At 38.5% G+C, this 144,179-nt stretch overlaps 2 protein-coding genes across 4 annotated transcripts in view; both read right to left on the reverse strand.

The window, feature by feature from the left end:
• Positions 1 to 21,589: 21,589 nt before the first annotated feature.
• Positions 21,590 to 82,065, reverse strand: tox (thymocyte selection-associated high mobility group box). Its single transcript, XM_042498475.1, has 10 exons — positions 81,453 to 82,065; positions 58,739 to 58,804; positions 51,445 to 51,555; positions 45,118 to 45,402; positions 36,905 to 37,150; positions 31,648 to 31,884; positions 29,380 to 29,460; positions 27,801 to 28,292; positions 24,909 to 25,069; positions 21,590 to 22,878 (listed from the first exon to the last, which is right to left on the reverse strand). Exons 1-10 carry the CDS (start codon positions 81,555 to 81,557, stop codon positions 22,842 to 22,844), a joined length of 1,821 nt encoding a protein of 606 aa, XP_042354409.1. The 5' UTR covers positions 81,558 to 82,065; the 3' UTR covers positions 21,590 to 22,841.
• A 34,011-nt stretch (positions 82,066 to 116,076) lies between these two features.
• Positions 116,077 to 144,179, reverse strand: part of ca8 (carbonic anhydrase VIII) — a 29,133-nt gene continuing 1,030 nt past the window's right edge. The window contains exons 2-9 of one of the 3 annotated variants that reach the window (XR_006106403.1): positions 135,834 to 136,019; positions 135,461 to 135,585; positions 132,344 to 132,439; positions 129,764 to 129,826; positions 129,069 to 129,117; positions 127,865 to 127,977; positions 122,193 to 122,387; positions 116,077 to 116,105 (exon numbers count right to left, since the gene is read on the reverse strand). Coding sequence is in view for 1 of the 3 variants with exons in the window: in XM_042498207.1 (XP_042354141.1) it covers positions 122,253 to 122,387; positions 127,865 to 127,977; positions 129,069 to 129,117; positions 129,764 to 129,826; positions 132,344 to 132,439; positions 135,461 to 135,585; positions 135,834 to 136,025 (773 nt within the window). In the remaining 2 variants the exon portion in view is untranslated. Of the gene's footprint in view, positions 116,106 to 122,087; positions 122,388 to 127,864; positions 127,978 to 129,068; positions 129,118 to 129,763; positions 129,827 to 132,343; positions 132,440 to 135,460; positions 135,586 to 135,833; positions 136,026 to 144,179 lie in introns of those variants that run through there. The other 2 variants (XR_006106402.1, XM_042498207.1) reach the window with 2 other exon arrangements.

The following is a 144,179-nucleotide window of genomic DNA, read 5'->3' on the forward strand; positions in this document are numbered from 1 at the left end:
ATTTATTTTGTTAATTCTCGAATAACTTTCTTGCCCTCCCCCTTTTTTAACTTTCTCTTTTCTTTTTGTTGCTAATTTTCAGGTAATTCTGTTGTACTTATTTTGTTTACAAACTAAATTTGCACTTTTTTTAGGGGTCATTTCTTTTTAAGTTGCTCACTTCGTCTTTCCATGTCTTTGAAAGAAATCAAGCCAGTTTGTTAAGGTTTCAAAGGGTAAAGCTTTAAATGATTACTGAAACCCTGAATTAAATTGTTGCACTTAAAGGGATAGTTCAGGATTATTTTGAAGTTGGTTTGTATTGGATTCTTATCCATAGTCCATAGTTATCCAAGTGTCTGATACAGAAGCTTTAGCTACCTAAAAAGGTCCCACCTAAAAGAAATCAACATTAAGTGCACGCTATAGTATTTTCACTGCTTTACCCTAATGTCAGACAGGGAAGCAGCTTCAGTTCCCCATCTATGCTCTTGTCAAAGCCACCAGACTCCACTGACAAAAACAGTCATGTTAGCTCTCTGAGGACAGGAGCTGCTGGTCTACAGCTGCTTCACTCATTTAGTTAGTTTGTGTTTTTGTGTAATTGGTGAATCTGAACCAACTCTTCAAAGATAAAAAAGTAACAGGATAATAAAAACTAAATAATCGAGGCAGCAGTAGACCAGCAGCTCGTGTGTTCATCGGTGCTGAATCACTCTTTTTCTCAATGCAGTCTAACTTTGAAGAGAGCGATACAACTTCATTTTCCCAATCAGAAATCACTGTCGGGTGACAAAGTAAAGCAATAAAAATAAAAAGGCAAAAAATGGCTTGCACACTGCAGGGCTCCAGTAATCACCTATTTAATGCACTTAAGTGACGTTATGAGCAAGGCCTCTCTTTTTTAGACTAGAGTCACACTGCCAGACGCCATCTTAAATACATATGTGAACATCATGTGACTAATCATGTAAACAAGGTACTTGGTAATAAATACACTCCAATACAATACATGCCATAAAAATACATGGTTCTCAGTTCATTTTAAGAACGAAGAACTAGGTAAAATACAGATACTTATACACATATTTAAATATTTACACATATTTTTTGTGCGTTATTAAGTTTATTTATTGGTGTGTAGTTATCGAAATGTATCTTGTTTACGCGATTAGTCACATGACTGTTGATATGTATGCAAGATGGCGTCTCACAGTGTAAATCTAGTCTGATGAGGAGCAATCTTGCTCGAAATGTCACTTTGGTGCATTCAATAAGTGATAACTGGAGCCTTTTTTTTGACTTTTTACTTCTCACTCATGTCTGGTTCAGCACCTGCTCCAAGTTTGGATGTGAGTGAACACTTTTGCTTCTGTAAGGCTATAACAATATCCCTAAATATAGCATAACTTTAGAATTCTATTCATGTTTTGAGGTGGGACTTTTTTAGGTGGCTAAAAATCTTTTGTTTGCTTCTTTGTCAGACTCTAGCCTGCTTTTCCAAACTGCGGGTGTACTGACTAACCTCTACTGTATGTAGTATAGCCCGCTATGTATAAGTACCACATACAACTTCCCTTCAAAAAAATCTGAATTATCCCATTAATTTTGCATGTATTACACTTACAGACCAAAAGTCCCAATGTGATCTATGCTAAAACTCCCAGTGGTAATATTATTATTACTATACTGGCAGTGGAAGTTGAACATATATATTCTTGCTCTGACTGAACAACTTTTCTCTATCTTTGGATTTAAACACAGTTGAGAAGGTGGAAACTATGCACATGCACATTAAATGAACTGTGAAATAAATTGAGAATACAATTATTTTTTCCAAGTATCTTTTTGTTATAATACTTAACAGCATCATTTACATTTGTGGTAAAGGCAGTAAGGTGAAAGAGTAAAGCCAAACGCTCATTTCTGACACCAAACTGAGTCAGACATGACACCTGCGCTTCTCAGGTGACAGAGGGCTCTACTGAGCATGCTCCAGACAGGGCCAGGTAACCTAAGCTCAGAACACACAGTTACACAGTATCTGCTGTGGCACTGTAGCAACCAGCACATGATGGAGCTCCGAGCTGAAGTCCCCCGGCAGTAAACCATCCCACAGTGCTAAAGATAACTCTTATGGATTAATATGTCAGTGGAGCGTACCATGTCATTAGCAGGGGTGGACCTCTGGGCTCTGGTCAACAGGTAAGCAGTCTGTAATGAGTTTCTAAATTATCTTGCATTCTAATTATTGTTTCTTTGGTTTTGGTGTGTGGATGTTCACAAACTTAAGTCAGGCAGAACGCAAATAAAAAAAGTCCAAAGAGGTGGGTTTGTTTTTGGTGTGGTGTGATTTTTATCAGCTGTTGGTAAAATTGCTCCTCTTGAAATATTTTAACTGCCTAGTCACATGCTTGCAGGATGGAAGGAGAAGATATTTAGGTGATGCTGGGGATTAGTCACATCTAGGTTACAATGCGCCTGATTCACAGGTTGAGGTTGGCCAAAGACTACAAATATAGTGGAAAAACATTTAAATCATGTGCCTAACAAAGTACCGTGACATGTCTAAACACAGTGTAGAGCACACAGTAATGGGACACTAAAGTGCTTCAGTGAAAGCCACGTTAATTAAAGGGTTTGAGGAGAGAAAGTGGTTCATTCAGTGACTTGCCTGCCTCCAGACCTTTGAATCTGCCCACTCCACTGAGTTCAAGTTTACTGGTTCTGATGGAAGATGGAAACAGAGTGTAGGGAGTTCTTAAAAACCCTTGAAAATCTGAGCAAATCTGCTTGAATTCTTTCAACAAATAAAGAGTGGAAAGCAATGAGCAACTTGACAAGAAATGACCCAAAAATTGAAAGAAAAAAAAGGCAAAAACTTTTAAGAAATTTTTTAAAAAATAGCAAAAAAAAATTAAAGTTATAAATCAAACAAATAGGTGCTAAAAAGTATATGCATATTGTATTAAGTGTATATTTTGAATATATAATTATAATAGTCATGAATAGAGCTTCTGGACATTTCCCCCTATTTTTTAAATTAATTCTCTCTCTCCTCTTTTGTAATATTAATTTCCAGGATGTTTTTTGGCATCTTTACTCATTGCCTTCCCTGTCTTTGAAGAGAATTGATACTTACTAAAGGTGTCTAAATGCAACAAGAAAAACTGATGTCCATCCAGATTTCAAAGGCCTAACCCAAGGCTGGATTTTTGACAAGGCAAAGCAAGTTGGCTTTGTGGAAATTACTTTCAGCGTCCAAAATTAACATGTTAACTCACCGGCCAAGGTGACTGGTAGATGAAAAACCTACCAAACAAGCATATTTTTTACCGGCCAAATTAATAATTTGCCTTTTTTTCTTCACATATGCATTGTTTCAGTACATCTAATTGAGATAATAATGTATTGTGATGAATGCAACCTTAGAGATGAGGCCAGAGCAAAATGTAAGCAAAATGTAAGGCAAAATGATTTACATATATTGAAGAGCTCATTTGCAGAGCCTCAGCACATGAATAAGTTATCTGTCTAGGGCTTTTATTTTGAAAGGTAAGAACACAAGAAGTAGAGCTAGTGCGCTGGTGTTTACGATGAGAGAGTAAAAAAAAGTTAGTCGTTTAACCGATCAGCTGATGTCCCATACAATAAACAGCACTGTAAAATGACAAACAGTTGAGACAATCAGGTTTTGCCAAACTGGTGCAGATGTGTGTGTGTGTGTGTGTGTGACTGTTTTATTACAAACATTCATCTACCAGTGCGGAAAATAACCCTTTACTTGCCAAACGTGTTCATTTTGGACCCTGTATGTGCATGCCTCATGGGCCCGGTAATGCGGGAGATCTCGGTAATTATATAACCCAGAAAAGAGGGTTTTTTTGCTTCATGCCATACTGAGCAGCTCTCATAGGAATGAATGGGGCCCTGCCTCCATGCTGTAACTGGATCTTCCTAATATATCAATGGACGCGCTCCATTTGTAGATATAAATGGTTCCTTTTAAGAAAAAGAAAAGACTACAATTTTAATTTCCAGGTGATTATACAGTAATGAAAAGATAGTTATGAACATTACATACAGTTTCTGCCAACAGATGCCCCTTAATCCAGAGTACAAAGTTTTTATCTCCATACAGTGTTGTTTCTACAGTAGCCCAGAATGGACAAACCAAATATTGACTCTAGATAAGTCCATCAGCTTTTTTGGGTCGGCCACCGTTGTTCTCCTACATGCCTTGCACACAGCAGAAGTTTCAGTTGGTTGCAATATACAACCAAACCACTATATGCTGCTAAATTCTTCACATGGGGCAGTTAAATACTGAATAGCTTAATGCTTACGTTTAAGTGCTCGCAGCATGTGACTACATGTTTTGTTTTGTTTTGTTTTCCGGCCAAGGTTCCTGTGCCAAGTTTATTATTAAAGTTTCTTATTATTGCCCAAATGAGTCATGTGATTTGAGGTGAAACTGCTCTAAGTCTGTCAGAATCTAACACATTCTCCGTTTCGTCCTTGGTCATGTTCACATTCTGTCGATCCAGTCTGGTTTATGGATTTTGTGGAAACGTTGCAAAGTGACTCATATTCGTTCACGGAAGGACAGCTCACTAGAGGAAAGTCCATTAGGAAAGAGCTTCTGTGGAAACATGATAGGCCTCATTCTGCTACAATGTCTGGCTGTCATCCATCAGTCAGCATTCTCTGGGGACAACCTCCAACCCTCCTCCAGTGATACCGCACGCACGCACGCACGCACGCACGCACGCACGCACGCACGCACACACACACACACACGTACAGCGCCGACACATTTATCACTGTTTGTTTGCCTAGCAACTCAGAACAAACAGTGAACAAACATCTACCAGTGAGCCATCACAAGTTTGCAAACTATGGTCTGTGGACACGGGTAGGTCACTGATTAGGCAATCTGAATAAGAGTTCAAATCAGTTCCTTTTAATCTTTATAAACTAAATTCACATGTCCAAAAGACAGACATCACACTGTGTTCCTTAGTGTTACTGCAATCATGCCAATCCTAAACCAAGACTATTTACTGTGATGGCCTGTGACTTTGTTTGATATGCAGTATGTCACAAAATTAGAGGGCTTGAATAAAAAGGAGAAAATATTCCTCTATGTTTTCCCAGGTTTGGCTTTGTAATGCTTTATGCAAAAGAGGCTTTTAAAGATCAATCCAAACTAAACGCCTTTGTGGTCACAAGGACAAAACACTCTGAACTGACACTGTTGTTGATGATGATGATGATGATGATGGTGATTGTTGCATTCAGTCTATGAACACAGGACAAGAACATCTAGGATCTGGGGAGCTGGATGCTACACTCACCTGTACAGACCTGTACAGAAGTGACAGGTGCCTATAGTGCATTTCCAAAGAACTAATGATATGTTTTAATTGGCCAAACAGATGAAGATAGTGACAGGGATGCAGCCGTATCAGGTTACTGCCCTACGGAAGAAATGCTGCCATATCACCATGTTACCTCTACTGTGACACAACATGACCAGTAAGTACTACACACAATGGATTCCCATGATCATCTTCACTGCAAACAGATGGGACTGTAAGGCATGAAATGTGAAATAATGTGGGGCATGTTTAAAGGGGCAATGTGTAAGACATTGGTAGAATTTTAGTTGAAGGGTGTGAAGAAGTAACAGTTTTGATGTTATATTCATGATATCTGTGTATTATATCGCAGAGATACAGAGAGCAAGTTCTGTCATGTAATACCACTTGTACCTCAAGAGACCATTAGAGCAGGCCTGCAGAATGTGACCAAAATGACTGCATATGTGACTGTTTTTTAACAGTGTGCAAGTCAAGTAATCATACATGCATACTAGGGGTATTATTTGTAAACAACTGAATGTTAAAAGTTAAGAAAACACTACATGTTTCAAAAAATCTGTAAGCCTTTAAATGTTTTTAATTTTTTTTTCATGTCTTAACATGCAACTCTTTGAACAAAGCACACTGGGAAACAGCAAACTTACAATACGTTTACGAGCTGACAGCAGCAGTGATGTAGCCCGAATGGTTGGGAAAAGAAGAAGAAAGGCCAGTGACGGATTGTCTGTCAGAAACTGATTGCCGTTGTTGAAAGTACCATTGTATTTGTTGCATTGGTCTTTTAAAAGGTATTTACACAGGTAATAAGGGACTAAGTGAGCTATAATCTGTCAAATATATCCACTCTGAATGAAATGTAGTCATTTTGAGGCAGAAACAACTATTCTGTGGCGAGATAACAGCTGTAATTACTTTTTGGCAAGTTGAAAATTACCTTTTTTTGTTGCATTGGTCTTTTAAATGTATTTAAACGGGTAAAAGATGACTGGGTGAGCTACAGTCTGTGAAATCTATTCACTATGAATGAAATCAAGTGATTATGCGGCAGAAACAACTTTTCAGTGACAAGATAGCAGCTGCAATCACTTTTTGGCAATTAAGAAATTGCATTTTATGCATTGCATGGCCCTTTAAAGGTAAATGTCATGCATGATCAAACTATAAATCGCAAACACGTGACAACTGGGTTTCAAGAAACAGTAAAGTTTCTCAAAGACATACCATGCTCTTACCATGGACATAAAGTTATGTGTATTTACGTGCTATGACTGTTTGATCCATGTGAGAACAGCTGAAGACATAAATACTGGGCGATACAGCTTTAACAGGCTGCACACGCTCCCGCGGACAGCAATCAGTTTCTGACAGACAATCACTTTTTGGCACGACACCGGCTGCCCTCGGTGGTTAGGGATAGGGAGTGTTCATTACTCATGAGGGGAAATCACATTGCGATTAATGTGTTAAAGCTGACGGCCCTGATATCACATATATACATACACGGCCAGACGCCAGAGGCAGCCAAACAAATCCAAACTGGCCAAGCAGACTCACCAGTCCTGTTGGGTCAATGTCCGTGCTTACGATCAAAGAAAGTCCTAGAATGTGTCCCAGTTCAACAATCTGAGGTCTGAAATCCACAATTCAAGTGTAGCACCCCAACACTCTTGATTATACCTAAGAGGCTGTAGCTAGTTTGAGACTGGACTGGTGTGGTGCTTGGGTTTCGGTTTCTTAAGGTAGCTGCCACCAAGATTTACCTGTTTTAGATAAAACTTAATATTTACAATTTCAGTTACAACAAAAAGAAAGAAAGAAAAAACAACTCAAAATAGAGCCTTTAAAATAACAGATATGCACAATTGAAATGAAAATAAAAACACCCTTTTCAAAATGTAATGCATCAATATATCACCTCAAAACATATGTAATTCTACACTGACCTTTACCAAAATATTACAAGACAATCACTAAGGATGCACCATCATATCAACACTTCCTTGGTATCGGCAGATATTGGCTTAAAAATGAAAGATTAGAATCCGCCAACTTTCTTATTTCTGCCTGTATCACAAACTGTTCTCTTTCTTATGGACTAAGTGAACATGTACAAAACACCAACCCTAAACTTAAGTATTTTCCTTATTTTGCACAATAAATGAACATGACATATTAAATTAAAAATGTATGCATAATATGGCTTTAATTTATCCTCAAGAAGAGACTTGATGATAACTAAAATTAGGTAAGGAAAAAAATAGATATCAACATTGGTATCGAATATCGACCAAATGGGTTGTCTTTAGTTTGACACATGGGATACTGGCACAAAATCCAATATCGTTCATCCCTAAAAATCACAGATTTTTATGGCAAAATTTCTATCCCAGACTCAAAAAATACTTAACTGAACACCACTGTAAAACGACACGCGCGCAAAATAAAAAAGCAGCAGGACTGAGAGTTGCTCACGCGCAGTTTGGCTGATAAAATCCAGCATCTCAGAAAACCAAGAAAACAAAGAAAGTTGAATAAACAAGTAAAAAACGCAATTACAAAGAAAACACAGAAAGTTCAACTCACACTTCGGCGTCAGTCCGGGAGAAACAGTCCGTGGTCCCAAAGATGAAACCAGAGGGCTGCAGCGGGCTAATCCTCCTCCGGAAGCCCACAAACATGCAGTCCTCTCCGGTCAGCAATGGCGTCCTCTCGTCCACCGACTCACCGACATCAGCTTTAATTCAGAACCGGCACACGCGCACACAATTTTTGACTTAATTAACTGAAATTAAGAAACAAACTGGGTCAGTGTCTTCTCTCTTCCCCACATCGGTTTCTTCCACCTGCTGTCTAGCGTATTTCGTGCGCACTGCTATGTCCCGCCTCTTTTCCTCATTTACAGCCAATTACCGCCGGCGCCTTGACTGATACCTGCGTCAACCAATCAAATAAAGAAGCTAAAAAAAGGCACAAATTTATTTTTTTTGTTTACATCAAAGTTTGCTTACCATAACCTTTTATTCAGAACTGTTCGATTTAACCCGTTGAAACCTAAAAAAATTGTCTTGATTTCTTTCAAAAACAAGGGAAGTGGGGAAAGAACAACTTAAGATGAAATAACCGTGAAATTTGTAAAAAAAAAAAAAAAAAAAAAAAAAAGTATGAGAAAATTACCTGAAAATTAGTTTTTTAAATGATGAAAAACTCAGACCATAGTGTAGTTTGCTTATAGCCTAATGTTAGCTTTTTACTTCTGGCGATTGCATTTAGGCTTTACAATTCCTAAAAGTAATGCTCATTTGTGAAGATTATCTTGCTGAACAAAACATAAGATAAACATCAACCCTGGCCTGAGGAATCACACATGGCACTTTTAACAGTGCCCTGTGTTTCTTGCTAGTTGAGATATATAAGTTAGATTTAGAGAGAGCAGTAGCTTTTAGTGAGGACAAGAGTTGTTAATCTTGCTAGCCTGATGTGTAAATTGAGAAAAATGGCATAAATCCCACTGAAGTTTATATTTGACTTCTGTGGCATTCTTCACAGATGTCCAGCAAAGGAGGAGTGAACTACAAACCAAGGAACATTATTATCATTATTATTATTATTATTATTATTATTATAACCTTAAGTAAAAATGTCTAAAAACTAGTTTGATGCATCAAGTAAGCGTTTCTTTTGCCAATTTTCAACAAGTCATTTGTCACACACTTTTGGCAGAAAATGTGAATTTGTCCGCAGGTATTTTGCTGATGTTGCTGCTGTCAGTCATCAGAGCCCAGCGTGTGACCCCTGTCCAATCATGCCCTGCCTCCTGTGTGGTTTGTTCTGAGGATGCCCTCATCTGTCACAGACTGGCTCATATTATTGGTAACACATCAACTTACAGTAAAAAGCAGTGTCTTTAATGCAAAGATGGTAAGACCTCCTGTGCTGACAAGACTGCACTGCTGTGTGTGTGAATTGTGTGTGTGACTAGATGCTCCAGACTCGACCCAGGCTCTGCTGCTAACAGAGGGTTCCATCTCCACAGTCCAGCCTGCTTCACTGTCTGACCTCAGCAACATTACAGTCATAGGTCAGTCACTACATATCTGTCTATGTGTGTCAATGTGTTTGCGTGCACACATGTGGATTTAACAATAACGCTCTTTAGTGAGAGAAGAATGAGCAGATGGCAAGCTACTTGCCAGATACACCCACTATGAGCCACATTATAACTTCAAAATGTTGCAAGTGTGAACTATAAGTCCATCTGTCCGTCTTTCAGGTCTGAGTCATAACCACATCTCAGTGCTGGACGAACAGTCCTTCAGAAACCTGCCATTCCTCCACACCTTAATGCTGGACCACAACCTCCTGACCAGCCAGGCCCTACAGAGGGGAGCTCTGACCAACCTACCCCGCTTAGAGGTCCTCGCCCTGGGCCACAACCTCATCAGCATGGTGGGTACCTCATCAGGGGAAAATCATCTGTGAAGGTATTTGTATAAGCGATCCAGTGGGTGAGAGATTAGCCAGAATAAATAAAAACCACCAAAACAGGAGATGTTAAGTTTTGCTTCTTGTACTGAGAAAGAACCAACTCAATCACGAGAATAAATGTTGGCATTGTACCTTTCTGCAAACCACAAATATGTTACATTTATATGTATCATATCTAGCGGATATGTTGAAACTTTTGACTACACGTCATTATATTTCAACGTTCAGTCTTAGCTTGTGCTGTAGTTAACGTGTGGGTAAGTTTAGGCACAAAAACCACTTGGTTATGTTCAGGAAAACATCCTATTCTGGCTGAAAAAAAATCCAATTACATGCCAATATAGCTCAGTGAACAAGAATAGTAATGTTATTATTACCTATGCCTGGCTAGCTGGTTTCATGCCAGGAATAGACCCGCTCCTCCTTGATTTCTGCGCAGAATTTGTGCATTTGTAAATTTAAATTTGCACATATTTATTTAATCTTTAATACTACAATAGAAAGAGCAGGGAGGAGAAGGAGGACCAGAGGGCAACACTGATGGTCACGCAGGGGCTTCACAGGTGAGAAATTATTATTGGCAAAGAAAATAAATCTTTAGCATAAAAAGGGACTTTGAGATTAATTTCCACAGCTGTTTCACAACTACTGTTCTTGTGTGCCATACCGTGGCTGTTTGTGGTTATTTGGTTTTTTAGCCGCTATGGAGAGGCACAGTTGAATGTAAGAGGATGATAAATCATTGAATAAAAGTTGGTTTCCTGAACAGTCTGTCCCCCTCACTTCTGAAATGATGGCTACTCCCTGGCTACAAACATATCTGTAAATGTCTTTCATTACTCCTGCTTTTGTCACTACAAACAATGCTGTGCTCTTCCCAAACTTAAAAAACATCTGATTTGTCGCTACAAACATAGTTGGAAATGTCCTGACTTAAAAAATTTGTTAAAAAATACCAGTCTCTGTAGGTCTTAATCAGGGGTCTGCTGCTGTATCCTGCTTGGCAACTGTCTCAATTTAGTGTGACACAATCCATCATTCCCTCCTTTTTCTCATGAGAAACTCATCTCAAGAACTACATGCATTTGTATTTACAAAGGTTTTGGGTACTCTTCATGACTGAATAAATCCTTTACTTTTTCCGCTGATTCTCCGATGACTTTCTATGTGCAGATCCAGGGTGTTTGGTTTAGAGGTAGCAAGGCCCTGCGGAGCCTGAAACTGGAGGGAAACCTGCTCACCAGTTTGGACTCTAGTTCCTTCCCTGTGAACGACCTCAGAAATCTGGAGAGCCTTGATCTGTCAGATAACCTCATAGATCATCTGCATAGAAACAGGTTAGTACATTTACAATGCGGGCTACAAATTTTCCTTTTTAAACCTTGCTTTTTGCATGCCTAATTGCTTAAGTGCACAGTTTACATTTCCAATAACTTGCAGGATTTTTGCATTTTCTCAGTATTCCATATGCAGTACAGTATACATCCTGTCTCATGATCTTAGCTTCAGCGGGTTGGCGAGCCTGCAGACTCTGGATCTGTCGAGAAATCGACTGAGTTCTGCTCCAGCCGAGGCTTTTTCCTACCTCAGCTGGCTGACAAACCTCAACCTGGACCTCAACTCGTGGAACTGCTCCTGTCAGCTGCTGGAACTGGCGGCCTTCCTATCAAGCTTCATGCAACAACCCGACAAGGTGCAGGAGTTCTTCTTTAGCCTGTGCACATTTCCAAGGAATTGCCATATTACAATAAAGAATCGAAGCAATAATAAGAGAGCAGAGACACATTTAATTTGGTGACTGCAAATTAAACAAGTGCTGTATTCCTAGAAGAGGACATAAAATGATATTATGGGAAAAAGTCATTACATTCTTTTCGATGGTATAATAAATAAGCAATTTGAGGAGATTATACTCAGTGGTGAGGAGGATTTGGAATCAAATCCAAATCATGTTTTCATATTTGCTCACTGATTCACTTTACTTTAAGGTTCTGTCATTTTTTCTTCAAAAAAAAACTCAAACTTGGTAGAACTGCATTAGAAAAAAAATTAAACTAAACCTACAAGCTGGTTAAAAAGGGTCCATTCGACAGACTTTACTGATCTTACAGTGCATATTTTTCAGTTATTTTAAGGAGAAAATTATCAGTCCAAGACCAGTTGACTTAAACCTGATATCTTTCATCCACTGCTGCTCAGACCCTGTATAATGGCCGTCGGATGGTTTGTGTGAGCGCTGACAACCCAGCAGTGACCACAGTGCTGGAGCTGACTGAGGCCAACTGTGTCCCGTCCAATCAGAACATCACAGTGCAGATAGAGGCAAGAGGCAGCGTGACACCTCAACAGTACGCACGAGATCTGGCCATCACTGCAGTCATCTGCTTCGTTGGTAAGAATGATGCAAAACACAATGGATGAAAATGGGAGTTTAGCAAGTTTACCTGTGCCATAAAGTCACAAAGTAATAAATCTGACAAAGTCAAAAAGAAAACTAGGTTCAAAGTGCAGAAAAATACATGAATAAAACAAAGAAACAAAGAAACAAAGAAAACATATGCATTGCCTTATTAGAGGGGGTCAGAAGTAAGTTGTGGATGTAACCTACTATGGATGTATAAAGAGAACTGGATGCATCTGTTCATTCCTATTAAAGTTGCTCAATGGAGCATGAAGCCAAAAAAGTTTAGTGACCCATGGAGCAGGCGCATCAGAGACTTCTGCTGGCTAGCTGTTATGTGTGACCACAACATTGGCTAAATTGCAACAGTGACTGCAAAAAATGGTTTCAAGTAACATGGAAATAAATGTATTGTTGCATATTTAGTGTACTGTTTAACTGGTCAGTGAGGTGGTTGGTGAGTGGGCAAAGGTGCTGATGGGTAACATACAAGTTAGCTTATTGAACAAAGCTGCTTGCTGAGACAGCTAACTTGCTAACCACCAATAAGCAAACTAGCTAGCTCAGACACTAAGTAGACAGAGGAAACTTACAATTCAGTCTCAGCTGACTGCAAATTATATCATATTCCTATGTGGAGCTATGTACTTGAAGTGTTGTAGGCCAGGGCTGGGTGTGATGTGATACATAATTCATATAATCAATGCAGCAATACCTTTGCAGATTTACTTTGCCGTTGTAAATAAATCCATTGACTGCAACAATTTCAAAGGTTTAAAATCCTACCTGTCCTGCTGTGCTTCAGGTGGCGTTGGTGTGACTATGCTGGTGGTCCTGATCTACTATCAACTGTCTCGGAGAAGGAAACTGAAAGAAAATAAAAGACAGAGAGAGGAAGAAGAGGGAGGCAGCACAGTGATGAATCACCATGTTAATCACATAGATGTTAGAGAAAAGAGGAAGGACCTCCTCTTGCAAGCGCATAGAGGCCAACCTTGGGACGGAGAAGCAATGATGTTAGACGCAAGGACAGATGGCCATGGGGGCCAGTTTGTGTTCAGAGCTGATGAAACCAGCCATTTTAGGTGCCAAGACTGTAGCATTAAAGGACAGAGAGAGTTGATCCCTATGAGATGGAACAACAAAATCAACGGAGGGATGGAGATGGAGGAAAGAGAAAGGAGGAGAATGAGGGTGATGACTGAGGAAGAAAGGAGGAGGCTTGAGACTCAGCAGGGAATATCTAAGAGGGACATTCCCAATAAGCTTCTCTCTTGTGGCAACTCTTCCTCTCATCCACGGAAAGACACCTTTAGTCAGAGACCAGAGAGCACGGTTGCATATAGGACAAACAGAGAAGTGGGAGAGGGCTACAGGACTGATGTGGAAGGTAAGAGCAGAGGACATGAGACTTTACACTGTGAGAGCTGCCACAGGATATACAGACCACCAGTGCAGATCACGAGACAAGGCAGGGTTCACACCAATATGAAAGACTCAGCTCTCTTTGATGGCTTCCCTTCTCAGTACAGGCAGATTGACAGGGGTAGGGATGGTCACCACAACCAGTATGACCTGACAAACACAGGATTCAGAAGGGAAACTAGAAATGTAACGTTTGACTTGGAGAGATCCACAACCCCAAAGCAAAGAAGAAATCAAGGCGAGGACAAGAGGGAGAAGGAAGCAAGGAGCTCCACAGACAAGGAGAGAGAAAGAGTTAGAAAAAGCAAAGCTAAAGTCCAGTCAAGTCGGCTACTGAAGGTTAAACTTAACTTGAACCCGCTACGAAAAAGCAAAGTCCACCCCAAGAGGACAACCGAGCAGGGCGGCTCAAAGAAGGGTAAAGATAAAAGGCAGGATGGCAAAGAAAGAGTAGAAAGGGAAGGAAAGGGTAAGTCAAGTAAGAAAACAAAGGGTAGCAGTGAAAAGATGAAAAAATCCACCAAGACTAAAGGATCGATTGAAGATGGTGAGGAAGAGAAGCAAGAAGAAGACAGAGGAGAGGGAGGAGAGAAAAGCAAAGCATCCTCTAAGCAGAAAAAAGGCGAGCAAGAAAGTGCAGAAGGTGACCAGGGCGAGAGTACTCTCCTAGAAAACTCCCAACCTGCTGATACCACCAATACTTCCAACCAATCAGCCTCTGCACCTGCCAATGGACAGGGACAAAACTTGCAGGGTGGAAATATTCAGTATCAGGGATCTGGACTGGTTTTGGGGAGTGCTCAGCTTTCCTTGGAGCATCCCTTAACCCTTTCTGCTTCTGACAGGAGTCGCACTACCAACTTCTCTTTTCTTGGTTCAGCAGGCTCACAACTGACTGGTAGCAGCCTTTCTCTCCAAGGAGGGAATTTGTTGCTCAATGCCATGGCCCCAGGATCTAATGCACTGTTCCCCAGTGGTCCAGCTGCTCCGAGCATAGCAATCAGCGGGCCCAATATGGCTCCCAGGGGTGCCCCAGAAAGCTTCAGCAGGCAACCTGGGACAGGCCTCACTTCTCCTGCTACCTCTCTTCTAACCAACACTGTACATGCTAACCCTCTGCAAGCAAGCGGTCCTCTTCACACCACCCAGCCTGCAGGACTACCTTCGAGTTTGACTGCAAACCCAGCTGTTAATCCAGCACCTGTGCAGTCTGTCTCACTGAAGTCTGATCCAGCCCAGGGACCAGGCCTTCAAACTGGAGAAGTTGTTCACCAGAGCCTCACTCTTCCAACTCAGGCACCTCCAAGTGCGGATGGTTTGTCTGGGGTGACCCTTCAGGCTCCTGGACAAGTCACCACTGTGGAGAATCTGTCAAACAGCAACAGTCAGACAGAGACTGGGCGTGTGCACGGTGGATCCACAGTCAATATGTCAGCTGGGGGTGAAGCACCAACTGAAGGAGATGCAGCAGGGATTTCAAGAGGCAGCATGCAGGCAGCAGATTTGTCTGTAACAGGTGTCTCCGCACCCAGTATGTCCACACAGAGTGGATCCTCTGCAGGGAATTCAGTTGCAGCTGCTGCACTGCTGCAGCATGAGTACCTGTCAGAGGAAGGAGGATCCTCCCCCAGGAGGAAGCTGCGGCTGGTGCTTCCTGAGAAGTCTTCCAACCGACCACCCACTGCACTAGAGAGGAAAATACGCTAACTGCTCAGATCATATTTGATAAATGGAATTTTAAGGATTGTCGGATGCAGTAATTACTGTCGCTGAGACTGACACCTTCATACATTCTTGATGCGATGTTATAAACTTATAGAAAATGTAATTTTTGGGTGTTTTACAGATGTTCTCTATAACTTTATTTTTTAAGTTATGAACAAGTATTAAAACATCTTGGTGTGATTTTGAGTTTCTAAGTTAATGGTTGACTTGAGTGAAAGCAGTAGGTAAAAATCTCACTTTTAGCTCATTTTAGTAGCTTTGCTGGAGCTTTCAACCAAACTGCATGATCTTTGTGGATGTTCACATTTCAGAGCACTTAAAGGACACATTGTCCATGTTGGCTCATATATGGAGTTTCACTTGTGTAAAAATCCTTGCTGTTATTTGTAGGTTTTAAAGATAATTCTTAATCTTAAATGGCCATTGACAAAACAATCCTCAAAAACATTCTTCAAGGTCCATTTAGTTGCTGTGTGGAGCTTTACATGATTTTCATCAGCAGTTGGACTTTTCTCAGTAAAATTCTCATTTTTATACTATCTTAATTTGCTGATGAAGATCATGTGATAAGGTCGAGACACCAACAACAGCTATTAAATTGACCTTGAGATTGTTTCAGTTGCTATTATATGTTATAGTGTGAAAATTCAGACAGTGAAAAGGGCAGGACATGAACCTGATCAGGAAGAACAAACTGAAACAGCAGTGACTTTGACCTCTGTGCTGATTGTAGCAGGTTGCTGAGGCTTCTATGTCTCACGGATGGATTGGGTTGCGGTTTTGGCACCACGGCACCTGTTTGCAGTGTGTTGGGTTTCACTGGTCACACTGCCAACCTCTAAATGTTGCCTACAGTCAGTTCAGTTTACACGAACCAAACATTTGCTGTCTGAGCAGCCAGCCCTAGGCTACTGTGATCCTTCAAGGTTCTGTGTGCAGTATTTCTACCATCAGCGCATACTTGTCTAAACAGTTTTGTCACCTTGCTAAAATTATTGAGATCATTGAGATGTTATCCAATAGAAATGCTGGTAATGCTCAGAGTCGAGACCACATTTCACGGAAGCCTAGTTCTTACATGTTGCAAAAGGGTGCTAATAAAGGACCATTATGAGAGCAATGAGACAAAATCAAAACAGTTAAGTTATGCACAGTAAAACCAAAACTATGAGCAAAAAGATGCTAACCCCCCCCCCCCGTCTTTTTCTCCCCCATGGCTCATGCACACGGAAGCCAATAACGACCATGCTTTCAATTATTCTATCACAATTATCATGAGGTGACCATTTCATTATCTCCAGATAACCAATAATGGGTTAATCATAACTAGAAAATATATGGTTTTTTTTTAGATCATGGGATAATTATGGTGAACTGGAGAAAAGTGTGTTGTATGTTTGATCACACCTGATTTCAGTTTTCAGCATCACTGCCATGACTGTTATATTATGACTACTCCTCAAACATCTTCAGCTGACATCAGCTGCTGCAGTTATCACATGACTGCTGACATCATACACTGATCTCTGATAGACAGAAAAAGTTGCTATAATCAGTTTTAGAAATGTTGATAGTTAAACAAGGGCTCATCATTGTACAAAAAACATTATTATTATTTTTTTAAATGTTTTTTTCAGAAAACTTTTATTATAATTTTCATAATTACATATTACTTATTGTACCTTATTATTTCTTATGCTTTTTCCCGGTCATTTCCATGTTTGTGTGATTTTTTTTCTATTTTTCAATTTTATTTTTTTGCTTTTTAAAAATAATTTCTTGCTAACTCTTTTGGAGTTTTCTGAAGTTGCTTATTGCTCACTTCCAGTGGTTTTTTTTAAAGAAATCAAACCAATTTGCTCAGGTTTTAAAGGGTTAACACCAAGTCAGTGAAAGAAGAGGGAGAGTGGTCAGTATAAGTCAAATAGAAAAAAAAGTTAATGTAAGCATCTTATACCCCCCAGCTCATTATTATCTCAAAACTCAAAAGTGAACCATTGATTTTTAAATTACCGGCAGTGAGTTGGATTTGTTGAGAGAATAGCAGAGCATGATTTAGCTGCAGCTCTCTCTTGTTGCCTGTAGGGGGCAGCGTGTACCTGCTGACACACACAGAGGCAGCCTTTAACTGCAAGCTTTAACTCATAACAAGAATAGAGCTGAAATGGCACACAAAATGCAATCAACAAAGAAAAGCACCTAATCTTTTTTAACACAGTATAATACAAGAAGTGTGATTATTCAAGAGAGGCTGACAGAACAGAATAAAACAGTTTTTGACATTTATCTCGAATATCAAAATGTTACTACAGCTGTCACATAGGAAAAATAGATATGCATTATATTTTGTCGTGCTTAAGTGTTTTTTCTCAGTAGTTCAGTTTTAGATAAGAGTGTGGCAATGTAATAATTGTTGCTTAATAGCAGCCTGCAATGACACCAGGACACCAACACCTTGTATTGTTAGCAGTAATGTAACCATGTCCCCAGGCATGTGTGTGTGTGTGTGTGTGTGTGTGTGTGTGTGTGTGTGTGTGAAAATGCAAATGTTGAATGCAAGAGAAGAGATGTCTGGTAGGCTCTGACTCACCCCCACACCCTCTGCCAGCTCCTGAAAAACAAAAAAAATAAAGGACTTGTGATTTATACACACGTCAGAACTATAAGTGTCGCCTCACCTCTGGCACAGTCACCGCTCTTCATCACGCACATGTGGCTAAACTGATTATTTATCATAATGGCTGCTGGTGTCAATCAGACCCATCAAATGAGGAATACTGCCAGAAAGTTAGCTCCTGTTTAAACCACAAACACATCAACTCATCACCGTGGCCCTTAATCTTATTACCAACAAGAGAGGGAACCACTGATGCTCATGTTAGCTGACATTCAAAGGTGCTGTTTAACCCTTTGACACCAGAGCAAATCAGCTTGATTTCTTTTAGAAACATGGGAAGAAGGGAATGAGCAAAAGGGGAGAAATTACAAAAACAAAATCATTACCTAAAAAATAGAAACAAGACCAATTAAAAACAAGAAAAAAATGAAAAAAAAAAAGCCTAGAAGTATAATACATTTGTAACAAAACTTCAAATATGTAAGTTTGATCAATACAAATCTAGTTTTCTCCCAGCTCTAAAACACCAGTTGCAGACCCAATTTGTGCTAATCATGTATCACTAAAAATATGTTGGTTTCCATAGGAAATCAGCATTAATTTATTTTTCAATTTCCACACATTTATTAAAATATTGACTAGTGCAGCTTTCAATGTCTCTTTCTTTTATTTTGTGTTTCCAGACACAATTAGGGCTTTTATATTTATTTTTTTTGCATTATTCGGTGTGTCAGTTACAGCTACCTTAGGTTGTGCTGCACTGACACTCAACTACTTTTATGCACTTAAAAAGGCACCATTTCTATACTGAAAGTGCAAAAATAATTCCCAGTTTGAAAACAGCATCAATGTTCTAAAATCCTTGAAACATCCTTAAATTCTAGAAAAAGAAATGCCATGAAATTCCTGTAAATGTCTTAAAATTCCCAAGACATTCTAACATTCAAGAAATTTACTAAAGTAAAAAACATAATAATTTAAATCCTAGAAACATCGTAGTGTGAGAAATGTGCTTAAGTCCTAAAAATGTCTTAAATCACAGAAACATGTATGGGGCTGTGGTGACTGGCCCCTGGCCTCCTGTCATTTTGCTAAAGTGGCCCCCAAGCAAAGCGAGTGAAGTATCCCTTTTTTACTGTATTAGGAAATAAAGACGCAACTTGGAAAACTGATTGATAATGCATAAACTTTGCAACTGGAATGGAATGTTAATGCATGAGACACAAATTAGGGCTAAAATAAACTTTTATGGCGTCACAAGACTTGAGGCAGTAGGGGAGAACGGGGTTAGTTGTCACCTTTTAGTCAATCTTGCTCCCTGGAGGGTGCTGTTAAAATGTACTTAAACTTTCAGTATTGGGGTCAGAGGTCACTTAAATTTCAGGATTAAGACATTTGGAATCAAACAGGGGACGTTAAGTGTTGTTTTTTTTTCTGTCAAAATGTAAGCATCCAGTTTGTGAAATAAAATTCCATGACTTTTTATAAAACATTCAGGGTATATATAGTTTTCCAAAACGTTTCCAGGCCTGGAAATAGCTATTTGCAAATTCCATTACTTTTTTAGGTTTTTCATGACCGCACAAACCCTACATCAACTTGCAATCGAGGGTCGCTAGGATTTGTTTCCATCCCTTTCATCTCTAGCAGTCACATGGTCTGCGTGGCTGACGAAGAACCACTGTGATGAAATTTCTGTTAAAACTATTTTGACAAGGTCCAATCGAAGCTAACACGGGGTTAAAAATACATCTCTTCTGAGACTTCAAAGACGTTTGTTTTGCAATTACAGCTCAACTATTTTGCATAATGCAAAGGCCGGGCTCCAAACACAGTGTGCCGTGTCACAGGAGAGGTAAAGGTTTACGTTATTATGTGCCGTTAATTAGCGCAACTGTCACGAAGTGTTCAGAAATAAACAAAAGGACAAAAGAGGCAGGTAATGACTGCACATCAATGCAGCACTGACTTTATTCTCAAACACATTATTAGAATCTAAAAATAAGAAAATCTTCATGGTTGTTGTTGCCCAGAGTCCTTTCATCTGCCAAAAACACATTAATACAAAGAGATACAGAGCGAGAGAGCCGTGTCTCTCATCATCATCATTATCATCATCATCAACACTAAAACAAAACTTGATTTGATTAAAAAAAACAACATTAAACACAGCCAACCCAGCAACAGTTATAGATTCTTAAATAGCCTCTGTTCACAGAGAAAGGGAGATGACAAAAGAGACCATGCAGCCCAATCAACCACTCTGCCTTCTCATTAACACTTCATACACACACGCACGCACGCACGCACGCACGCACGCACGCACGCACGCACGCACGCACGCACGCACACACACACACACACACACACACACACACACACACACACAGAGTTTGGATCCAAATCAATATTATCAACAGACATATGCCAGGAGGAGGAGCTGTCATCATACAAAGGAGTATTTTTGTTTCTTTTTTTTTTTCTAATTTCCCAACAAAGAATTGTTTGACATTTTATCATTTCAAGGACTGAAATACATTGAATTTCTAGCCTGCAGATCTGAGCCTCGCTGTGAGAGAACAATGAAAGTTCTGTAATCGTACACACAATTATTCACAGCCAGCGCCTGGTTAAAAAGGCAGCAAACAGCTCCAGGTGCTGTTCCACCTCTTTCTCTTCTTTGTCTTAAAGGGAGAGTTCAGATTTTTTTTTAAATTAGGTTGTATGAGTCACTTATCCATAGTCAATGGATTACATACAGTAGACTGCTGTTGTCACTCCTTCAGTTTAAAGAAGCAGGCTGAAGTTTGATATGGTAGCTAAGCAATCTGTGGAGGGTTAAAAACATAATGTATTTTAGCCATCTTAAAAAAAAAATCCAGCCTAAAAGAAAATCGACAGCAGTTTAAGTGTATGCTATATTGGAAGTATTTTTACTGCTTCACACATTGATTGAAAGGAAGATGAAGCCGTGATATCACTTTCTTCAAAGCCAGAAAAACATTTAACATCATCATTTAACATCGCTGAACACAGGAGCTGCTGGTCTACTGCTGTGACTTTGGAGTTTAAATGGTTAGTTTGGATTCACCAAAGTCACAATAACACAAACTGACTGACAGAGGCAGCAGTAGACCTGCAGCTCCTCTGCCAAAATGACTCTTTTTCTCAGTGGAGTCTGGTGGCTTTGATGAGAGCATAGAGGGGGAAGTGAAGGTGTTAATGGATTAATGGAAAGGTAAAGTGGTGAAAATACTCCTAATATAGCGTACACGTTTAGGTGTGTTTACATAGCAATGGTTCTTGCATGAAACTTTAAACTTTTGTTGCAGTTTGGCCTTTCGTTCACACGACAACGGTGTTTTGGGGTCCTGAAAACGTTTGAAACCAGGATCCAGAGTCTAATCTTCTGTAAAAGCGACTCCTTCTGTCGCCGTGTAAACTGGCAATGCTCCGATCCTGTGAGAATGGTTTTGTCACCGCTGTAATTTGCGCATGCAGATGGTCTTCTTCTATGGTGTGTCATTACAAAGTTACACCGCCAACTACTGGCATGCACACTACAATAATTTTCAGTTGTTTTTGTGAATGCGTGTACAACAGGATCGTTCTCACAATGTTTTCTGTAAATGCAGATTATTTTAAAAAGCGCAAAGACGTTCCTGACGTTCCTAGGGGGGGTTTAAAGATCATTTATTGGCTTTCTGCCTTTATTATACAGGACAGCTTAAGCATGAAAGGCAGTGAGAGGGGATGACAAGCAGCCTGATATTGATATATTTAGGTGGCACTTTTTTTTTTAGGTAAAATACGTTTTGTTGTTGACCTCATCCACAGCAGTACATTGCTAAGCTTCCTCATACTCCTGCCTGCTCTTTAACACTGGGGGCATGGTGACTGGCACCTTCTGTATGCAATACACTGACTATGTATAAGTACCTCATACAACCCCACTTCAAAAAACCCAAACTATCCCTTTAAGCTGAATGAAGCAGCGTGAGCTCAGTCGGTACTTTACTGCGTACGTGTTCTGTCTCTACAGACAGCGTGTGCGACTTCAGTCAATACTGCATCAAATCAAAGACTCCCATCATTAAGGGACCAGCGAGGGGACATATTTTGTGGTATTTGGTTATCAACCTATCGTTTTGTGTGCTGCGTTCTCTTGACTTTGGGCGTCGAAGGATACAGCAACTATGAGGTCAAAGAACATAAAAAACAAAAAACAATGGGCTTTAAATTGACAGCTCAAACTATTATGTTACAGCAATTTACACTCGCTCTTCAGAGCTTTTTGGAACTGACGGTTAACACCATCTTTACAAAATGAGGAACGAGATTAGAACTTGTTTTGGGCAGACGGGAAATTAAGACAGAATATCCCTTTGTGAGGGAGGTTGGAGTATATACACCTATTATCATTGTTCACAGCACAGGACCTGCCCACCTCTCCTCGCTGGTTAACACGACTTCACTTCAAAGCAGAATGCATCTTACGTTGGAAATGATCAGCAGATAAACTGCAGCCAGTAACAGATGTGAGACCAGCTGTGGCACATGCAGAAACTGGGAGAAAGTAATTTCATCCTGTTCTTAACACTGGCCTGATGTCCCTTAGAAGAGATATATAGTAGTAGTAATATGCAGATTGTTCTCCTGCTTGGGCCTTTGTTTGAAGTGCTGAACCCAAGTGTAGGTGGTGTGTAGGTGGAGTCCTCGGTGGTTGGACGAGGCTGGTCTGGGTCCTGGTTCAGATGAGGTTCGAGGTTCCATGGTGTGGCAGTAGAAGGGCTTGGTTGAAGTTTGGTGTCACTTTGTCCTGAGATTAGCTCAGATAGAGAGGTTTGTCTCTCTGCAGACCACTGCAGGATGTTAGAAAGTCAAATTATTGTGTTAGTCAGACTAAAACTGGACTTTTAACATACAGCCTGACTGAAATCATACTCAGTCAAATCTCTTGAAGTCAGAGTAAAACACCCAGATAATGCAGTTGGGGTTGGATTTGCTCTTTCATGTACAGTATACGCCTCAATCGGACCTGAACTGGCCTAAGCGTTCTGTGCATGCTTCATAGTCCCTGCACCGGGCTTTGACCCGGTAGTTGAACAGCTTTAATTCATAGAAGAAAGGCCGCAAAAACAAACGAAGAAGAAAAAGAAGGGAAGAAAAGAAAACAAGATGTACAAGTAAACAAGTTAAAGAGTAAAGTGTAGAGTGTGTGTGAAATGTACAGCACCGAAAGGTTATCCATGTTGTCACTGTTTGACATGCAACCCGTTTGCCGCTTGTTTGGTATGTAATTTTTTATTTTTTTTAGAAAAGCTGCCATAAAATCAGGCGTTTCAGGTCGCAGCAATAACAAAAACAGCCAGGGAATGCTAAGTGGTCATAGTATCTCTAAAGGTGTGTTCAGAAATGTGCTCTGTTGCACCTGTTAACACCCAACAGTGACGTCACTCAGTACACCTGAGCAAGGCTGTAGCCACGGAGACAACACAGGAGGATCAAATCTGCCAGAGGATCTCTGTTGGTCCCAATATGATAATAGTAATATGAAAAAGTTAACACAGAGCTGGTGGAATCTGTATGGTTCTCTAGCTAAAACGTATGCTTGCTAGCTGGCTGGTGTATTGACAGGAATGTAGCCTAACACTGAAAGAAGATGAGCATTAAAGCATACAATTAGATATGCATAAAATTTACATTTTCATAACAATGAAAAAATCTCAGTCCAAAGTGATACAGTCTCTGCTAGTTGCTAGTCTCATATTCCAAGTCACCTAGTTATAGTTCATTCTAGTCTTCCACTCTGTAAAACATCTGAAAAGACTAAAACAGAGACAGAGTGATTGAAGGTGGGCATCAGCTTCTACTGATGTACTGCAACACCACAGACAAATACTAACACTGGTAATAAAGATAATGGCAATTTGTTGAGTTTATTCAGGATTATGGTGACATTTGCTATTTTTTTCGGATGGTGGGGGTGGTTGGCTGTTGTAGCATAGCAGGTTTGTTATAATCTATATTTTTGTTTTACAAATTAAGGGAGGGGGCATTTAACCCATTTTTAACCCTTAGGACCTGCTTTAATATTGCACACACTGTTATCACTCTGCACACACAATGTGCTTTTCTGAATCAGCTTTAAAAATACTATACATTAACATTATTTTCTACATATTTTGTTATCAACATCAGTCCTAATCATAAATATCTAATATTCATTAATTTTCAGAATTTTAACCCTTCAAATGCCAGGTTTTTGGTCTTGATGCCACTATGTTTTTAGATTAAAAAAACAACAACACAAAAAATGAATTATTTTCAATATACTACAAGTAGATTTTTTTTTGTCATTTGTCAGTGATTTGCAGCAACACTGACTGTGACAGTGCACCTAATGGAAATAGCATATATTTTCTCCATATGCCAAAAACAGAAAAAAAATGACAAGTGAAAATAGTAAAAATGGTTAATTTCAAGACAAAGGCCCAGAATGACACCCAGAAATAAAAGAGTGCATGTTTTTATGCTTTGACGGCTATAGGATCAAAAATCTCAATTTGAATGGGTTTCAATGGTTCATTTTTTGCACTTAACAGTCTGAATGTAACACTTTAGTTTCCACAGTGTATTTTAGACTTATTGTAGGAACTGAGCTGGAAATTCCAAGATTAAAGAAAAATACACAATCTTGCAAAAATGTATGCTATATGCATGAACACAGCCAAAATTATCAAAAAAAGGAAAGAAAAGCACGTAAAATGCACCAAACGGTCCCTAAGGGTTAAATATTAGATGGGGATAAATAATTTATGCCTTGCACCTGTACATATTTTTGATTCAGCTGCTCTTTGAAAACGTCTAATAGTAAAACACCCAAACATACCCGTTGCCATGGTAATCGGTGCTCCAGTCCAGAGATGGGTGGTGGTTCGGCGTGTGTCGACCCAGTTGATGGTAGTCCATGGATGATGACATCACTGGTCCACCACTTATCATTCCTCCTCCCATTGGCTGGTAGTCAGACTGAAGGGAGGGGTGGTAGCCCTGAGGTAAACAACAACAACAAAAAAACTTGTTGATTAACAAGTGAAATCATATCATTTATTGTGTGCACAGTGTGTTAACAGCTGAGCACACTGAGAAGAGGCGAAGAAAGCGTGTGGCTGGTCAGCTCCATGCAGATGCATCCCCTGCCAACATGAAGCCACGTGATTACCAGAGCAGCCCACCTAAAAACAGAAAAGTCTTTCCTTTCTGTTTAAAAAAAAATCAGCATTCATATGATAACATTGTAAAAACAATCCTTGTGTACATGGATCCACACAAACCACCAAAAAAGCTGTAGTACGCATGCCAAGTGGTGTTTTTTTTTTTTTTTTCCAAAAGAACAGATTTTGTACGCATACACGCGTGCGCGCACACACACACACACACACACACACACACACACACACATACCTACCTCCAACCACATTTTGTCAATGTCATGCCATTTCCATGCCTGGAAAATAGTTTTTCTAATTTTATAAATTTTCCAGGATTTTCATGGCCGCTGGGACACTGCCTTCATCTGAATAGCCTTTTTTAATTATATTTTTGACAGGTCATGTTTCCTTGAAACAGGGGGTACAAAGTTCATCACAGAGCCGTGGCTCAGCTTTGAATATGAGATGCTGTCACAGTTATGTTGGCTTGTTTACATCCTCCTTCATTCTGAGTGAGTCCACAGACTGCTGCTGGTTCTCTCAGTCATCCTGTAGCTGCGCTTTGGTAACATGCTCTGAGATGAACGGGGCTATGAGTGAAAGCTAGTGAAGTGAAACGGAGACAGACTTCAGTCACAGGTTCATCAGCGCTAATTATAGACTTCTGAGTGTCTTATCATCTGGAGGGGGGAAGAGGAGGAGAGCTGTGGACGAGTGAAGGGGAGATGAAAAAAGGTAGGAGGAGAGGAGGAAGCAGTGGAGGAAGAGGGGGAGGAAAAGGAGGTGAGCATGTCTTACTATGAGATGGTTGAGGGAGGAGAGAGAGATGGGCAGAGAGAAAACTGAGTGAGTGCAGTGGCAGAGTGCAGCAGTGTGTGTGAGCGACAGACACACACACACATACACACACACACACAGAGAGAGAGAGGCTGAAAGGGAAGTTAATCTGAGTGTTGTGAGTGAAAGAGGAGAAAGAGGAGGACAGCAGGTGGTTGGGTTCTCCCCCCTCTCCTCCCCCTCTCCTCCTCTACCTCACCTATTCATCCATTGTTGAGCAAATTCTTCTCCTTCACTCCTCCACAAAGACCCCATCTGCCTCTTTTGTCTCTCGCTCCCTCTCTCTCTCTCCCTTCCCCCCTCATTTCTCACTCTTCACTCCGAGAGAAAAAAAGTTTAAAGCTCTGTCACTGTGTCCTCTCCTTTTTTCCTTCACTTTTTCTTTTGTTTTGCTCTTTCTCATCTTTTTTTGGGCTGAAAATATGCAAAATGGAGGAGAGAGAATTGGGGATTATGGGAGAGTGGGATTTAAAAGCGCTCCATAAAAAGAGGGATAAAATGGGAAGTGAAAGTGAGTGGCGATCCAGCTCCCAAAATTTTTCGCTATTTGGAGACGCTCTCACTCCCATAATGTCTCACATCAGACTCAACACACTCTCACATCACAGCTACAGGTCTTCCTCCTCCTGTCTGGACAGAGTGACTATCAACAGACCTGTCACAATAAGAGCAGGGGGCGGGGTCTCAAATGACAAGTTAAGATGTGTTTAAATAAAAATAAAAAAAAAAAGATTATATTGTCGTGATATATGAAAGACAGTAAATAAATTGTTGTACTTAGGCCCATTTAATGGTCTAACCTTAGACCCTTTTACTACCCCCCCCTTGGCCTTGAGGTGGGGTAAGCTGTAACCTTTGGCCACCTCTTACAATGGGCCTTCTAACATTACAGTCTTCATTTTTAAGTTTTGATCATTGGTTTTAGCCTATTTATATTTTTTTCTTATTTTTGTTTCTTCTTTTAATTCTATAGCTTTTAAATGAAAATTTTGTTTGTTTTTTTTTATTTATTTTCTAGTATTGTAAACCTTTATGTGTAGTCGTTTGTGTTATCCCTTAACCATTTGAGACATGGACGATGTCTTGATTTCTTTCAAAAATAAGGGAAGAAGGCAATGACTGACTCAAGAAAAATGACCAAAAAATGTAATTAGTACAAATTAATTTAGTAAAAATAAAGAGTAAAAAGTGGAAGAAAATTGCCTGGTAAGAAGCAAACAAATACAAATCAATAAAACTTGAAAAAGTTATGATAATTATACAGAGTCATTTTTAATATATAAAAACAGTTTTCTGGAAATTCATCCCCAGCTTTTTCTCTAATGTTTTTTTTTTGATCTGCTTATATCTAAATATGCTAGATCTGCTAATTTGTGGGACATTTCTGGCAAAGTTGCTCATTGTCTTTTTCCTCATAATTTCAAAAGAAATCAAACCAATGTGTTCAGGGTTCAAAGGTTTAAATACCTGTGAAAGACATCTGACTGCAGCATAAGAAAAGTGGCGTTGATCCAGGTTTCAAAGGGTTAAACTGTGTCAGTCTTATTTCAGTTTTGCTATGTGAAGCACTTTGGGCTGCATGTTTGTATCAAAGATATATAATTAAATTTGACATGAGTTATTTTATGAAACTTATCTTTTAAGACTTTATGTCCATCTTACTTAATAGGATCGACAAACAGCGAGACAAAGTTTACAAAGGTGCTAGATGTCAGTGTCAGTGTGTGACTGACCTGTGTGATGGCAGGTGAGTGCGTCATTCCCAGTGGGTGTCCGCTGAGCTGCTGGTGCTGATGGTGCGGACTGTGCAGCCCCCCCAGGTGTGCCTGGCTGTGGAGAGGAGGGCTGACCTGCAGAGGAGGGGTGGACGCCGCGGCCATGCTGCCGAGGGACAGAGCTCCCTGGTGGGGGACGCTGGGCCGTGGCACGGTCCCCCTTGAGGACAGAGGCTGGAGCTGGGGGTGGATCTGGGTGTGAGAGGGGGGCAGGTGCGGGCTGAGGCCGGGGCTCGAGGCGTGGGAAGGGTGTGATGGGTGAGGGTACGGCATGTACATGCTCGGGTGCTGGTGGGAAGGGAGAGTGTGAGGGTGTGTGAGGGAGTTGGAGGAATGGTGCTGGCCTGGGTGACCTGGGTACACCGAAGGTTTGGGTGTGAACATTGAGGTAGAGGACGAGGAGGATGAGGACGAGTGGGGCGGCTTCATTTCAGATGGATCGTTGTAACTCTGCAGAACAAGAAAAATATATCAGAAAATCAGACTGCAGGTTTCAAACTAACCCATTTACTCTTTTAAAGGTCCACTGTGTAAGATTTAAGGGGATATACTGACAGAAATGGAATATCATATGATAAGTCTGTTTTCTATGTGTATTTTCACCTGAAAATAAGAGTCGTGTTTTTATTACCTTAGACTGGGCTGTTTATATATTGGTCTCCCCTCCTTTTTTTTGTGAGTGGGTATACTGCAGGCCTGCTTGTGTTTAATGTGAATATATCAGTATATTACAACTGTCTGCATAAGTGAAAGAGTTCTCTAAATATAGTTATTAATTTTTTATTTAAAATTATTTTAACAGGTAAAAAAAAGGAAAAAAAAAGAATGAGCTGTTTATATATACATAGGGAGCGGGTCCTAGTTATTGGGGATTGTCCTGTTGCATATGTTTCTACAGTAGCCCAGTGAGGAGTGTTTTATGACGGCTTTATTCAGTGTTTTCTACCTGTTCAAATCACTGTTTGTTCTAGAGAGGAAGACACCTTTGTGTAATATGAATGTGAATGTCGTGAATGTTTGGATCTGATGTTATTGTGGAAAAAAGGTGACCTCACATTAGCATTAGAAATTGAATTATTCTGTTGTTTTTTTTATTCAGTTTAAATCACCGGCTCTGTTTTTGTTTTTTAAAAGGGAGAGACCTCCGCAGATAATTAAGCTGCAGGTAAAAACCTCCTAAACACCTGGATCAGAAAAAGGTGAGCATGAAATAGCATGTTGTGTGGGAGCAGCCCGTCTGTGAGATGCCACACAGCAGTGGACTTGCACTGATTTCTAACATGAAACTGCTTGAATCAGTGTTTATCGCTGTTTAAATGGTCAGGTTTGTTTGTTTTGGAGATGAAGAGACCCTCTGGATAATTTGGCTCCTGGCGAAAACCTCATCAACAATAAACACTGAAGGAAGCGGGAGAAATTTTAGCTGGTTGCAATATTAATGAATTGAGTTAAATGCAAAGAACTTGAATTATCACTCTGTGTGTGTGTGTGTGTGTGTGTGTGTGTGTGTGCGCGCGCGCGCGTGTGCATGTAGTACCCGTGAGACCAGACTGGCTCTGTAGGCAGCCAGTTGTTTCAGGTACTCCTTCTTAGCTGTCTCTGTCCTCTTCTTGTACACCTGAAATATAAAAAACAATTGACTTGTCCATCATCTTCTCTTACAGTTCCCAGCATTTGATAAATTATTTCTACAAATCAACTGAATTAGCAGTTCATCATCTGTAATCTAACATTTTGTGTTAATCAGTATGAACTGCAGCTGTGGAGGAGCAGCAACATGCTGTGAGAATTTTCGTGGAGCTACATTTCCCTCAGCTGACAGTTATCTAATAACACATAACCACAATAATGAATTCCCAAGGCATCCACTGCAACTCTTTTCTAAAACTGAACTTCTCAAAATTCACTTGACGTGCCACTTCTGGCAATTTTGGGAGCCCCGTCCTGATTGGTAGTCACTGTGGAATTGCTGGAGCTGTTGCTTCCTGTCACAAAGAAAGCTCAGCTGCTCGCTGTCCCTCTCACTCATTTAACTGAAGATGATAAACATGTCATTTCTTTCTTTTCTTTCATCATCTGCCATTGCCAAAATTCAGAATCAAGACCAAGGCTACATCCATACTAACACCTTTTCATATCATACCAAAATTATGTCCGTACACATATGTGTCTCAGCACCGCTTCAGAAATAATCTCCATCCTTACTAACACACCAGGAAACAAATATGAAGTTCCACATGAATAAATGGCGGTCAAGGTGGTGGAAATAAGATTGAGAGTCCTTCAAAGCAAATACTACAGCGTTACAGGAGCAGCACGGAGAGTAATATCACATCATCATCATATTTAGACTTAGCTATAATGTTGGGACTTCACACATTGCAATTTATTAAACTCAATCAGGAAGTAGGGGTTGATAGATTATTGGCCTGGCCGATTATTGGGGCCTTTATTTGGCATTTTGCCGATTATCTGTATCTGCGCTTCATTTAAATGATCGCCGATAAAATTAATTAATTAAAAAAGTGCAATGAAAGTGTCAGCTTGGGAGTAACTTTTACTTTGTAAAACCTCAGAGAGCTATTTTTATTAATGCATTTTTTGTTTAAATTTTCACTTGACTTTATAAAAAAATTGTTGGGAACTTGCTGTATATGATGTTGAAATTTCCAGTTTTGATTAAACACTTGCTAAAGGAATTTAAATATAGTTTTGTGTAGGAGTTTGTTAAATTGCAAATTCTAAATATTATCAGAAAGATTGTCATTTTTATTGGCAATACATATTTCTAAATATTGTTTTTTGGTCTCAATAACTACTAATAATCAGTATTGGCCCTGAAAAACCAATATAGGTTGACCCCTATCAGGAAGTATTGTTATAATTATATAAATCAAAGCGGGACCTATGGGGCTTTTATTATGAAGGACCTGCCTCGTCTCGTCTGGCTCAGTTTTGCTGTGGACCTGAAGCTTCCGGTCAACACTTGAATGTTGGATTACAGATAACAGATACTGCGGCGACTTTAACTGTGAGAATTCAATCACTGTGAGCGGGCAACAAACTAACAGCCATATGATTCATATATTACTGATATTTTCAAGTCACACTGGTGCTCCGTGACAAAATGTGACTAAATCGTCACGGCCTGGGGTCCTGCGAATACAAACACATGTCTTATCTACTCACACTACCGCCACTACCACTCATTGAGTTAAGACTGTTACTGCAGCACCGTTAAACATGATGATTTATTCTCTGTACGCTGGAAACCATCTAACAGCTGGAACTTGCAAAGCTTAATAGTGCTTCATGGTTGCAATATGTGACTAAATAGTCACAGTCTGGAGCTCTGCAAAAGCCCTGCTGTGTGTGTGTGTGTGTCTGTGTCTGTGTCTGTGAGAGATGGAGAGCTGCAGGACAGAGCAAAAAAAACCAAAACACCAGTAGCTTATAAAAACAATGTGCCAATTTTTACTCAGTGTTTGTGATATACTCATTTTATACATATTGTACGGGAAAAAGCCGTGATCCATCAAGTATATGTGATATATGGCCCACATTATAAAGATGTTTGCCTTACTACCATACGGATGAGCAAGAAACCCAGTATTTTCTATCAATTTTACAGTTACATCACATCAGCTTTAGCAGAAAAACTGAAGAAACACTTTTTGGTCCTGGTTACTTTGACTGTCACTACTATGGTGCTGATTATTGATTTCTTGTCATAATTATTTGTTTTTTACATTAGTGGTTCTGAGCTAGCAGCATGGACACGCTTAATTCAAGATTTTGAATCTACCTGTTTCTGTTCCTCTCCCAGGCCGTCCCACATGGAGGCCACGATCTTCGACACCTCCCCGAAGGTGGCGTTGGGGTTCTGGGCCTTGATGTTGGCTTGGGTGTCCCTGAAGAACAAGGCGTAGGCAGACACTGGCTTCACTGGCTCATTTGGGTCCTTTCGCTTCTTCTTCTTTGGTGTTTTGGGTTTCTTGGAGATGTCCACTGTGGCTGGCCTCTTCTCTCCCCCACTACCCAGCTAAGAGAAAAAAAAAGTTAAGTACAGGCTGACTTAAAGGTACCAGACACTTAAATTTATTGCTTTTCAGACCTATTAAAGAACTTTTTTTTTTTACCAATTATAAGATTGATAATGAACAAATCATCTTTTTCTTGTTCAGTTATGGCAGTTAAGTATGAAGGTACATTTTATGTAAGAGGTAGAGCAGGTTGTTCAATTCGGCTTTGGCTCTTCCAGTCAGCATGTCGAAGTATCCTCTGGAAGATACTGAACCCCAAATTGCTCCCGAGCTGTTCCATCAGTGTGTGAGTGTGTGTGAATGGTTACTGAGTGGCAGGTGGCCCCTTGTACGGTAGCCTTGGCCACCAGTGTGTGAACGGGCAAATGTGACATGTAGTGTGTAAGTGGTTTGAGTGGTTGAGCAACTAGAAAACCACTATGCAAGTGCCATCCATTTGCCATCTAATAGAGTAAGGTAGGTTAATTAAAGTTTGGCAGCTAAGTGCAGTTTTGTAAAAATCCAGTATTAGGTTTAGTGGTAGGTTTAAAGATTTGCAACACCAGAGATGCTGACTTTCAAACAGAAGAGCTCAACTCATATTTACAAAAACAAATTAAAAGATAAATAAATGCTAAATTGAGAATAGTTTCATGATCATTTTAATAGAAATGATTCTTAAGACATTATCATGCCTATAATCACAACAACAAAGGAGTGTTATGGTTGGACATAAACTGCATTACTACTAAGACATTAATGTTGATCCCTGTTTGAGGAAAGTTTTCATGCTAAGCTATTCTGAGTTAAGTTCTGAAGTTATAGAGCCGCAACATGGGAAGTGAACTCCACAGGAGTTTTTTTCCCCTCTTATATAGGCATCCCAAACACACTGAACCAGCATATAACCGTGATGGTGGGGCGGGGCTCAAGTGGAAAATATTTAAAACTTTCTCAGTTATGACTTCAAACAATAACAGAGCAAAAGGAGCTGAGATTAGAGTGGTGAGCTGACACATGAGGGGCCTTAATCACCCAATATAATGCAATAGGATATTTTTACATCTCAAATAATTACAGGGTGATATAGTGTACCTACAACAAACACACCTGCTATTTAAAGATCAGAATAGGATAAAAAGATCAGGCTTTACCCAAGTCTTTCATTCAAATTTCAATTATAAATCTGGAGGGGTGGCCATTCTTTTACACAAAAGAGGCATAAATGACATTAGATAAAATGTTTTTGTGGCAGTTAAGACCTCGCAAATTCAACTGTAACACTATTGAATGCCTCTGAATGCCGAATATTTATAAAATCAAATTTGAGACATTTCAAGAGCTTTTAAGGACCTGCAGACATCTTAGAGTAGGAGATAGGCAGGTATGTTAAAGAAGAATATTTGGATGGTCAGAGGGATGGATGAAGTTTAATTCTGTAATAAAAATCAATAAAAACTAAAATATTGGTATGGAAATAACATGCATGGTGAAATGAGTGCTGGGGAGTATATTGACATTTAGAATATGAACAATTCACACGTCTTTTTGTGTCTTTGATGAACTCAACCTTGTCTTGTTTGATGTCAAGCTTTGACTCAACCACAGAGATCAAATATGGGGAAACTCCTCAGCAGTCTGAGAACTGATCAAGTCTCTCTTAGACTGCTTCCAAACCATCAAAAAGTGACTGTATTCTAAGCAGTCATAACTGAATACAAAACCAGTGCTGTTACATGCATGTACTTAATCTGAAAGAAGTGTTTTGACAACAACCAAGAGAGAGGCACAAAAAAAAACCGTATCAAGTAACAGTCTTTCCATAATGATTTCATAGGATGTTTTCTCAAATGAACCAAGTCTTTTGGCACTAATTACCATTAAAATAGTGACAGTACTCAACTGGTGCACTTCATTAACAATGAATGAATTCCAATTTTAATGCTAAGATTAACTTTCAGTACTATACATGTGCAGCTGGCCAAGCATATGAGTCAAAAACATAAAGAATAAAGTTTCCAATCATTTTTATGAGTGATGGATTCTGTAAATCAACAATCGCTAATAACAAACTAGATTTACTTCCTTGTGGTTTTATGGCTCGACACACCAGTCAAGCTGCAGTCACAGTTAACATCCACGAGTGTGAAAACATGGATGCTTCATACACATCTTCCCCCCAGCAGCACAGAAGATCTCTACAATCAGCAGTTTCAATGTGGACACCCAAGATAAGCATCACCAATACAGTATCTGACCAGATGTCTCCTCTTCTGTTCCTGAGGTATGGCACTGAGTGATGGCCAGAAAAAGGTTTCTGCAGAATGCTATGATGTCACACTGAACTTGACCTTTATGATATAAAATGTCATTTTTTTAACCCTTTTATACATCTGTATGAAATCCTGTTATAATTAGCATCTGAATTCTCAAGTTATAGCCAAAAACATGTTTTGTGAGGTCACAGTGACCTTGACCTTTGACCACCAAATCTTAATCAATTCATTCTTGAGTCCAAGTGGATGTTACTGCAAAATTTTAGGGACTTCCCCAAAGACCTTCTTGAGATATTCACAGATAGAGAGGGATAAAGGTCACAATGACCTCTGACTTTTGATCACCGAAATCTGATCAGTTCATTCTTGAGTCCTAGTAGATGTTTGCGCCAAATTTGAAGCAATTCCCTTAGGGTGTTCTTTAAATACTGCATTCACAGGAATGTGACAGACAATGTCACAGTGACCTTGATCTTTTGCTACCAAACTGTAATTAGTTAATCTTTGACTCAAAGTTAGTGTTTACGCCAAATTAGATGAAATTCTTTGCCCGTTCATGAGAATGAGACAGATGCAAGATCAAAGTGACCTTGACCCTTGATGTTTGACCACCAAATGTAATCAGTTGATCTTTGAGTCCAAGTGGACATTTGTACCAAATTTAACAAAAAAATCCCTCAGGGCGTATATATAAGAAGGGGACATGGGACATATGGACATACGGATGGACAACCAGAAAACATGATGCCTCCAGCACGTTGTCCCTGTTTCTTCCCAAAATAAGTACTTAATTATATAGTTAATATCAGAAAACTTTCAAGAAATTATAAGGAAGTTAGTGACCTATAAAATAAAGTTTCCAAAATTTGTTCTGATTAAACTGAAAAGTTGACCTTCCTTTAATTTACTACAACTACATCAGAGGCATCAACAATCTCCTAACCTGTTACCTTCATTAGTAACGGGAGCAATGTGTCTAATGTATTGTCAGCTTTTCTTACCAATGTGCTGTATTAGCAGCTTAGTTTACCTCCACCGCCCACTGAAGTTTTAAAGCTATGTAACACAAGCTGAACTATAGCTCAGCTTGCAATGGAGCTTAAAAAGGCATGTTAGCCCAAAATGACATCCGAGTATAAAAGATTGCATTTCTTGACCTTTTACAACATGATATCAAGCAAGTTTCACTACTCAGGAAAATCGACCAGTGCAGCAAACGCCTGGCTTTGCTAACTGTGAAGGTAAAGACTGAGATGTGAGATGTGGTAGAATCTGTTCTCCAGCTGTCAACCAACAAAACATGTAGTTTCATTATATATTACTAGAACTCAATGGATTTTAATTTCTGTTAACAGAGGGATTTTTCTTTTACAAAAAATCAGAAGAGCAACAACATAGCAGGTGACTGATGGATGTTTCTGTAACCTAACACTTTTTCAAACAGTAATGTGATGTAGTGAGATCTGGGCCTTCAAGATAACTTTTCTTTTTAGCAAACATGACAAACAATATTTTTTTCTATTAATGCCACTAATCCTTACAATAAACATCTGGCAATTCATCTGTGAAAAGTCATGTGCCCATGCCCCTTCATAGTGCTCCTGAAGACCCATGGGGAAGGGTTAAGCAACATTAGAAAGATGCAGGTTTATTATTTGTTTATTTACTTCTCTGTAGCTGTTACTGTCTCTGCTATCATAGTAGGGCTGTATCACATGATGCATACATTTATTATTCAACTATTTTGTTTGTTAAGAGAATGTCAAATATGTGTGTCATTTGTTATTATGTCCGATGTTGTTGTTGTTTTTTTTAAATGGAACTTGTCTTTTGTTGCCCTGATATTTATGTTTTGTGATATTGAAAGCAGTTATTGGTTGATGTATACCTGCAAGTTGTGTCAAATAAATAAAAACAAATGGTCAAAAAAAAAGGTTACATAACATGAGCACTCTGCAGCAAAATCTGGGGACCAAAACATTCCCAGAAGCACACTGCACAGAAAACAAAACAACTGCTCCAGCTGAAATAATCTCAGTTGACTGAGGATCTCCAAGTGATGACTGGAATCTCTGACTTTCAAAGGGTTGACCTCCTTAAAAACAGATCCAAAATGACATACAGATGTTAAGTGCTCTTTCAGGTCACTTAAATTACAATATGCTCACTGTTTGAAAAATGTATACAAATATAGAGCTTGCTTACAACTACAGATAGCTAGTGGGTGGTGTTACTAAAACATATATGTAAGTACAGCTTATATTACATGTTGTGTAACTGCATAATAGAAGGCATAGTTTAGATGTGTAGGAGTTTAATGTAAACGTATAGGCGGTGTCTGTTTTATATTCTATTCTTTGTGAAGCAAGCACTTCCTGCATACATGCTAACAATGTTGCCCATATACAAGTCATTCTACTCCACATAACCAATGGGAATGATAAAGTTGGTTAATATTCAGCAGTGCAGTGATGGTTTCATTTCTCCAGAATATGAACAGTCAGTGTGGTTGCAGAGTGCATGTTTCATATCTTAGAATGGGTCTATTATGACACATAACATTAACATAACCACTGTCCCCCTGCGCTCTCTCACACACACACACACGCACGCACGCACGCACGCACGCACGCACGCACACACACGCACGCACGCACGCACGCACACACACACACACACACACACACAGAGTTCAGTGAGATATGACTCAGTAACACATAGAAACAGGAGATGTGTGTGTTTTCTGGGTTGTTTTTTTTTTTACCCTGAGTCCTTCATCGTTGTCATCCTCATGTGCTGAGCTGGAGGGAGATGGCGTGGCAGATTTACTTCCTGGAGGTGAAGGAGAATTGTGGGTAACAGAGTTCCCGCTCAGTCCCAGCTGGGATTGGTTGATGGTGGACAACTGGCTCTGCTGGCTCATGCCTGATTGGCTCCTGGGTCCCAGCGCAGCTTCAATTGGCTGCTGGCTGCTGGTAAAGCGAGAGTCCGAGTTCACCATCTGCTGCATCTAAAGTCGACAAGTGGTAATGACAGTTAGTACGTGAAGGAAAGTTTTAGGTTTTATTTAGAGTTTGATGGCTTGATGGGTGTGTTTTCTTGCAAAATCAACAGTCCACTGACTTCCCATTATTCCACCTTTTTCCTGATGTTTTGTCATCTAATTCAATATACGGGTGACAAACAAAGTTACTAATGCAATATCAACTTTATAAAGGCAGGAACAAATTAGTTCTGGTGGTAAATAAAGCTGACACTCAAAGCCAAAGGTGAACTTTTTTTTCATCTTTGGTCCTTTAGGTTTAGGTCCACTTTAACCCTTTGAAACCTGGAGCTACATCAAAATATGTGGTGGAGCCCTTAAATTGCAAGTTTCTGGCCGTCAGTCCAAAGTGAGATGAAGAAAATATTTGGAATTAAGATGACATTAAATCCACATATTTTTGTGATGGGTTCAGACTCCAACTATGAACGTGACTTTAGGTTCATTTTTAGAATTGCTTTATGTGCGGCATGCCTTGCAATTTTACAAAAATGGTTAGAAGAAGAGCCCGCTGATATCACGGTGTGGAACATAAAGCTTATGTCCATATTACCTCTGGGGAAATTATCTCATGTGTTAAAAGGTACTCTCAAGGTTTTTTGTAAGGGAATGATTCCAGATAGCTATATACCTGAAAGAAGAATGGTTGAGAGTTATAAGTCTGGTATAAGTCTAGTATCACAGCCTCGTAATTTTAACTGAATAAGTATGTTGAAGACCATAATTAGTAAATTTTACTGGCTGAGATTTCTGCTATTGCTAGTATTATTTGTGTTGTTTTGATACGTTTGTTTTATTTTTATGTGCTTGTGTCTTATCTTTATTGTAAATTTAAAAAAAGGGAGAAAAAAACCCCCACAGTTTGTACTTTGCTGTTACATCCGTTTGGTAACTTAGCTTGCATACTAGAGTGAACAGAAGGTGTGCCCAAACAGTATCCGAGCTGCATAACATGTTCATATAACAGACCTCGCTGCGCTCTTAAAGAGTCTGTTTTTGCTTGGCAGCTTTTGTACAGCGTGCAGCGGTCCAGGATTCACTAATAATGAAATCTGATAGTAACCGTGGCAACAGGCAATACAGGTCAGACAGTAGACGGGATCAGAAGTCGCATAACATCAATTCCTGCTCGCGTGTAAGTACATGACAGAGATTCTGAACTCCATTTGCTGTACTCGGCACAAGTTGCTTCCTAAGTTTTATCTGGAGAAGACATTATTACGTCTACAGGTGCAGAATGAACGCACCCAAGCATCCATGTCCTCAGTCATGTGTCTGAGAGCTGATGCCCTGCAGGGTGTAAAGTGAGCAGACTGGTTGACTATCACACCCGTGTTATGAATGCATGATGTTTCATTGTCTTTCAAAACAAATATCTCCCATACAATCAAACAAAGTGAAAGGCATCTTATAGAAAATGTTCATATTTTGCTGTTGAATCCTTCCTTCTCATGAGCCCCTTCTGTCACACGCCGTGTTGAGTGGTTCAGTCTGTACTGGCATCAGCAGTCTTACAGTGAGTCAGGAATCAGTGATATTCTGTCCACTTCTCAGGAAAACAAAAGCTAAACAAAAATGCCTCCTCACACCCTCTGTGCGGGAACTTTGACACCTATAACCACAGATATGAAGACAGGACTCGCTTGATGATGTGTGTGTTAAGTTTCCTCTTCGAATAAATAGCGGATGCGGTCTGGTGTGCTTTGCCCCCCCTTGGGAACACATTACCTGAACTCGGTTACCGGCAGCAGCCTCTGAAATACTGCTGTGGTGTTTCGATAGAACACAGAGTGACATTTCTTGAACACGGGAAAAGGTTTCAGACTGACGTCTGCGTTGGAAGAAAGGCAGACAAATAATAGCTGTGGTTTGGCATTGGTTGGGTTGGGACTTCAATAAATGTCATATTAGATAATAGTGAAAACATTTTCTTCTGTCATGATTCTCCAGAGAGATTTTACTATTTGTCAAATTTATTTTGATGGCTCACTTCATGTACATAAATCTGTTTGCATAAAGATTTGTTTGATGACCTGAGGACAAGCTGAGCCACGGACGAAATGTTTAATAAGAAAAAGATTTCAAAATATTTTCATTTCTACTAAAACATATTTACTTTTTAGAAATACACTTTTTATTGTTGTTGTTTTTTTTAACATTAACCCTGTGAAACCAAAGCAAATTATCTTGATTTCTTACAAAAACATGGGAGAAAGGCAATGAGAACCTAAACAAACAATACCCCAAAATCAGTAAAAAAAAAAAAAAAAGCAAAACATAGAAGAATAACCTTTATTTTACTTGTAATTATTGTATTGTTTGCAAAACCTCACAAGTTCAATAAAAACAATGTTAAAATCATAAATAAAATAAACTATAACCTGTAAATGAAAAAAGGTGCTTAAAAATGATAATAATTCATTAACAGAATTTTAAATATGTAATTATGATAATTATACATGTTTTTCCCCCTGGACATTTTCCCTAGCTTTTTTAAAACAGTTTTGTAAATATGCCTTTTTCCCCCATGTCTTTTGAAAGAAATGGCACCAATTTGCTCAGAGTTCAAAGGGTTAAATATTATATTAAGAATGCACGTATTACATGATAAAAGTACCTGGCTTTGGATGACTGATTGACACTTTGAATGATAAAAAATGTTTGCATACAAAATCTAAATGCACTAAAGGAAAATGCAGAGTAAGTTTTCGGTGGTTTGGGTGGAAACATCACCAGCAGCGTCTCTTGACAGGAACAGCAGGTCACAAGGTCACACAACAACACCCACGTGCTAATGTAACATCGCAATTTTTGGCACTACAAGCATTACCAATGGAGAAAAACAATTATTAATCTTATTTTCCTTTGCGGGGAGTCAGACTAATATTTGCGACTCTGTCTGAGGAGAGTAACAGCGGGGGAACCCCTGATGAAACCAGGGCCAGTAATGACTGACTCATGGCATGAGAGGGGAAAAAGCTCTGCCTATACACAGAGCACTCACATCTTCACAGAGGTGTGGTTGATGACACTATTTCAATCTGTAACATACAGCAGTAGAAATATGAATCTGCTCCAGCTGTCACGGAATTGTAAATGTTAAAATTTCCAACTTTTGCTCTTGTGTCTTTCCATAAAAAACTATGCTGATCATTTGCAACGATGCAAGTGTGGTTTCATGTGGTTACAATGCCTCAGACTCAGCAACATGGAGTCTCAAGAAACTACAAATGTTTTTTTTCAAAAACTAAAATGTTATAATTACACCAAATGTGGGAAAGTTTCAAACTTTGATTAAGTACTAAAATATATTGATATTCAAGTCTTAGAGGGACAGTTCACCCGTGAATCAAAAGCACATGTTTTTCCTCTTTTTGTGTTATTTATCACTCATAATAGTCTTGGAGTGAGTCGTCAAGTGCTGCATACATCATATATATCTACCTTCTCTCCAATATATATAACAGAAGTAGATGGCACTCAGCTTGTGGTACTCAAAGAGCCAAAAAAGTACGTTTGAAAAACTCAACACCAATGTGTCTTTCCAGAAATTATGAGAAAATCAACCAAACTTTCAAAAAGAAACTTTATAATCTGCTGTTGTTGTTTTTTTGATGAATCATTTGGTCTGTAAAACTTCAGAAAACACTGAAAAATGCCAATTACAATATCCCTGAGCACAAAGTGACACCACTGTCTTATTTTGCCCAGACAACAGTTCAACCACCAGGATCATCATTTTACTAATGTAATACTAAGAAAAACAACTAGTACAAAAACTATTCAAACAAATAATGGATTATCAAAATAGTGGTCAAGTAATTTCCAATAATTTCCAGTAATGGATTAGTTGCTGCAGCGCTGATTAGGACGGTGACTGAAAGTTGAGTTATCTTTGTGGTTGACAAATTTGCCAAAATGGTGTTTCCAGAATGGGTGTTTCAATATCCTGGTGTTGACAAAGACCATAATATTTAAAAAAAAAAAAATATTGATTTATTGTTAATAACAAGCATAACATGCACAATAATATTGTGTTTATTGTTCAGCTTCTCTTAAATCAGTTTCTTTCTGTTCTTGTTTTGTGTTCCTCCTTCAACACCATTAAACTTGGTGTATGTATTAAGTGTAATTAATCTTTTTGTACGATTTTCTACAGTTATGGTTACAGAATCTCTCCACCTACACTCAAAATTTATAAGTAATTTGCTGAAAAGTGACTAAATGCACAATAAACAAAGTTAAAAAATAATTTGGCAATTGCATTTTTTTCTTCAAAATCTTAACAGATATCACAATAATATCATTACAGTAAACTATTTTGGCTACAATATGGATATAATCTTGTATCACATTGTATCTATGTTTCAATGTTTTAGTGAGGCAATACTTTATCAGTACAAAGATGCCAAGTAGAGATTTTTAAAATTATATAACTTATTAATATTGCAAATACAAATTAAACTTTTAGTAGCCTATTCAAACAATAAAAAACTTTGTTTTTTTTATCCCAATAGACACAGTTTGCTGCAATAAAAATTATTAAAGTAAAAAACTTTATCCCTACAACTTTATCTTATTAGATGCTTACACAGTTTTCCTTTTGGGACATAATTTACAGCTAAAAAAAGGTAATACATTGCAATATATTGCAATAAATGATATCACAATACTCATATCTCAAAATGTTTAAAATACCAATAACATTGCATTGTTAATAAAACATGGTGTTTTAACGTATTCTGGGGTGATTCCCATCTGTAAAACACTAACACATATCTCTACAGAACTGAACTGAGAAACTGAGAATCTGCAAACTGCTAATGTCATCCTTGAACTCTCTGACTGCGATTACTGCCAAAATTGTCCGAACAAAACGAGATATTCAATGGATTGTAAACTTGGTAGAAAACATAGAGCAGCTGTCTCATAGTAAACAGTCAGAATGCCAAACTGTACTGTAATGCATTTGTCCTTGGATTTTCTAACCATGTATTTAGCATTTCTGCAGAGTGGTGCTCCTTCCTTTGTTCATCCGTTCACACTGCTCATGCAAACTTCTCAGCTCTTCTATTTGCTTCAAACAAACAAAAGAGCAGTCTCAATATTAGCTGCAACTGAGTAGTCTTGCCTCTTCTTGGAATAATGCACACACACATTGACTTGAATCTTTCGAGCCCCCCACCAACCCCGATTAGGCTGAGCCAGGCACGGTTGCTAGGCAACCATCATTCATGGGCTGGCAGTAAATGAATGTTAGTATGAGAATATAAAAGCGAGGTAGAGAAACGGAGAGAGAGAAAAGGTAGGACTGAGACAGACAGAGATGGAAAATAAGCTCTTCCCTTCAGGCCGCTGAAATAATTACCTCCACTGTTACACAGTTAACACACAGGTTAGTCACAATCACAGAAAAAAAATCTGGATTTAATTAAAAATTATTGAAAACTGTCCTTTTGTGGTATTTTATGGTCTAATTCAACCACAGTGAGGGGTTGAGAGCTTCATCGGGAGGTTTCAAACTGATGCTTCATGTTCAGGCAGGTAGATTTAATATGGAGATGGAGGCAACAGACAAAGAGAAAGATCAAGAGTGGGAGGTGACAAGTTTCACTCTTAATAAAAGCAGAGAAATCTTTATTACAGATTTCGACACATCTGAACCTTTGTCACCCCCCTGAACATTCGGTTTCTATGACAGTTGAAGTAAGTACGAGTCTGTGAAGGTGGCGCTTTCATTTCTTTACTGTATGACACAGTCAGCCACATCACAGCTAAAAGCAAGATTTTCACTTTACTGTGAAATGAAGACTTAAAATATGAGGAAAATGTCACTTTGACCAGCTGCCATGACTTAAATAACACTGCCCCGGGCAATATTCCCCTTCCACACAGTTAAATGAATCAAATATGAAAGACTATAGTTAAAATATATCATCTGGATGTCACATCGTAACGCTCGCTCAGATCCTCAGCTTTCTTCCATTAGCTAAAGTCAAAGAATCTGTGAGCGAGTGATAGTCTGGCCTAAAATATGTCTGTAGAGTATCGAGCACAATGTGAGGTGAGTGCTCAAAGTGTGCAGTGAGTGTGAAGGAGCAGCAGCTGGTCAGCTTTGATTCATCTCACTTTCAATGGTTTTCACAGTGATCCCAACCTTCAGAGAAACGTCTAAAATCACCCCTGCAACATCCTGCACTTGTTTGCTCTCCGTGATCTGTGTGCACACTGTGTTCTAAAAAAACCAAATATTACCAGATACAGTGCCTCTAACAGGTTTGGAACTACAGTATCATCTTTCAGCTGACCTTTGACCTCAGACGGTGGGGCTTTTATACTGGGCAACTCTCAGTTAATGTGTGAAAAAATGGTGTAATTGAAAAACAGGAAGCTTGGGGTTGCAAGAAAGGGTAAATACTTGAAACATTGACAATCATACACAACTAGTAAATCCATGAAGACTTTTCAGGTAGGAAGAATATTTGAAAAGAGGAATATTAGCATGTTTATAAATTCTGGGTAGTTTTTGTAATGCATAGCTCTCTTTTATTTCAGCCTACAAAATGTCTAATCAGAGAGAAACATCTTTATGAGTGTGCAGGACCTTTAAAGGGACAGTTCACCCTAAATTCAAGAATACATGTGTTCTCTCTTAGCTTGAGAGCGATTTATCAGTCAAAACTGTTTTTGTGGGAGTCGCCAAGTGTTACAGAGTATCTGCCTTCTCTCCAGTTTAATGGAACTAGATGGCACTCAGCTTGTGGAGCTCGAAGTACCAAAAAAAAACCATACAGCAATGTCAGTGTCTAGAAAAAAAGTTTGTCCATGAAACTGCTCACAAAACGTTTCTGTGGATCATCTTGAGTAACTAGCTGCTTTTACACAGAGATGGCACTACAGGGCCCCAAAGAAGTCCCCCTTTATAGCGCCCCTGCATGTTTACACAGAACCAAATGATGGCAGCATCACTCTGCTCCAGCGTGGGATTAGACACGGCATCATGGCATCCCGCAATCAAAAGAAGCATGATGGGCGTGATGTTTAACACACGACTGTCTGCCTGACATACAATATATGCGATGGCAGCGCTTGCTAAACTATAACAATGGCATTAATGTGTCAATAACAATCATTTACCGTCCCTGTTATATGGTGGCTGATCTCGTCCTCTGCTCAGAGGGTAAGAAGCTCCTGAATCTCATTGTTTTCCCAGTGTGCAGACATTCACAACCGCCCTTCTCCTTCTTTAAATTTATAGAGCAGCTGTAATATGTATTTTTTTGGTGCCTTGAGCACCACAAGCCAATTTATAGAGCAGCTGTTAGCTGCTCTATAAATCTCCTGCGGTGGGTCATACACGTAAACACATCATCAAAGAATCACACCACTTGTCGTACATTGTCATGTCTTTCCGACTTCATGTTTGATACAGACTTTGTCTTGGGTCCGTTACTACGGCTGCACCCAGCTCAGAAGCGAGACCACTCTGTCCCCCTGTTTCATAATTGGATGTTACATAGAACGGTGGGGCAGAATAACGGGGTGATACTCCCGCCTTGAACAGGCTGTATAAATGCAGCTGCTGGGTCATGATTTCTGGAAAGAGACATTGCTGTTGAGCTGTAATATGTATTTTTTTTGGTTCCTTGAGCACCACAAGCCAATTGCTGTCTGGTTTCATTTTATTCGAGAGAAGGCAGACATCTTTACAGTCGATATCTCCAACACTCTGCAACTCACACCAAAACTATCTAGACAGATCTAGATTTAAACTTTAGTTGCCTCAGTAACGGTTTAGCAAACAAAAGGTCATGTTTTCTAATGTCATGTGTACAAATCCAGCTTCCAGATTTGACTGAATACTGTCACTTCCATTTTGCTGTCATTCTTTCCTAAAGCAGCATTGTTTTCAACATGATTATTTCTGCACTCACCACAGACAGTGTGCTGGTCATCGGGCCGCTATCTGGACTGAACGTGCCACCATCCTGGTTCAACAAAGCACCTCCATCTTGGCTCCCAGGCATGCCAGGCAGATCCATGCCCTGCAGCTGGTAGGGGTGGTGTGGAGCTGAGCTGGAGGGAGGGTCCAGAGGGTGGTATGGTCCAGAGCGGGAATCGTGGGGGAGATGGGGGGGCAGCATGTGGTCCGGCAGGGTGGGGGGGGTGATGGGAGGGATGTTGAAGTCCTCGTCGCCCAAACCACCCACTGAGTAAGACTAAAGAGAGACGGAGAGAAAATACGATTAAAGACACCAGTTTACTTTTTTAAAACCTTTTGAAACCTGAACAAATGGGCTTGATTTCTTTCAAAAACATGTAAAGAAGGCAATAAACCATTTAACAAGAAATTACTTAAACTAACAAAGTTTTTAAAAAAAGTAAACCAGGATATGACTTGAATCTAATCAAATAAGAAAAAAAATAAGATAATAACAATTATAAAAACAAGTTAATAACTTTAAAATTTGAAGAGGAAACAACAGCAAAATTAAAGAAAAAACTTAAAATTGCACAAAAATAAAGAAAAAGAAGACAAATATTACATACATACATAAACAGAGATATATTACAAAAATAAAATAATAATATTAAAACAAAAAAAATAATAATAATAATAATAATAGTAATAATAATAAAATAATAAATAATAATAAATAATAATAATAATAATAATAATAAATAATAATAATAATAATGGTTATTATTATTATTATTATTACTATTTTATGGTTATTTCCTTGTTACATTTTTATAATTTCTTGCAATTTGTGCGGCATCTGTTGTCATGGTGCTCATTGTGATATTTTCCTCAAGGTTTTGAAAGAAACCCAAATCAATCCGCTTAAGGTTTCAAAAGGTTCAAATACCTGTGAAAGGTGTCCAAATGCAGCAGAAATAAAGTGATGCTGATCCAGGTTTCAAAGAGGGTAATCATATAATTCACCACAATGTTGTTTTCCTCTTTGTGGGACAAAGTCAAGTTCGGGGACATATCGTGATAGAGCATGGCTAGATGGGCCATGTTGCCTTCAGCGCAGTGACAACTTGGAAGAAAATCAATAAGAATTACATAGGGGACTATAAGAGACCAAAGTGTCATGAAACATTACTGTCAGAGATAATAGATGGAAGAGATGGAGAAAGTGCCCATCAACATTACCCCAGAATGCTGAATCGGGTCTGATGTACAGCTCTGTGTGGTGTCATGTCGTCCTCAGTCGGAGCTCCTATCACACACTAATTAGCACTAATGATATCCCCAGCCTCGTGAGCAAACACTCACTCATTCAGCAACAGAACAACACCGTAGTTTATATGTACAAGCCCCCTTTTTGCCTGAGAGAATACACACAGGCGGATCTTTGTGTGTAGAAATACATCAGTGCTTATCTGACATGCCGAAAGAAAACCAGCAGCAGTGGTCTCTCGTATATGATAATGAATCACTCTGAGAGCAGAGACAAATGAGAGGGAGACATGAAGAGGGAAATGGAGTGAGAGAATCATGCGAGAGAAGAGTGAGAGACACCAGGGTGAAGAGAGAGAGAGAGAGAGAGAAGGGCAGCGTTGGAGAAGCCCTCTCATACTAATCTGACAGAGGAGATCTTTTATAGAGACTGACAGCCTTTTCTGCTCGGCTAGCCACACCAGTCTCTCTCCCTCTCGCACTCTTTTGCTCTTCATCTCTCTCCGTCCTTCTCCTTCCACCCCTCTTTTGCCCTCTCTGCTTTCATCCTCCATTTCTCTTTCATCTCCCTCTCACTCTTTCACTCTTTTCTACTCCATCTCAAACCAATATGCATTGTGGAGTTGTGGGTTGCGTGACTTGTGAGCTGAGTGATAAGTAAGGAGTCTGGTACTGTGATGTATATGCTCACTTTGTAATTAAGGACCACTGTGGTAAAAAAAAAAAATAAATTAAGAGTTCATAGTTTCACCACATTAAAATGAAACGGAGGAAAACATAGAGCAGAAAAGTGCAACAAGGAAAATTATCACAGGTTGCACCCCAGCATCTAAAAAGCCCTCACATTATCCCCCTTTCAAATCTATAAAAATGCAGACACCTGACATGGGCAAACTGGAAATGTTCCCTCCCTGAGTGGTTCTGTAAAAAAACACTGTGTCAGAACACTTGGAGTGGTGCAACGCACTCTGTGTGTGAGCTGTCACTCCAAGACTTCTCCATGTGCATGTTTCCCTTGATACAAAATTTTTGCCATGCAAGCTCGGATTCTCTGCCCGAACCTGATTGGGCCAAACCGGCCAGTTTCTGGCCGGGCGGGGCTGTAATTTCTCACTATTCCCTCGAACTTGAATTGGGTCAGGTTCTTGCCAATTCAATATTTATTTTATTTTATTTTTTCATGAACTGTCTTGTGCTTGAATGGCACTTTGGCAGTAGTTGTACTAGACTGAATCAGGAGGGAAATAGACAGAAAGAAAGTAAAGTTAGTAAATCTGTGAGTTGCTTCGCACATTAAACACCTGGGTGCTAAAAGCCTACACCGGATTCATGAACACTGCTGGAAACTCTGATCGTAGGCACATGTGTATGTTCATGAATGCCAAACTATAGTAAACTGACAGCTATTCAAGCATTTAGCATACATCCCTGCCAATGAATGAGCACCATGTCAGGAGGTGATGAGCACTATGGATGGGTGCACCCTGTTGACCTACTAACATGCTGCATACAAAGAAAGAGAGAGAAAGGAAAACTTTTCTGATGCTAAACTTAAAGTTATTTTGGTTGGAGTTGACAGAGAAACTGTGGTGAACTGTCCTGTGGTTAAACTGCAATTTGGTTTTAATGGATAATGGTATCATATAAAACTAGAAGACCAGAGAAATCCAGTGATACCAACCATGTCATTATAGCTTCTCAGTAAGGAGACAGAATAATGCTCCAAAGTTAGGCTAAGTTTTGGCTGTAGAACAGCATGGCCTTTTCACAGGGGTCCCTTGACCTCTGACCTCAAGATAACTGAATGAAAATGGGTTCTGTGGGTACCCATGGGTCTCCCCTTTACAGACACTTTATGTTAGTCCCATGTTCCAATGGGCATAACCTTTTTAGGGTGTCTAGATCTACGATAACTGTCTTCTGACTCAACCTAAATGCACAGACTTACTAACTTACTGATATATGACACAGAATTACTGTGTCATATACCAGTGAAGGTCAGGTGCAAATAAAGCTCTTTCTTTCTGTGTTTCAAGAATCTACTCATTCCATTTTTTCCCCAAGCCATCCATCAGGTCCACTAGTTTCAAAAAGCTAAGCCTCATGTGTTGGACCACTTTCTCTACTACGTGTTTTTCGTGCTGAACACCTTATCATTTGTATCAAACACTGTGTTTATCAGGTCCTGATAAACCAACAGGTCCAACAGTCTGTTTCTTTAACACAGTGTCCTGCTGGAGCTCAGAGCTCTGCATAAATTACACTGTTTGTCTTCTCTCTCTCCCTCTCGTCTACTCTCTCCATCATTTCTTCAAGTTCTGAATAAATTACTCTTCTCTCTCTCTGTCTGCTCTTCCATTCATGTCAGTACAATAGCCTGTTCCCTGTGCACTGGGAGCTTCTGGAGAGACTAATGTAGTCAGGATTAAGTCCTTTCACACATGTTGTGTTCACATTACACACTTCTCACAAATGCATGTTCATACAATATGAAAAAGCACATACGTCTGTTGGACATGAATAATGTGTAACTTCCTATAAGAATGGTGATTAAAGGTCCAAAGGATTGGTTAGTGACTGATCTGTGAGAATATCTAATAATCATTAAATTAGATTAGGACTGTCTTTAATGTAAATAAATCTGTCTTTTTATACGATTGAAATGGTGCATTTTCTGGGCATAATTACTGAATGATTTTGTCCATCTGTAATCTGGGGGATAGGGGCCTATAGCAAACTTTTTTAAATGGATGTGTCCCTTTGTATCAATCTGTGTCCCCTCTTCAAATTTGGAGGTTTTTTGCAGGTCGATGAATGCAGCGCAGGCGGAGCTCTCCATTAGATCTTTGCTCCTCAGCAGTAGTTTGTGAATTGCAGGATATATAATTGATTTGTTGATCTGTTTGCAGCTGATCAGATGTGATCAATGGATGAGAGGAGCAGCTGCTGCGAGTGAATGCAAACTGTTAGACTTTGCAGAATGAATGTTAATGTTTCACTTTCAATGCACCTGCAGTTCTGCTACTCCAGTGGTGCAATGAGTTACTGAATTGTATATATTTTTAAAGTGCTCCTAATAACTGCTACAGCTCCAAAAATAGAGTAGGAAATGTGTGGAAAAACTTTAATGAACTTGCATATGATGGCGACTCCTAAACTAATGTACGAACCAGATCATGCTTTTGTGTACCGTTGTATCCCGAGAATCCCACACAGTAATGTTGGATCTGATGATTCTAATATATTTACTGACTAATGTCTGTCTTCCTAAACTGCTACAGTGATGACGTAAATTGTCCTTCTCTTCATCAGTTTGACCCCTCTTCTGGGAAACGGACAATTTAAATAGACTGTGAATGCAGAGACATACAGGTATGAAATATTATAAAAGTATCCTTTGAGAGCAGCAAATAAACATACACACTCAAACAGAGGGTACAGTATGTGTTTGATTGCCTCACTGGCATCCCTCTCATTTCATTTTCATTCTTGCTCTCTAAATCAAATAAAACTGTGACAGAGGTTGTGTGTGTTGAGAGACACAGATAGAGACAGACAGCATGCATTTCTATGGATGAAAATGAAAGTGCAGGAGAGAAGATGTCAAAATACTAAAGTATTTTTTAGCATAATAATGTGATAAAAATGTGTATGTATATACTTGTGTGAGCATACGTGAATGCAAGTGTGGGTGAGAACTGGGGGATTCCCTTATACTACTTTGGCTGGTTACCGTTACCATTCATACATATGATATTTAGCTGTTTAACACCTGGATCAATATCAGTTTTCTTCTCTAGCATCTAAACCTCTGAAACTTGAGAAAATTGGTTTGATTTCTGTCAAAAACACAGGGGCAAAAAACATTATGAGTAACTTGACAAGAGATGTCCAGTTAAATAAAAATAATAATAATAAAAAAAACAATTAGTAAAAGGTGACAAGGAAATTATCTGACAATCTGCTGGAGGGGAATATTAGATATGATCAAAAAACAGGGCCAATCTTACCAGAAAACTATATTTATAAATCTCTATAAATCTTATAACTTATATATGTTACAGAATACTTTCTTAAGGTTGTTTTGTTGTTGTTGTTGTTGTTGTTTTTTTTTTTACTAACTTCTTGATAGTTTTTGGGTCATTTTTTGTTTAGCTGCTTTTTGGCTTCTGACATTTTTCAGAGAAATCAAGCCTATTTGCTCACACAACAAAAGTGATCATTTGCAAAAGCATACAATCCATGCTCATGGAACTGGCTTATAACTCGCTCACAAACTTGTGAGAACTACACAGCAGGCAACAAATACTCTAAAAGAGGAGCTGTTGAGTCATTAACGAAGCAGTTTTAAATGTGAGCCTTACTCACAGGAAAGTAATCTCATGTTCACACTGGGGATGCAAAAACTGCTATTAATTCTGAGTAGAACTCCGAATAACCTTTTGGCCCTGCCCTCTGTCACCTTAACCTCCAGAGAAGTTGAGAAAGGTCGAATTGTATGCAAATTCCCTCTGACGCGTGGGAGAGGCAACCAATCATTCTTGTTTTAATTTACTCTGAAAGTAGAAACACCGGCAATGTCCTGATCAAGTGTTTTTGGCTCTGATCCCGATCTGAGTCATTTAATATTGGGTAATTCAATACCGAGTCTGATCCAGTACTTATAGTTTATATTTACCTAAGTGCTGATTAAATATAATAGCTATTTAAAATATTTACTATTTAAAAAAATACATTGTAAATAGGATTAGAACTCAATATTCCACCAACACTCAGTTTGTTTAAACATAGTGAGTGAAATTTTACATCTCGAACAGCGCACTTATACTCTAAAAACTAAGTTGGACAACTGCAAGTCCTGATCGGTGATTGGATAATACTGGCTGTACCACCTTTTTAGTGCATTTAATAAATGTCCTTTTCATATAAATGTCAGTTTTGTTTATTTACAGTCATATGCCTGTGGAGCTCAGTGATATGTGTGAGTTTCAGTGTTAAAAAGTCATCCGAAAGACAGAGTGTAGCCTGGACAATGTTGCGTTTATGCGTGTAAGTGTGTGTGTGCATTTACCCAAGGCAGACGGTGTGTGTCAGCCATGTGTGTGTCCCTCCTCCAGTGCTGTGAGGGCGGGTTGGGTGGCGTCACCTTGCTGAGAGGGTGAGGGGGCTGCGGCACACGAAACTGTGGGAAGAATAACAAAGACAAACAAAAGGTTCAAATAGACGCAGAGGCCGGAAAAAAGGTCGGAGGTCAAATGAAAAGGTCGCAAAGAGAAGCAAGGACAAAGCGAGAGGGAGGGACAAGGAGAGAGATTATACACAAGCCTTTCCTCATACACCGACACACATACAGTCTCCCTAACATGGGTCTAAATATTTAACTTAAGCTTTTTATTTTAAACCAACTAACAGCTACAACTGAAAAGCGATTTTAAAAAGAAAGAAAAAGAAAATTAAAGTCAAAGAGCTATTTGGAGAAAGAGAGAGATAAGAGAGAGAGAGAGGGAGGCTGTAAATAAATTGCTTGTTGATTCCCTCCACAGCTAATCCCTGATAAGAAAAGGTTGCAGCACTGTACAGCTGCAATGATCGAAGAAAGACAAACACATATTAACGTCAGGAGCACATAAAACACTGGCACAAACAACCTGCTTAGATTGAGTCCTTCAGGTTTTATTTGACATTTTTCTCCATAAAAAAGTGTGGTGATGAACATGTTCTTCTAACACCTTCATCCTGAACATTTATTAATATATAGAGTCACAGCTGAAAGCATCCCACTTCAACCACAACCACTGGGAGCTGGGCGAGCAGACGCTGTATTGATTAAAGAAACAGTTCAATATTTGGGAATATGCTTGTTCACCTTTGTCTCGAGAATTGGAAGACAAGATCAATGTTACTCTCATATCTGTCCATTAAATATGAACCTAGCTTAGCTTAGCATACATACAAATATATCCATATATACATATTTAAAAAGGCTTCCCTAAAAAGGAAAGGAAGGAAAAGGCTGTGTGACGGCCAGGTCAAGTGGTGAAAATACTCTCAATATTTCATAAACTTAGACTGATATTGATTTTTTAGGTAGGCTTTTTTTAAAAGTGGCTACAATATGTTTTGATATCAACCCCCGCTACTATATGTAATACACTGACTATACATGAAAAATTCCTTGAAAGCTGAGAGGGATTCCATATTCTGTTCTTCATTGTTAAATTTGTTGAACTGCATCAACACAGGAGGACATAAAGGAAACATAATTAAGGACTCATATTTCTGTGGTGATACATGTATTTTCTACACATCACCTTGAACACTACTAGTGTTGACCATTTGCCAGCTGTTACATTTCTTTGGAAATGGGAAACAGTTTTCATGTGTATTCTTAGGAATCCTGTTTCCCGGGCTGAAATCCTCGTCAGAACCCATGTTGTGAATTATCCATTATGTCACACAGTGTAAGCATAGAAGCTGCACGCTTGGCTGTGCTTGTAGTGTGAGTTCAGTTACGTACGAGACATAAAATCGTACGATATTTGCACAGTTTGAGGAGCACTTTGGAGTTTAGAGCCTCGCTCAGATGCAAATGATGGGAATGAGAGAATCTTGTTCATTCCTGTCTGCCAATCCTATTTTTTCAAAGAGACACACTTACAGTCAGCAGCTCTGTCACAGTGTGTGTTCAGGAATATACCGGGTCTCACTTAAGAAATGTTAGCAAATCCGAGTAGATTTGCAGAGAGATAGAAAAAAACTGAGATTATTTTTGGGCGGAGCTGTGAAAAAATATTTTCTTTTCTTTATGAAACTGTTATGAGGTGTCTTGTGCTTAAATCACACTTTGGCAGAACGTTTAATGGAGAGAATCGGGGGAAAGAAAGAGGAAGAGGGATGAGAGAGAGGAAAAGTGACGGAACAACCGAGCATGTGGAGATTTGCGGGAGAGAGAGCGCACGTAAAAGAGAGAGAAAGAAAATGAGAGAAAGAGAAAGGAGGACTGCAAGGCAACTTGGTCGGCAGTGTTTGCTTCTGCCTCCCCAGCAGTGGGACAGATGTGCGTAACATGCAGCGGAGAGCAGTGATCATCATCTGCACGCTGCATCGCCATGGATCGCTGTGCGTTCTAGTCGCACCGAGGGGCACAGCCTGCTTTGCTGAATCTGACATCCACGAGATGACAGACAAATACTTGTAATACATGTTTAAAATTTTTAAAAAATCATTTTATAATAAATAAAGTGAGATATAATATAGGCCTATTTTTACAGCACAAAGTCAAATTTTAATCAGTCTCGGGCCCAAAACTGAACACCATAGAGCACAAAATAAATTAAAACTGTTATTTCTGATAATGAAAAGCAATATTTGTGTGCATTCCTAATTTACACAAGTACTACCAGCAGTAACAGGCAGGTGTGGACGGAAAAATCGGAGCCACTAATAAACTGTATATGCTGAAACACATGAAAAGTCTCTTCTGCTAACAGTTTAGACACAAATTCATTCTGCTCACACTGAATGAGACCCAGTGTATTTACAGGTAAGTCACACTGTATCTGTATCTCCAAAAAAGGTCACAGCAGACCACGGTTGACTAAAGACATGAACATACTCTATGATGTGACCTCTAAATGACAAACCTACACACATATACTTTCACTGAGTCTCTCCCTTTCACTGTCTCAGGGTGAGATCAGTCACATTACAATGCTGCTCCATTAATGATTCAAAACATATCAAGAGTGAGGGTCAGACTGGACTCACATTGGCCACGTTCATCACAACACCCTCTGACTTTATGGAGGCATTGGTACTTCAGTAATAACGCCACAAATTCGTATTCCACACACCACTCCCCATCTTCTTATGGCACAACACTATGAATAAAACATCAAATCATAGATTCTTATACCACACAATATTCTCTACATTGTACCCCATGAATAATGAATCTCCAGTGGTGTTTCTTATTAATATGGGCTTTGCTTGGTGGTGAGGTAATTCTGTACTAACAAACACACATCTTGCTCTCTAGAGGCTCCACTAGGCCTCTGGAAACTACACAGTGAATGCAGCTACACCCACAGACGTAGAAAAGTGGAGTTTGCTGCACAGCGCTGTTCCACGACTGTTGCTTAGTGATCTAAAAACAGCTGATCTTTAACATGTTGGTCATCGCACAATGAGGTGACGTAACACAACAGCTGTACATACACCGTCAACCACCCTTAAACCTACATCTTACTTTATGCAGTGAACTCAATGTTCTGGAGTGGAAACTTCCACCCATGTGTCCACTCTTGACACTTGTTATCCCGTGTAGCGTCTCAGGGGGCTGCAGCCTCAGTCGGCACTAATGCAGGACACTCTGGAAAGTTTCAAGGAGACTTCTTTGATGGAAATGATCGGTTGATTACTGTACTCTGGGGGAGGAGGGCTGCAAATGATAATTATTTGGATTATAGTTTAATAATCCAAGCCTACAATTAACTATTTCATTTGAAATCTATAAAGCTTGCCAATGTGTCAATCAAAGGCCATGTTCAGCAAAAGTCCCCAAAATCCTCTAAGTTTGATGAATATCTATCTATCTGTACTGTCCTGTACATTTTTTATGATGAGTTAAAGGAAAATAAGGATAGTTAAGTCCTCATCTATTAAGGCTATACAAGTTTGGGACCTAAACAATAAAAGATAAAAGACATAAAAGAGTGACTTTTTTTCCTTCTAGCTCTGCAGTAGTTTACATTTAAGAGACGCAGTTTAAGTAGGTCGAGGCAATATGGCTTTAAAATACTATTTCAATATTTTAAGGCTTTATGCAGATACATGATATTTATCTTGATATTTTTAAATGTTCTTTAAACTAATTTAACTACTACAATACGAAACTGGTGAATGAACTGCAGCCACAATATAGTTAAAGTAGCTGTTGTTATATAATTAAGTTGAATACACTACTTTTTCAATAACATTTGATAAAATGTGATTAAAAGGAAGTTGAATAAAATACTTTTATAATGAAATTTTAAAAAATAGGCGTATTGTAATAATTCAATAAATCAGAGCAGGACTCATGATGCTTTAATTTTGAAAGACTTGGCTTTTCTCAGGCAGGGAGTGTCAATATTTTTGTTGTGGTCTTGAAGCTCCCGCTCAACAGTTGGATGTTACTGTTACCAGAGAGTTAATCAGATACAGCGGCGTCTTTAACTGTGAGGATTCACTGGCTGTGAGCGGGCAACAAACCAACAGCTCTGCAGTTCAGATATTACTAGTATTTGCGAGTCATGCTGGTGCTCTGTGGTCGCAACATGTTACTAAATAGTCACATTCGGAGCTCTACAAACACAAACACAGGCCTCACCTGCTCACACTACCACCACTGCCACTCATTAAGTTAGATTGTTACCACAGCGCTGTGAAACATGATGATTTATTCTCTGTAAGCTGGAAACAAACTAACAGCTCTCCAGTTCATAAATTTGTAGTATTTGTAAAATGCAGCAGTGCTCCAAGATTGCAAAATGTGACTAAATAGTCACCGCCTGGAGCTCTGCAAAAGCCCTGGTTTGTGTGTGTGTTTGTGTAAGAGAGGTGGCGAGCCGTGGGAGAGAGCAAGAGAACCAAAATGCCCCTGGCTTATAAAAATGATGTGACAATTTATACTCAGTGTTCACGATATTATCATTCTATGTATCGCATGTGCGATACCTCGAGTATATTCAATATATCGCCCATCCCAAAGTTAAAACTGTATTGGATCTTTGTCATTGACTGTGTAAACTGGTCAGGGGCTGGATAATAATGCGTACTGACTTTGTTTAATTTTGTGTTGTTTTATTTTTTATTTTGTTTATTTTATATGTTGTTTATTTTGAAAGACGCTCTATAAATAAAATGTATAATTAGTAAGTGTAATTTTAGTGTGACATCAGCTGCTTTTGTCACAAGGACACAGAGCGTAGATGTATTCAGAATATCAGTAAGCAGTTATTTCGACAGACTGCTTACTGTCATTGTTACACGATGAGTGGAGTAACAGCCCTGACACACCAAACCAGCAACTGGTCGACGGTCAGTGTCGGGCTGCTATTGAGAGTGTGTCCCTCACTAAAATAGTCAAATTTTTCTCATTTGTTACGCCTTACGAAAACAGTATTTCTGCTACAATTTAGAGTCAATTAAAAAACTAAGTGACACAAAATTTAATCAAGAAAGTAATTACAGAATTAAGAACATTATTATTGTCATTTTCAAGCCCAAATCATAGTAGATTACCCAAAGATATACTGTCGGCTTATTAAGCTATCTAATTCTATGCAAACATCCCAAAGACAGGAGCTACTTTTAAAGCCAGAATTGCATTTAATAAGTAACTCCTGTGGCACTCCACACGTTGTGCTCAGTAATCCTCCACAGTGCTGCAGCAGGTCTCTGTTTAGCTTCGAGATAGAGAATCATTGTAATGCTTTCTGTGCCTCAGGTTGGCTGCAGTAAGTGATATTGATTTGTGGAACAGGAAGGGAGGAAAAGTTGATTTGATGCAACTGGAAATAACTGAAGACTGAAATAGCTAAAGGTGAGCTCAAAGACACAGAGGGCAGCGATCGAATGATCATAAAGACAGCAACGACAAAAACCTCCTGTAAATTAATATCATTAATGCACTACACTGTAAATTAATCTGGACATGGGTATGATTGCAACATTTGTATACTTCACAAGTATATTTACACACACAAAAATAGTCAGTTCTTTTCCTTTATTCTGCAAAAAATATTTCTACTTAACTGCTGTTGTGAAAAAGAATATTCAGCTAACACTACCGTTAACATGCAGTGTGAACTCTTAACATGCCTTAACATGTCATATGTTACGCCACAATATGGAAAAGCAGAGCAGCTGTAGCAGCCCGTCATTCGGCTTCTTTGCTTTAAAATGGGATTGTTTTTACAGTTTCCGACTGGTGGTGGACTTGTTGGACCATGTGAGCTCAGTCCTCCTCCTTCATTCCTTCAAACAGTCTTGAAAAGCTTGTTGTTGTGATATTCATGCATATCCAAAAACCTGTTGATATCCAGGTCTTTTTATTATGTTAAAAAGTAGGACTGCTTTTCTGCACACATTTCTATCACTGCTTTGCAAAACTGTTGGCAAGTTGGTGTGTTTATAATGTATCCATGACAACACACAGAGCTGACCATAAACACACTAGAGGCCGTATGAAGAAAAGTGCAGTAAAAACCCAAGTTGAGATGTTTATTCCACATTGACTGTATGCACCCCCAAAAATGCTATTAAAGCCTGACTACAATATCATATCCCACATGTCTTAATCTGAAAATGCTAAATTTAGAAAAGGCCTAATTTGGAATATTTGAGGGGAATATGACTGGCATCAAAGTCAGAATATTCTAAATAATAGGGGAATACTAAAAAGTAGTTTGGGGGACCCATCACCAGTGCCTAAATAAATGCTGCTGGTTGCAAGATAAAAAAAATATTTTTTTGATCTAGATAAACTTTTTAAGTTGCAAGCATGATTTGGATGAGTTGTGTTGACATTTATGTTGACAGTTAAATCAAATATTGTGTGAATTTTTAAGTTAAATGTATCTGTTAATTGATTTAAAGCGAAATTTAAGTTGTAGTAAAGTAATGAAATTGACTTGATAATCTAATTATTTAATTTAATTATTTATTAATCATTTCTTACTTTCTTATGTAAAAATGAGACACAAAGTGAGCTTGTGAAAACATGCAACGGGCCATAATTAAAACTATCAAGCCTGATAAATAGCACTACAGGTAAGAGGAAAGAAATATATTCTAGATTTTGGGGTGAACTGTCCTTAGAAGAGCTAAATCCAAACAGCAACACATCCATCTATTAATGCCACATGTTTTGGTTCCTTTATACTACCTGAACCACATTAGAAAATGGCAATGAGCAAGGAATTCCCTGCTTAAATTGTGCAAGTGTGAAAAAATGGATTGGATATGCGTGTACCAATGTGATCGCCTGCAAATTAAATGTATCCTCATTTATTCATTTTGTGTACACCTCCCATGTACTTGTGTTTGCAACAGATTGTTTCGCATTTGCACGTCAGCAATTCCGCTTTTAAACCGTGTTTTGACAAGATACAGCACATCCAATTCTGTTGGGAAATGTTACAACACGTTCACAAGTAATTAGTTCCATTTAGAAAAAATAGCTCAATGTAATTAGAAACTAGGAAATGTCAGAGGAACGGCTTCATAGGGCAATCACTCTGTCTATGTCTCGCTCTGTCACACACACACACACACACACACACACACACACACACACACACACACAAAGCATTAACACTAACCTGATTGGTTGAGGGGAAGTCGAGGCCAGCTTCTGGCATCCCCAGGAACATGGTGTCCCCATCCAGCTGGAGAGAACAAAAACGCAAGAGAAACAATGTCAACAAACTAGAACCAAACACAGAGAAGGTGAAGGTCTGGGCCCTGTTTTCCACTAACAATCAGTCTCATGAACAGACTTAACCCTTCGAAACCCGGAGAGACATCACTTTTCTTGTGCTGCTATCACAAGCCTTTCACAAGTATTGAAACCTTTGAGTCACAAACAAATTGGTGCAATTTCTTTCAAAAACATTAGAAAATGGCAATGAGCAACTTGGTAAGAAATGTTCCAGAAATTGCTAGAAATCAGTAGATTAGTAGATGGTTTTGTTTTGTGCTAATTTTCAGGTAATTTTCTTGTACTTTTTGCTAGTTTCTTGCAAAACGTTTGAGTAATTTCTGCTTTGGTTGCTTATTGCCCTCTTATGTCTGTGAAACAAATCAAGTCAGTTTACTCACATTTAAAGGGTTAAACTTATTGTCCATCACACAGGAGCTGAGAAAAGCTTATTTTACGGTAACCCTATGTAAGCCAAATATTTGCCATATCCGGGTATCGCTATGCTCCTTTTCCGCAAAACCCCTTCCCAGTTGGTTCTGTGAGGGGAGCATACATAATAAATGACTCATATTAAACAGGATAATGACATCACTTTGACTCTAGTTTAAAGGATATTGAGCAGCAAAACAAAGTCCAGCTAAAATGACAGAGGAACTTTAACTTCCACATGAGACGACAGACGCTTCAATAACACATCACACAGGATCCCACTTTAATAAATAACTGGATGGTTTATAAACTGCTGGATGCAAATTAATTGCTTTGTATGATCATAGCTCAGTGGATTTATTTATTTATTTTATTAGAATATCACACAATTTAATTTTAACTGAATTAAACGGTCAGTCTTGCTCTAAAAGCAACAATTGAATAAAACATTTGAGGCAGCATCAGAAACTTCCTTCCCTTCTCCTGCTCCCTCACTGCATCTTGTCACTTTTTCCTGCTTCCTTAACCCTTTGAAACCTAGAAGACACCACTTTTCTTGTGCCGGCGTCAGATGCCATTCACAAGTATTTAAACTTTTGAACTCCCAGTACATTGGAAAAAATTAGAAAAAGGCAATGAGCAACCAGGTAATACTTCATGTTGTGCAAATTAGTAGGTTTAGATTTTAGTTTGTTAAGCTTTGGAAAAATGGAGAAATGTTGTTTTTAGCTTTCTTTAACATGTCTTTTTCTTTATTTCTTTTTATCCTTTTTACTAATTTTCAGGTAATTTTCTTGTACTTTAACTAAAATTCTTGCTTATTTTTCATTGCCCTCCTCCCATGTTTCTGAAAAAAATCAGAAAAGTTTGCTCAGGTTTTAAAGAGTTAAATTGTGTTGCAATTTCATACATGTTTTTTAAAACATGACCTGTGATTTTCAGTTTGTATTTAAATCACAACTACTAAAGTGACCAGTGCGCCATCTAATCAAACCAATGCATATTATGCATATGTTTTTCTGTAGGTCGAGCTGGAAGCTAACTTCGTCCTGGTTCCCTCTTCAAAACGCCTATAGAAGTTTTCCATGGGATTTTGGATCATTGCATCATAAGCTTTGTGTTAAACAAATGTTTATGATATTCACACATTTTTTTCAGTGAAATAATTGCCACAAATGAAAAACGCTTCATGGATTTTTGAAGCCTAAATGCAATCACCAGAAATAAAAAGTAATTGGTAGGCTAAAACGATAGATGTGGAGAATGAAGTTTGTGTGCACTGGAAAAGTGTCCCAATAAAGAATACTCCATGAGTCAGTATGTGTGCTAAATCTGAGCATGAATTTAAAAAACTTGATCTCAAATCGTTTTTAATGTGCTGTTCAAAGACAATTCTACTCTTAAATTGCAGTAAAATTCAAAAGTCAAAGTATGACATCTGTCGGTGTTTATGTAACATAATTTCCCGTTACACCATTTCCTGTCCAAAACAGGACATCATTTTGCCATCTTGTTTACTATCAGTATACACTGTACACTATGATGATATATATGTTAGATAAGACACAATGAATCCTATCAGTATTCAGTATAGGCTTTTATTTTCTCATTTCCGTCTCTTATCTCCCCTACACTTCCTCTTGTGGGGGCTCTGCGCTTCATCTTTCTCCATCAGCGTGTTTTAGTCCTACACTACAGACAGCAGTGAAGAACAGAGGTTTGAATGTCACTGTCGTAGGTTCCCGCTCATATCACCAGATCACATATTCACTTTAAGTGGCTAAAAACAGCTTGTGTTGGCTTCTTCTGATATATTATAATGGTTACTTTTTATCCACTGAGACCCATTTTAGTAAAGCATTAATTTAACATCATTAAGTTACATCTCCAGTGAAAGACAATACTGTATGGCAGCCTTTTCCTGTCGCTGAGTATTGTTTGTAATGGCTCCATACGTCTTTAGAAACTGCTAACTCATTTTAATAGTCTTAGTCCAGGTTTGAGTCCTCACGTCTGAAGCAGAGATCATTTCACTGTTTTTTAACTTTTGTAAGTGTGCTTTCACAGAAATAAAATCTGCTTTTGCATATTACTATATCGGACATTTGACAGACAGTATACGTCAGGACAAATGTTGACATTGTACGTTCCTGCAAATGTACGATAGGTTATGTTTCATTTATACATATAAGTTTCATACGTATCATATCACATTTCTAAAGCAATGCAATATACAGTATGTGCTGACACTAGATGATGCTCCCATGAACATTTATTACCTCCACATGTGATGTTTAGGGCCCTAACCCTTCTGTAAACACAAAGGTAGATGGTGTGACATCTCAGGGAGATGCCTGCCAAGCCGCACACTACTGCAGACCACTATATGAGACCCACAAACAATTAAAATAGGTTGTTTTTGGCAAACTGTTGCTGTCTTACCAGTAGGGATTGTGCCACTAAAACAGATATATTTTTAATAAGGCATGATCTCAGCATTGTTGAAACATTGAGTTTGAAGTTTGAATGTATCTGCTACACAATAACGTGCAAAAGTAACGTATCCACGGTTTGCAGAAACATACACTCCATAAATGTATTCTGCTGACTGGGTTGACAATAGAGTAACATACAATATGCAGAGTAACTTTAGTAAGTTTATTCAGCCTCATCTTGAACACCACAAACTGCTGACACAGACCTCCTGACTGTGTGCGTCTCAACACAGTCTAACTTGCTTTGGAAACGTGAAGAATTTTAAGAAATTCGTTCAAACATTGTTTAAAAACTTTCTTAAGTCCTAAGATCGATCTTGTCTGTAAATGGGCTATTAGCCAAAAGTTACAATAAAAGCAGTGGAATTTAGGGCAATATTACTTTTTTTAAAATTCATTTGTTCATTTAACTGTGTGTCATCTATTATTCAGAGCCCAAAGTGATGTCATCAAATTACTTTGTTGGCTGGAAAAGTGTCAAAAACCAAAAGCATTCTATCCAAAGACATGGAAAATCATGAAAAGACATGACAAAGAAATATCTATCAATTATGTATAATTTCCAAAATTGTTGCTGGGACAGCAGTGTGTTGTTGGTGCTGTTTGCTCTCCGTTGTTTTGTTTTTTTTGTGGTGTGTCTCTGTGTACGTGCTGTAATACAAACTGCCTCTCTGAGGACAATAAAGTTTTCCAAACTGGATTAAATGAATAGTTCTGGCAGTAGCCAAATTACATGCTGGCAGTGCTATTTGTAGCTTCAGTCTAAAGACTAGCTGCAGCTAAATCCCACACACACACACACGCACGCATGCACACACGCAAAACTATAAAACAAAGATATTCAAATGATTTACGGGATCCTGGGTCCATAATCATTGTCTTGGTTGACAAACACACACAGAGGAACATTTGAACAGGTGGGGAGAAGCAAGGCACTGTCATCTACACACACACACACACACACACACACACACACACACACACACACACAGAACTACAAACACAGGTGGATAGTTGGACAGACAGGTGTAACTGCCCCATCCATTCACCAGCTGTTGGGTATTATGCAAATGAGGTGTAGGTTTACAGAGTCAACAGAAAGCTAAGGCAGAGTTGTAAAGACATAACACACACACACACACACACACACACACACACACACACAATGTGGCTTATAGAATTAACAGGTATTTTTAATGCCTAATAAGAGACATATTGATATACACATATCAAACAGTAACAGTAATGAGAGTGATGAGAGCAGAGGGCGAGATCTTCACCTCTCCGCCTCGTCTGTATGCCTGACCGTCTTCCTCTGTGGGAGCAATCAAAGTTTTTCTGACAAATCCGAGGAGAGGAAGAGGGGAGCAGACCTGCTGACCTCACTGTCAAGGACGCTTCTTCAATTTACCTTTGATAGACCACATGGATCACACGCAGACACACACACTTTGTATGCCGGCGCGGAAAAACAGGCTCACACAACAAACTTAAAAGCCACAAGCTAAAATGGGTAAAATAACAATAATACAATAACTAATGAAACTAAAAAAGTGCCTCAAAGAAGTGTGTTTAACTACTTGTAGAACCAAATAATATAATAATTTCCAGAAAATGTAAAATAAATGTGCATTTAACTTATTTGAATATGTAATAAAACCCAATAATGTAATAGTTTGACCATTAATGTACTAAAGCTGATACTGACACTTTTATTGTAATACCTTATTACATTTTTGGGAATTCATTTCTTTTATTTATTTTCTGTTTATCTCTTTCACCTCTTTAATTTATGTTTTATTTATTGTATTTCCTTTTATTTTTTGTTTAATTGTTTTTATTGTTTATTTCTTTGCAATTTTTTATATTGACTTTTACGTCTTGCATTATTTGTGTTCTGGTTTTAAATTTTATCCTAATTGTATACTAGTTTTGTCTTGCTTGTATTAATTTATTACTATTTGGCTCTCCGTTGTTGTATCGCTGTCAATGTATCCCATTTCTGCTTTGCTTTGTTTAGCAAAGCACAGTGTAAACTCTGTTTTAAAAGGTGATATATCAATTCATTATTATTGTTATTATTATTATTATTATTACTACAGTACAGTGCTAACTTTGCCTTATTAGAATAATATAAATAACCACTGGTGTAAAAAGTACCCAGAAAAATAAGTATTAAAACAGTAGTTTTCAAATTTTTGGATCTGACCCCTATTTGACACTACAAAATCCATAATTAATTTCCCATTGAACATGATTTTAGTTTATTAAATCGTTGTCTACTAACAATGTACCACTGGTCAGCTGTTGTAAATTTCAAGTTCTACTTAAAGCCTTGAAATTACGTTTCCAAAACATGGCATTAGCGTCAAATGTTAGTGTCATGTTAGCCTACTGAAAGCACTAAGAGGAATATCAATATTTATGTCTGCACACTTTATATTTCTGAGAAAAATAACATGTTTAACATTTTTATTTCATCAGTTTTGAAAACAAGGCAAAAAAACACCTAAAAGGCATTATTTTATTATCAGGACACTTTATGACATTACTGGTCAAGTTAATATACATTACTGGGTTTTCAGGGAATTATTACATAATTGGGTACTACACACCTGTTTCCCAAATAGATATGATCCAAACTGGATCTTTCTACAGCAGAGCCTGGTCTGGGGCACACATTTTTCTAATGGTTTCTCAATGCCTGTTACAAATGCTGTGTTTCTATACCGCACTATCTCTGCCACATCAGATTTTCATGGAATCAAACCCTGTTTTTGATACAACTGTATTTATGGTCTACATTTTTTCAACCATAACCATTACGCACTTACATTACACCCATTACGCTGCTTTACATTACATCACTCTACAGACCAACTGTTAAAATCCTTAACAAGTTTAGTTACAAGTTGTAGTTTTCTACCTGAAAGTGATTGTTGTTGCTGGCGTGAAGTTATGGTGATTTGTTCTATACTTTTAAAGGCTACATAAATTATACCATGTTCATAATATTGCCTGTTTGAAATGTGCTTGTTTACCTTATCACAATCACTCCTCAACAAGAAGTGTTGCCACAGCTTCACACAGCCTGACACTCTTTTTGCAACTGTTTGGAGATCAGCTGACAGATTGAGACATCGTACCTGCCCCCTCGCTGCTGCTATGTAACATCCCTCACACCAGCACAACGTAACGGAGCACAAACGGTGTGACCACCTGCTCCTGCTTTAACCTGAACCAGCTTAACCTGCTGAACATCACCTAAGCTCAGCCACAATGATGCCCAAAATCTGTATATGGTGCATCAAATTCTGAGGTTTTATAACACCATTAACTTTAAATCACACACAATCACACATACAAAACAAACACACAAACCTTTTTAGAAGTACTTTGACACTGAGACATATTGCCAGGTATGCTGACACAAATGTCATCTTAAACAGAACCAGAATACAAACGAGAGTTGTTTGATGATGGTGAGTGAAGTGGCCAATGTGTTCCTGCTTGCTGCAGGACAAAAAGCCTCTACAGCTACAGTAAGTACCATCAGAAGAGAGCAGAGATAAGAGGAGAAAAAAAGCCAGAGAGAAAGAGTGGTGATTTCTTTTCAGTAAGTTCTTAGCAGTGTGAGAGGCAGAGTGGAACCTATTACACTCTTCATCAGACAGGAAGGGACAGACAGACTGTTAAATGGATGGACAGACAGATCCACAGACAGATGGACTGATGGATGGAAGGACGGACTCAATGGAGGGATCTCAATGTCTGTCAGTCGCGTAAGCTTCATGTACGTCTGGTCAGTCAAAACTCGACAGCTGTGATGCAGTTGGGATGCGAGTTTTAGAGTTTTGTTTTGTTGAGGACATGGTCAGATCTTGGCGAGTGCATCTTGGCTGACTGAGGTCGATATATTGATTTAATGATCATGCTAAGGGAAAACATCGATCCATACCATCATATTTAGGATATGCTTTTGTTTTGAAATTCATTCACTGTCACACAGCAGCAGGCAGACTGCAAGCAGTCAAATGAAGGACGAGGAGGAGAAGTTATTTCCTCGGGAATAAATCAGCAGTGTGGAAACACTGCTGATTTCACAGACAATAGGGGTCAGAGGACAGAGCACATGCCAGATGTAAATGATGATGTTATGGGATTAATGACGATGTACCTGCTTAGACTTCCTGCAGCAACAAAACAGCATCAGCTGCTGAAAGTCAACCGTGCTATTCTGTCGGGAGATGTAGCGACTTCAACCAGTTGTGAGTAAGAAAGAGTAGAAATGATATGTGTCAATTTTTATGCCAAACTCTGTTAGCCGCTAGGCTAATTCATGCAGACAAAGTGCCTAGCTAATACTGGAACTTGCAAAAAAACAGCTGTTTTGTCTGTGCACCGTGACAGTTATTATTAAGCTGCGTTCTTAAGTAACACTGCCTGCGTGCGTAGTGAGGCCGCACACAGGCAGCTGGCCGCCAGCGTATGATAACTACACCATCGGCTCTGTACTAGCGCGTTCTCATCTGACGACCTCCAGCAGCGTTCTGGTTGGACACAGAGGGTAGCTTTTGGCGTCAAGCTTGTACACCGAAAGCACTGACACACCAGTAGCCCACAAAAAAACAGTTCAACTATGTCTGGAGTTTTGTATGTACTTTAAGAATTTTATTTTTACCTAAAGGTTGGCAGCACAGATTTCTTTTAATCAAATGCTTTCTTGATTTTAAATACCGAAAATTACCACTGACACAGTGACAGATTTTATTCTAAAGAAAAAAGCCACAGCTATCTGTACACTGACATACAGTATAACACACACACAGTACATGCTATCACAAGGAATCCTAAATCATAATAGTGTCACATATAGGAGGCATGCCCTACGAAAAAACAGCAGTTAGCAGGGTACAAAAAAAGTGCAATGCAATGGCGGATGTGCTGGCTGTGCTGTGCCAGGCAAGCCTGTTTCATATCCTCTGATCTTCTTTGGCTGCCATTTGTTTAACAGATGAGATGGTTTGTAAAAAAAAAAAAAAAAAAAAAAGTCTTTGTAACTGTTTTACCTTGTAATTTGAAACATGCTGCAACACCCAAAAAACACTGCTGTTGTATTTTCCATCACAGAGAATTGATATAATCTAAGTCACAGTCAGTGCTTAGGCATAGTCTACATGTCAATTAATTTTCCATTTCTGTAAAAAAAACAGGGTTCAGCAGGTCACAGCTGAGATGCACCGCCGCCTTGTTCTGAGTTGGGGAAAACCCTGTCATCATTTCGCCTGGGCTTTTCCTCAAAAAGGTGTTATTTTGGGTGTTTTTGTCCCTAACTGTAAATGTAGCATAAAAGTCCCAAAAGACAGAAAAAAACAATAGTCTAGGTTTTAAGATATGAGTATTGGGGAGTAGCTGACAGAAATGTGATCATATCAGTATTTTTTTTAAAATGCAAACTGCCAAACATTCTCTGGGGTCAGATTGTCAAATGTGACAATTTACAGTTTATCATTGTCATATAAAGACGGTAAATTCCACATTTGAATGTTTTGAACCGTTAGTCAGACAAAACCAGCAAACTGAAGGCATTGAAGAGGGTTTGGAGAAATGTTATTTTTCAGGCATGTTTCTAACATTTCAGACAAAAAAAAAAAGAACCAATTAATTCAAGACAAAAAAAACCCACACCAAATTGGCATAGTAATCACTAATGAGAAATAATAATAAGAAAACCTGCTGCTTCTCAAATAAGCACTTTTACAGCACAGGTTATGTGTTGCAAACCTTACAGTAAGAGAACTATAAAGGATAGCAAGGTTTTTAATCAAACCAAATTACTCTCTCTCTCTCTCTCCCTCCCCTTTATGCCTCTGTCTCTCACTCTCTCATCTCTGCTGCTCCTGTGTGTGTGTGTGTGTGTGTGTGTGTGTGTGTGTGTGTGTGTGTGTGTGTGTGTATGCGTGTTTGTGTGGGTAAAGCAATGGTTTGAATAACAAGCAGCCAGCTAAGTGGGTCAGGGTCGGAGGAAGGGGGGAGAAAAGGGGGAGAGAGAGACTATTAGGATGACAGACAAGGACAAAGGAAGAGAGAGAAATACAGTGTATCGAGGAAAAAAAGGGAGCAGCGTGAGGAGGAGAGAGAAGGAGAGGCTGGAAGGAATGAAACGTAAAGGATGAAATGAGGAGGTAAAGAGGGAGAGAGAGTGAGTGAGGTAGGGGGTAATAAATTGGCAACGGTCACACCATGTCCTTCAGACCTTAAATTCAGCCAAAATCTTGTTAAAGTTGGATATATATTCATTCAGGCTTAAAGGTAATAACAAAAAGGTAAAGTAGAATGAGAATTCAGTCAAAAAATCTTTTTAAGTGAAAGGATACTGCAGTGAAGTGGCATGATACGGAATCATGAAATATGGAAATATTTTGCCTCTGCTCAAAAAAAAAGATTTTAAAGTATAAAATGAATCCGATTAAACTTTAACAGAATAAAGGACACTGTGTAATGTACTGTAATAAACGTTCTGTAATAAATTTCTATGACAGCTAAATGTTTGCAGTGTGGCAGGGTTTGACTTCCTCTTCAAAGAATGACAGGATCATGGATGGAAACATGACGTCCCCTCGGGCTGTGAGGCTACCTTTGTGTGAATGTGTCAAAAAGACACAGTCAAATTTTGGGAGACTGTTTTTATCACTCTTGAGTTTGGGTGGTGTGTGAAACTATTTGGCTGGACTGGACTGAATGGATTTCAGTTGACTCTAAACTGCATCAGGGGACATAAATCAAGTCTGTACAGTGAGAGAGAGAGAGAGGAAGACTAATTGGTGACTTTGTGTGTGTGTGTGTGTGTGTGTGTGTGTGTGTGCGCGTACGTGTGTACGTGTGTGTGTATGTGAGAGAGAGAGGGAGAGAGGAGGGAGATGCACACAGCTGTGGCAGTTCAGCTCAGCTATTGTTTATCTCTTATCTCTGTCACCATGACAGCAGTATAAACTGACTTTTATTGGCTAAACTGTATTCACTATAAAGCTAAAACAGCACGTCATGTGACGCACATCAAGTGACGCCCCTAGCGCACACAGGACAAAGCACGACAAAATTAGTCCACATACAGTTGCCCTGTATTTTTCCCTTCAAAAAATCAAACAAATATTTATGAAGCTCTGCTAACAAATGTAAAAAGACTTGGCAACTCTTTATTGATTTTGCAGAAGCGAGGCAGTAAAAATCCTCCAAACTTTATGCTACTGCTACTAGGTTTTGTGTGATGTCAATAATGAACATGTAAAGTAACCCTGTGCTCTAATTAGCATTTATACTGCATATTACATGTTACACTGTTTTTGTTGAGTTGTGTCTGTGTTTGTAAAGTCGTCATATTTCTGTGTGTAGATTGTGTACATAGAGGATAACTTTTGTGTTTGTTTATAACAAGTGTGTGAGTTAACTTCCAGTGAAGACAGACGGGATTTTAATTTAATCAATTGTGAATGATCCATGATTAACTTATAAAATTTGAATACATCTCCATGTACTAGACTGTCTCTTCTGAAATATTTTATATCCTCCAGTAAATAATGAGGATTGCCTTTGTTTTCTTTCTTCTTTACTTCACTTTTCAGAGCTTAATGCTAAACTCTCTGATCGGGGAAATAGGCAACTGAAAAATAAATGTGTTTAATGTAACATCATCTGAAAATAAATTGCATATACAGTATCACAGGAAGCAGAGCTTTTTCAGCTGAGCTGTGTTTATAAGTCCGTCTCACCAGCGAGTGTTAAACATGACATACCTCTGAGGTCGTCAATGTCATATTCAACATAATGTTACTAACATTGCATATCTCTAGAATGCTACATGTGAGAGACTCTTTTTTTAAGCTTACCCTCATGCTATGCACACGAGAGCTCTTGTGCAATCGTATGGCTTTGAGAAGCTCTGTAATCCAGCTCTGGTGTCTTTTAGAAGATTTTTTTACAATAAACCCATAATACTAAATCCAACACTGAAGGTCTTTTGATTATTTAACCATTGTTCATCACTAAATCTGCATTTTCCTTGCATAGTACAAACATACAGTATATCTCATCAAACACCAATGTGTAACTCAGATTGAAATTGACATTACCCCTGAGGAGAACGTTACGTCAACTGACGTGACTGATCCGCCCCTCATTAAAGTGTTTAACCAGTACAGATTTTTCTCAGTCAACCTTAAATGAACCACATATTCTCTATTACACAGGTATTTGTAAAACTGCAGTAGACTTCCGCATCTGCTTATTATGGTTTAGGTATGCTTTTGTGTCTGCTCATTATGTTCCAGGATGCTGTGATGTGTTAACAAAAACACATGGTGGGATGACGCTGCACCTGTTTATGTTTAGGCAACAAAAGCACATGGCAACCAGCATCGGGATGTCAACAAATGCACATGCTGACATGGACAGTGAGGCTTAGGGCAAGGAGGCACATGGTAAGGTGTAGAAACAAAACATCGCATTCAGATGGTCGTTACCAGCAGCGTTTCAACCTGATGCCATCCTGCCACATTTCATGTGGACACAACAGGACAGGTTCCGTCCAGTTGCGTTCTTACCTGACGCAGGTTTTTACACAGAAACTAATGGTGGCTTCTACTGTCATTATCTTACACTAGAGGCATTGTTTAAGGGGCGGTATTTAATAAGTTTGACTTGAGAACAGGCTGGATTTTTTTCAGGTTTTTCATAATCGTAAAAACTCTAATACAGTTTGATTATTTATTGCACTAAACTCAAGGAGTGCAGAGCGTACTGATGGAGCAGCAGAACAGCTGATTAACTCTGAGGGATCCACAGATTATCCACCCTGCAAATCATAAATTGCTACTGTGGAAAATAAAATAAAAACATGGAGTCTCACAGACCTGCAAAAACATCTCAATTCAGAAAGGGGACACAAAACGAAGGGACACACACAGTAAAAAAAAATTTTAAAAAAGAAGAACGTTTTTTAGTATAATATGTCATAATCATATATAAACCCAGGGCTTTAATTTCCTGCAGTGCAAATTTTGATATACTCAGATAACATGTTTTTGTGAATGAAACCTGCCCACAAACAGAGCAAAACAGGGAGGATTAGACAGCAATTTGGGGGTGAAAAAAAATCACAAAAGCGCACCTCCGCATAAACAGTTGGCATTCATTAAGACCAGCAATTTACACCAAGTTTGAGCAGTAAAGAGTTTGCTAATTGGACTTGCACTAGTTTAAGCCTCACAGAAAAAGCAATGTGAAGTAGCAGATAAATTACATATTATCATAAACCTTGTTTAAATTAAGTTTATGATAACACAAGGACACTGGGTCAAAACAGCAAATGTGACTGATTTATTTTATTCTATCCACAGTAATTAGCACTACACCATCAGTTATCACTTTATGATCATGAACAAAAGCTGAGTGCTAAAGGAAAATGGGCCGCAACAACTCCTGAATAATTCCTCAGGAACTGATCCAATCTCTTCCACCACAAGTTAATTGATCCAAGTTATTGTCACTAATACAGTACACACAAACACATACACAGAGAGAGAACAATGCAGAAGTGATTGCAGTATGTGATTTGATTGCAATATGTTTGTTTTGGAAACGAAATCCTAATAATTAGTCTCTTTTGGCAGCGTTCGATCTCCGCCCATCTGTTCCATCTGGCAGCCCTCCACCAACCAGGAGTCCCTCATCGCTCCGTCCCCGTGATTCAACCAACTGAAACGCGTTCAGACACAACGAAACACAAGCAACAGTGCTGAGAGTCCCCCAATCATCAGCAAGCTGAAGGGGAGGGGGGTCTGGCGAGGGGTTCAGTGGCGGGAATGACAGCCAACATGGACAGACGGACAGACAGATTGACTGGTTGTGTTCTGATAGATAATTAGATGAGATGCCGACACTGTGGCTGGTTAAAAAACTGTAGGAGGGGACAATGGGAGTATGTGATACTGGGGAAGAGGCCAAAAAGATAAAATAATATAAAACAAAATAAGATAATTACCAATATACTGGTCATATATCACAAGAAAAATTCAAGCAGACCAGCTGAGTGCGCTACTGTAGATACATGATAGGCCATTTTATATACACTGACAAATCCATTCTAATTAATTTTTGTAATCCTTAGTGACAGTTTTTTTGTTGTTTTTTTAAATGGCAGTGTTGCCGTGAGGGTTTGTTGTCGAGTGGATCATCCTGTTAATGCCATGGCTACATGCCAGTAACATACAGTATGTTCAGTCAGCCAGCTGACAGTGCGGAGCAGATTTATTATTACATAAACACTGTGTGTACCCTGCAGGTAAACACTAAGCCCCAAGTGGGATGATAATAAATTGTCACCTGAGGTGATTTAGAACAGAGCCAACAGGTGGACTCAAGTGGAGGCTTGGTTTACAAAATGCTTTATTAGCAGCTGCAATGTTTCAGGGGGGTTTCCAAATAAGCTGCAGAGCAGCAGCGCAGAGGGCAAAAGCTTCAGTGGAACATCTTCTTATAAATGTTACATGTAAAGTGAGCAGAGTATGTGATGTGTGAGTCAGCATGGACATAGCAGGACTGAAACTGAAGCAGCTAAATGGAATTCAGTAGTGCTGTGACTCAGACTCATGCACGTCAAATCAGGTTTGGCTATTTAATATGAAGATTCTACAATTCTTTTTTTTTTTTTGCCCATATAAAGTTTTAAAGTTTAAACAGGGTCAGTGGGATGTTAAATGTGACAGTGGCGTTTCCATAATAACATAAACAAGCTAACTGCACTAACGATTTGTTGGATATGTGTAACATTTTTTGCCGACACTTTTTCTGGCGACAAAATGTGCTCAAACATTATATGTTACAGTTAAAACAGATTACATCAGGTCCTAAGGGTTAAGTCTTTCATTTCATCTAGGGCTGAAATGATTCCTCGAATAATTCGAGTAACTCGATTACAAAAAATGATCGAGGAATTTTCTCTGCCTCGAGGAATCGTTTAATTTTGCCAGCTTAAAGCATGGTATTTCGCCCGGACTACTTCTAATGCGGCACAACGCACGGACGTCACGCACGTAAAAGAATAAAAAAGAGGCGGCGGATATGTTTGGTTTTAACCATGGATGAAGAGGTAACGACGAAGAAGGCGACGAAAGCGAAGAGAAAGGCACAAAGAAAAGGCAGAAAATGTCAAAAGTGTGGGAGCATTTCAAGCTGGACACCGAGGCGAACACTGCTGCGTGTATTCACTGTAAGACAGCGCTTGCACACCACAACAGTACGTCTTCAATGCTGCAGCATCTCCACCGAAGGCCCCCTGTTTACTCCGAGAGCGGAGGACCGTCACCGGAGACAAGGCAAAATTAAGTTAACGTAGCGCTAATTAATGAGATTAACGTTACTGTACCTTGCTAACATAACGTTAGCCCTGCGGAGGGCTAGGTTTCTATTAATTATGACTACTGTCGATGCGTGGCTAACGTGCCTTTCATACAGGCTTTATTTAATCTGTAAAAACACAGCGCTGCAGAGTGATGAGGGTGGAAAATAAAAACATATTAAAGCTAACTGGGTAGTTAAAAAAGGAAACCAATGGTTCATTGTTAGGTGAAATGTCTTATTGTCTCATGTATATTTATAATTGCTCTTTAACTAAACAAAAATATGTTTTATCCGATTACTCGATTAATCGATGGAATTTTCAGTAGAATACTCGATTACTAAAATATTCGATAGCTGCAGCCCTAATTTCATCTTCAATACAGCAATATGTTCATTTTGTTAATTATGGTCTCATAAAGAGTAAAATATAACATTAAATATACTATAGAGCAGAGTATCTTTTAGGGGGTTGACTACCTTGTGATTGACAAGTTACTTTAACAGCAGTCTGCAATGAGCGTCCTCCCAAACTGCAGCTTCTCATCCAAACATGGTCACTACTGGCTCCAAAAAAAGACAGCCAAAATGCCAAATGCCATAGACTACCGAAGGCTTCAAGACAGCAGTCTACAAAGCAATAGATAACGTCACAGTGGCAATGCCCAACTCACTTTACAGTTATACAATTCATGATTTCAGGTAACAGCCGTGTGGTACTACCAGGACTGTGTGACTGTCATTTTGACCTGAAGTAACCCCTCTACTGTAGTTTTGAGTGGTCAACACCTGAGGGTCCGGTGTGTAGGATTTAGGGGGCTCTACTGAGGGTCGACAAATTGTCGGCCTGGATGATTATCGGGACTGATATTTGGCATCTTGCCAATTATAAGCGTTTTATTTTAATGATCTCTGATAAAATGAATTAATTAAAAAGTGCAAAGAAAGTGTCAGCATTGGAGGAACTTTTACTTTGTCAAACCATGTCATTTTTTAATTTAAATTTTCACTTTATACTTTATACAAAAAATAGTTGCTGTCAAAGGCATTCAAGCAAATTTTTGTGTTTTTTGTTATATTCCAAACTTTAAATATTGACAGAAAGATTTTCATTTTTATTGTTAATGCATATCAGTTCAAAATATCAGCTATCGATCTCATTAACTACTAATAATCAATATCAGTATTGGCCCTGAAAAACCAATGCCGATACCCTTGTATGTACTGGCAGAGATGGTCTATCATATCCATAACTATGTTCTTATTAGTGTACAACTGTCTGAAACAAATAATCGTGTTATTTTAACTTGTAAGGAGCTGAATATATACAGAGCAGGTCCTCGTCTTTTCTTGCTTTCATTCTTCAAAATCTCATCCTGATAACTTTTTGCTGCTCTCCTTACATCTATGTTCTCCTGTTCTTTACCAGGGCTTACTTTGTTCCTCCCTGTTCTCTCTTCCTCTCTATTTGCTTTAGAAATACCTCACCCAGCTTTCACAATCATCATGTTTACATTAGGCCCTCTCTCTCCCCCTCTCTCTCTCTTTCATTCCTCTAACACTGATTCATCCCATCTCTCTTCTTGCTTTCTCTTTCACAAGCTTTAATTCAGTAGTTATCTATTTAAACTCCTCCACCACAAATACTTAGGTAATTTATTGAAATGCTCCTTTTTACATTTATTGGATACTCTTTATGGGCACTGTCATCCAACCAGCCCTCCGTGTGACTGAACTGTGCGTATGTAATCTGTCACTTTGCCTACAATCCATCTGATGTCAATGAAGAGTTGATACCTATCACATCCTTTAATAACGTGGAACATTTAAAGATTTCATACATGTTAAACCATCACTGACCGAAGCATCTGGGCCAAAACAGAAAGATTCATATACATATATATATATATATATATATATGTGTGTGTGTGTGTGTGTGTTTAACAACCGACTGCTTCAATAGAAAAACAGTGATAATTTACACAGTCATTTTATTCAACACATGTGGTCTCCTGACATAATTGCCACCACGTTTACCACCATCTTCAGACTATGACTAAACTTCATTTTTTTCCAGACAGACCCTGTCTGAGGTTACACTCACATGCTTTCGTGTTCAGTTGGACTGGTATACCTCGACAATAGGCTTTGGTGATATGTTGAGGTTATCGTCCAACACGATAAAAGTAAATATCATGAAACACTTTTTTTGAATTTTGGACTATAATCAGTCTTTTTGACTTTTATCTTGCTCTCTATGCTTAACCGCATCGTTGCAACTCAAAGTATCAAAAAAAAAGTAACAACATGCTAGGATACATCCCCTCTCTGAACAGAATTACCTAAGCAGTCCTACTTTGCTTGCAAAAAGAGTTATGCACCTATTTGGCAACTCTTTATAATAGTTTGGTTATAAACCAAATGATAAAGGAGAGCAAGAGAATGGGAACAAAGTGATTTGTTAGCTGTGCAGGACTTAAGTCGAGACAAAAGATGAAAATACCACAAATCTCACATCCGTTCTAAAAACTCACAATTTGACTGAACACGCAAGTCAGCCACTGACTCCATCCACACAGACTAGCCACACCAAAACTACAACCACAGTAAGCAATCAATCCTCGATTATTGGGGGTTTGCAAAGGCAACAAAACATAAAATGACAGTCAACAGCGGCAAGACTGTACAAGGGCCGTTACTGAGGAAAATGACTAGGTATGCACCGAGTAGTCAGCTATGATCAGTATTGGCCTGTCAGCATTCACTGAAGCCAATGTCTTTCTGAAAAAAGGAAGACCAATTTTTTTCTTTTGTTTTTCTCAGACAACCAAGTTATTTGTGGTTATAATGGTTGTTATGATGCTTTTGATCAGCATCACTTTTACCAGACAACCAGTCATCCCACAAATCTTATCTCCCTTTCTCCAAGGCTCCTTCAGATTCAGCGAAATACTACAAACCAGAAGTATTCCCTATTATAGCAATGCAACGATATATATTTTGAGTATGTGAAGGAAGAGCATGGCAACGGAATAATCAGAAGCTTCCAAGAAAGTAATGTTTATCTAATGTATCCACTCCTTATCATGAGGCCGGTTTCCATCAACTCTAAAACTGCGCAAATTGATATTGCGAAAATAAAATACGCTTAATGGAAACATGTTAATTTCGAAAAATCTCCCAATTATTTCCAAAAAGTTTTTTTGCTCGCATGAGGCGGTATTTCAGGCGATTCATAGAAGCCATATTTCGCAAAACTGCAATGGAAACAAATTTTTTTTAGCTTGTATCGGTCACATGATATACAATTAAAGAGTCAAATAGTCGCTACAAGAGGTGTAATTGCATCGCATAACTCTTCAAAAGTTGAGCGGATCACCTGGAAGTTTGGAATCCACAATTCCTCTGTGAAATCGTGGACTATCACCTCCCAGAAATCCCTCATATGAGGCCACTCAAATGTACTTGTATAAGGGGCTTGTCTTTCCATTATCGGTCACATAACACGTCTATGTGGCCTTGGATTAGAAATAATGACGGCTAGTGCGGTGGCTGCAATAGAAATAAAGCTGCTAATGTTTTGAACACCCATCACCATGCTTCCTGAAATGTTATCACCAGAGAAGTTGCAGAACATTGCACAATGGAAACACAGTCATCTCGCAATTGTATTTTATCGACATTTCCTAAATATCGCTTAAGTTTTGCGCAAATCTGTAATGGAAACCCACCTACTGAGACAACAAACAGACTGACATTTACATAAAACTACAGATGAAAAATGAATACTGAGTACCCTTTCTCCAAGGCTCCTTCAGATGCAGTGAAATACAGGAAACCTGAGGTACAAGGAATTGTGATGCAACAAAATGTATTTTTGAGTATGTGGAGGAAGAGCATGGCTATGGAATAATCAAAAGCATCCAAGAAACTAATGTGTATCTAATGTACGGTCTACTTATCATAGTTCCTAATTATGGGCACACTTTGTTGTGAGGTAATTGCACTTTAAAATGTCTCCATTTAATTGAAATGGAAAATGTAGACTACCATTGGTACATCTTTACATTCACACATCTGTAGGACCCACCTCTCCTCTTCCTCTAGCACAAACACCCTGCCTCTCTGCGTTCTTACTCACTCAACCTCTCTCTGCTCTGTTCCTCTTTGTTTTTTTCTCTCATTTTGTTTCTTCTCTGCTTCCTTCTTTCCTCTCCTACTTCCTGTCTCTCTCCCTCTATCCTCTGCTGTGCCTCTCTCTCTCTCTCTCTCTCTCTCTCTCCCTTTTTACATACCCGCTCTCTCCCTCTGTTCCCTCACACAGTAATATGATCTCTTCTATCAGGCCGACACAGCCGTGAATCAAAAGACACAGAGAGAGAAATATAGTACAAACCTTAGTGGCCCCACCCCCACTTCTCTCTCGCTCTCTCTTTCTCCCTCTCTCTCTCATCTGCAACATCCCTACCCCCAACAACCCTCTTCTCTCTCTCTCTCCAGTCCCTACCCCCAACCACACCAAACAGCTCTCTCTCTCTCTCTCTCTCCATCCCCAGCCTCTATCTTCTATCTCTCCCTCCCTCTTTCTGAAACAAATATGTTCACTGACAGCAACACAATGCAACACTGGCTGATTCTGTGTGCAGAGCACTTTTACACATTATGTGAGATTCTGAGCTGAAAAGCTGCAGGTTGGCAAACAGCAGTGAGTGCAGTCATTAAATGCAACACACAACAGAGAGGGTTAAATAAAACACAATAAGTAGCTCATGAAGACATTAATGTGATAATCCATTTAAGCCCAATCAGCACTTATTGAGGTCAGAGGTCACAGTCAGCTATAAAACTAGCAAGGAATCAGATGCTGTGTCCCAATTCTGCTACTGTATAATAATTGTCACAATGATGTTGTTTTGGTTTTTTTTACCATTCACTAACAAGAAATCAACATTTCTTCTCCATCAGCCATCAATCAAATTATATCTTTAGAATGACATTGACAATTACATATCACAGCTAGAGAAGCAAAAATGTTTTCCTAAATATTTTTTTTTTGTTTTCCAACATCTTTGTGGAGCAATCTGGATGCAATCTGTCATCACAATTTTAGTTTTTAATAATCCTTTGAGTCACTGGCAAATTGGCTTGATTTCTTTTAAACACATGGCCAGAAGGGAATTAGCAACTTGACCCTGAAATCAGCAAGAAATTAGTTTAAAAAAAAGAGAGAAAGAAAAGAAAATTACCTGAAAATCAGCCAAAACCCCCCAAAGGAGTAACAAAAAACAATGGTGAAGTTATAAAAGATATATAATATATAATTAGAACAATTAGAAATCCAGTTTAAAAAAAAAATCTACATCTATGAATTTCTTGCAATTTAGGGGGCATTTCTTGCAAAGCTACTCATTCACTTTTATTCTCTTTTTTAATTAAATCAAACCAATATATTCAGAGTTTAAAAGTTTAAATACTGGTAAGAGACATCTGAATGCAGCACAAAAAGTGATGTCAATCCAGGTTTTGAAGGGTTAACAAGCTGTAGGTAGTGTCTCTACTTTTTGGGAGCTAAGACTGCAAAGACCACTCAAGGAGATATATGGTGATTGCTGCACAAGTAGTGCGCAAGTAGTTTAACAGCCCACTCAAAAAAACACAATGAAAAAACCCAATTTAAAAAAACACTACTGAGAGAGAATTATAAGAAAATTATCATAAAACTGGGACAAAAAGGTCCGGAAAACTATTTTTTATAATCATTTCAGCTTTATATTTAAGTTAAGATTTTAACTGCTATCACTTTTTTTCATGTCATTCTCTTGTTTGTTTTTTCATTTTTTTTGTTAAGTTGCTCATTGCCTTCTTTCCATGTTTTTGAGGGGTTAATATGGAACCACAGTCTGTACAGTAGTGTGGTGGCCCTTGGGCAGGTGCTCGCTGTCAGAGAGTTTGAACCCAGCGTTTCTGCTTAGAGCAAAGTTTTTGCAACCACAACTGTTGTTGCTGAGGGGTTAAACAGAGAAAAGGCAGCCCGTCAGTGATGCTGCGCAGGAGCAGTTAATAAATGCGAGCAGGCAGGGCAGGATCAGACAAGCAGCCTGTGAATAATCCGATCAATCATTAAGTTGTACACCAGCCACAAGGCAATGACAGTGTATATTCTAACATCACTCAATCGGCCAAGTCCGTAACAGAGATAGATTATAATATAAAGCTGCCAGCGAAAGAGAGCAGAGTGGTCGCCCAAGTACTGAAAGTGTTTATAACCCTTGAGCCATCATTAAACATTAGTAACAATGAGCTGTAATTTGGTCCAACAGTACTAAAATGATGTACATGACAACATACAAGCATTCAGTCAGCAAAGCAAAAATTAGCAGAGGCCACTTCATACAATATTATCACAATACTTGAGTAACTATATAATATCATTGCTATTTTAAGTGTTGCGATATGAGTATAACAAATATTATGATTTATTAACATTTTCAACTGCTAATTAGTCCCCAAAGGCAATCTTTGTCAACATCTGTTTTATCTAATAAGATAAAGTTTTCAGTCAATTCATCTCACTTCAGTCCTTTTTATAGGGATGCACAATATTGGATTTCATGTCAATATCCAAAAATGCTGATATATAACAAATAATTTGGCCGATACCAATATCGAGATATCGCCCCCCCGCCCCCCGCCCCCCCCCCGCCGGCCGGCCCCACACACTTAATTTGAGTCTCTTCTGTAGTGGAATTAATATAATTGTATGCATACTCTTGTCGTTATGGCCCACCAGCAGATGGAAACATGAAATACAATGCTTTTCAGTGTATGTCATATTCATTCACTGTGCAATATATGAAAAATACTTCAACTTAGGGTTGTTGTTTTGTATATGCTCACTTTGTCCAAAAAAAGGTTTGTGATATCAGCAGAAATCAGCATGTTGACAGATTCCAATCTTTTTTTTTAGGTCAATATCTGCCCACACCAATGATCACACTATTATCGTGCATCCATACCTTTTTGTGATCAAATGTCAGCCAATATGGTGATTTCTGCCAATCTCACAAATTTTGCACAATGAATAATTATTACATACATAATAAAGCATTGTATTTTATGTCTGTATCTGCTGGTGGGTCATCATGATAAGAGTATACATAATATGATGTTAATTCCACTACAGAAGAGACTTGATCACTAAAATTAGCAGATATATTAATATCTGTATGGGTTATCAGCCAAGTGAGATCTTTTTATAAAAACAAAAAACACAATATCGTACAGCCCTAAAAGCAGTTAGTTAAGGGATTTAAAAAGGACATTTCAACATTATTTTGCCCTTACAATAGAGATACATTTGTCCATATTAAATAATCAGGACAAATGTTTTTTGTTGCATTTTCCAACCAATCTGCAACATGAATGTGCTCCATTGTATTGTGCTATGATTGAAGAGTAGTTAATAATCTGTCATTTACTCTAATAGCTGCACTCATCAGTTGCACCTAGTTAAATAATTAAGCAATTCATCACTGTCAAATGAGCATGGTCCGACTGCCTCTTGTGTGTGTGCGTCTTAAGGTACCCGCACTCTGAAAAAACATCAGTTTGGACACAGATAGACAGATATAGACACAGATAAATGGATAGATACATGATTTTAAGACAGAGGATTTGCCCATTCTGCCTAAGAGGTATCTTAAAGAAAGACACTGGATCCGTAGGAGCCCCAGGTTTCTGCTGTGACTCTGACCCTGACCTTTGACCTTGCTCTGGAGGGAGAGAGACAACAGAGCTTCCCAGACACCAATTAACTTCAGTGTACAGACAGAGGCACTGCTTAGAACTCCAGTGAATAATAACTATTTCAAGCATACCAAAAAATAACAATGAATGTCCCTTTCACTATTACTTGCTATGTATTTCATTCCATCCATAAGTCTTCTGGTGTTCTTGTGCATATTTAAACTTAATTACCTTTCGATTAACAGTGGTGCCCTTTTAATTAAATGTGTCAATACATCAACAAACAACAAACTGGGAGTCAAATTGCAGCCAGTGTATCATCCAGTGAGTGGATGGATGCGACCAAAAGAAATCAGCACCTTCAATGGCTGCGTTAATAACTGGAGCCTAATAAAGCAATTAATTACCACTTAATTTACCACTTAATTGGGTAAGACGGATGTATGCACACGGAGAGAAGACAGCTAAGGTAATCAAAACAGGACACAACAATGGTGTCTTTCATGTCCAGACAATGGGAAACAGAAGTGTGCTTGTTTCCTTGCCTACCTTGTTGGTCCCAAAGGCCGGGTCAGGGTAGGAGAGTTGCCCCAGCCTGGTGTGTTCTGACGCGGCCAGAGGCTGAGGAGGAGGCGGGTAAACTGTTACATCCATGGCTGAAAATACATCCACTTCTCCCTTCGACTTTCTTTTCTTCTCTCGTCTGCTTGAATGTCTGAGACAAGCTGATTGTTGTTTTTTATAAAGTTGGAAGGTTTTTTTGGAGTCCCTGAGCGAACAAAAACATAAAAGTCCGATAAAACAAGTTGAAAATAAACGCAGGTTTCCAATAGATAAGTGGTCTGAAAAAAAGCCTACACCAAGCTTATGGAGTCAGTGAAGTTTAGACTGATGCTCTCTTCTCCACGCCGGCTTTCATGCTCCTGTAATTGCCGCTGTGAGTAGCAAACTTCCCAGTAAACCCACTTCTTCAGTACCTGACGTTGAAACAAACGGTAACGGTGCACTTAGAAAAGCGTCGTTTTCCCTCCTTTTTGTCGTTGTGGGTGTCCAGCGGCGGTGCGCGGTTCGGGCAGGGGACGGTGTTGGACCCCGGGTGTCCCTGGTCGGGACTCTGTGTCTTAATGCTCCTCAGTCGCTGCCGCTGCTGCTGCCGCGCGTGTGCTCGGTGCCTGAGTGCCTCGCGGAGCAGTCATACAAAGAGCTCGTGCATCAAGCGAGCACGAGCGAGACACAGTGAAACCGGATGTTCATTCTGTCACAAAATAAAAGATTATGTCACGCGGAAAACCAAAAGATTTGAGAGGACAAAGCAAACACAAATTATTCAAACGTTCTTTAATCATCACATTAACTACACAAAACAAACTCCAACAGCGTGTGGCTTAAAAATAATGTGACAAAATCCTCTTCGACAAGTGATTTATTTTGTGAGTAGTCCACACATCCGTCGTCTTCCACCTTGACAAGCAGGATCCAGAGATGCTGAACGGAATGTGCTCCATCTAGAGGGGGATAGGGTGTCAAAAGGTCCAGTCAGGTGTTTCTGTCGCCTAAATAATCGTATTTGATCGAGTGAATGGGTGTTTTAATTAAAGCAGGCATTTTCAAAGTCTGGCCCAGGGGCCAATTACAGCCTGCGGACCAATTATAAGCGGCCCTCAGCTTTACTTTCAAAATATATTTGGCAGATGTGGCCCCACACGCAACAGATAGTAGAAGGTAGATTTATTAGTCATTTTAATATTGAATATCGATGTATTAATTTTTAGTATTTAATCAAATACTGGCTTATAAGTAAGATCACTTCCATTTTTTCTACAAGGGTGTAACAATACAGCCATTGTATCAATGCATTGATTTGTATTCCTTTTGTATTCCTGCAATCATTGATAGGTAAGCAGCCAATCGTCCTTCTAGTGTGACTTGTTTGATCTAAAATCATTTTTAAGGCATAAATCGTTTCTATTGACACTAAGAAGTTGCACCTTGTATTTAACATGTCAAATGTTATGTGGTATTTTTTGCACTTATAATTGTAAATATTTGTAAACATTACTCTGGTTCATTCACATTACACTGTGTGTAAAGATGGACAACATGGCAGTTCCTCCAAAGTGTACCTTTTCTATCTCGATCGCCCCCTGGTGTCTGACTGCAGTATAAGTCACAAAGCCTGCCCCTCCATGGGACATAGGCCAAACTAAAAACTCAAAGTACATGCCAAATACATTTTTCCCAAAGATGATTTCTGTCACTGAAGGTAGTTCTCATCACCCTGATGATTGTTCAAGTGTTATAATAAGTTTGGTTTTAATTAGTTATTCAATTCTACAAAAGGGGACTTTCTGCCATGATTGACAGCTGTGAGAGCCAATCCATGCACTTGCATTTAATGGGGCTGATCGCAATTGGTTGGAAAGGTGTTTTGTCAGGAAATCCCCCACCATGGTATTGCTATTGTGCAGACTCTGGCCCTGAATGGCGTCACCAGCAGAAGATGGCAGTGGACGTATCCCAGATATTCAAGCCTCACTTAAGCATAGCGGGGGCAAGTGGGGCATCGTCCATCATTTATACACAGTTTATAGTCAGCACTCGGCAAAGCCGCTTTGGAAACTGGTGGATCATGACAGTGATCCACCAGGTCAATGCAGAGCAGGAGATTTTTAGTTCGGGTTTGCTGTCTGAGGTTAGGACACATTTTGGCTTTGGTAAAAACTGAGACATTCTTGATAAAACGCTTGCTCAACAAGACATTTATTCTGTGGTGTGACAGACTCACATTACTTATTTGTGCTTTACCCGGACTTACAGTATACCCTTATACCCTTATTACTGTTTTACCCTTGTTGTTATAGCTGCAGTACTATTATTACCAAAAAGAGAAAATCTGCCACAGCTTATCTTGCAATTGTTGGAACAACAATTTTTCTTTACTTTTTGCTTTGCTCACGTTCAGTTATTGGCTGTTATTGGCTAATATTTAAAGAGCCCAAAATGTAAAACTTTATTTGTCTCATTTTAGCATTTTAGCTATTGTCTCACACTATCTGACTTCACCCTACAATATCGTACAATATCATATTTTAAGATCACAATTATCTTAGTTTCTATTCCGAAGTTCTGTTGAATCCAGTTGGCGCTCATACCATCTTTAGTTTGACATCTCAGCATTGTTTCCATTCCGGCACAGTTTCTGCCCGTCTTGTCTTCACCTCTCCCCTAGGTTGATGCCTTCCTGCCTGTTGACAGTTCCTCGTGCAGTCCAAGCTGTCATATGACTTCCAGCCCAACAGATTCATTAACAATAGAGGCATGGTTACCCTCTCTTCTTTACTTGGTCTCCCTGTCCTCTGTCTGAGCTGAGCCTGGCCTGGGTCAACAGTCTTCCTGACCCTTCCAGCTTTCTCCTCAGATCTGGAGAGCTGGAGGCAGCACAGAGTCCTGAAGAGGCTGCTTTAGACCCATCTGTCCCCCAAACTGGACTTCCACACTGTTGTGTCTTTTTTTATGTACATCCTTGCTTGCTCCAACATTGAGATCAACAACAAACAAACTGTACGTGGTTATGAAATAGACCCATGAATCGAATTGCAGGCATCGAAAAGAGAGTCGGCTGTAGTTGAAGTGGTTGGGGTCAACAAAGAGACTGCTGCACAAAAGAGGTGATCAGGACTGATGTTCACCATGTCCCCTCATAAGAAGAAGATGTAAGTTGATTCCCTCTGTTGTGGGACCTTTTAAGGTGATTAAACAATCCTGTTTGGTCTTGTACTTGCCTTATCTAACTGTGTTTTCCTGGAATTTTATGTATCTACCCGAAGGCTAGAGTGGAGGTGCTCAAACACTGGGCAGCAGTCCCTCTATGGTGAGGATACTCAACTTGAGTCAGATTTTTGGACAGTACTCAGAATTTAGACGTTTGTTGGATTTTCAAATGTTTGTAAGATTTAAGGATGTTTCTAGGAATTTAGGACATTTTTAGGTTTTTAGGACGTTGAAGAAAAAAAACATCACACTCAGATGCTAACTGTCCACGTATGCAAAAGGTGGCTTTTGGCATCAGGCTGTTATGCCAGAGTCAATGCAAAAGTGGCAGTATTTGAAGACTTTTGCCTTTTTAAAGGATCATACAATATATAACATGAAGTAGCTTTTTTGGTGCAAAACCACACCCTTAGTGTTGGTAATGCCTTAAAAGGAAATCCACAATGTTTTTTATTTTTTTAATCACATAGATTCACATGAAACATTCATGCTGGCAAATAAAATGAATATATTAATTCATTGTTTGTAAAAAAAAAAAAAACAACAACTATATTTTTCAGATAAAACAGACACTACTCAATACTCAATAACCAAAGTAGAACGGATGTTGTTTTCTGCCTGTCCAGATGATCTTCAATGACAGGACAACACATTTCCATTATCTGGAAATAAATGCATGTACACAGATGCATATAAACAAAGAGATTCTCTCCCTCCCTCCCACTCTCTCTCACACACACACACACACACACTGATATGCACATCTCACACAAATACAGTACACTTCAACAGATGCTCACACATGCACATCAAATACATAAATCCATTCATACACATAAAGTAACTGCAGATATACACATAATTATAATCTGTGTTGTAGTATCACACCCTCACATTATAAACATGTACACATATGTATATGGTACAAACACACATTCAATTTAGGCGTACAAGTACATACATACATACATACTGCAGAGTTTACATACACACACACCAATAGGTATCATAAAATACATTTTCTGTATTTCATGCATTCTCAAACACTCTCACTCACTCTCTCCCTCACACACACACACGCCACAAACCAGCCCACACATACTTAGTGAACATACATACAGTGGGCGTTGTGCCCATCCCCCACATGCACACATACATATATGCACCCCTCCCTTCTGAAAAAGACATAATTCACTTGCACATTCTCCTCCCCCACACACAGTTCCTCGCTATAAAACTACACACACACACACACACACACACACACAACATATATATATACTGTATACACACTAAACCACCTGCACATATGCACTAACTAAACCCATCAAACACACGTATACACTTAAGTACTGTACATATACACTCAAGCATGTGCGCATGCATACACACACACACATACACTCAAATACACAACTACCAACACATACGCATGTGCTGCGCCATATGCATGTCAACATGCATTAGCATAAATATATATGTATATAAAACTCATGCACAAGCAAACCAACACACACACACACACACACACACACACACTCTCTCTCTCTCTTTCTGTCTCTCTTTACCTCATACAGTTCTCAAATTTCCATGCATGAGCTCTCCAACATATCTGATGGGTTGAAATAGTAATGTACTGAAGCATTTGAATGATGTGTGTCTCTTCATGTCGGGGGATTACATTATAGATTCATAGCACAGCAATCCACTCCAGGGTAAAAACAGCCAGTCCTTTAGGTACTATAGCTTTCTAGCATGAGAGAAAAGGTGCAATACATGTGAGGGAATCAGCTGGATAGGAAGAAAAACACAAACTGTTAAAAAATATTGTGAAATTTTGTTAATTTATGTTTGCACATTTCATATGAAATAGGGTTTCTGAGATGGTTTACCACTATTATCAAACAGGAATGTTGTAAATCTAGGTGCATCGCGTTCAATTTTATACACATTTTCCCCAATTCTGGGTTCTCCACTTAAAATGATTACAAAGTTCTGTGGTATTGCACCAAGTTTGGATGTATGAAGTTGTAATGACAGTAGAGCAAGCTGTTATGTTGGTTAGACACATTTGCAGCAGAGCACAATAGTGCAAGGATGCTTAACTTGCTTTGCTTAGGGGCTACTTTTGCGAAATTACAGGAGGCCAGGGGCCAGTTGCAGCATGTTTCTAGGGTTTCAGGACATTTTGGGGATTTTAAGACATTTTGGGGATTTTAGGATATTTCTAAGATTTTAGGGTGTTTCTAGGATTTCAGAAAGTTTCTAAGGTTTTGGGACATTTATAGGATTCAGAACATTTCTAAGGTTTCAAGAAATTTCTATAATTTTAAGACAATACTTATTATATTCAATAACCTTACGAATAAAGACTTAGAGAAAAGGCTGTGAATGTGCTTATGTTGTAGGTGGGTTACAGTGTTTAAGAGTGCAGCATGCACAAGTACACACAGTGCCGAGGCTTCCTTTCATTGAGTGTTGAGTATACTTACATTTCGAGTGCCACTGATGTATGCTGCTTCTCGTTGTTTCCCTTACTGTAGCTGTCACAGCTATCCTCCCCCACAAAATTTCAATTATTGATAGGATTCTATAGAATAAAACCTCAGAGACCTTTGAGTCCGTACATTTAATGACTGAAGCTTTTGTTTCCACTGTCACCTTATAAACCAGAGAAAATGAGGTGCTGTCAGGAGGTGCAAGGCTCAGATCAGCTCGTCAGCTGGGGCCAAAGCTCCTGTGAGCTCATCTACAGCTCTTCTGTGATATAAACACCATGTAGCATGACCTTCTGTTTCTTACTGCATTTACACCTTTCATTTTAGCCTACTGACTGTAAAAAGTTCCCTATTGGAAAGAGACACATTCCTTGTTTAGTCTTATTGTATGTGGGGAAAAAGCAAGATATAGTTTCAGTTCGATGTATACCACAGTCCAATTCCAATTTGTGGTCCAATATACAGTTACTGTATAATATAAAAGAACTAAAAACACTCAAACTCGAATTCTGGAACTGGAATTCTGGAACAAAAGTAAATGGTATGATTATGATGCATGTGGTTATGTTTAAACAACAATAGCACATGGCAACCAATGGCGGGATGTCAACAAACACACATGCTGGCACGGATGGTTAAGATTAGGCAAAGAGGTACATGGTAGGTGTAGAAAAAAACAACACAAAACTTCGCATTCTGATGGGAAGCAAACACCACACTCCCTGAGGTCTGGGGTTTGCTGGATCCATCCACCACCCCTCCAACCCGCCCTATAAGGATCTTCATGCCCCTGTTATTAAGACGTTACCAGCAACGTTTCAACCTAATGCCATCTAGTGGCATATCATACTGCTGCATCAGGTCGCAGGCCATCCTGCCACCTGGTGGCATATAATAACACTTTGATCGCTTCATTCTGGCCGCATTCTGAGCTTACAGTGTCCAGCTGCACATTATGTGGATGCGAATGGTGGATTTTTGGCATCTCACACCAAAATCACTGCAAAAGCTTCGGTATTTGACAACTTCGGAATGAGAAGGGGCTGGTTCTTCCAGTGAGGCCAACATATTGCGGGAATTTTAATTGTTTTTATCATTTGATTTCTAAATTTGTTTTCTGCCCTATTAATATTAACCTTGTCTACTAGATATTATGTTTGTATATTACTAACTTGTTTTTATAATTTCTCTGTAGTGAGGATGTAACTGCTGCCTGGATTATGTTCAGAGACAATGTGTCTTTGAGTTGATGAAACACTGTGTACCATGCTCGAATTGCAAGGGGGTGCTCAATGTGAATTTTGGATAAGCAAAGTGCAAGACACCAGAATCCTGCGTTCACATCCAGAGTACTGTCTGTGATTAGGATTAGGCAGTAAAAGAATTTTGGAAACGGTTTAGAAAGATCCTGATTGTGGTTACATGTTAATAAAAAAAGCTACAGGAGTGAAATGGGTAATCAATGACAAAAACTGATGACCACATAAGCTGGCAACTTATTTAACAATTAATTGGTAACATAATGGGCTACAGTGTGAGTCTCTGCCCGATGATGGTTGTGACATGGCTTACTATTACCAAACTATTCATTTAACTTCACCGGTCCGCTCTCATTCCAAAGTTCTCGAATACAGCCGCTTTTGCAGTGCTTTTGGTGTAAGATCCCGACCCCAAAAGCCACCTTTTGCATCCACATGGTAGCCATCAGTTTGAAACGTTCCTTCCCGTGTGCCTCTTTTGCCTTATTATAACCATCCGTGCCAAAATGTGTGTTTGTTGATGTCCCAGCATTAGTTGCCATTGACCCTGGATCCAAATTGTTATAAACCAGAATAACATTAGCATTGCTTTCACGTCCGGTTCCAACAGCATTAATTTACTGGATGTTAATATCAGCACTGCGGTCAACAACTGCAGGTCAACAATTCAATTTAAAAAAGGACAGGACAACAGGTAGGAAGCTTTCAACGGGAAGAGAAAAGGATAAGTCATATTGAAAAAAAAATAGACAAACAGATTTATTATTAACTTTTATGACCCTCGGACAAACCAACATATTCTCCCCCTCTCTCACACATTTCTGTTTTTTATGAAACACACACACACACACACACACACACACACACACACACACACACACACAAAGAGATCCTCTGATCTGACAGTCTCATATTCAATGAATGTCAAGTCCACTGAATACATTTGCACATTTTTAGCTGAGGGTTGATGCATCATTCAGGCCTATTTTTCCATGCTGTCACTGTTTTACACCCAATCTCATCATTATTTCATACTGGGCTATTTATTATGCTGCTGTACAGCACACACACACACACACACACACACAGTGAAAATTCAATGCAGATATGAGCCAAAGTTAGAGTTTTCACCACATAGAATTTGTAGTTAAGAGTATATATTTTGCTCTCACTGGGTGAAAAACAAAACGTGGTTTGCTCTTAGACTGTTTTCGCAGCATAAGTTGGTCGAAACTGCAGTTCTGGATCAAGACTTGGTAAAACATGGGGAAGCTAACGATTAGCAAATAACAACACTAATTTATACTTTTTCTTAATTTAAACTAAACACTCCCTATGGCTTTAGTATTGAACGCATGTGTATAATTATTGCAGATTCTGAATAACCAGTTATACTTAATATGTATCATCTATGGAGGAATGAAACCGACAAAATCAGAGATAAATAAATGCAACACTAAATAAAGGAAAATGCCAAAAATGACAATTTTTCCACTTTATTTATCAATTTATTCATTTTCAGATGTATTTGCTTATTTATTCATGTATTATTTACCACTTTGCGTATGATTTCCCCTTTTTATTTAATTTCTCTGATGTCGATCAACCAATAGGTGAAAAGTTGACACCTCCATGGCACATTTGCCAGCCAGCCCCCCTCATTTGCATAATGAGGTGGAAACGCATGTTGAAATGTAGGGGGAAAAGGAAAAAGAGAGGTCATTTTCTTGTCACCTTTTAATTTTTTTCGCAATTTGTGGGACATTTCATGCCAACCTACAGATTGCCTTTTTCCCTGTATTATGAAAGAAATCAAACCAATTTGCTCATGCTTCAAAGGCTTAAATGCTTGTGAAAGACGCCTGAGTGCAGCACAAGAAACCTGATGTTGATCCAGGTTTCAAAGGGTTTATATCTCAGTGGAAGTTAAACGAGTACTTTTGAATGAACGGGAGAACATACACATTCATATCCCTATAGAGGCAGCAGTAAATGGCTTTTTATACAGGCTCCTCCAAACTGGAATTGGCACATACTGTATTCATTACAGGTTATGAAATCTAAGCCCTGGAGAAATGTTTACTCACCAGTGTATAAGCACTGCCTCTAGCCATTAGCCAATGACTGAGGCCGAGTTTACTGGAAAATAACTTCTATCGATCTCCTGCTTTACTCAGCTCATTTACACATGCAGTATGTTCACAGCAGGTCGACGTTCTTCCAATATCATACTTATGTTATTCCACTCCTCTGCTTATTGATAGTCCAAATGTACAGTATGAGTCTATATTAGTGGCTCTGTTTCAAACTATACAAGTGCATTTGACAGGATTTGAATGTGAGATCTTCATATCTCAATTGCAAAATGACACTTCCTTAAATCTCAGCAATTTAAAACACAGCCCAGAGTAATCAGTGTAAATCAGATCATGTACAGGCTGTCATATGACATTTCCATCTTCACCCAAACAGCTGACAGGGAAGTGTGTATGACAGGAAATGAGTTGCAGTTTGCACCGGAGCATTTTAAAGTGATCTGAATGGAAAAGACATGACTCAAGCTCTGAACTGTGCTGCTTTAAAGGTCCCGTAAAGCTTAGTGAATATGGCGAGGGGCGGGGGGCGGGGGGCACTGACACTGCCATTTAAGGATGTATGCAGTCATGGCTCTGTTACCAATTACATGCATTCATGTTACTCAGCACACTGAGCAGCGTCTTTCTTTTTCACTGTAATGAACCGATCTTAAAATTCATCACAGCCACACTTTAACTGCATCAGTTAGAATGTAGGTCAGGAAAGAAATCAGCATTAACTTTGTGCCTCTGTGTCCATGTTCCTCTCTGTTTGTCATTAGCTGGCACAGGGCCTACAGCAGTGATACTCTACTTACTGCTCACAAGGCAAATCTGGTCCCCAGGGTGCCAGGTAGGCCCCCAATCATTTTCTAATGTCACACAATCCTAGGAACATCCAAAAATCCTTGAAATGTCCAGTAATTTCCCACGGTCCAAAAAAATGTCTTAAAATACGACAACATCATAAAGTCCTAGAAATGTGCTAAAATCCCAGAAATGTCCTAAAACCTTTTACCCTGCTAAAATTGCTAAAAGACGTACTAAAATTCTAGAAACATCCTAAAATCCCAGAAATATAAAAAAATCCAAGCAATGTCATAAAATCCTAAAAATGTCCTAAATCCCAGAAATGTCCTTAAATTCTAGAAATGTCCTATAATCAAGGAAATATCCTAAAATCATAGAAATGTCCTTAAATCTTACAATGACCTGAAGTCCAAGAAACATGCCAAAATCCTATAGACATCCTAAAGTCCTAAAATCCTAGATGGTCCTAAAATCCTAGAAACGTCCTAAAATCCCAGAACCAGTCTAAAATCCTACAAATGTACTAAAATCATAGACGCCTTCAAAAGTATTTAAACCTTCCAAATCAGGAAAAAAAACAGGACATCTTATGAGATTTAGTCCATTGGAAGAGCACCCTTTATCACTCGCTCATGTTTTATATCCATAAAGATTTTTCCATTGGTTTCAAAGCCCACTGCTGTCTCTGGAATGTAGAGACAGCTCCTTTAATGACATAACATTCTATATTACTACCTGCTAGTGTTTTAGGGTCATTGATAAATTAAGCAACAAAGTCCTGCTGATGGAAGACACGAGTTGAGATGCGCATCAGTATTTTGGAATTTTGGATGTGAGATTAACTGTTGTGCTGAGCTGTATGTTGGTAAAGAGAGAGAGAGAGTTAAGGAGAGGAGGAGATAATGTTGCTGACAGCCTGTCAGTTTGCATAGACAACAATGTGACGATGAGGTCTACTCCGTTTTGACAGGCTGCCCTAACCCCCCCCCCCCCCACACACACACACACACACACACACACACACACACACGGAAAGGCAATAATAAAGCCAACATTTGATCACATGGGTTCAAAGTAATTGCTAGTTGTCAAGGTGACACAGAGGTGGGGCAGAGGACTCTGGGATTGATCTGATACAGTCAGGGTGAAAATAAAAAGTGATCAAAACAAGAAAAGTACCACAATTCCTGGAAACAGTCGATCCATTTTGGTTCCTGCACGAGCTGGTCAGTTTTTGATTGGATATTTTGTCACGTCCTTCTGATGTTGAGATGCAGCTACTGATTCTTTTCAATCTCATTTAACCCTTAGGACCCAATTTAATATTACACACACCCATTTTGCTCTGTGCACAAAATGCACTTTTTAAAATCCAGTTAATTTTTTTTCAGTCTCAATCATAAAAATCAAATATTCATCAATTTTCAGAATTTTAACCCTTTAACTGCGAGGTTTTGTCATACCACTATGTTTTTGGATGAAAAAAAGTCAAAATAATACATTCAAAGTAGGTGTATTATTATTATTATCATCATTATTATTATTATTATTATTATTATTATTGTCATGGCCACTAACATTGAGTGTGGTAGTGCCCCTGGTGGAAATAGCATGTATTTTCTCCATATGCAAAATATGGTTAAAAAAGATTTGTTAAGAAATATTTTTTAAAAATATTTTGCACCTAACAGTCTGAGTGTTACAGTTTTGTTTACACAGAGTATTTTAGACTTAAAGAAAATACATCATAATCTTGCCAAAATGTATGCCATATGCATAAACATGGCCAAAATGATCAAAAAATGATGAATGAAAATTGTTTTTGAGGAGGACATCAAGGCAGCATTAGCCATTACAGGCAATCACAATCGATAGAAGACCCAAAAATATTCAGAGAATTATCCCAAGTACAGCTAAATTTGATACAACATATGTAGTCGGGGTCCCTGCTTCGTCTCTCTTTTAGCTAAGGGGTGCTTGGCTTGAAAAACATTGAAGACCCTCTGGTATAGAAGTTAAAAGCTCCTATAAGACAGAAGACACAGAGGTTGTCATTCTTACATTAGATTACCACTCATTTAGGCATGACAAAGCAAAATGTAAATATTCAGCGTAATTCAGCATAATTATGATAGCAGCTAGAAGAGATCATCCAGTAATTAAAAACCTCAAACATCCCTCTTAAACTATTTAATGAAATTAAAGGGCAAACATTTATATGATGAAAAAGCTGTGCCACCGTCTCTGCCAGGGAGCTGAGGTGTGTCTGTGGTACCTTTAAAAAAAGATTCAAGCTATTAGAAAGATGTCATCACATATCAACAACTTCCCAGCATGTTCAGTAGGTGGAAGAAACAGGGCAGCTTTCAACACACACACACACACACACACACACACACACACACACACACACAGGAGGATTTTTTTTCTGTTAGATTATATGCTAGAATGTGTGCAAATACTGACCCAGACTGGCCACTAAAGTAATCCATTTCAACATTTATGGAGCAATTTTTTGTGGTATATTACAAGGCTATCTACTATGACACTGTATACACCCACACACCCACACACACACACACAGACACAGACACTCATACACACAAAACGCCTGAATGGTCTAATGCAATGACACAGAGAGATTGATTCAGGCTCCTAAACAGGCCACATCCCTTCATATTGAATAATCCTCTCTTCTCTTCTCTTCTCTTCTCTTCTCTTCTCTTCTCTTCTCTTCTCTTCTCTTCTCTTCTCTAATCCTACACTAATTTTCTATTATCCCTTACTGTTCACAAGTAGAAAATGTGTATTAATAAAACACTCATTAGTTCAAACTAACCATTTTCCTTGACCCACCAACATTTCATGAACATTGGTGTATTTGCGTTTGCTTGTTTGTTCATCGCCACACGAGTATCTCCTGTTCTAATGGCATAGAAACAGAAAAACAAGGAACATGTTCTAAAACAGACAGACGGAGAGACAGACAGACAGGCAGACTGAAAGAAGAAAAAAAAAAGAGAGAAAAACAGAGAAAGAGTCCAAACGGGAAGAAATGGAGCGCAGCACATCAATCATTAGGATGATTATTATGGCAGTTGTCATGGCAACATTCTCCCATCCCCCTCTCCCTCTCCCTCCTCTCCACTCCCTCCCTCTCTTTCTATTTCTCTCTCAAATCAATTCAAATGCATTTAAATGCCACGGTAGACACAGTAAAGATACTGAAAGTGTGGATGAAAATGAGAAATACTAAAAAAGAAGAACATTATGCACATGACAGAATGAAAAGGATAAAATCTTTACAAAGCTAGTTTGGTTAAGGTGCCATATGTTGCATATGTTGCAGCTTAATTGCCCTGAATTATGTTGTGTGATTCTCATAAACAGATAAAACGACCGTAAGCCTCTACTGAACACTACATTGTAGTATATGAGTTTATGTTTCACATTGTCAGAGAGAGAAATGCTGGGTTGTTATGATACACAGCAGGAAGAGGGAGCTGTTCTCCCCGTGTTTCTGTTGTTGACAGATGGTGAGAGGGTTTGTGAGAAATATCCATATACTACTAAGCCCCACTGGTTGTAATACCACTGACTGAAGAAACAGGAGGGGACTAAGAATCAGTCCATCCATACGGACTGGCACTGGCAACCCAGTCGTTAGAAAAACTTTGGAATTGTACCTTTCTGCAAACCACAGACATCTTACATTTGCACGTTGTTATGTAGCAGATAAACTGAAACTTTGCGTTTCAAAAAGCTGTGGTTAATGTGTGGTTGGGTTTTTGCATGAAAACCACTTAGTTGAGGTCAGGAAAACATTATGTGTTGGCTTAAAATACCTCTTTTGGGGGGCATAATTCCAGCAGTAAATGTAGGCACTATTCCTGCTGATGACTTGCTACAAAAAAACATGTTTGGAGCCTAAAAAGTCAATGGAAACACACTGATGATGCTATGAAATTGTGTTTTGGAGCCTAAAAAGCCGCTGGAAAAACAATGACAGGTTGCTACAAAACACCTACATTTGAAGACTTTAAGGTAATTGAAAACAGACACTCCTATACAACATCCATATTTAAACCCTAAAAGCCACTGCAAAAATAGCAAAGGGGTTGCTACAAAATACACAAATTTGAAAGCTACAAAGACAATGAAAACACACTGACAGGCTGCTACAAAATGCTCACATTAAGAGCCTAAGAGCCACTAGATAAAAGTCATGGAAAAGCAATAACAGCTTGCTACAAAACACCAGGCTTGATAGTTAATGAAAGCACACAGATGGCTACAAAATGCCCAGGTTTTGAGCCTACAAATTCACTGGAAAAATGGTGACTAGTTGCTACAAAACACCCACTTTTAGAGCCTCAAAAGCCACTGGAAAAGCAGTAAAAGGTTGCTACAAAACACCAATGTTTGAAGGTTATAAAGTCAATGAAAACACTGGCGGGCTGCTACAAAATGCCTACGTATAGAACCTAAAAGCTGCTGAAAAAACAGATAGGTCACTGCAAAACTCCCATGTAGGCTAAAAAGTAAACAAAAACACACCCTACGGGTTGCTACAAAATACCTGTCACAACCACTTGCTTAGGGTTGCAAAATTATAGTAGCAGTTGGTGAGCTTGCTAGCTTGAGAGGCAGGCAATTTGTGATTGGCTGAAAGGTGAGATGGTGTGACATTATAAAATAATGATACTTGACATGAAATAAGAATACTTGAGTCCAGTATAACTCACTGATTATATAGATAATATTGATAAAGTACAGATGAATAACAATGAGTTGAACTCAAACCCATTCTACAATTATTTCACAGATTGTTGGTTATTTTATCTATTTCACACATTGTGTTTATGTAAATTTATAATTTTTTATTTATTGATTTGCAGTTGAGCAACTTATTTCCTGTTCATATGATCCTCCTCCACCTCTGATGTCTTCCTCAGCAGGGATGGATGTTAGTCAACATGTAGGCCGGAGGCCTTGTCCTACATCTGACAACCGCTCCGTGCTAACTGAGACACCCTGCTAAATTTGTCTGCATTGAAAGCAATTCAATCCCATTTTCTGGTGTCTCATTATAACACGGAGTTGTTATAATCATTATTATTTTTGTCACTGTGGAAAAATGTGCATCATCAACCTGTCAGTTATGTTTTTGTCAGGGGTCTCCTAATTTTATAGTTTCAAATGGGCTCCTCACATTAAGAAACACATTCCATCAGTGCAATCCATGCATATCTTTATCATCACACATTTTCTCTATGTGCTTTCTTTGCTATCAAACCCTCTTTTCTTCTTCTAACTTAAAATATATCACATGCTGAAAGAAAATAAAGGGAAAAGTGTTTCTCTTTGCCCTGTGTCTCCCCTCCCTCTTTCCATTAAGTATTTTCAATTTTCTCAGGCATGGGGAGATCGATGTAGGCTGATGGGATTATGTAATGACCCTATTAGCAAGCATGTGTGTTTGTGTGTGTTATTAAAAATCAGGACATTCTTTTGCAGTTTAAAAAAAAAACCTGCAAGGTTGTCCTTGTCAAGGCCAAAGCACGAATCAGACACAAGTCAAGATTTCTCTTCTTTGTGCCATAGATGATCAACATTGTTTTCATGTGTTCACTGAGTACATTTTAAAGGTTTTGACAGATCGATAAGCTAAAACATATTTTCTCACACCATAATATGTAGTAATGCAGATAGTTTTGATTTTTTCCAGGTTTTGAAATGTATGTCTGAGGTGTCAGCTTCCCGCTCAGTACAATTGGTTTGTTTATGGTGCTAATAATGATAAAAATAATGTTTAAAAATGTAATTTGTGTCCCTGATAACCAACAGAACACCCTGTCAACAGTTTTATTATGACCTTTTTTTGTTGGTAGAAATAAGTTTCACTGAAACTTGACGGTCAGTGGATTCACATGTACAGTTAAGTCAAACTATGGTTAGCGCTCGATTAGGACATTTCATTGGACATCTTTCTTTGTCACAGTATTCAGTATTTGATTTATTGACAGAGGTATGTTTGACTCCACTACAGCAGGTGGTGATATGCCCCCTTTCAGCTAGTCGCTATTGGCCCTTCCTCCAGTTGGCCTACCTATCACATACCAAACAAGTTAGCAACCCGATAAATACGCTTTAGATAATAAATCTGAATAAAATCAGTTTTCATAGCATTTTACCCATACATTTGTTGTTAATTGAGGGTCAAATTTATGTACTAATTTCTTAACTAAAATTTACTACTACCATTTAATCTTTATTAACGTAAAATTTTACATGATGACTGGCAATGTCCTGAACAGAAGTGGTGGTGCAGGCAGCACTAGCTGTTGAACGTGATGGACCGTCACAGAGAAACCATATTTTGCCAAAAGTATCAAAACTCAGAAGATTAGATAAATGTACATGTATTAGCTTGGAAGATCCAATTTTGTGAAAAGATTTGGTCAGCCCATCCTTAAAAACAATAGAGTTTGTCCTTCTCTTATTACTAATGCTGAGGTGCTCTTGAGCAAGTCATTTACAGAACGTTTACATGACAACGGTTCTTGCATGAAACATTGGACTTTTGTTGCGGTTTGGCCTTTTGTTAAAACAATATCTGCATTTTTAGGGCCTAAAAATGCAAACTTTTGAAACTGGGTTCCAGAGTGTAATCTTTTGAAAACGTTGTCACAGTGTGAAACTGGCAATGCGCGGCTCCTGTGAGAATGGCGACATCAAGGCCGCACTTCACATATGGTATTCTTCTATGGTGTGTCATTACAAAGTTACTAAGCCAAATACTGGCCTGACATGCATACTGCAGCGTTTTTGATTGTTTTTGCAAATCGGTGTACACAAGGATAATTTTCACAATATCAAAATATGAATGCATTTTTTTTTTTAACCGTAAAGGAAACTTTTCTGTTTTTAGTAAGGCCATTTTCGTCCAAACGTGGTCATAGTCTCCAGCTTCCTGCTCCAGTGGAGCTGCTGTGGTTGTGCTGGGCTGCTTTCATATGTGAATATGTGAGTGTGAAGCAAAAAATAAATCAAACAAACAGTTTGTATCTCAGTGTTACATTTCTATTTTTACTTTATTAATCTTTTAATTGAACAAACGTATGAATGGTAATGAGTTTAGGTTATTAGTGTGTGCTCAGCAGCAGGTGCAGCCTTGTTAATGGAACATGTGAAGCAGGTGGGAGGCTGGTGAGTCGAGCAGAAATATTCTGCAGCTTTCCGTGTGCAGCAGGCTGAACTACAAAATAGTAAAATGCCTTGATGGATGACATTTAGCTAAGTTCAGGATGATGGGGGGAACTCTCTCCCTCTCTTCCTGTCTCTATCTATCTGTCTGTCTCTCTGTATTTTCTGGCTCTTTGCTCTGACACAATTACACTTCAGCTCCTATCAGCTCCCTGGATGCTCCACTGCACCCCAGGAATGGATGGACACACACACACACACACACACACACACACACACACACACACACACACACACACACACACACACACACACACACACACACACTACAGAGCCACTCTCTTGTGCTGAACCTACTGGAGTAGAATTTGTATGATCTGTTTACTATTTGAAGTTTATTTTATTCCGTCATTTTTTAGACTGACATTTGAATTGCAAGCTTTAATTGCTTTATGAAAATAATAACAGTGATCTTCCAATAACCTTTGCACCAGGTTCAACTAAATAAATCTGAATAAGCCAAAAAGAAACTTTGATGACCCCTTCTGGGACACTGGAAATTACTTAATGCATTTAAATGCTGTCATGTTCAAATAAAGACAATTTTCATCCATAGTCATTAAAATAAACAAATGAGTTTCAGACTCTCACAAAGTCCAGCTTTTAAAGAAACAGATAAATTGACAATTTTGACTCAGCAACTCAGTGTATTACTTACAAAGGTCCTTTAGAACTCTAATAAACTGGTGACCTGACCAGAGTGGATGATGGTCTCCATGTACAGACCGCCCGTGAATGACTCCTAAAACCCAGAACTGAGTTAGAATTTTTGTTCATGTCTCGTTTTGTTCGACAACATAATATGTGTCAGGAAAAACCGCACATGTTCATTTCTGTGGGTATTCCTCTGCATTTGCTCTTTACGTTTCAGGATCAATCACTCAAATTTTATTAATGTAGCACCTTTCAAACAAATCGAATGCATTTCAAAGTGCTTTACACTTTGATTAAAGAAATTAAAATAAGAACAACATAGGGAATAAGGTGGCAATGAGCTACTTATGAAGAAATTACCCAAAAACTAACAAGACATTAGCAGTAAAACAAAAAGTGCAATAAAATTACTCTAAGTTAATTACTTAAATTAGAAAAGAAAAAAGAAAAAGAAAAGAAACAAACAAACAAGGAACTGACCTGGGGAAAAGTGCTCATTCTTCTGTAACATAACTTTGAATGTATAATAATAGTAATTATAAATATAGTTTTTTATCATTTTCGCTAGCTTTTTCTTAGCTTTTTTTTGCCTACTAATTTCTTTCAATTTGTGGAACATCACTTAACAAGTTGCTCAATATCTTTTCCCCATGTTTTTGAAAGAGACTGGGCCAATTTGCTCAGAGTTCAAAGGGTTAAACCCTTGTGAAAGGACTCTGAAAGCAGCACAAGAAAAGTGATTTCGATCCAGGTTTCAAAGTAAAAAATACCTAAAAAGAAGTATCATCTAGTCATAAAATTGTAGCAAAATATATGTAACAAAATACAACCACAACAAACCTTTTCAGGAATCTAAAAACCTCCATTATGAAGCAAAAAACATTTAGTTATGACATTTATCAGCGATAATAGCAAAGCTGTCATTTTTATTTTATTTTACAGCCCTCCTCAACCTTTCTTTCTCCCTTCCTCCTTTCCCTCTCTCTTCTCCTACTTCTCCTCCTTCTCTATTTTTTCCATGCTGTGGTCATTCAGGAGTTAATGATGTTTGTGCTAATGTGATCTAGGCCAAGGGCACCACTGACACACACACACACACACACACTCACACACACACACATACAGAAGGTCAACAGTGTGAGAGGGTCAGACAGATGGTCAAGTTAACGAACAGCAGGGGAATTCAAACCATAATCTGTGAACGCCACACACACATGCACACACCATAACACTTTATTTAATCTATAGAAAATAAACATATGCACATTTTATTTTTAAGTTCATATCCCATACTAACTGTAACTTTTACCCTTAAAGCCTCATAGCCTTTAGTCTCCTTTTCCCCAATGCCATCTTCCTGCATCCTCCCTCCCAAGACAAAAGTTTTACATTATATATTTAATGGACTTCCATGTTAACACACATAATATTTTTTTATATTCTTAAAGTTTTAAGTTTTTTTCTAATAATTTTAATATTCCTGTTATATTTATACAAGCACTCAAGGGTTCCTTACTGTCATGGAAAACCTGGAAAAGTCACAGAATTTCACATTTTTTCAGGCCTGTAAAAGTCATGGCATTAGAAAAATGATTGAAAATTCTGGAAAAGTCATGGAATTTTATTTTGCGTAATAAAACTGTTCTAGTAGTCTTCTGTGGAAAACCTTTTGTAACTTTATCCATGAAAATATGTAGAAAGTTAGATTAGTGTCTTGGTGAGGTATGTTGAGTCTTAAACAGGGGTTTCCTGTACAACAGAGGTGGCTTTCTTTTAACCTGGCTAGATTACTATGGTAATTTATGAGGCAAACTTAACCTGATCAGGTGCAGGTTCTGCCCCAAGTTTCGTCTTGAAATCAGCTTAATCCTTTAAATGCTTTAAATGCTTCTTAGAGTACAGTCACTCTGTAATCAGTGTCAATAAATGAGCAGTACAGACTGTCAGCTGCAGAAAACATTATAAATACATTTTACGAAAATTGTTGAGCCGTAACGTTGCATAAAGGTCAGCAGGCAATATGTGGCAACTTTGGATGAGTTGAAAAAAGGATATATGCATATCGTGTTGGTGGAAGGCTTTCAAAAGACTTTAATGAGGTGAAAAAAAGGTACACCGGCACACTTACTCCATGCCACACAAGTTTATTGAAGGCAACACTTCGATCCTACTTGGATCTTCATCAGGTCAAAATAACTGATATTTGACCTGACAAATATCCAAGCAGGACTGAAAAGTTGTTGTTAATAAACTTGGGATGAGAACATTTTGGATGTACCTCATTAGCATAATATGCTAAACATACTAGCACGCAACATCACTGTTAAAACAACACGGTTTCACATGGGAAACAAACAGCTTGCTCCTGGATGATACTCCAGGGTTTGTTTGACCCATCCCTCTCCTCTCCCACATACCCAGTGCTGACTGTCTCACTCTTAATACTATGATAGTTGCCCAAAGCATCAACCAATACTGCCAACCAGTAAGTCTCACGCTGGGTTCACGCTGGATATGGAAACACCCCTACAGTTTATCTGTCACGCAACCGCCCATCAGTGGTTGCTTGGCCGTCAACACCAGGAGCGCGTTTCTAAGAGCTAGTCCCCAGAGATTCTCATTCACTGACCCTTTCTAATCACACAGAGAGCTCTGTCACTGTTTCTCTGTCCCTGCTTGCTTGTGTGTCTCTGGCTGTGTGCCTGAGTGTGTGTGCGTCTCTGTTTGCCTATCTGTCTCTGTGTGTCTGCTCATCTCTCTTCCTCTATATTAACATGCAACTGACATGCATTGTGAAAGCACAAGATGCATATTTTATAATTTATCATAATCAAATCATTCACATTTTCCTGCCAGATTGGCTCAAAGAAAAAAACAGACCAGACGCTGAACCATCACTGCAGATTGTGAGCCTGCCGCGGAGCTCGAAGCTGCATCGTGTCCAGTGTGAATGTTCTGAATACATGGGCACCAAAGGAAGCAGCCTCCATGGGAAATATGCCGTTCTGCCTCTAACAACGATAGGCACCGTTTAGCGTCAGTATCTGACGAGTCAGGAGTGAGATCAGGTTGTAATACCAGGCATAAACAGGCCCACAATGTCAAAACTACTACTTCCTCAAATTCTGTTCATTATTTTAGTTCATTTTGTGAATGTATTAAATTAAAATTCTGACCCTATCTTACACATTGCAAATTTATAAAGATGCAAAGAACTCAATGCTTGGGTCAGCTGTGTATCTACTTACTCTTTTAAAGAGTATAAATCTGATAGTAAATCAAAGGTTACTATGCTTTACTGTGAGCCAGACTGAAGTGCTCCTGAGCAAAAAAATGAATCTGTACCAGATAAAGGGCTGCTTTCTGTAGCTGACATTCAACGGTGACTTCTGTCCTCTGCAACAGTGCAGAGATTTATCAAATCACATCATGTTTTCTGTATTGGTGTTAAAAAATGATTAAACTCAGTTTTCTTGCTCTCCTCTGCACACCAATCTGACAGCAGGTTCACACTTTTTTCATGTTACAACAGCGCACCCTGCTGGTCATCAGAGGAACTACCACTGGCAACAACAGGAAAAACTACAGATTTACAGTCCTGCTGAAGGAGAGTCTGACTAAAGGCTCTCCTGATCAATAAAACTGAGAAATATTTCAAACTGTGTCAAAACAAAGCCAGAATGATAAAAAGGTAAACATTTTGTGACATTTTTTATATTACAATACAAACTCTGAAGCCCACACTTCCCATAAACCACTTTGTCTTTACCCAATCCCATGTCTAGAGATGGCAAATTCGACACCCATGATCAAACTGTCACTTCCGGCTTCGGCAGGCAGCTCGAGACGGGTTTCGAAACGTAATCGGTACCAAACCGGTTTCTAATAGATCCATGTACCAAACCCGGACAGAGGGTTTTAAAAAAAGACCGTGGGAAATGCAGGTGTTTGAGGTATTGTGTTGTGGCAAGGAAGTAGAGGGAGATTTGTGAGTTGAGGGTAGATTGATAGATAGATAAATTGACAGATAGATACGTACATACATACATACATACATATAATATCATAACATATGATATATAAATAGATATACACACATATATATATTTATAGGTTTATATAGATACATGTAACTATATTATAGCAATACAGGCTTTTGGGCTGGGGAAAAGCAAGCTTACAACAAAAANAAAAAAAGACCGTGGGAAATGCAGGTGTTTGAGGTATTGTGTTGTGGCGAGGAAGTAGAGGGAGATTTGTGAGTTGAGGGTAGATTGATAGATATATATTTATAGGTTTATATAGATACATGTAACTATATTATAGCGATACAGGCTTTTGGGCTGGGGAAAAGCAAGCTTACAACAAAAACAATGAAAAATGGGTGCAATGCAAGCTTCTACCAGCCGCTGCAAATGTAGAGCAAACAGGTTTTGAAACATTTCTGAAGGTTTCAAAGCAATGGTTTAAAAGTACTGAAATGTTTCAAAGTGTCAAATTTGCCATCTCTGCCCATGTCTTCAAACTCCATGGCTCCGGTCTGTAATGCAGACTTTTCTGGTTAAAAAAGTTCACATAAAGTCACTGTGAGAGCCAGAGCACTCTCTGGTACAAACTGGACTGTTTGTAAACAGGGAACGCTATTGGACTGTTCTGTTATTCAGAGCACCACACTCTCAGGCCACCTTTAGACAAGGACAGCCCAACTAAAAAAAGAAAAGTCTTTCCTTTGCATTTAAAAAAAAAAAAAAATCTGCATTCATTGATGTGAAGCTCCTTAATAGTGAAACGCTCCTTGCATATAAGGAATCTGGAAAAAAAGCCACATAAAACACTATAGTTTGCATGCCAGGCCAGTGACTGACGGTGTAACTTTGTAATGATGCACCATAGAAGAAAACCACGCACCTGCGCATAAAAGTGTACTCCTTCAGAGCTGCATTTTCAAAAAAACTACACTCTGGAACCCAGTTTCAAAAGTTTGCATTTCCAGGCCCCTAAAATGTTGATGGAGTAACAGAGTGCTAAACTCAGTAAATGTGCTATTTTACTGTCCTCTATTCATGTTGAACAGAACACTCTATTTCCTTAAACAACAGGATTTACAAATGCACCCCAAGTAGTTTTGCAGCCCTATATCCAATCACGATGGCCTGTTACTCAAGTCAGTTGACTCTCATGACTTCACTTACATGACTTGTTACTGATCTTTTCTGTGTCAAGACCCATGGACCCCCACCTCCAGATACAAGACAAAAAGCTTCCCCCAGCATCAATATTATAACGCCAGGGTTTCTGCCCAAACACTAAAATAGAGAAGAGGTCTTATTGGCTGGCTCTTGCAGATCTCACAAATAATAATAGTGCCAGGGATGCAGCACTTTACATGCTTTTAACCAACTCCATGTTTTTGAAACGCACTGTAGACAGACAAATTCATCTTTTAAATTTACAGTGAAGACCTTTAGAGGCCAAACTGAAATGACTGATGTGACAGAAAATAAGACGGAAGATGAGATTTTCTAGTGTTAAATGTCCAAAAGTTAGATTTTTGTTTTAACCTTGTAACCTTTAGGCCATGATTGGTGACAGGAGGACCTCAGTGTGCTGAGGTGTGTGGTGATTCCCAACAGCAGAGGGCAGCATAGTTATTACATATTGTTTCTTTTATCAACACATCATCAAGAAAAGAAGGAAAGACAGAAGAAAGGATGAAGAACAGAAGGGCAAAGAAAGACGGAAGGAAGGACGGTGGAAGGGCAAAGGAAAGAAGGAGGAGAGGAGGGAAGGAAGGAAGGAAGTCCTTCATATGGGCTGAGGCCTGTGCAGCGTCCAGTTTGATTCCAACCCGTGTCCCTCTGCTGCTTGACATCCCCCTCTGTTACCCTCCTGTCAGCTGACAGCTGTTCCAATAAAGGCAAAAATGTCTGTAAAAATAAATAATCTTTTAAAAAATGTTGTTTATTGGTCTTAACAAATCTGTGTGCTGCTGTAAGCTCTGAATCTCACCTGGGAGAATAGTAAAGTCGTCTTGATACAGCCGGGCACACTGTTAGTAATGTTTGATTCTAGCAGGTTTCTGGGTTTACAGATCACCCTCCAGCCATTTTCCCTTTGAAATCTATTTCCCTGATATTTCTGGAAAGTGACATCATTGCATCCAGCCTTGTCTGGTGAGGACAGTCATTCAGTTTATACACCAGCTTTCCTGTTAGCACGCTCAGTCACATTACTGCAATTCTCCAAAAGTTTTCTCCCTGGGTGTGACCTGTCTTTCACAGTCGACCCCTGAGGAAACGCCCTCTGCTTCGCTGCTTGTAAAGCTGCTTCCCATATCATGATTTTAATGTAATCCTCTGACTCATCAGGTGGAGGTTCAGTGTGGACAGAAAGTGAGAACAGAGTTCACAGTTCAGCCTCCTGATGACTCTTAGTTGCGCACACATTCCAGATGGTCCAGATGTGAATCACAGGGCCGTACAGCACCAAATTCCCAGCCCTATAAGCAGTCTCTGTTGGGCCTGCACGCTTCCTCATTTGATCCATGTCATGTACCTTTTAAATATATTTTGGAAGCCCAATTTTCTTTTTTTGGGGGAAAGACACAACAGTGTATGTTGGTGCTCCAGGAAGAAATAAAGCAGAATCCTCGTGCCGGGGAAAACTAAAACATTTTGTGGCTTGAAGGGGTGAGAGGAGGCTCAGAGATCTTTCACTATTCTACTATTTTTCTTTTTAATTAAAAAAGTCCAGTCATTAAACCAATTTGAATTCAGCCAATTTGTATTTAGTTATGGCACTAATTGCTTAGAAATTAAAAAATGGAACACCACATTTTTCAAGGGTCCACCTTTCATTGGGACCTACTTTTTCCTCAAAAAAATAAATAAATAAAATGTGGAAGTGTCCTTTTACCTTTTACCCAGAAATGTCTTGATGAAACCATAATGCTAAAATTAGCTTTTCTCACACAACATTTAATTCTTTGTCATATTTTTTCACAGCTGCTTTTTAAAGATGTAAAAAATCAGTGGTGGTTGAAACAATGTCTTATATTTTTGGCACAGACATGTGTGAGGTTCATATCTATATAAATCAAGTAACTATATAAAATAATGGACGTAGCTCCAGTGATGTCCCCTTTTGGTTTGTGGACTCCCGTTTTGCAGACTTAAGTTTGCCATTTTGACAGTCACCATTTTTTGATTTTAAGAGCTGGCAGTGACTATATTTGGACATGAGGGTAGAAACCCCAAGACTAGCTGCTGGCTTAGTTAGCACAGTGCATTTATAGCTAGGGTTAACAGTATTAATATTAATGCCAATACAAATTTTTGCTTGTACTAACAGGCTTGAAATTATTAAAACAAAGTGTACTCACCTGAAAAACTGAATACCCGACTTCTACAGGGTTTTTTAGTAAGCCAAACCCTGAGCAAGACTTTTTGAGGTTGGAAATGTCATAATTAACTTACATGAACTGAGCACACCCTGAAGTAGTGACAGCTTCGCCTATACTTTGTGAATCTGAGGTTACAACATGGTTATGTTACTTAAACCACGCCATCGCCATAGCATCAACTTGGACTGCAATCAACTGTCACTCAAAGCTGCCACGCCCTTAAATATGCGTAAGTTTAGATTAATAAAATGTAAATGGATGAGTTATAAAAAATTCACTCCTCCCATATAGTTGTTATGAATGTTGAAATAAGAGATCAAAACTGTTTTGTAACACACTGTGAACATGTTTACTTCTGCTGTAAAGTTGGACATTTAACATGGTGGTTTATGGGGATCAACTGATTAAACTAAATGTTTTGGAGCCAGCCTCTAGTGGCCATTAGAGGAACTGCAGTTTTTGGCACTTGGTTTCATTTTTCAGCTCTAGAGGGTATCGCTTGGTTATTACATAGAACCCCATTATCATCTCAATAGTTTAAATGTTTGTTAACTAATTATAAAGCACAACTTTCAAGTTAAGGAGAACGTACGCACAAAAATGGTTTGTATGTGGGTCTTGATACTTACTATAAAAAAAGGTGGTCAGTCAAACCCCACATTTCATAGTTTTATAGAATCAATGGCATTTTCTTTCTTAATATGATTTTTTTTCATATATATACATATGTTAGGAAACATACTATTTACCATTTAGCAAAACAATGCAATAAGATCTGTAAACCTTCATAACATCTGATAATATATAGGTCACTTGATGCCAAAAATAATGAACACTAAAAAAAACAAGAAACTTGGACATACAGTATGTGCCAACTGATCTTTGATAAAGGAAGGAAAACATTAGACTTGAAATCATCTCCATATTACAGCATCTCTGAGTTTAATAATATCTATGGCTCATTTATTGTAATAGCTGGTGACTGCAAAAAGTTAAAGGAAAATTGCACCATTCTGTTTTCTGAACTATAGTTTGTAATTATTGATAGTCTGTCCATGTTTAAATTAACTGGTTCATCTCTAAATGGAAAGCTCTCACTCTACATTAGTATACTGTACTGGAGAGTGTGCAATATATACTGTGAAACTGTGTGTGAAGTCCTGAGACCTGCCTGTCTCTGTGGATGCCGCCTGTGGACAGCAAAACAGAGCTGAGGACATTGGACACCAGCAGATGATGTAATGATACACTAACTTCGTCCCAGTAGATTCAACAGAGTAAACATCGGCCTGTGTCATCCTGACACCAAACAACCACACCTCCATAAATCTACCAGAATTTGGCTTCAAATATTTGAACAAGCGTCAGGTGCGTTTGACCGAACAGAACTTGTATTCACATCAGATAATCCTCCATATTTACCCAAAGGATAAGGCTGGTGTTAACACCGTGCTTCTTGTCAAGGAATTCCAAGAAAAGACCACAACAATAGTGTATTAGTCCATCTCTCAGCACTTTCTGAATTCCCTACCTGGTCTTGCATTCAAGCACACTGGCTCTTACTGAAGACATAGAGACAGCTCACAAATTTCAATTTTAGCATGGGGTGATTATAAAACAATGGGCCCCAGAGCAAGGACATGCAAAGGGCCCCATCACTTTAACTACACGGGAGCAAGACACACAGACTTTCTAGTTATTTAGCCTTTGTGTCTTTGTGTCTCTTTGTGCTCATATTGCATCTGTTAGTATTTGTTTTGAGTCTCTGTGGGTGTTTTGCCCCGTTCTGTACATGTGAGTCTCTTTGTGGCTCTTTGCAGCTGTTTTGCACCTCCTCATAAAAGTTTTGTGTCTCTTAATGGTCTAGTTGCTCAGCGTCTCTTTGTAGTCAATTTGTGTGTCTCTGTAGTTGCTTTGTGTCTCCTTGTGGTCATTGTGTGTCTCCTGGTAGTCATCTTTGTTTCTCTTTCTAGTTGCTTAGCATCTGATCATTTGATTTGATCAAATGATCATTTGATTTGATTTGTGTCAATTTGCAGTCATTTTTGTGTCTTTATAGTTGTGCAGTGTCTCTTTGTCATTTTGTGTCTCTTTGCAGTCATTTTGTCTCTTTGTAGTCATTTTAGTCATTCTGTGCAGCAGTGTAAGTAAGTAACAACAGGCCCCTGTGCAAGCTATCATGATCAGCCTTTGGGCTCATTAGTTAAGAAGCACACTCATAAATCCACACAGATAGATATGCACGCACAATTAAGCGCATATATATATATAAATATATATATATATATACATAATATTATATATATATATATATATATATATATATATATACAGTAGCAGCCATGTGTTGGATTTTACTGTGGGAATATGTCACCTCAGCTATTGTATTTGCAGAGTCCAGAGGTCACAGAGACAGTGATCAGAAGTATGGACAGATCAAAGTTCACCAACGTGACAACAAGCAGCTGAGAGCAGAGATGTCCATTTCACTGTCTGCTGAAATGACCGCACATTTTTTTGGGGGGTATTTCTAGTACAGCAACTTCACGAGAACTGCCCTCGTCAACATACAGGTAAGGGATGATGGTAAAAAAGAGAGAATAGAGCTGCAAACACTTCAACTAACAACACCATGTCCCAAAAACTGTCCAGCTACAGTAGCACCCACACAGTTTACCCAAAAAAGTACACACACAAAATGAAGCAGATGCTCAGCGGCATGGTAACTCCCAACGACATTAGCTTTGTTCTTGGAAATTAAAGTGATACTAGTTAGTTGCTTGAATTAATTTCAGTTACTGGAGGTGATCTAATCAGCTCTATGACAAAACAGCTCTCCTGAACAGCCAAAACACTGAGACATGCAGGCCCCGACTTCTACATAAGCAACATCCAGTGTAACAAAGCACCTTCATTCAAGTACAATACTTTATTACAATTTTAAGGTACTGGCACTTTACTTGAATTCAACTTCACACTTCCACTACATTTCAAAAGCATAACCCATGTGTGTAATAATAAAGCTGGCAGGTATAATTGTAGCCGTATCAAAATCATATCATTGTGAATGAATAATAGCAGCACACAGAAAGCTCTGACTGAATAAGACCATCAGTGATGCAAACATCTGCTGTCGATGCTGCAAATCAGACCTCTGATGAGCATGATCCATCATGTGTATAAATCATTACACGTGTGTATTGTTTCTGAGAAAAAATAATAATATCAATTTCATTCAGTGTCAACTACACTGAAAAAAAATATATATTTGTATATATATATATATATATATTATATATATATATATATATAATATTTTTTTTATTTTATTTTTTTTTTCTCTGCTTTACTGGTACCTTTACTTCTGTAAAGAGATTATTCTACCTTTCTGGTGATTTTTTTACACCAGCAGAGAAAATCCATTTGCTACAATTAAAATTATGGCTTTATAATTACACATGTGTAAGTATTACNAAAAAAAAAAAAAAAAAAAAAAAAAAAAAAAAAAAAAAAAATGTAATTATAAAGCCAGAATTCTAATTGTAGCAAATGGAGTATATTTGCTTGATTTTATTTTTTTTTTCTCTGCTTTACTGGTACCTTTACTTCTGTAAAGAGATTATTCTACCTTTCTGGTGATTTTTTTACACCAGCAGAGAAAATCCATTTGCTACAATTAAAATTATGGCTTTATAATTACACATGTGTAAGTATTACGTGGAATTAAATGAAGTTGCATGAAGTTTAAAGTAGCAGAAAATGCAAATACTCAAGTAAAGTCACTGAAATTAATTTAAAGTATTAATAAAAAAAAAATTCTACTAATAAGAATAAATAACTGATCCAAGGAACCACTATCATGTTCACTTCCTGACGTTTATAACAGAACAGATTTCAGTTTAGGATTAAGCAAGTTGTAGTCAATTTTGTAGTGATATCTGCATCTCTCAGTGCATATGTATTTGTTTATGAGCAGATCTTGACCTTCCCGGTATGGCGCCCGCACAGACGCACATTAAAACCGGAAAAGCAGTATCTACATTTCTTCATCTATGATCAGATACCCAAAATGCCCCTAAAAAGACACTTGTACTCACCTATTTGAATGGTTCTGTCTCTGACTGGTTAGGCCTGCAACCGAAAATATGTAAATATAACCGGTTAAACTTTCCAGAATAATTCATCAGCTGGTTATCCATTTGACATTATCCATTATGCCTCGCTATCTAACATAACAGCCAAACCTTACAATTATTTAGCCCATTGTTATCTAGCTTGCTGCTAACGTTAGCCTACCTGCTACATGTTCGTTGACACTATGGTTGACACACTGGTCGATGAGCTGGCGACTGTTTGTAATAAATTAAACAAAATAAAATGTAAAAATCCAATTTAGAAAGCTCTGTAACCTTCTCCTCTGTCCTTTCTTATCTGCGTCATGTTTTTAGCCTTGTTGTAGCCTGTAGCTCTTTGTTTTGGAGTCGCGTTTACCTACGTGAGCTCGCGCAAGACAAACGAGGGATCGCGGTATTTGCACGTCTGTGTTAACATGCTACTCAGAAGCTTCCCACACAACAGTAGTTTTAAATCCAACAAATAGACTTGTTAAACTACTTGCTGCTAACTCCACAGGTCTCTCACTCGCTATGTCTCTCTCTGGGCTGTGATCCTGCATTTGGTCGTGCTCGTGCTGTGGCTGCACTAATACTGTACCTCTGGCTCACCTTGATCGTGGTCTTGGTTTTGCTGTTGCTGTGATCCTATCTGATGCTGTGCCTGTGTTGTGGGTCCTGGTTGTGCCGATGCCATGATCCTGTTTGACGCGACCTTTTACCGCCATTATTATGCGTCATGCCTCACGGGACTCTTATCAACACACACAATATTTGCACGTAACATCACATGCTATCATAAAGTGCATTTAGTAATTTTACACCTATCATTATTGTAATATGACATGCTATTGTTACTGTTATTGCTGTGCATCTCTCCCCCTCTCTCTTCCCCTCTCCCTTTCTCTTTCTTTTTTGTCATTATTGTAATTTATTTGTTATTTACAACATCTATTGCATGTCTGTCCATCCTGGAAGAGGGATCCCTCCTCAGTCGCTCTTCCTGAGGTTTCTTCTATTTTTTCCCCCTGTTACAGGGTTTTTTTGGGAGTTTTTCCTTAGACGATGTGAAGGTCAAAGGGCAGCGGGATGCCGTACGCTGTAAAGCCCTCTGAGGCAAACTGTGTTTTGTGATATGGGCTTTATAAATAAAATTGACTTGACTTGACTTCCAGGTGGCATGTAAACAAAGCAGATAGCACGAGCTGTCGGTCTCACGCCAGCGCGCATAGGTGAACTCGGCTCCCAAACTAGGAGCTACAGGCTACAACAAGGCTAAAAACAAGATGCCAGCAGGGCCGGTTCTAAGCATGGGCATGAGGGGGGCAATGCCCCTCCACATGCGCCACCTGCACCACCAATGCCAAACATATAGTCCTCTGTAGCCCCAAATAATGCTCACTTTGAGCAGCTGTTGTCCTTTAAGAAAATGTCAGATGGATGGAGGGTTTACAGGACTTCAGTGTCAAAGACTGTTTCCCCATCCAGTACTAGGACAAACTGACAGAAGAGTGTACCGCTGTTACTGTTCTCTTTAGACTGTGGCCCAAAAATAGCAAACCAACTAACATTTCCTGTCAGAAGTCACATTACATGACGTTATGGTGTGGATCCAAAATGAGCTAAAACGGACATACATTCATTTTACTATCGGTGAAAGCTCTGTGTAAACTGTTTAAGTGGACTTTCCTCTCAAAGTGACAGCAGAGAGAGCGAGAGAGGGCCAGACAGGCAGCTGCAGGTGATGGAGAGGTGAATAGTGCTAATACTACACGGTGCAGTTTTATTTTGATTGATTTTTTTATACAACTATGATTGATTTGATTTTACTACTGAACCTTGTATTTTTACTTTTAGTGAATCACAGGTAATTTTCTTGTACTTTTTTACCACTTTCTTGCTAACTTTGGGGTCATTTCCTCTTCAGTTACTCATTGCCTTCTTCCCATGTTTTTGAGAAAAAAATCAAGCCAAATTGCTCAGGTTACAAAGGGTTAAAGAAGAAAAATCAGCATTTCAGGTCAGTGTTTTAGTCAGTCAGTGTTGTAATTTATTGTTGCTTTACAGTAACAGTCATCAGATCTCACAGTTTATTTCTGCTCAGTTTGTCAGACGCAGTACCTTTAAAGACCACACACACACACACACACACACACACACACACACACACACACAGACGCCCCATGTACATTAGGTAACATGATGTGTATCTGGATATGTTATCTGAATAATGCCACATCCATAAGTCTGTGATGTTAAAATGTGTGACCTGATCTCAGTCTGATAATGTCAGGTGGAGCTGCCGATGTCGTGAGAGGATGTTATTCATGTTAAAAACAATTCTATATCTCAATATTCATATTGTTGTGCACTATTGGTGCTTTCACAGAATACTTCAACAATTAGATATTTGATAACCAATCATCAGTAATGACTAACTGGTTAGAGGCAAATAATAGAACAGTGTGGTAAGGTCATTAAATAACATGACTTTATTGTAATGTGGCCTTAAAAACCAGAAAAAGACAACACTTATGATATTCTAGCCTTTTTTAAAGACATACATATCTAGACATTATCATAATATTTATATTATATCAACATAAAGCCCAGCCCTAGTTTCTAGCTACTTTTATCAAGACTTTACACAAATATAAAAATGATCAAAAATGAAAATGAAAGCCATGTAAAATGCTCTTATTCATAACGGAAACAAATACTCAAAAGTGCGAAGGTTTGACATACAAGTTGGTAGTTAAATAAAGTAGTAATTCAATATGAAATAGAGGTATGAAAGAAGAAAACAAAAAGCAGCAGTAGTGATGACATTCATGACAGAGGGATATTCCAGCATCCCAGCTAGCAACTTTTGGTTCTAAAAAACGTTCTGAAAATGGTATAATGCAACCACTGTGTTATAGAAATGCTATCAAAAAATATAAATATTGTTAAGATACCACATTACATTTTCACGTGTTGTCCTTGGGGTCATTCTGACCCCAAATGAAATCTTTTGCCGTCAAAATATGTTTTTTATACTTATGTAAACATGGTCTATTGGCCCTAAATTCCAAAACGAAGGTAAAAATGTGTGGTAACGGGTTGGACTGAAGTAATACTAAAGGTGTAACACAGAACTGATTGGCACTTAATACAATATGCTTTAAATAAAGCCAGGTGGGGTCAGAATGACCTCAGAGGACAAAAGGTGTATGGCAACCAGGAGGACATTACGAGGGTTAATATGTTCTGTAATCTCAGTCCTCAATGACATGTTTTGAATGTTGCTTTGAGAATGTTCTTTCTTTGTTCTCATGTGACATTGTGGGAACATTTTATGAAAAGAACATTCTATAATCTCTCACCTCTCAACATCACCAAAACGTCCTTAGAATGTTACAGTTAAAACGTTACATTTTAGTCAGCATTTAACCTTACAGGAACATTATTTGAAATGATAAACATCAATAAAAGCTTTTTTGAACATTTGATTAAAATATTCTCTTTAAAACATTTTTACAACTTGTAGGTAACGTTAACCAGTGTTGTGGGAATGTTCCCTGCTAGCTGGGATGATAGAGATAGCAGGACAAAGTTTTAACTTGCAGGGCAGATCTTTTACTTTAGAATTTGATGACGCTCTGTGGATAACATTTACACTTGACTGATCACAGATCAGTGTAAGCCTGACCACCTCCACATGTGATATACTCATCCAGACATCGTGTCCAGATACAGGTCACATTTAAACATCTGCAGTATACAGCTATAAGACGGGAGAGAGGGAGTAGTGTTGCACAGATAATAATGAGGGGGGAAGCTGCTGATAGTCCACATGTGTCACTTTCATCCACATTACATCATTTTTATGTATTTATTTTCAAAGAGGAAATTTGGTCAGAGTTTCATTCTTTAGACAATGACGGGGAACATGACCTGTACTGACACAGGATGTGACACTAACACTATTAATGATACAGATCAGAATAACTGGAGCTAATCTGGTTTTACTGAAATCCACGGTGTCAGGGAGCATCTGGAGGGGAAATAAAGTCCAAAAGATAAAGGACACACAGTCAGTACGTTTACATGATATTAGATAAAGTGGAATTATTGTGTTAGTCCGACTAAAAGTGGACTTTTAAAATACATGTAAACATGTTAATCCGACTGAAATCGGACTAAATAATTTCTCGAAATCATTTACACATCCAGATAATTTGATTGGAGTCGAGCTATTACGTCATGTAAACACCAAAGATGTAAGCACTGAGGAGGGACTTGTGTTTTTAATGTTGGCTGAGGTGAAGGGCATACAACTTGAAACGGTTGTATTTTATATTTATTTTATGTAAAAAAGTCACACTCCAGCAACCCCTCTCATCTGATAAATAAAGTGCTGTCCCACAACAGCGGCATGGAAGCTAAGTGATGTCCTGCTGTGGACGGGGCCACAGCAAAACATATTTTAGCAATTTAAAAAAAGTGAACATTTTTGCTGATACAATCACCATTTTTTGCAACTTGCTAGGTACGTTAATCGAACACTTTCTTGGTATGTTCTGAAAAAATGTTTTTCACACTGTACAACCCTTCCCTAAAAATGTATTTGCTTTTTCTAATTAGTTGAACATAAGCCTTGATTCTAGGTGACAGGGCCGGCCTTCGACTTGGATCTGCCAGTAGAATTTTAGTTTAATATGAACGTATTTCAACTTGACAGTATTTTCGGATTCAACCTTTTAAAAAAAACAACAAAATGAGTTAGAATTGCAGTTTATAAACTGTGTGTTGAACTCTTTCAGCAGGTTTCTTACAGCACATCTGTCTGTCTGTCTGTGACACATAATGAGAAGCCTGGTGGATGCACACAGTGTTTATGCAGCACAGTAGGCATGTGTAGGTGTGTTTGACTTTTTTTTTTCAATTGTGTGTGTGTGTGTGTGTGTGTGTGTGTGTGTGTTTCAGGTGCATCTGTGGTTCATGCTTCCTCTTGTTTTGACAGCAGAGACGGGCCGGTTGTAAAGCTTCCTATCATCTAATCACACGCACAATAATGCTATACAGACAGCACACACACACACACACACACACAAACACACACACACACACACACACACACAGGGAGAACATTACACTCATAGACAGTAAGATTGAGAAGGAGAGGTTATGCTGAAAACAACTACACACACACACACACACACAAACACAAAGAAAAGCAAACACTAAAGGTGTCAGAACAATAGTTTCTTTGTCCACCTTCAGTCTGCAGCTGATCTGCAAACACATCAACTTTCTCTCCCTCCCTCCCTCCCTCCCTCCTTCTCCTGCTCCTCTCTTCTCAGCTCTTCTCTCCTGCAAAGAAAGAGAACTTTGGGTCAGATCACAAAAAAGCAGGAGAGAATCCAGATGGGCACTGCAGCTCAGTAAAATGTCTTTTATAGCTCCTGCGTTTCTGCACAATACGTCATGTTTCTAGTTTTACAACTTTCAACGTCAGACTGGGAAACAAATTTCAGCTGTAGTGAAGCTACTCAAGAGACACGTGTCGCAACTACTCTGCAAAAGTTGATGATATCTGCATCTGCAGTGCCATAAAATCACCTGACTGTGTGATCACCAGTCATCAGTCAAACCAACAGACCACTGAAGTGTGATCTAAATCCTCTACATAAACAAGGCTCCATTTCGTTTACAGGCTCACAGAAGAGTTACCTGTTATATTGTGATTTGCCTCAAGCTACAGTTTATTAGTGTGGTACCTTCTCATTGAGACAACTTATTGGATTTATGCATTAGGACTGGATGGTTACAAAACCATCAATATTTGAACTCCAATAGCCATGGAATTAAAAATATTTAGCAAAGGGTGCATGGTTTAGTTCACTCATACGACGGAGGATTAAGGCCATGTTAAAAGAAAATAAAAACAATGTTAGACTTTGAGAGTTAAGTAATAATAATACGAGAATAAAGTCATACTATATGAGAAAATAAGTCAGAATATTTTGAGAAAAAAGTAGTAATATTATGAGAATAAACTTGTACTATTGCAAGAATAAAGTTGTAGTTTTACAAGAAAGAAAGTTGAAATTTTATGAGAATTAACTCTTAATACTGCAAAAAATCATACTCGTAATTTTACAAGAAAAAAAGCTGTAATTTTTATGAGAAAAAGTCATAATTTTATGAGAATAAACCTACATTATCAAAAGAATGAAGTCGTAATTTTAAGAGAAAAAAGAAGTCATCATTTTAGGAGAAAAAAGTCGTAATTTTATTAGAATAAAATCTTATTATTATAAAAATAAAACTGTAATTTTACAGGAAAGGGGATATTATATTGCGGAAATAAACACATTGCCAGCAAACTATAAAACAGGAAAACAAGAAAAGAGCACAGGCAGCCTACTTGGCAACCAGTGTCCCCGGTGTTCTGCCGTGCCGCACACAGTCAACAGGTAGGCTAATGTCACTGTGTGCAGCATGACTTTATTCTCCTAAAATTCCGACTTTTTTCTCCTAAGATTACAACTTTTTGTCTTGTAAAACTGTGACTTTATTCGCATAATATTATGAGTTTATTCTCATAATCTTATAACTTTATTCTCAAAGTCTCAAAAAAAAGGTCCTTAATGTGGCCCTAAAACTCCATCATGCACTCGACTTCAGATCTACTTCAAAGCAATCAGAAAATCAAAATTTAAAATAAAAATTAAAAATCAGGATACCAAAGTGAGCCAAAAAGCATTGGAGGGAAAGCTGTCTTTGCTGCACTCATTAGAACTGTTCCAGAATGTTTTTTGACATGGAGCTGTATGATGTACTAATCCACAGTCAGTATAAATACTATCTACAGTAGATATCAATTACGTCAATTACGCCCCTAGTTTGGGAAAACAGCAGGAAAGCAGAAACCAACTGAAGCAATGTACTGCTGGATGGGGGCCATCAGCAAAACGTATTTTAGTCACCTGGGGAAAAAAAGCGGCTGGAAAAAAGTGTAACAAATTAAGTCTATGTTATATTGAGGGTATTTTCAGTGTGTTACCTCTGCGTCAGACAGCCCGTTCCAACAGGTAATATGTTAACGGCTTCAGCTCTCATCAAAGCCACCAGACTCCACTGCCAAAAACAACCTTTTTTAGTCAGCTGAAAACACGAGCTTCTGGCCTACCGCTGCTTTGATCAGTTATCAGTTTGTGTTATTGTGTGAGTTTGGTTACCTTCAACTAACTAACTTAAGGTGCCAAAATCACACAATAACACAACCTCACTAAGTGACTGAGGCAGTAGTAGACCAGCAGCTCCTGTCTTCAGAATTGTTAAATCACTGTTTTTCTCAGTGGAGTCTGGCTTTGGTAAGGTAATACTAACTAGGTAGCTTGTCAAGTCATTTTTAGGTGTCTTTTATTATGAAATACAACATTTGTCTAGAGCTCAGGGTATTATAAAGACTTGAAAACTGTGATGTTAATAATGGCCTATAGTGTTGTAAAACTCCACAGCTAAAGCTTAACACAGATATTACAGTATATTGGGGAGAGAGGTCTGAAATATGATGAGATTACAGATTATGAGGCCCACTGAGGATGCTATGGGTGATCAGATATTTCTGTTACACCACTTTCTGTTATAGTAGCATCAGAACCTTTTGGTGTTACAGCTCTAGAAAAAAATGTGCTGCCAAAAAATACATAAAAATTATAATAAAAAAACAAAAAAAACAAAAAACAAACTCATACAGAGAAATTTCATAAAGGACTCCGATAATTTTGTTATTTTGAAATAACTTCCAATATAATTTTAAAGACATTTTTACACAGTCTCAATTGTGTCATCCATTGTATTGGAATTTAAAAAACATGAGAAAATGCGTTTAGCCTCATTTCTTCATGAGAGAAATGAGGCTAAACACAAAGAAAAAATAACATATGAGTGGAAAAAATCCAGATCTAAAGGGGTTAAACCATTCAAAGAAAAACCCACATATGAAAAACTGGGCCCAGCTCTCTTAGACAATGTCTGCTATTTGTGCTGAAAGACCTTTTTGTTGCAGGCCATGATGCAAAAAAATTTAATTAAATATATACATACATAGAAATGTATGTACACTGTTTCTATGCTTTCTGACATTTGCCTGAAACATCATGCAAATGTCACATCTCAGCAACACTTGTATAATCAAAATAAGATTTAAGGCAGTTTCTGAGGGCAAAATGGGGTCCAACGTGGTTCTAGCAAGGTGTATCTAATAAAGTGTCTGGTGAGTGTATGTATATACCTGCTTGGCACCAGCATGTTGACATTTAGCTCTGCCTCCGAGCTCACAGAGCTGCCAAGCATGGCCCGCAGACTCTCTGTCCTTTTTCTTTATGAGAAGGACAAAGATGGTCGTAAATCAGATCTTTATTTTCACAACAGCAGGTGCTCTTTGCAGCTGCTGACAGTTGGCTTGGTGTCATATTGACAGATATGCAAGTGACAGCAGAGTCATGCAGGTAGCAGCATGATTTGGTTTGCTTTCTGTATATTTTGGCAGGCAGTGTGGAGAAACAACAAGAGAAAAGACAAGAATGTTCTGGCACTGGTCATTTTTTTTTTTAACCAAATATCAGCCTTTCTTTAGTAGTTTAGGTACTGTGACCTCCTCTCAGCTCCTCTCAGCTCCTTTCACCTCCTCTCTCCTCCTCTCTCCCTCACAGGTCTCAGGTGGGTTTGTGCTGGTGGGACCAGATCAGTGTCAGTTTACACCAGAAACAATAGTCCTCTGTTCTTTGTCTCCCTATACCGTGCCCTCCTCCGTCTCCTCCTCTTTCATCCCTCTGGCATTCTCACCCCCCCTTCATCACACTGCCCCTCTCTTTCTCTCCCTCCTCCCTCACTCTGTCTTCCCTCCTGCTCTCATCTCTGTGTCCCTTCAATATGAGGCCAGCTCTGATATTCACTGACAGTCAGCCTGCTCTTCACAAGTGTTGCTCTGCCAAAAAAAAAGCAACAACAGTTTAGTTTTGAAACTGAAAAAAATGCTGTATTTAGAGTGATTCATTTAACCCTTTGAAACCTGGATGGACATCAGTTTTCTTGTGCTATGTTTAGATGCCTTTCACAAGTTATTGTTCCCCAAAATTCCCCACAACTATATTTATAATAATAGTAATTTTATACTTAAATTAATTATGTTCTGTTAATTACGTAACATAATTATTTTTTTTAACAAAATATATATAAAATAAGCACTTTTTAATTACTAGCACTTTTAAATTGTTTTTACTTCTCAAAAAAAATAGTGAAAAGATTATAAGGAAATTACCTGAAAATAAGCCAAAAAAAGAAAGAAAGAAAATTACCACAAATACGCTTTTTTTTCAGTAACATAATTTTTAAGACACTATTTAATTAAAATATATTACTTCAAATATTATTAAGAGAATTATAAACATACTTAACTGGACATTTTTACGCAATTTTTTAATAATATCTAGTAACTCCCCTACCCCACTCCACAGCTACTTTTCAGATAGTTTCCATGTCACCTTTTACTTATTGGTTGCAGTTTTTGTTAAGTTTCATGCCAAGTTGCTCATTATGTTTTTTCCCCATATTTTTTGAAAGAAAACAAACTAATTTTCTCTGGTTTCAGAGGTTCAAATGCTGGTGAAAGGGGAATCAATTCAGCACAATAAAACTGATGTTGATCCAGGACTAAAACAGGATTTCTTGAAGTCAGTAGCTACACCAAGGTCACATGAAATATCTGACTGCATGGAAGATGTTAGTTCTTGCTGACCCTGACATTATGTTGAGCACCAAGGCTAACTGAAGGCCAAAGTGTCAGACTGTGAGAGGAATAAGCTGCAATAACATGCTGTTACCAGTGTGTGGGCTCTTACCCTTCTGTTTTTGTGCATATTTAACCATAAAGGTTTCATATTCCAAAACATGAAACTCCTTTGTCTCTTCTTAGCCTCCTCATCCCCCCTGAGCTCCAAACGCTGTGCCCCATCTCTCTGCCGCAGTGCTGCTGAGCTATATCTGGGGCCCCTCCATACACTCCATACTGTATATAGGCTAGACTCAGATTAGCAACTGAACTGGGTTAGTTCTTCCAGGGCTTGACCCACTACACTGTACTTTCAGAGGACCCAAAAACCTCAGGGGACAGTATTCCATTAAAAGACTGTCCCTTATGAGGAAATGTGCTGAACTCACTAAAACTACAGAAAAGAGGGTTTGGTGATAAATGTTGCTCAGTTGAAGTTGTTGTTTTTTAAATCATGTATATGCTGAATTAAAGCTGCACTATCAGTGTTTTATTTTTACAATGGACTAAATAAGATTAATAAATAAGATTTTCATTTATATTATTTAGATTTTATTTATTTATTTGTGGCACATGGTAAATATCGTTTGTGCTTTCAACAATTGGTTGTGTTGTGTTAGTGCTAACTGGCTAACTAGCACTCTAAATCTGTCCAGCAGGGTTTACACTTTTGTTTTGTTGTTTTTTGCGGGGTGGGGTGGGGGAGGGGGGGGGGGGGGGGTAATTCAGCCAATTTGGCCAGAAATATTCCAAAATTCTGGCCGGATAAAAACAAATCTGTCGACCATATGTTTTAAATAGCCATATAATAGTCATTTAAATGATTATAAAACACTTCAAATTAAAGAACTTGAAAACAAGCTGAATGAAGAAGCAGTTTTGTATCAGAGGAAAAGGAGGAGAAGGACTCCGTGAGCAGAGCACATAATCATACGTATATATCATATGTAACATATCACTTACATCAATAACTACTGGAACTACACAACTGCATTAATTTATGGCATTTATGCAACATTACAGCTCAACAAAGTGAAAGCAGCTTTCTAGCTGATTTCAAGATGAAACTTGTAACATGAACTGCTCCTGACCAGGTTATGTTTGCAGCATAAGTTACCATGGCAATCCAGCCAGGTTATAGGGGAGCCACCTCGCTAAGACACTAATCTGGCTTTGTGGTACAGCCCTCTGATTCACCCAAGTATCACAGTAACACAAAGAAAGTAACACTAAGGCAGCTGCAGTTCATCAGCTCTGGTGGTTGGCGAGGTAACATGACTGTTTTTATCAGCAGTCTGGTTTTGAAGAGCGGGGACGACTGTATGTTTGGGAAGTGCTGAGAATACGAGTGGAGATTTGTCACTTTCATAATACTTCTTGAGTTGTGTGAGAGTTTCTAAATGGACATTTATACACTATTTCTCTGTTTTTAAAAGTCGATCCCTGTGACTTCAATTCATTCATTCAATTTTCTTTGATTTTGGAATTTCTGTTCACTGGAGGGCATGCAGAGAACACAGTTTCCTGTATGTGTTCTTTCTAATTCAACTTAACACAGATTCAGTGATTGATATGTAAATGATCATTTGTGATCTGACAAATTCCTTTGACACTGTTACCTTCAGCACATGTATCTCTAGGTCCTGTAGTTTTTCTGTTTTGGCAGTGGAGAGTGAGAGTCACTGGAAGGCGGCGCGAACAGTCCGGTCACTGAGCGGCTGGGTTGGACGGAAGTTGTCCCCCAACATCCCATCATTCCCTTCTAGCAGCTCCGCCCCTTTGACATGAGACCGCAGCCTCCGAAACTCCTCGATCTGCAGAAGAGGAAAGATTATATTTTAGAGGCCAAACCATAGATGTGAATTTTACCACAGGAGTTACATGAGTGTTTATGTTTTGTAGAACAATGGACACAGCTCTGGCAAAGTGTAGCTTTTCAGTCTGAATCACCCCCTGGTGTCTAGCTGCAGTATAGGTCATAAAGCCCGCCCCTCCATGTTAGTGAATGGTGATAGGCCAAACTAAAAACTCACAGTACATGCCAAATACATTTTTCCAAAGATGGTTTCTGTCACTGAAGGTAGTTTTCATCATCTTGATGTTTGTTCAAGCGTTTGTTTTTATGATAAGTTCTGTTCTAATGAGTTATTAAATTATACAAAAGGGGGCCTTTCTGCCATGATTGACAGCTGTGACAGCCAATCCATGCGCTCACATTTAATTGCGCTGCTCACGATTGGTCGTATGGGTGTTTTGGCGGACTCCGGCTCCGAATGAGGTCACCACAGCAAGATGGCAGTGGTCATATAAGGGATATTTTAGCTTCATTTAAGCATAGCAGGGGTAATTGGAGACAGGTCGTCCATCTTTATATACAGTCTATGGGTCAAACTAGGTCACAGCTCCATATTTAAAGGCCAAGAGACTAATACTGAAATTCCTGGACTGATGTGGCTGATAAACACTTTTCACTATCTTTAGTTTGCATAATGAAAGGATCCCAAAATACTTCAAACATCCAGTGCATCCTGGGAATTTAATCCTTGGCAGAGTTAGTAAGTTTCTGAAACTTGCACAGTGTGTTCATACAGTCTGGTCCCTATATAACAAGACAGTATGGTTCCTTAAAATGTTTTTGCCTTTTGGCTTTCCATAGAAACACGAGATCATTCGAACACAAATGACTTCAAATATTTGCTCAACACTCAGGGCTTTCTCGAGCTGTTACACGCTCAGGTGATTTGGTGACTTTCAGTGTGGAGGAAACACAACCTACATGAGGAAAAATGAGAAGACTTGGACCCATGTAAAGTCCCCAATGGCAAGCAGAGAAAAAGACCCTTTAATGATATAATGATAATGTGGGAGTGTTATATGATCATCTGAAGACAGCTGACACTTTTTATAGCTGTGGAAACTTTAGTAAAGTTTTAGTAAATCTGTGGGAAGATTTGCACGCCTGGCACTGAAAACCTAGATTCAACCTAGACCAGATTCACGAACGCCATGGAAACTCAGATATGATCATAGGCACATGGGTATGTTCATAAATGCCAATCAATCATGAATTGCATCCACTCCTACCACTCCTACGTCAGCAATTTGCATACATCCCTGCCCATGAAGAGCCAGTGAGCACCACATAAGTTGAAAATTACTATTTTAAATTACTATTACTGACAAACTGCAAACATGCCACAAACAAAGAAAGAAAGAGAGAGAAAAACTTTTCAGGAGCTGAGAATAGTTATTAAAAAAGTTATTTATGGTAAAGTGAAGCTGAGAAAAAAATATTTTCTTTTCATTTATGAAACTGTCATGAATTGTCTCATGCTTAAATGGCACCTTGGCAGGAGTTTAAATGGACTGAACCAGGAGGGAAATACAAAGAAAGAGGGAAAGTGATGGAACAGTGGAACATGTGGAGAGAGAGAGAGAGAGAAATGAGAGACAGAGAAAGGAGGTCTGCAAGGTGACTTGGTCTGCAGTCGTTGATTCCCCCACCCCAGCAGTGGGAGAGATGTGCGCAACGTGCTGCAGAGAGTGGTGACCATTAGCTGCGCGCTGCATCACCATGCATCAACATGCATACTAGATGCACTGAGGGGCACAGACTGCTTTGCCAAACCTGTCATGCACAAGATAACAGACTAACAGAAAGAAGAGAAGAAGAAGAAGTGGACCAAGGAAACACGCCAGTCCTTACACCTGGAACACACTGCATGTGTGAGCAGCGCCTGATGGCAACTTCGCAAACTGCTGCCTCTTGCAAGTTCGTGGTGTTCAAACTGGCAGCGTTGTTGCTGCTATGCAGCTGCAGAGCTGCCTGCTGTATTTCCAGAATCATATGCACATATCCCACTCATTTCTGAAACAATTTAAGCTCCTCCTCTCCTAAGAGAGAGAAATTGAAACTGCAGTGAAAGGTGATATAATGTCAATATAGTTATCAAAAGACAAAGTTCACTGTCTATTTTTTTCTACGAACTAGAAAGAATCTGCAAGACTCTGTTTCTCTAGATGTGCCGCAGCTGAGAAGCAGCTGAGCCGTGTGCAGGCAGTGTGGCTGCTCTGACTTATTAACATGGGCACAAAAAAACCCCAACAGGCTCCACACTGCTCACATGCTGCATACACAGGCCATGTCTCCTAGGCATTAGCTTGTAATACATGTTTGAATATTACAAAAAATATATTAATAATATATCAAATGTAATATGATTTAGGCCCTTTTTTCATAGTACAAACTCAAGTTGTACTGGTTACTTACCAGAAAAAACTTTTCAGGGGTACTGGTAAATAACAATAAAACTTGAAAAAAAGAATACTGGTATTAATAACAACAGCATCTTTACCTGCACTAACATTTTACCAACATGAACAATATAAGAAATTAAAAATAAATAGATGAATAAATGACACCCAGTGAATTGAACAGTGTTGAAAGAGTATTCTTAGCCATTACATCTGCTGATTTCAGAACAAGCACGTGTGCCTAGAGAAAACCTGGCCGGTGGCTAAACAAACAGCTTGTATTTACAGAGCACTAAATAAGAGCTTTTGACAGATCTGGTCGTCAAGAAGCAACATCTCTTGTTGTTTTCTTGCTCAGACCAACATTTTGAGATCAGAACTGTGACAGAAAGGACCCACAATATCACTTCCTGTCCATGTGTAAGATCCTATCACTTTTACACACATGTACTGTACAGTGGCAGGCCAAAACAAGCATGACAACAGTTCCTGTGTCATGCTGTTGGCTCACAGATGGAGGATTTACAGCCACCTGTAGACATAGAAACACTTGAATGCCTGTATGCACATATGCATCGTGTGCATACACACACACACACACACACTCACAGCAGTCAGTATTAGCCGGATGTTGGAGGTGTGTAGTTTGGGTACGCAGGACGCTTGTGCTGTTGTTCATCCAGCTTGTGGCTCAAACATGACACAGAGATTTAACTCCTGCAGTACTCACAAATAAGTCAAGTGAGGAAACATCTACAACAAATAAAATATGTTACAGTTGATTAGGCCTACTTATTATTGCAGTGAGGCAATTGATTAATTAATAAATAACTCACAATACACATATTTCTAGAATATATCTCAGATGTCCAGATAATACACAGATGACAAATTTATGACTCATAATTATAATTTATGACTCATAATTATAATCCATCCACCCATCCACCTCCAGTGCATTGCATATGGCATATATATATATATAGCTTATATTGTTCCAGTTTTTCTGAAACTCATCCATGGTCATATTGTTTTGTTATTTTATTTCTCAGAAATGGACTGATGTATTGTTTTTATTGTTGCTTTTGTGAATTATTTAATTACATTTGGTTTATTTTTTTCCATTGTTTTCTTTTCTATTTGTAAATAGCTTTCTGGAGCAAGGCACAAAACCATCTCCCTACACAATGCACTGTGTCTGATAGGCTTCTTACTGGTTTTCACAGACAGCATCGTGTCACTCCAATCCTGGCTTCCCTCCGCTGGATCCCTGTTCGTTTCAGAATTATTTTAAGATTTTTTTTAATCACTTTTAAAGCTCGTCTGTGTCTGGCCCAAAGCTACATAACAGAAATGTTGATCCCTTATGAACCATTTTTATTTTGTTTTATCTATTCAACCTTTATAATTAATGTTTTATTTGTTTTATTTTCTTTAATTTGTGGTTTTACTGCTCTTATTACATCTGATGTTGTTGTTTTTAATCTTTTTTTCTTTGTATTATTTTATATTGACATTTAATGTCTTGCATCTTGCATCATTTGTCTTTTGGTTTTAATTTTATCCTAACTCTACCTGAGTTTCATCTTGCTTGTGTTCAAAGGGCTGTTCGGCTTTCAGTTGTTGTTGTATCACCGTCTATGTATCTCATTTCCGCTCTGGTTAGTTTGTGAAAGCACTTTGTAAACTCTGTTTTTTAAAGTGCTAATAAATAAAGTTATTATTATTATTTATTATTATTAGTAGTAGTAGTAGTAGTAGTAGTAGTAGTATATGAAAAATGAATTTGATTTGATTTGATTTGATATAAACATCCATAAATACATTTAAAAATCAAGAAAAAAGACGCTTCAGAACACCAGATGTTGCTGAGAATGTTCATGTCTTGAAGTTTTCCTGACTGACTCCATGGCAACATTATACTTCCTGTGGGTTAGTGCTGAGGTTAGGAGGAAGTAGATGGTGGGTATTTGGGGATGCAGTTGACTTAATTTTGTCTAGAGGGGGTCATAGTGTGACACTATGAAAACCCTGAATCTCATCTGTTGGTGCCAAACCTGGGATTCATTTCTGGGATATGAATAACAATATAAGGATTTTTAAGATTTTGCTTCAAACTAGGTTTCTTTCTCAGTAAATACTGGGCAGGCTTTCTTTACACCTCTAAAGAGGTTTGACTTTAACATTTTTTTATTTCAAATTTATTTAAACTCTGCAACTTGTGACAATGACCCCCCCACTGTTGGAATCTGCAGAGAACATCTCAACAGTTTTATTGGCTAATGCAACATCTGGCCATGAGGCAACCTTTAAAAAAGGTTCTCTGGGCTTACAATAGAGAATTTACAAATGATTATTGTCCCTGTGCAAAATAATGTAAAAGGAATGTTATAAAGTCATCCACATTGCCGTGGACATACAGCAGCCTGAGGCAGGACAGCCAGGGGTCATTGTGTCTGTTAGCATTTTAAAGGGTCAGCATGCCAGAGGGCAGCACGGCTCAGAGACTCAAACAAATGTCAGCGGATGAACCATCATCATCCTCTACAAAAACCTGCTCACAGAGAGCCAGGAGTCTAGCAAAGTTTAACCCTGAAGGCGATGTGACGGGCTGATTGATGGGCGGCGGGTATGAAGGGTCCCTGTACTGTGCTGAATGCCAGAGAGCCTCAGGTTAGTGCGCCTGTGTTGAGTGAAAGCCACCAAAAGGCCTGACATTTTGATTTGTGTTTTTTTAATGAAATGGACAACCAGCCAGTTTGAGGAACAATGAATCGCCTGTGTATAATTACGTAACACATTAAAACATGATTGCTGAGGAACTCAAAATGTTAGTCTGTGCACTTTAGATATATTACCTGCAAAATGAAAGACCAAGGTAAAAAAGTAAAGTTAAAAAAAAAACAAGGAAATGATAAATGCTGAGCTTTGCCTGGAATTGACCGACCGTTTGCCTTGTTTTCTGTCATATGTTTGTTTAACAAAAGAGAGAAAAGTTGGAGAGTTTCCCTTTAAAAGGCTGCAGACTTTACTTTACCTGTAGCTGTGAGATGGTGAGAGGGTAGCGGTACAGGATCCAGGTCACTTTTTCACTACAAGGTGGTGTGGTCAGAGATCCTTCATACACCCAGTAGTCTCTCAGTAGAGGGTCTGAAGGCAGAGTAAACACGGAGTGTAGAATGCATTAAATTGCTTAGAAATAATTTGAAAAAAAAGGAAGAACAACTTTATTTTTATGAATAAATAACTTTAAGATAAGATAAGATAAGATAGGATAACATCAGAGATTTAATTTGTATTAATTAGCAACTTGAAAACCTGTGTTCATAAATATGTAAATAAATTAAGTATATAATAACCATATTTATGAACACACATTTTAAAGTTAATTCCTTGTGAAAATCAAGTTTTTCACATAATTTAAAAGGAGTATTAAAGTAGCATGTACTGTTCAATCGGTCAAACTGATTTTTTTCTACATTATCTAAAAGGAATTTTAAAGTGTTTAAAACTTAATTACCATTATTATGAACATAGTTAATTGATGTTATTCCTGTTATTGCAACTATTTTTTTCACATTATTTTGAATGAATTGTTAAAAAAAAGTGTCAGTGAAAACAACTTTTATTCCAACAATCCGATTTTCTAAAATGGTGGGAGTAGCTTACACATAAGCTCTGATGAAATGTGAATTTAAAGGTGGCTAGAGCAGGCGTTACCCACAGTAATACACAATTCACTTTTGTTAACAAGACTGACTGAAGACGGAAGACCGCCTTAAAAGACCCAAAGTGTGGATAAACTTCACCAAAGTCAACCAGACAACTGCCAAAAGTAATATTTGCCAGAATGTTTTTATGACAAAGAGGGAAGCGACAAGTGCCTGCTTCAATATTTATCCACCGTTCATCATATTAAAGTGTTGTTACTTCAACACTTTTTGGCGAGTGCTCCTGTTAGCCTACTGCTGGTGTTACGTCACATTCTGTGACAGATTAGATTGCAAAGCTTTATTAATACGCACAAAAAAAGTACAAAACAAAAAGTAACTTTTTCAGAAGATTTTTGATTACATGTTATAAAATTATTATAATTTCTCCTGTGTTGTTTTCACTTTACCATCTTTAAGTTAACTACTGCAGTTACTTTAAACTCAAACTTCTTTTACATTTTTACTACAAACTCACAGTATTTCATATATTTATCATCCATGAAAAAAATCAAATAGATTTCTGCTCACCTGGTAACAGAGTGTTGGGGTTGAAGCAGGGGATTATCTTGCTCTTGCCCTGATATGGCAACACAACAAAACAAAAAAAAGGTATTATATGACTACCATCTGACATTCATCTTTAACTCTTTAAAACAAATTGTCTTGATTTCTTCCAAAAAATGTGGGAAGGAGACAAAGAGCAGCTTAGAAAGAACAGGCCACAAATTTAGCAAGAAATTAGTAAAATGTTACAAGAAAACCACCTGAAAATAAGCAAAAAATAAAAATAAAAAATAGAAAGTTAAGTTTTGAAAAAAAACAAACAAGAAAGTTACCCTAAGACAGTGCTTAAAATAAAATCATTTTATGTCTTCTGTAGAATAGTTTTAAATCTAAAATTTCTAAAAATTCTAAGTATAGTTTTTGGGACATTGTAACCTATTTTTTGATGAAATCTAATGATCTCCCTGCAGCTAATTTTCAAGTCAATTTATCGTCACTTTTTACTTGGTTTTTTTTTTGGGGGGGGGCAATTTGCGGGGCATCTCTTGCCATGTTGCTTATCACCTTTGCCCCATGTTTCAAAAGAAATTGAACCAATTTTTTTCCCAGAGGTTTAAACACTTGTGAAAGGCATCAAAAAAACTGACTTCGATCCAGGTTCTAAAGGGTTAACTGATGCAATGAATTGTATCTCATTTGTGTGATCTTTTCAGTCTCACCTTGTACTGCAGGTCCTGTAGCACTTCAGTGATGGCCTTCAGACCCAGATGCTCCTTACCGATCTGAGAATAACACAACACAGTCCAGGTGTCAGTGGACGGTCAGCCGGGTCAAAGGACACGCCGGTGCTTCTTCTGAAGACAATGTTATCAGTGACCGCCTCCAAGACGTCAACAGAGTTTTTCGAAGATTTTAGTTTATGCGTGCCGTATCCATACAGGAAGTAAACTGGAAGTAGAAACTAATGGAGCTGTCAAAAACAGGACGTGTGAGATTAACTGTGTTCAGACTGTGTCCTCAGGAGGTCAGGACTGTCTGGGTGAAACCAGGAGGACACTTGTGGAAGGTGTCTTTTCATTGGGCTGGTGTCACTCACATTGCTCTCAAATGGAAGTTTGAATCATTAAACTGGCGTTTCCCCAGCCAGAAAAGACCAAACAAAAAAAAAACCAACAAAAAACAAAAAAAAAAAAACACTAAGCTCAGAAAAAACAACATGAGTTACACGGTCAGCTTCTAGGGGAGAGTGCAGTATTCCAGAACGCAAGAGTTTGTGCGGGAAATCATCCTTCATCTTTTGTGGCCATAAATCAGTGGAATACTCTTCCAACAGAACTAACATGAACAAAATGTTGCATAATGTTACAGCAAAATTGTACACATTTGTGAATGAGTGTGCATTGTACCTACCTAATTTTATTCTTTGTGAATGTTGGAGGGTGGGAGGAGGCCAAACTGGTTTTAGGAAAATTTTATTGCCGCAATTTTGCACAAACTTGTGATTTATCACGATGAGGTGGGGTGGGATATGGGGATGATAATGTTTGAACATTTTATGACCTAGTGTATATTTACATTAAATTCTGTCGTTAATTCATTGTTCCACCTACCTGCCCAGGGATTAAGGCAGAAAATAGCAATTTTGCTAAAACCTGGTATAGTGCATCTCTCCTTTCGTTAAATAAGCTCAATGTTTTATTGTACGCTTTTCCTGTCTACATAACACTACATTAACAGGAAAGTCAATGAATTGGGAGATTTCATTGGAATGTAGGTGTTTTCCAACTTGTGTCATAATTATATTTTCACAGGATGGTTCCAGCTAATCTGAAACAACCCTGTTCACTCATTTAGAAAAACAACACATACAATCCCAGGAAGGAAAAACACTTTCAGGCTACTGAAGTGCTCAGCAACGTCAATATTTTTAAAACTGAGCCCCTTGGGAAAGAAAATGCATGCAGACTCTTTATTTAAAACATTTTAAAAATGTTTTTATAAAAAGATGTTGTCAAGTGAGCGATAATGCTGTTGTAAGCACCTGAGCAAGAGGGTTTAGGGTTCAAATCAGCTGGGTGTGGCCCCTCTATGGTATGGTAGACTTTAAAATTTGCCTGTAGGTGTGACTGTGAGTGTGGATGGTTGTCTGTCTTTATGTGTCGACCCTGTCATAATCTGGCGACCTGTCCATAATTTGTAAAGTAAAAATATCCAGGGCAAAAGCTGATTTTATTTATTTTTGTGTGCTTTGTGCTCTTGCTGTGTGTTTTGGAAAGTGTTTTGGATATGATGTTAAAGAAAACATTGACGGCTAAAGACAATAAAAAGACTTTTAAAAGCATCAGAACGCTGCACCACTGTCTGGCCTGGGGTTCGATCCAGGCTATTGTACTGAACTGCCTTAGTTAAAGCTAATACATTTACAACTGAGTATATATATTTCACAAGCTTTATGTCTCAAATGTATTCTGATGTAAAATGTATATTGTACCGTCAAAAGAAATCAAGTGTTGATTTGGTCTTCACAATTAGCACAGTCTCAAAGTGAACACCCAATATTAGTGTCAGCATTTCAGTATCTGACTGAATGTCTCCCCTTCTCTTCCTGAGTGATGGCGTGGAATAGTGATAACGATTGAGTCTTTTTGCAGAACATTATGATGTCACAGTGAAGTTGACCTTTGACCTTTTGCGACAAAAAAAGTGCACCACATCATTACATCCTGTAGGATATAATGATATAAATTCTTGAGTTATGGCTAAAAACATGCTCTATGAGGTCACAGTGACTCAGCTGTCGAGTCCAAGTGGACGTTTGTGCCATATTTCAGAAAATGTCCTTAATGCCATCTTCAGATATTGCTTTCAATGACAATGAGATGGACGTAAGGTCACAGTGACCTTAACCTCTGACCAACAAAATCTAATCTGTTCATGCTTAAGTCCACTTAAACATATATTATTAATTTAAAGACATTTTCTGAATGGTGTTCTTGAGATATTGCGTTCAAGAGAATGGGCGGACGGTGGGCATTTGTGTCAAATTTGAGGAAATTATCGTATTTTCAGGAATTAGATGGATGAAGAGACAGCCCGAAATCAATGGCTTTGACGATGGCAATCCAGTGTGGAAGCTGAGTGAAATAAAGCTAATGATCTCTAGCAGCCAGTTCAGATGTTTATTTTGTCAGATGTGAATATTGCACTTCTTGCGATCTCTGTTAATTTACAAGTGTAGAACTGTGAGGAAAATAAACCTCTTATGTGGCCACTGTGCTGACTGGTTTCTTGATGTTTACCTGAACAAAAAGAGCTATGATGAGGACTCCATTCTTCTTCCCAAGAGCATCCTCCAGAGTGTTAAACAGAGTGCTGTTCCAGTGAATCAGATGCAGCTACAGACAGAGAGACAACAGAACACAAGCTGTATTTGAGAGGCCATTGTTATGAACAGGTGGAGGGAACAGAGTCAAGTAAGAGAGAGAGAAATCATCAGCTGGGAATGACTGAGCGCTTTCTCTGTGGCCTCTCACGCTCTCAAAGGAGCGCTTAACTTCTACCTGAAACACATCAACATCAGGCCACACTGAAGCTGCTATTTTACTTAACTTATTGAAAAAACTTTGGAAAATAAATCTATAAAATCTGAGCGATGTCTGAGCTGTCAGCCTCCTTAGCTCAGGCTTCCCATTCAGTATTTAGGGATTTGCAAAAGAGGTCAGAATCTGTCTTGACATCTAAATATAGAAATACTTTAGAATTATGTAACCTTTACCTATAAAACATTCTCTACCAACTTAATCAACTTTACAGACAAGGCCCCCAAAAATGGTAAGAATTTAGTAAAAAAAAAAAAAAAGTTACAAGAGTTACAAGAAAATTACATGAAATAAGCTTAAGAAAACAAAAGTAAAATCAAAACCAAAAAAAAGAAAAAAGTGCTGAAAAAAAACAAGAATACATTTTTTCTTTAACATAATTAAAAAATATAATAATAATTATTATTATAAAGTTTTTAATCTGTCCCTTTTTTAAAACTAAGTTTCAGTGCATGTTGTGTCAAATTTTACTATTTTTTGCAATTTGTGGAGCGTTTTTTGCTCATTGCCTTTTCCCCTGTGCTTTCTCAAAGAAATCAAATGAATTTGATCTGGTTTCAAAGGGTTACAGAGCTTGTGAATGTCATCTAAACACAGCACAAAAAAACTGATGTCAATCCAGATTTCAGAGAGTTAAACAAATATAACTTATTTTTCAAGGGGCTGTTGTGACATCTTCTGCCTCTGCTGAGCTCACTTTTTTTCCCATTACGGATTTGTGAAAGCGAAACTATTTCATTTTCGCCGAAACTTTGTCACTGAGCTTGCAGTTTTCAATTACAGGATTATACAACATTAAATTTCCTTTCCCAAGATTCTCTTTGTGTCAGTTGCTCTCAAGCTGTCATCAGTCGGTGAGCGGACAGAGAGCGAGATAAATGGAACTACAAACATGAAACAACAAATATGTCCCCTGGGTAGATTTGGTTACCTATTGTTTACTTAAAGGGAAAAAAACATGTAAATGTTTATCTGCGACATGTTAAAGTGACTTTATTGAATTTAGCAAAAGTACTTTTTAGAGCTTTGCCATTTATCTTTTCAGATTTTGTCAGTATTGCTCATAGTCTCGCCTTCAGGTTAAGACCTGTTTGCTTGACATGTTAAGCAAAGATATACCAGTCACTAAAAAACTATTTAAGTAGTAACTTTAACCACTGACCCCATGACCGACGCAATAAAAATGAAGCAACAAAGAGATGCATCGGGAATCATAAAATTTAGCCTGTGTAGCACTTGTGGCATTTCTAAGCTTTCCATTTCGACCTTGAATTTTATCTAAATACCAGAGGTTAATTCCACTACATGCAGTCTGAGAGACTGAACCTGAGTTCAAAATGTTGACCTTTAGGGAAATAGACCAACATTCCAGGAAACACACTTCACTTTCTCTCTAAAAAAAAAGGAGATAGATGAGAAGATGAATACCACTGTCATGTTTATGCTGTAAACAGAGCTGGAGGCAGGACGTGGTTAGCCTAGCTTAGCGTAAAGACAGGAGAGAATGAGCTAGACTGTTTTTCTTCCAAAATAAGTCTAGCAACACCTCTAACAATAACCGGGGCCAGTGACTTCCCAGAGACTTATTGTGATGGACAGGTTTGATCCCATTTTACCTTTACTAACATCTGTGACTGGTTTTACGCTGCTTTAACTGTGGTTCAGTGAGATATGTAGCTTTAATATTTCTATTTGTGCATTAACCCTTTAATATACACAAACTCATATCGCTCTGCACACAAAATGCAATTTTCAAAATCAAACATTAATATTATTTTCTACTATCATTGAGTTATTTTTTTAACCAACATCACTCCTAATCATAAATATCAAATATTCATCAATTTTCTGAATTTTTAACCCTTTAAATGCCCAGCTTTTCTCGTGATGCCACTATGTTTTTAGAAACAAAAACAATAATTATACATGCACTGTAGAATATTTTTGATGATGACAACATGGGATATGTCAATGATTTGTAGTAACATTGATTGTGACAGTGCACCTAGTGGGAAAAGCATGTATTTTCTCCATATGTCAAATAATGTCAAAACAACATCATCAGGTGGAAAATAGTAAAAAATTACATATCCCAAGACAAAAGCACAGAATGACAACCAGAAATAATGCAATGCATGTTTTTATGCTTTGATGACTGTGGGATCAAAAACTGCAGTTTGAATGAGTTTCAAAGGTGCATTTTTTGCACTTAACAGCATGAATATGAAAAATTTGTTTCCATTGTTGTGTTATTGTAGGAGCTCAACTGGGATTTCCAAGATTAAACAAAAATACACAATCTTGCTAAAATTTATGCCACATGCTACAAAATGATCAAAACATTATGAATGAAAAGTGTGTAAAATTGCACCAAACAGACTCCAAGACTTAAAAAACAAAACAAAACTAGATATACTGTGCTAATGAATGAACTTTAGATGTGTTGGTATGTGAAGTTGTCAATTGTGAGAGAGCTGGCTCTGATCACCAACCCATTGATTTCAGCCTGTGAGACATTATCTTTCAGCCTCTAGTTTCAGAGGTCTAAAGTGTTACTTGTTAGAGAAGATTAAACATTTTTTGGATCAAGGACTCAACAAGCTACAAAGTTATCTGAAGGACAGACATCAATGCCACAAGTCTAAACACGTGAACACTGTATTTCTCTGGCATATTAGGGGCTGTGGGTGTGCTTTGGAAGTGCATAAGGCCCACTGCATATGGCCTTGCTTGTGTGTGTGTGTGTGTGTGTGTGTGTGTGTGTGTGTGTGTGTGTGTGTGTGTGTGTGTGTGTGTGTGTGTGTGTGTTTGCACTACCTCCATAGGGAAAGCCTTGAAGTTGACAGTGTGCTCTGATCCTCTCTGGTTCTCCTTGCCCCAGTGGAATCGAACCTCATGAAGCTCGTACTCATGATCACTAGGCAACGGACCCCCGGTAACCACTGACAACAGGAAACCCAGGGCATTGTGGGCAAGCACAAACAGGAAGCGGTCAGAGTGAAAGTAAAAATGAGAAAAAGGGGTCATTTACTGTGGACTAGATTTCTTTTTGTTTTCATGCTCTACATAAAAATACAGGATTGTGTCACTCACCACTAATGACTGACAGCAAAAACTAAACAGGCATCCTGCTTTCCCATCAGTACTTAGACAATGAGTAGCGAGTATTGCCATGTCTCATGGAAGTTACCTGACTTGGACTTGAGAATGATGCGGACGGTGTGTCCATCATTGATGACCTCACAGTCTCGACACACCACATAGTTTGGTGATAGGCCGACATCTAGGAGGGACGAGTCATACTGAGCCTCCCTGGAGTTTAAGTTGATGGGAGACTGGTACTCTCCGTTGGCTGCTGGGAAAAGGAGTCCCCATTCTACACCTACGAGTGACAACAGGCACACATACACACATTTCTTTTACCATACATGTCTGTGTCTCCGGTGAGAATTATCAAAACGAAGGTCCCTAAAGTACCAGAAGTAAACATATGTAATGCAGACAAATGGCCCTCATGAGTGTATGCAGTACAGATAATAATATGGTATACATACTAATATATAGTGTATCATTTGATTACTGTTACTCATATGTCAAGGACAAGGGTATTTTTTTAACTAATAAACCACCATGAGACTTTCACAGCTGATTATTTACTGTATGACAGTTTGGGTTCAAGTTTTCTCAAATTTTATGTTTAAAATATGGGAATGCAGCATTATCTTATTACATATGTGCTGATTGACTTAGATTTCCAGATCAAAACTCTAAACATTGGGCAAAGTCAAGTTTAAAAATGTTAGTTTCATTTTGTTGACATATTAGAGTCAAAGGTTGGTACTGAAAAAATTTTGGATATCTCTTTAAATCACTTCATACCCCCCCCCCCCCCAAAAAAAATTGTCCGAAATACCCAAATACTGTCATCAGCCACAAAAAATAAAAAAATAAATAAAATAAAATTGTGAAACTGTGAAAACCTTCTGAATATAAAAAGGGATACTATTCGAACAGGAAAATTAGTGGGTATAAAAAAAATGCATTTTAAGAAAATGTCCTTTAAAAATATGTAATTTTAAAAAAACTATACAAAATACAAATTTATACAAAAAGATACTAGGATAAAAAATGAATTATCAATATCACTATGAAAATTACGTGCTGTAATTTATGACTTTATTGTTTGGTTTGTAAAATATAAAAAATACCAATTACAATTACCCAAAGCTCAAAGTAACTTCCTTGTGATATTTTGTCTGTACAACAGTTAAATCCTCAAAATTATTCATAACTTAAGCTGAAAAAAGCTCCAAACTGTCCCATTTGAGAAGCTCATAAAGCTCATCATAATAATGAATAATACAGTTATAAAAAATAGTTAGTGTTAATTTTTTTATGCTTGAAATTTAAAAAGACTTTCATATGTTTTGCATCAAATTTTAAAAGTAGACTTTGTGGCAAAAGATGTAGCTTCCACATATTTTAAACCTGCCTTGCATCTAGCTGTTCAGTTACATGAGGGTCCCTCAAACAGACAAAATTTTAACCCCAGTCATTTAGCTCTACCTGTATGTTAACATGCCTCTAAAACTCCATCAAAAATGTCTTGCCAATGAATGATGATGACAGTCATTAAAATTCAGTACATTGACTGTGTTAGCACCACCAGGTGAGGCATGTTTATCCCATTTTTCACAGCATATATTGAATGGGTGTGAAAATATAATATAAGCCTTATAGAGATTTCATCCTCTACAGTACAGTATTTCTCTCCCATTACTAGAGAAAAAGTCATAACCTGACTCTTTTAATGTTCCCAGTTTTGATATTTCTATATGGTCCATGTGACTTCTTTTTTTTTATCAGGATATGAATCTTCCATGGTGACACAGGTTACTAAATTTAACAACTGTATATACTGCAGTTGATGTATTCATAATTTTGTTTAAAACTGATTTAAACACTAATAGGCTAAGCTTATCAAAGGTGTAGATTTTGTTTCAAGGGGGGTCCTCTGACAGACAATTTATTTATTTACTTTTATTTTTTAAGATATTTTTTATAGATTTTTTAAGATATTGGGGCTTTTTCATTGCCTTTATTTGATAGGACAGATATAGCATGAAAATCTTCAAAATCTAAAGAATTGGTGCCCAATTTGGAGCACTGCTAACCAATGACAAAATAGCACCTCTAAGAGAAAACTCATAACTTAGCCTAAATTATCGTTCTGTTAAATTCATTTTCAAAATATTAGCAATAAAATCAGTCAACATCAATTTTTGTGTGTGTTTAACAGGGAGATAGCTCAGTGTGTTTGCTGTGTATGTAGCTTACCAGAAAGACTGCCTGAGGATGGAAAAAGCCAGCTTTGGTCAGAAGTTAATAAGAAAATATTCTAAGAAAATCTAACAAACCAGCTAACACTTCTAAAACTATCCACAGTTATAGGTTGTATCAGGTTAGCTTAGCTAGAACTTTCTCCTGGGTCTGGAAAGTTTAAAGCGACTGCACTTACTTCATATGTAACTTCTGAGATGCTGTGTGTGGTCACCAGGCCCAGCTGTGGCTCATTTATCAGTTGTTACTCCTCATTAAACCACAGTGTCTCGCTGTGTTTTCTTATTTCTACACACATGTTAAAATACACAAAGCTACATTGTCTAAATTCAGTAAGACAGCTTTGTGGTTGCCAACAAAGCTAGCTGGCTATTTTCACCTGCCTCCAGCGCCTGTGTTCAGCTAGTCTAAACATAAAACAGTAAACTATGTTGCTGAAGAGAAATATTGATGAGAAATATTGTTATTTTTTTTGTGAAATGCAAATAAGTGAATTATCTTAAAGCTAAAGTATTTCTCTAAAGTTTCAAGTGCACGTTTCCATGGTGTGTAAAAGTTAAATCAGTGATTGTGATTGGCTATATGGGTCAGACTGCAGCCTGTAAATAACAGATACAGCTAACGTCAAGTCCCCCCCTTGGTTTGTGGACTTTTAAAGCTTTGAGTGTAGCATACTGGCTGTCGCATCTTGTTTTCTCTGAGCCAGAAGTGACCAAATTTGGGCAAGAGGCTGGCAGACTGACTGGAAACCAAGAACATTATTGCCTTCCACTTAAAGGGGCCTTGCCTTTAAATATGCCTAACATGGGGCACCTGGTTGCTCAGTGGATAGAGCGGCGAACCATATACACAGGTTATATCCCTGCACAGCGGCTGCAGGTTCAATTCCGGCCTTGGCCATTTGCTGCATGTCACCCCCGTCTGTCACGCTCAAGCTGTCCTGTACATTAAAGCCAATACAAGCCCAAAAGAATAATCTTTATATATATATATATATATATATGCGTAACATTGGACCTTAATTAAATATAATCGGGTGAGATGTAAAAGACATCACCCCCATGAATGAATGAGACCAAAACTGTTTATTGTTCCAGGCTGTAAACACATTTATTTCTGCTGTGCAGTTGGGCATTTTAACATGGGGGTCTCAGGAGACTGAGCAAGCTCCCAGGAAGTCCACCATTCTCTGATGCAATTTTTACATAGTGATCAAAAGTGAAATTACACCATCTGGGTCCATCACGTGATGCCATGGGACCCAGAAAGACTTTTTCCCATTGACTTTCATTGGGAAAAAGATCTTTGTAAATCAGTGGATAATTATTTGTGAGCGTCAAAACCCAACTCATGAGAAATCGACTCATTTCACTATCAAGATTTAATTTGTTCAGTTCTGTAACATTTGTAAAGTCTGAAGTAAATTTTTTTAACCACCATTCAAGCTAGCTATATGCACTAAACCAGTAATCAGTTACTCCGCCAGTGGAAGTTTCCCCTTCGGACACACTTGGCTGCGCTCGTCCACCGTGAGTCTCTAGTGCACATGCCGTATGGGCCTTTAAGTTCTGCATTTCATGATCAGGACCATGAGATGTGACTGAAAGCTCCGAAAACAACTGCATCTTCAGTCAGGCAGTACATTAGCCTCATCTTTTCCTAACTATTTTCATCATCCTCTCAAGGAACAAGTTTATATTGAGGTCAGTTCCACTGTGTGTGTGTGTGTGTGAGAGAGAGAGAGAGAGAGCGAGAGAGAGAGAGACAGAGAGAGAGAGGGAGAGAGGGAGAGAGAGATTTCTCCTCTTAAAAGTCAGGGGCCTGCAATCCCTCTTTGCTTTTTCCTCCCTCTGCCCCTCCATTCATCACCCTCTGCTCTCAGTGTCCACTTTGTGAACAAGACTTCTTGCTGTGATTGTGACAATGAGAGAATTGCTGTACTCAGGGGAGAGAGACGGGGAAAAGGGGGAAGGTACGAGTTCAAGTGCTTGAAAACAAATGTAAGCAGGTTGTGGTTGCAGACAGGGTTAGCCTGTCGGCCTAACTGGGACAGATGACTCAAAGAATCATTGTATAAGCGTGTATATTAGTAAAACAGAGTCAGACATAGTAGAGACAGGGTACAGAAAGTGATACTGAGTGACACCAAAGGTACACACTGCTCTAGATTCACTTCAGCTTTTTGCTGACCACAATCACTCCAACAGCACAATGAGAACATTGTTAAATGTGTGGAGTCCGGTGTGTTTTTGTAAGTAGGAAGCAAACACATTTGGTGGGTATCGTATTCAAGAAAGCCCAGTGCACCTCTGTCCCTCCAAGAAAATGAACTCCTCACGGTACGCCTCTCTGCTGCAGGTGCAGCACAGACTGACACTGAACGCTCTCTCCACAGCAGAGAGGGGTGAGGGGACCCGTCACATTCCCTCTTTCCTCAGCAACTGCAGCCTTGACAACAATTTACTAAAAGGCAGTGAGGCTTTCCCAGCAGCTACAGTACACAGAGAAGGGCTGTGCAAAATTCTATGAGTCTGCTGGGAGGGCTATGGGAATTAGATTTGGTTGGGATTTACTGATGCCAGAGTTGTTGTTGTTGTTTTTGTTATTAAAATGACAAATGAATAGAGTTATCCAGCATTGGTGCAGCTGTGTCCTCTCAATGAGTTTAGTTATATTCAATAAAATACATCCTATTTTTAAGGATTTTTTTCTAATGCTCAGCTATTACCACAGGTTATCTTTCATAAATATATAAGGTCTAAATAAAAATAAATTTTTCTTTTCATTCTAGTTGATGCTTACGGGGGGTTTTTGTCCATATTTTTATCTGTTCAATTAATGATCTTACTGCAATCCCAAACAGAATCAGTCTTTCAGAGTTCATTCTTATGAGGACCTTATAAACTAATAAAATCAAGTGTCCCATAGAAAATCTCCCATGCACAAATAGTTTGAAACCAATTTAAACATTTTGAAAGTTTGAATGTACCATTATTGTCCAATTACCTTTCCCACAATAAAAGAAAACATCACTTCTAAGACAAAAGGTTTCCACAGGACACAGGTTTTATCTGCAAGCCACACATTAGCATCTAATTCATGCCTACAAAGCATTACAAGGTCAGTCAGTATACTCACAGAAAGAATTTCACAGTTCAATACCACAGTGCATCCCTCCATGCTCAGTAAAAGCAGCAGTAGAAAGAAGACAGAGTGAAACCAACACAGTAAATGCATTCATTACATCATTACTGCACCACATACTCTAACTATGACAGCGTGTTTCATATTCTTATACTATATTTATGTCAGTGAAAGAAATGAGGTTGTGCAAAGTAGGCTGAAGACAATGAGAAATAGCCCAGATGATTGTTCTTGAGTAGAAAAGAAAAGGAACTGACTGAGGTACTGACGGATGGAACTAGGTAAGGCTGTGAAAATACTCTACAGCGTCCTCTTAGACTGATATTTATTTTTTAGGTAGGCCTTTTTAAAGTGGCTAAAATACCTTTTTATATCAACCCCAGTCGGAAACCAGGAGGACACCAAACGCCAGCTATTGTATGCAATACACTGACTAAAAATAAGAAGCTCATACGGCCCCACTCCAAAAATCCCAAACTTTCCCTTTAATGTCTTCCTACAGATTTGTGTAAAACCTAAGCGATACTTTCAAAATGTGTAATGTTCTGCAACTTCTCCTCTGGAAATAGCATTCCAGTAACCATGACGATGGATGTTCAAAACATCAGCAGCTTTATTTCTATTGCAGCCACCACACTAGCCATCATTATTTCCAATTGAAGGCGACATAGGCGTGTGATGCGACTGATAATGAAAAGGCAAGCCCCGTATACGTGGGAGCGGCCACGTATGAGGGATTTCTGGGAGGTGATAGTCCATGATTTCACAGAGGAACTGTGGATTCAAAACATCTGGATAATCAACTTTTGAAGAGTTATGTGATGCAATAACACCTCTTGTAGCACCTGCTGCATCACGCCCGAGGGAAGTAGCTCCTACAAGTTTCCATTGCAGTTTTGCAAAATATGACCTTTTAAATTGTCTGAAATACCACCTCATGTAAGCGTATAACTTTTTTTGCAATAAAAGGGAGTTGTTTTAGAATTTGACGTGTTTCCGTAAGGTGCATTTAATATTTACAATTTCAGTTTGCACAGTTTGAGGGTAAATGGAATTGTGACTCTGGAGGAGCTTTGTCGTCTAAGGAAATGACCACGATGAGAGAAATGGCTGGAAGGATCTGAAAGAAGTACAAAGTGGAGCTACTTCAGAAACCACTGGTTTCATATGAGTCATGGTGGTCATAACAGAAACCTATAGACTCTTTAAAATACTTCCTGAACCAGCAGCCCCTCCCACTTTGCAACTCCATTAAAACACAATTGGACACAAAGCTATCTAGGCCTCAGTTGAATCTATTTTGACCATTTTTTTCAGTTGCTTTTGCCATACTTCATCGAGTGCCATTGAAAATTGCTGGAATGCCCCTTTAATTCTATTCAGCAATCCTGTCTAAAGGATAAGATAAGCCTTTATTTGTTTTAAGAGGGTTAATACATAGAAAGAGAAATAAATACAGATAACTAAAGATCATTATGTCATGATGATATTACAACAGTCACAGATCATAATAGTTTTGTGTGATCAGCCTCATGGGGCATTTTTCAACCTGGACCCTAGTTTTTCAAGTTTTTGTGTCTTAGTGACTAATGGAGACAAAAACCTTTTAAACTGATCCAGTATTGAGAGAGTGCTGAAGCTGGTAGGCGTGAAACAGGCTGCAATGTAAACACTCGGGGCAATTACATACCATCATTGTATATCCACTAAAAGTGCTGTAGGAGCCTACAGAGGAGTGAAACGTCTTTCTTTCCATTGTGCTTCGTCATTTTGCTGTTTGTTATAACCCTTTTCCACACAAAATCGCGCATGTGGGTGCTCCTGTTGAATGTGTCCTCTGTGGTCCTTTTCCATTGGCTGTGTATACAGCTCTGCAGCCTTTCTGTTTTTTTATTTGTTTTTTTATCAGTGTGTCACATTTGATGTCACAGACAGGCAGTAGAAAGCAGCACGGAGGTCTGTGAAAACTTTACTGTGGTTACTTCTCTTTATATATCTTTTACTTATTCAGTTTCTCTTTCAGAGTCAGTGTAGACTAATTTGGATCGATGTTTTAGTGCTGCTTTAGGGGGGATGAGAAGTATTTAGTATTTAGTGACAGCCTGTCACTGCATCTCACCAGTTAGGTTGATCAGAGCCAGGGGCAATATATATCTCTGGCTACTGCAGAACAATTTGACCTGAGTGTGAATGACAATTTTGCACTTTCCCATTGCATCAAAAGGCCACATGTTAGCAAGTGTTAGTGGGGTTTTTTTGTGCAGTGGGTAAGGGGTTTTATTGTGTGTAACAAAGTTTTGTGCAAGGAAAAGTCTGAAGTGTACTGAAGTCTCGCAAGAGGTAACTTATTACAGACAGACACCAGTGGAAACAAAATTAGAGTTGGAGGGAGGAGTGTTGGGCAGAGCTCGAGCATAAAGGGCAAAGCTTACTGTTATTTTGAATACCGTTGCTTAATTTGGCTGATTTTGATAAGGTGGAGGTCTACAAGATTTCAAAATGAGACTTCTCCTTGAACAAGACTTTGCTACACACATTAACAAACAGGATCAAGTGAACTGCAAAGAAACATGCTTCTTTCTTCATTGGGTCAAAGGCAAAATCTAGCACTTTCAGTGGATGTACGTTGGCATTGCATAGTTGCCTCATTGTAGCCAATTCCACAGCTGCCGGCTAAGAAATAGGCTTCAATACCCTTGCCCTCAATACTAGAATATTTTTAAAAAAACCCAAAAACTTTATTCTCATTAGTCACTTAGACAAAAAAAGGTAGGAAAATAGGGTCCAGGTTGAAAAATATTTAAGTTCCCCTTTAAGACTCTTGTTTATCTTGATTTATGTATGTTGAGGAACTCAGTACAGCATATGAAGTGAAATATTTCTTCTTCTATTTATTCCATTTATAATTCTGAACAAACAATTGCTTTGATGTGAGGTGATCTATTCTTGTACAGCACCCTCATAACTATTTTAACCTTTTTAACTCTGGATTGACGAACCTTGTCTTGTGCTCACAGCTATTTAAACCTTTGAACTAACTGAGATAATTAGT

This window comes from Plectropomus leopardus, chromosome 12 (assembly GCF_008729295.1).
Source record: "Plectropomus leopardus isolate mb chromosome 12, YSFRI_Pleo_2.0, whole genome shotgun sequence".
Taxonomy (NCBI): domain Eukaryota; kingdom Metazoa; phylum Chordata; class Actinopteri; order Perciformes; family Serranidae; genus Plectropomus; species Plectropomus leopardus.

Bases quoted from the DNA above. Each gene is read 5' to 3' on its own strand.
- tox (XM_042498475.1), bottom strand. From the start codon at position 81,557: ATGGATGTAACAGTTTACCCGCCTCCTCCTCAGCCTCTGGCCGCGTCA. The intron at 51,556-58,738 runs GTTAGTGTTAAT...TTCTTCCCACAG, and splicing joins ACTTCCCCTCAACCAATCAG to TTTCGTGTGCCGCAGCCCCC. The intron at 25,070-27,800 runs GTCAGTCACACA...TGTTTACCTCAG, and splicing joins ACTCACCTGCCATCACACAG to GGCTACCACCCCTCCCTTCA.